The sequence below is a fragment of the Corvus hawaiiensis genome, chromosome 12 (assembly GCF_020740725.1).
Source record: "Corvus hawaiiensis isolate bCorHaw1 chromosome 12, bCorHaw1.pri.cur, whole genome shotgun sequence".
NCBI lineage: Eukaryota > Metazoa > Chordata > Aves > Passeriformes > Corvidae > Corvus > Corvus hawaiiensis.
In genome coordinates, this window is record NC_063224.1 from 19,588,328 (window position 1) to 19,698,574 (window position 110,247).

The 110,247-nt window shown below is 42.8% G+C and overlaps 2 protein-coding genes and 1 long non-coding RNA gene across 4 annotated transcripts; all 3 read left to right on the top strand.

Moving 5' to 3' along the window:
- The first annotated feature begins 5,474 nt into the window (after positions 1-5,474).
- On the top strand, positions 5,475-15,332 carry CA7 (carbonic anhydrase 7). Its single transcript, XM_048317037.1, has 7 exons — positions 5,475-5,551; positions 7,558-7,755; positions 10,442-10,560; positions 11,757-11,852; positions 12,094-12,156; positions 13,170-13,325; positions 13,597-15,332. The coding sequence occupies exons 1-7, from the start codon at positions 5,512-5,514 to the stop codon at positions 13,717-13,719; spliced, it is 795 nt and encodes a 264-aa protein (XP_048172994.1). The 5' UTR covers positions 5,475-5,511; the 3' UTR covers positions 13,720-15,332.
- Positions 15,333-21,346: 6,014 nt separating this feature from the next.
- On the top strand, positions 21,347-26,264 carry PDP2 (pyruvate dehydrogenase phosphatase catalytic subunit 2). 2 transcript variants are annotated; one of them, XM_048316900.1, is made up of 2 exons: positions 21,347-21,453; positions 24,169-26,264. In XM_048316900.1, the coding sequence occupies exon 2, from the start codon at positions 24,224-24,226 to the stop codon at positions 25,826-25,828; it is 1,605 nt and encodes a 534-aa protein (XP_048172857.1). In that variant the 5' UTR covers positions 21,347-21,453; positions 24,169-24,223; the 3' UTR covers positions 25,829-26,264. The 2 variants fall into 2 exon arrangements, with proteins under 2 accessions (XP_048172857.1, XP_048172858.1); XM_048316901.1 differs by lacking the exon at positions 21,347-21,453 and adding an exon at positions 21,477-21,584.
- Positions 26,265-44,670: 18,406 nt separating this feature from the next.
- LOC125332212 lies at positions 44,671-109,705 on the top strand. Its single transcript, XR_007206401.1, has 3 exons — positions 44,671-44,734; positions 76,809-76,894; positions 109,501-109,705. It is a non-coding gene; the product is annotated as an uncharacterized LOC125332212 (long non-coding RNA).
- Positions 109,706-110,247: the final 542 nt, after the last annotated feature.

The window sequence follows — 110,247 nt, forward strand, 5'->3', positions numbered from 1 at the left end:
ACATCCTACCTATGCCTTGGCACTACTCCTCATAAAATGTGGAATATGTACAATTTTGTTAAGAAAACATGTTCTTTGCTGTTTGATCTTTGTAATTTTCTGGCCTAATCAACAAGGAGGGAGATTTAATCCACGAAACAGAGCAGCCAACAAGCTCTAAGTGATGTCCAGGTGTTAGAAATACAAATTCCTGGTCAGCCCAGTTGCCTTGTTAAGGTTTAGGGCTGGACATGTTTCACTGATCTCAGCCCAGCGGGAGATTAACAAAGCTTGGGAAGAAGCTTTTTCTGAGAGCGGACACAGAGAATGCAGAATTTATGGGCCACGAGGACATTTGGCAGAACCCCCAAGATAAGGAAGAAACCAATAAAGCCAACTCAGCAACTGTACTGAAATCAGCTCCGACTGGGCAAGGGAATCCCGGCAGGGGCAGATCAGGACCACCAACTCACGGACCACCCACACAGGAACCGCCGAGCCAAAGGAAGAGATAGATAGATAGACAGACAGACAGATAGATAGATAGATAGATCGTGGCGCTGATTAGCATGAGAGGCAAAGAGACTCATTAACTAATAGAAGATAGAATACGAATTAATAAGAGAACTATGTAACCTGTAGCCAATGAACATTCATGCCTGTGTTTGCTAAAATACATAAATAGGAAGAAGTATGGATAGTTGGGCTGCATGATTTGTAGAATGCCACCAAACACGAGGCTTGGCAACTCTGACATAAATAATCAATGTCTCTCTCAAGTGTGGCCATTGCACAGTAATGGATCCAACTTTTCTGGACAACAGTGCCATTCCCAGAATTTATGTTCAAAATGGGCATTTCTCTGCATCTCTCAACACACTTCCTGTATGGACTTTTGAGGCATTTTCAGGCAGACTGAGGCAGAAGCCCTGAAGTCCCTGCAGTCAGGAAAATCCAGTAGCATATATTTTGTGGAGATGTTGCATATTATTGCAGTTATTCCTGCTTAGTATGGAGACAAGAACATGTGAAAACTCTTGTGCCTATGTGCTTCTGTTATGATCTTTCCATGTAGGATCAGCGTTGGTTGGACCTTGACAGTGTACAAAAAAAGGAGAAAACTTTCACATCTTAAAAAGTTTCAACCAACATTTCTGGCACTAAGTTTCAACAACAAAAGAGAGGTCCTGAAATATCTGCATCGTTCACACTGAGTTGTTAGTCCATATAAAGTCCATTATCCTTTTAATCTGCCTCTCTTCAGTAAAATTAGTTTTCTGCATATCTGCTGGAATGATGTACACAGCAGTGCATTATCACGGAGTGGTTTATATCTTGCAGGTGATGTACTACAATACAGTGCTTCCTCTTTTGTTTCCCATGTACAGCATCTCCACCAAAGATCATTTTTTCAGGCTTTGTGTTTGCTGTGCCACAGTAAATCCTTCCTTTTGCTGTCATTTCAGTGACCGTTGCAGTATTTCAGGAACATCCTATTTCCCAAATATCCTATTTCCCAAAAGCAGTCTCCTGTTCTTGCTCTCTGCTACACTGCTTAATCTGAACAAACCATGAATTGCAAGAATTAGTATTTCAGGCTCAGTTCCAGAATGTAGTTTCCATACCTAATATAAGGCAGCCATTTGTGTACAGCTTTAAAAGTCAAAAATAAGCAATAAAAAAATGGTGTGTGAAGGCTGGGAAGCTCCTAGAGAGCCAGGTTCCTGGAGAACCCCATTCCCTTTTTTCTGCCCCACCTTCCCAAGAGTGTTCCTACTAGATTCCTTCTATCCCCTTGGCCATCTTGGCCCATGTTTGATTCAAGCTTTTTATCTCGCAGAGCTGTTAACTATATGCATGTCCTTTTTGTCCTTTTCTTCTTAATCCCTTCTTTACTTTGGCACTCTATTTTTGTTTTCCCCCTGATGCCAGAAGGAGATTCCCAGTTGAGTTTTTCCCTTAGAAATCTCATTACTCTCCCTCTGTAGCTATGGGAGAAGGATGACCACTTTCAGCTCCTGAAGTTACACTGGATGCATGAAAATCTCAATATATTAATATACTTTTTTATATATATATAAATAATCTCAATAATCAATACATATACAAAAGCCATCACATTTTTGTGTTTGCAAGGAAAAACTTGAGAATATAAAAGCTGAAATTTCTGTGGTCAATCAAAAACCGTAGGCAGTCTGTTTTAAAAAAAAAATACTAAAGAATAGAAAAAGTATCTGGAATGATTGTGCTTTTAGTGTTCAGTGTTGGCAGGAAACTGTTGTGCTTATATTTACTGTGTGGAGTATTTTTGTGCAGCTCCTGGGTTCGTTATAAATGCCTTTAACACACATGTAAAGAACAGATGCCAGCTCAGTGTAACCCCCTTTGGGAACTGCCAGCATCAGTAGTGGCAATGTAAGAGGAGAGAGGAGCTGCCTGGATAAACAGATACTCTGTCAAGAACCTGAGGCACAGACAGGCTCTGGAGTGATGAATGTTTTATTTAACATTTCATCTGCTCCTACCCACGGTACATGAACGGCTCGGAGTGTGCAGCCTGCACCCAAACTGGTGAGATTTCTGCCCTGGTTTTGTTAGCATGCAGTGATGCACCAGACACACTGGGGTGCACTAAAGAAGGCACGACACCTTGTTCAAATGTGTCACCATTATTAATGATGTCAGCAGATGTAATTGCCAAGTTACTTAATACACTTAGAGTGCCATTGAGCCATTCACCTTGGAACCAAATAACTCTTACTTCATCTTATATACCTTGAAATGCAGCTCTGCCCCTCCATGGTGATGCAGTAATATTTATTAGGAGCATTATCCTCGAGTGACATTTTCTGCAAGAACCTCCCAACGACTCCAGACCTGTAATATTATAGAGACATGTTACCTTAGAGATTAAAAAAACCAATTTCCTCAAACCTGAAAGCTTAAATATGTTCAGCTTCAGTTGAGCATTCTAATCTTACTTGGAGTTTTCTAACTGTAATGGTTAGTCCTTACACAGCAATTTTAATAAAGGGAGCTCCAATTAAATCACAAAGAAAATCAATTCTAGATATAGAGGTGGGAAACCTGAAGCTTTTGTGTTAGTTTGGTATCACCACCTGGTGACAGGTTCAGAAGAACCCCTGTATTTGTCCTGGGCTGCTGCTCTGTTCACTCATCACTACTGGCAAAGGGGAATAAAACCCTAGTGAGAAGGCTGGGGAAGACAGATTTCTGCTTTAAGGCAGCTTGAAACTTCTCCCTGTAGTGAATGGAATTATGTCTTCCTGCCATTCACTGCTAAGCAGACACTTCTGACATGGGAGTCAAGAGCCCAGGAGAAATTTGTGGAAATCATAAGCACTTTTTGCTCAGCATTGGAGAAATCCACCCCTTAAGCACCTATCATTCTGTTGTTCTCACTTCCATAAGTTCATGAGTGTGATGTAATTCTCCTGGATTCAAACTAAATTGAGAGCAGAATTACATGATGACTGCAGCTTTTGAAGTGATAAAGGATAATTTGAGGACACAATCAGTGAAAATCCATTCTTAGAGTCAGCCAATATCCAGGGGTATCAGGGTTACAGAATAATGTGATATTTCTATAAGCAGCGGTGTTACCTTATATTTAAGGAAAATTTAATATTTTCCTCATAAAGAAAGAAGGCTGATTGGATTGGAAGCACATTAAATTGTCATATACACACTCACTATCATTTACAGCTAAAGTTTTATTCAGGTTCTCCTTCCTTTCCTCTCAGGTCTTGTCATTCCCCTATCCACTTTTTCTAAATCCATCCATTTAAACCTCCATTTTGTGGAGTCTGCTTCCTGCCGTGTCATCAGGATATATCCACTTGTCTCAGAGCTCTTCCTGTGCCATGTGTTTGTAGTCCAGATATGCAGACACCTGTGTGGGCTTGAGTGAGAAAATAACAGCTGAAGGGGTCAATGGTGTCAAGCGCAGGTTGGGCACTGCAGTGCCACTGTGCCCTGTGGGCTCACCTGAGCCCAGTGTTGGCTTGAAAACAATTGAAAACAGTCTTGAAAACAGTTGCTCAGCATTCTCTGCCTTGCATGTGCCTTTCCTCAGTTTATGGTCTGCTCTTTTAACACACAAAATCCCTCTTCCATTTCTTTTCACTGCTGCGTTGGCATTTTTTATACTTTTCCCTAGAACAGCTTTCCTGACTCTGCATCTGAGTGAGTATTTTAAGGTCCTAGTTCCAGTGTTGGGTCCTCACGAGGGCCTGTGTGCCCAGACTGGTGGGACACAGCCGTACCCAGTGTCTGTGCCAGGCACGTGTCAGGGACCTGAGCGGGTCACAGCAACTCAACAGGAATAAATTGAGGAGCTCACCTGAGTAAGTCATTGTAGAACTCTCCTGTGGAGACCTTTGAAGGAGTTTACAGCCCTCTGTGAGTGATTTAGCTGGCATCAGCAACTCTCAAAGGTTTTATAGCTGACTCTCATGGAAACCTCCTGAAAAAGGAAATTAATACTTGCAAGGCAGGACCACAACATAAAAGTTGCATAAAATGCTCTTATTGATTTTTTCCTTCCATATTCTTGATTGCATAATAGAAGAATCCCTATTTTTGTGTGCTGTTGTCATTGTGAAAATCAATGTGTTTGTAAAATGTAGCCTTGAGAGAGAGCATTTCCTCAGATCTAACAAAATTACAATGAAGGAGCCATTTTCCTTGCCCCAGAGATGTTTTAAGACATTTTACAGCTGCAGATTGGGTGTCTCATTGTAGCCTCTCCATGGCTTTAGCAGGGAGCAGGCAACTACTGGATCATTCCAGATAACTGAGGCTTCACAGATCAACTCCTTTGTCTGGAGTCCGCTGTGTTCTGTCCCTAATCTAACCACACTTTTAATTTTGTCTGTTTAAAAAGTTCCTTTAAAGTTGCAAAATTAAAATCAGATTGCCAATTCATTGCTAATTTGTGTGATTTTGTACCTTGTTTAAAAGCAGCACAAGTAATTTTTCCCGAGATGAGGATGTTCTCCATCTCATCTAAGCGCTGACTGTGATTAATCACAGATCTGGTAAAAACATCATTCCTTTTTTGCAGCTGGAAGGAGGGATTCAGCAGAGGCAGTGATGTTTCTCCATGCAGAACACAGATGTGAGAAGGGCAGGTCCCACCTGCACGACTGTCCTGACGTTCAGAGCACCTTATGGCTTTTGCTTCCTTGGGGCAGAGAATGGGAAAACACTGATATTTTTTCCTAAATGTGATCCACAGTTTGGCTTTCTCTCTAAGTTCTGAGACTTCAGTTATCTGAGTTTTACATTTTCCTTCACCTGTGCTGCCTTAGCAAATAGGGGGAGCAGGAGCAGCAGCAGCAGCAAGGCTGGAGCAGGAGAACACGGGCGCTTTCCCTGTCCTGCAGGAATTGCTTTGGCTGCTCTGTATCTTTAAGGGGCTGACCCTATCCCACGGGGAGCCGGTATAAAGGCAGGTAGGCAGCAGTGCCCTGCTCAGGGAGCTGGAGCCAAGCAGGGGCAGCTCCCAAAATGACTGGCCACCACAGTTGGGGATATGGGCAGGCTGACGGTAGGTTATGGCATTTCCGTGCTGCATCTCTCTGTCTTCCCCCACTCGTTTTCTTTCTAGAGCTGTTGCCTGAGCCCTGCAGAGCTGCCTGCATTTTGATGTCTGCAAGAATCAAGTATATACAGCAGGTAATTAATTACTTTATTGATAATCAATAGCACCCAGAAAGTGGCACCAAAAGATGCACAAGTTTACATCTGCTGCCTTTCAGTGTTGCAATCAACATTCCTAAGCTGAGGGAAGCAGTTTGAGTGGCTTGGGTTTTTTTTCAGACTGCAGATATTATAGATGGGTCCCTTTCCAAAATGCTGTTATAAAAAAGATTACCTGTGTGTCTCTCCAAAAGCAATTCTGTTAAGCAAAGAAGATTTAGTAGAGCAGTAATAGATCTCCTGGTTCTGTGTGGCTGCTGAAATGTGATATTTAGGCTTTCATAAAAGTGAATAAAATAAGCTATATGTTATGTATGTCTGGTACATCGATAAATTGTACAGATCAGTATCAGATCTCTTACAGAACAACTTATGCTTTCTGATTTGACAGTTTTTAATTTAGTCCTCCTCCTTTGCTTCCCACCTCCAAGGATGTGTGTCACAGCGTGAGGGGGGATGTGGAGCTCCTCAGAGATTGCCACAGTAGTGGTTTATAGTGCCTGTATCCTTTACAGAGAGGATGGATGAGTGGCTGATGCTGGCCAATAAGACAATTGCATAACTTCCAGGAGTCTGTCTCTTTACAGCAATTATTTTAGCTGCTGAGTGTCCAACAAGAGTCTTTTGCATAACCTTCAGGGGCCAGTCTCTTTCTTAACAGTAATTACTTTAGTGTCTGTGAGTCTAAAAGCCAGTCTGAATACCAAGTGAGGCTGGTTAGTGCTAGTAGGTAATGTCATGTGTTTGTGCTTGTAGGTAGTAGTAATAAAGCAATGTATACTCTTATGAAGCTTGTGAGAGCCAAATGATGTGGCCTTAGCTTGCGTAACAGCACTTAATTCCTAAATCTGCTTTGCAGGCAAGCTGAGAAAAGATATTATTTTATAAGCTTAGCTTTGCAAAAAATGTCAAAGCCAAGTAAGAGTGTAATAGATCACTGTTTTGTTATGTAAACTCATGGAGGCTAAATACCTATGATTGATTTTAAAAAAGCTTCCCCTTGTGAAAGTATGTGAGAATGCTACAATTAAAAATGTGCTTCTTGAGAATCCCGAAGTACAATTGTTACTGTTACACTTTATGAACAGAAGCAGCAGAGGAATTTAATTGCTGCTTTCACTACCATAGAAAATGAGCCATAAGAAAAAGGAATTCTTTGATATGCATAAGCTTTTGTTATCTCAAATGGCTTAAGAATGTTCCAGCTCTGGCAGCAGATTTGTGCTATTAACTTGGTCTTTCTCCCTGCTCTATTGAGGTCAGGAAGTCCCAAAGTGTTAATTATCATCCTGTACCCTTCACTCAGGTTAGAGAGATACCATAACGGGCACGAGTGAAGAATGGAGCTGTCTCAAAGATTTACTGCAGTCATAAAATGATTTTAAAAATAACTTCATAGTCAGTAGCTAAGAGATTGAGTCATCTGTATCTAATTTGAATTGCTGGAGCTTTTACACTGTCTTTCCCAGGGAGAATTAAATGCTGTTTCCTTGGAGGAGTGTGTTTGTGCATGCAAGTGTTTACACCTGTACCCACCTTGGAACACCTTAGCAAGGTGACTGCAGCCTCTGCAGAGACAGAGTGGCACAAGTAACTGGGGGTACAGCAGTCTGTTGATGTGCCATGATCTCCTCAGTGTGTTTGTACAAGGTTTTTGAATCCCCATCTTGTTGCAACCTGCTTTGTGCTAATAAAAACACACCAGCCTAGAATATAAATGAATTTCTCACATTCCAAACATTCGAGTCACTCTTGCTGAGCAAGCTTTATTTCAAGCCTCATGAAAACCCATAATGACCATTTTGTGTATGGTAGGAAGGGAATAATGATGCTTTCCTTTGTTTGCTTTTGAAGGACCTTCCGAGTGGCACAAAGCTTACCCCATTGCCCAGGGGAACCGCCAGTCCCCCATTGACATCGTCTCTGCAAGAGCAGTCTATGACCCCAACCTGAAGCCCCTTGTCATCTCCTATGAGTCCTGTACCTCTCTCAGCATCTCCAACACTGGCCACTCTGTTATGGTGGAGTTTGAAGACACTGATGACAGGACAGGTGAGACTAACACAGCTAGCTAGCTCAGAACAGCAGTTTGTGACTTAGTGGGGGAGATAAAATTAAGTACATTCTGTACAGTGTAACTTCTATGATGTATAATTTCAGTTTAGAATGAGGCATGTGACTGGAGCCATTTATATTTTTATCTTCACTTTGAGCCTCTCTAGCAATGCAATATCACAGATCAATGTAGTGTTTCTTCATTAGGAAAAGCTCTTGCATCAGGAAAATCAGAAGTTTGTTTGCAGTGCTTTTCTTTTAGATGAGAATTGAAGTTTGCTGGGGATCTCTCCAGCACTGCCAGACCCCATCCAGCACCCAGAGTACAGATGTAAGCTCCTCAGTGCCCTGGTTCGTGATCACCTAAATCAAAGATGCCAACTCGCGTGCCAGCTGTGGCTCAGTGCCCAGCTCCCATCCACAGGGAAGGGAAGAGGATTAGCAGAGATGGGTCATGCAGAACAGTCATCATAATCATACTCACTGCACCAAGCTGTACCTGGACTGGTCACTGTTGCCTTGCATTTTCTTTCCTCCCTGACTTGTAGAAGTTTGGTTTCTTCAGGAATTATAAAATCTTCAGCTAATTCTGGGTTCTGAGTTGGTAGCAGCCAACTTTCGATGTTGGACTGTCTGCAGTTGTACATTATTCTTGTCTCAGCTCTTGGCAGAGGATGTAAATTCTTTTAAGAATTGATTATTTCTTCTGTTAGGTCTGTTTCCATGGTAGATTGTGCCCTTACATCTGGAAAGAGTGCATTAAAAAAAACAAAACAAAAAGAACTGGAACAATTTTTAAACCTATCAGCTGATTTCATCGTCCTTTTGGGTGTGCTCATTGATGCAAGCTAAATAGGATACCCTGATATTCAAAACAAGTTACTTTTTCTGTGAAGTGGCTTGTCTGTGCTGGTGACCCTTTGAAATGAGGACTAGAGGTTAAAATTCTAGCCATTTTGTTTTAAGTTTTTTTCTGGAATGAATTTAAGAATCTGCCCAATGGAATGGTCAGGTTTTCAAGCATCTTAACTGAATTTGCAGAGAGGACTTTTTACTGCACAGATCTGTTCAGAATGTCACCCTATAAACAGAATTTGTAAAATATCTGTGGAAGTATTATCTTAGCTGGCTAACGACTTTAATGTAATTTTCAGCTGAACTGTATCTGTGTAACAGTGAACTTTATTCAGCTTTAGAAGTTTAAGAACATCTGTTACTCTGCATTTAGACATACAGACTCAGAGCACCTGTCAGGAATGAGACCTTTCTACACTAAGGACAAGTTTTGTTTCAGTAACACTTTTTCAAGGAAGATGACTGCTAGGAGTGGAAAACATGGTTTAAACTGGTTTTAGTTGTGTTAGATCTAGTGACTCAAAGCTCTGCATAAATGACACAACAGAATTTTGACAGTAATCCATAATAGCTAAATTTCTTAAAATATTTGGGACAGGTGATGCATTCTTTTTGTAAGTTTAGAAAAACATAGTAGGTGGTATTTATATCCTTAAATAATACTAAAAACCTTTGCTTTGGCAAGGCCACTTTCCTTCATAAAGGCCAGCTGGAACCATGCACATGTGGTGGCACTGTGCAAGCCCCAGCTTTCACTCTTTAAATAAAGTGTTATGAACTGCACTGAGGATACAAGCTTTACAGATACTAAATGTAATTTTAATTTTCTTAATGTGAGACTCTGATCAGGTTTTGATGTCTGTTGGGCAAAATGTTTTAGATTTGGTGGCATATAAAATTACAGGAATTACTGATGCTGCTGATAAAATATCTTCTATAGGTGGCATCTTAAATATTCACCTGTTCTTAGGTGTTATTTCTAAATGATGTATGAAGTGTCTCTGTGGCATTTCCTTGCCTTCAGAAGGTGATTTGAGGTTGACTGGTGTCATGTGAAGTACCAGCTATTATATTTCCCCTTTTATGGGATCAAGTATTTAAAGGAAATGGAATATAGATAACCTCCCCTGGAAGTAAAGATACTGTAAGAAGGAAATACTTAGCTGAATTGTCTACCTGATGTTCAGAGTATAAGGTTTCCTTGGAGCCTTTTCTTTTCCAGGCTGAACAATGCCAGCTCTGGCAGCCTTTCCTCCCAGCAGAGCTGCTCCATCCCTCTGCTCATGCTGCTGCCTCCTCTGGGCTCTGTGCAGCAGCTCCAGGTCCTTCCTGTGCTGGCCCCAGGGCTGGGGCAGCTCTGCAGGTGGGTCTCAGCTGAGGGGCAGAATCCCCCCTCCCCTGCTGCCCACACTGGGGGTTTCAGGGCTGGGGCAGGGCCAGCTCTCACCCACAGCACCCCAAGTGCTTCTCCCAGGGCTGCTCCATCTGTTCCACTTGTATGTATTGTGTTTAACAGGAAAGGCATAACCATAAGGGTGGTTACCACATCTTCATGTGTCAAATAGACTCTTTCAAGAAAGCTACAAATTCTGTACAGGTAGTCACACAACGTTTTAATTTACATTTTCAGATGAATTTCGGTGCTTTCCATTAATAAATCCACCCCTCTTAAATGCCTGGATGATGCATCTTTTTCATGCTGGGAGAGGCTGCTGGCTTTTTTCCACTATTGTGCCAACAGTGGTTAGTTTTACTAGCGGGAAGCTAGAAAGCCAGAATGCTTAAGCTTTTTTCTCTTTTTAATTTTTTTTTTTGTTCTTTTGCCCAGCAATCAGTGGAGGGCCCTTTCAGAATCCATTCCGGCTAAAGCAGTTCCACTTCCACTGGGGGACCACGCACAGCCAGGGATCAGAGCATACCATTGATGGAAAACCTTTTCCCTGTGAGGTAAGGATGTGTTTTCACAGATGGGATTATTTCATGCAAATGCTGTTGTCACATGACTTTGTCTGCAGTGGGGGCAGGATTAGGATTCTGATTCCTTGCTCACCATGTCAGCCATCCCTGCCCTCCTCATCTGGATGGGGAGAGGAAATGTAAGGAAAGGCTCATGGGTCAGGATAAGGGCAGGGAGAGATCCCTCACCAGTTACTGACACAGCAAAACAAAAAAATCTATTAACAACCAAATCAGAGTTGGATAACGAGAAATAAAAGCTAAAGCTTAAAACACCTTCTCCTCACCCCTCCTTGCTTCCTGGGCGTAACTTTACTCCCAGCTTTGTCCATCTCCTCCCCTGAGTGGTGCAGGGGGATGGGAAATGGGGGCTGTGCTCAGCTCATCCCAGGTTGTCTCTGCTGCTCCTTCCCCTCAGGGGAAGGGCTCCTCACACTCTTCCCATGCTCCAGTGTGGGGTCCTTCCCACAGGAGACAGCGAACTCCATGAGCTGCTCCAGCCTGGTCCCTTTCCATGGGTGCAGTCAGTCCTTCAGGAGCTGCTCCAGCCTGGTCCCTTTCCATGGGTGCAGTCAGTCCTTCAGGAGCTGCTCCAGCCTGGTCCCTTTCCATGGGTGCAGTCAGTCCTTCAGGAGCTGCTCCAGCCTGGGTCCCTTTCCATGGGTGCAGTCAGTCCTTCAGGAGCTGCTCCAGCCTGGGTCCCTTTCCATGGGTGCAGTCAGTCCTTCAGGAGCTGCTCCAGCCTGGTCCCTTTCCATGGGTGCAGTCAGTCCTTCAGGAGCTGCTCCAGCCTGGTCCCTTTCCATGGGTGCAGTCAGTCCTTCAGGAGCTGCTCCAGCCTGGTCCCTTTCCATGGGTGCAGTCAGTCCTTCAGGAGCTGCTCCAGCCTGGTCCCTTCCTTGTGATCACGAGCTGGGGAAGCTTCTGGCGGTTTCTCACAGAAGCCACCCCTGTACCCTCCCACTCCCAAAGCCTGGCCATGCCACCCCAGTGTGGGCTGTTACAGAAAACTTGCCTAGTGCCTGCCCACACTCATGGACCTATCCAAAAGATTGAACTTCATGTTTCCAGCAATGCCTTTGACACAAAACCGTTCTGTTATGAACAATTGTTAGTGCTGTCAACAAGAAACCACAGTCACAGCTTCTATCACTAATTTAATTCCTATTTGTTATTTTTCTTTAAAGCTCCACTTAGTTCATTGGAATGCCAGAAAATATGCAACATTTGGAGAGGCAGCAGCAGCTCCAGATGGCTTGGCAGTAGTTGGTGTTTTCTTGGAGGTAAGAATTGCAAAAATAGCATGTTTACATGATGAAAAGCATTATGCTGTAAAATGTTTGAGGACCATGCCACATATTTAAGAAGTGCTTAAGGAAAACAGATGACTTACTGGAAGCATTAATGCATTGCAAATTGCTGATAAACTTTGGTAGGAATGTTAAGATTTGGGTAAGAAAACAACACTTAATTAAAGCATAGTTGTAATCCTTCTTACTTAACCTGTCTATTCCATTATTTTAGATTGGGAAAGAACATGCCAGTATGAACAGACTCACTGATGCTTTGTACATGGTAAAATTTAAAGTAAGTTCTCAGCTCCTTAAATTTCTTCTGGGATATCCTTTAAAAATCATGCTCATGTACATGTTTGAGACAAAAATGAAAAATCACCCACCCACAGGTCCTCCCATAACTAGAACATAACTGTAGTTGTAGTTTCTTCTTCCCCTCCAAAGTTCATATTATTTTCCTAATCTCAGGTGCCTCACAAGGCTTTGCTGACCCCACTGGTCATCCAGAGGTTCTGCCTTTCGCAAAAAGCCCAAAATCAACAGTTCCATGGCCCTTGAGGCTCAGCTCTTAGACTCAGCAAAATAATCCCTTTTCCATTGAGCCTAGGCTGGAAGAAGCTGCCTGTTTCTTTGCTGCAGAGCTCTGTCAAGGATGATCTCACTGAGGTCCACAGTTAGTCTGTCCCTGAAGTGTTTTCTGAGTGACTGAGATCCTTTTGGATACTCCTACAGGTTGAAGAGTTTTGCTCCAGACTGTGGTACCTAAGGCAATCACTACTTTAGGCAGCACCTCCTATTTCTACCAATCTCTGGTTAATGTATCTTCCTCTGTCAATCTACCTTCCTCTAATTTTAGACTTGAAGGTTTGATTTTTTTTTTTTTAAGCCAATATTTACCACAGCAGACAATGACTATAAGATTTAAATTTTTCTACTAAAATAGATGAGAAGAATAGAAAATAGCAAGTAATGAGACAAGGAACTCTGCCATGATATTATCTGTAGCTCACACTGAACACTATATACAGAACACACCTCCTGCATTATTTTTGGGCCTATTGTGACAAGAGATGAATTTTGGTAAAGACAATTGTGCAAGACCTCAAAGTCTGGTAAGCCAGCATTAGGCATCACACTTGCCACCTACTTTTGGCTAACAGCTGTTATAAGGCAGTCAAACCTTTACAGACTTCTCCTTTCCCCTATTTTTAATGTTACTTTAACATTTTCTTCTCTTTCAAAAAAGTTATTTAACCTGCACTTAAAAGTAAAAGGATAAATTTCAAGTCCATTTTGTTTTCTCAGGGAACAAAAGCTCAGTTTAGAGGCTTCAACCCTAAATGTCTCCTGCCCTTGAGTCTAGATTATTGGACATACCTTGGTTCTTTGACAACCCCACCCCTTAATGAGAGTGTGACATGGATAGTGCTGAAAGAACCCATCAGAATCTCTGTGAAACAGGTAAACTTCTGATACTCTCTCAGTTCTTGTAGGATTCAATGCTGGGTAAGCAGGCAGAGACTGTTTTGATTTGAAATGAGGCTAAATTAAAAGTCTGTGAATATTCAGCTTGTTCAATCCTCAGGGCTTCTGTTACTTTCTGTTAATACTCTCTTGGAACCTGTTTCATTAACTGATTAAAATATACTGAATACTTCCTTTTAGTCATTTTTAAAAAACATTACTGTTGATTGCCCTCTTAAGCAGTGAATTGTTTCCCCTGAATTTCCAGCTGGAGAAATTCCGCATGCTGCTCTTCACTGGTGAGGAAGACCAGAGGATCCAAATGGCCAATAATTTTCGCCCCCCTCAGCCTCTGAAGGGGAGAATTGTTCGAGCTTCCTTCAAGGCCTGAAAAAAACTGATAATGGTCCTGAGATATCCAAGAGCTTCCACGTGTGAGATACTATAAACAGAAACTCTGGTCTTCAGACCACTCATGGAACACACAAGACAGGCATTTCCATGAACCCTCTGCTCAGAGAGGAACAGTCTTCTGGCTTTGTATTTTATTTGAAGTGCTCATTCTTTGGAGAAATGAGATCTTTTTAACCAGCACTATCTAATATAAGTGATAGCTGAGTGTACTAGGTTGTTATCCAAGACCTAAAACTCTATAAAATTAAAATGAAATTAAAATCCATCTTGATAGAAAATGGGAAATTATGTAGCGATCTACTAGTGCTGATAGCCACAACTTCTAATTGTCTCATTTAATACATGAGGAAACAATAATCAAGAACTTTGGACAAATTTGACTTAAATTTTCCTTACTGATCTGTTGTTAGCATTTGCTGAGCTCTGATTTAAAGATTGCTTTCAGTGTAGTCTTGCTGCCTGATGACACAGAGTGTATGAGTAGCACTAGAAGAAGTTCTTTACTTGCCTCAAGTAGGCCTTGGTATGAAAATTAAATATATATTTTAAATCTACTGTTCTAAGATGCTATCTTATAATGAAAATAACAATGTAATGCTGTGAAGAAAAGCAGAGCAGTTTACCGCACAGTATTATTTAGGTATTTATCCTTTCAGCCCATGCAGAACACAGGACCACAGTGCCCTGGTAAGGGTCAGTTTGGTTGAAGAGTTCCTCTGTAGTGATCCAGGTGTGTTTTGTGGTCCTCAGTTGCTCAGATTCTACCTCAGTTCAATGCTATGCTCTGCAATACGACTTCCTTCAGAAAGCAGGTATTTCATTTCCTTTGGGACCTAACGTGGGTAGATCCTGTCTGCCCTGAGTGTGCATTGCTGCACAGACCCTGCCTGGCAGGGGGTGCTCCCTGTGCACCAGAGGCTTCAGTGCTCCTGAGTCCTTTTACCTCTGCAAAAGTTGCTTTAGAAAAGCCATGTGTTGGTTCTGCAGATCAGTGACAAAATTCCAACTCTGGTACTCGATACTGTGATGTTCTCTGTGATTACCCACAGTCAATTCCCAGTTACTTTAGTTCCGGGCTTCCCATGGTCTGTTCTGTCCGTATAGTTCAGGCAGAAATCGCTGATGTTGATCACTTTTTATCAGCTGAGATGGAGAAATCAAAGATTTACAAGGAAAGTGGGGAGAAGGGAGAACAGCAGCTGCTGTGGGCTGCTCCCCTTTCCCCAAGGAAGGAAGACATGAGATGTGGAGCACAGTACAAGGAATGAAAGACTAGAATTCTGCTCCTCAAATCTCCATGGTTTTTCTGGTACACTGATCTAAAACTCTGTTTCTCAGCTTCCTCTTATGTAAAAAGAGGGTAACACTGACCTCTACCTCACAGGCTGTTGTGAGGGCTAATTCAGCATTGTTTTAGATGTGAGATTTTTATCCAGCAGATGCTAAAGGCAATGGAAAATTCTTACAAAATGCAATGGTTTTAGCTATTATGAATGTAACTTTGCTAGTAATGCAAACTGGTATTGCAGAAACTCTATTTAATGTATCTTAAGTTCTTTAACAAATGAAATAAATGAGACTTTAAAATCATATGTGCATATCTTCAGCTTTTATTTTAAGAAGACCCACCTCTCCCTACTTACAGCACATTAACAGAAATGATGTTTGATGTTTTCAACTGATGCATCTCTTTTGGACTGAGGAATGCTTTGATTTTTTTACCTTCAGTGCTCTAAAACCTTGACTAAGCTATAGTGGAATGATCTAAGTAGAGGTAAGAGTTATCCCTCACAAGTTTGTGGGCATGTTTTTAAACTCTAGAAATTATTTCTGACACCTCTTTTTGGTCTATATCACAGTTCTTACCATCTTTTGGGATTAACAGTTTCTGTTTCAGCTTAATCCTTTCACTTAAGTTCTGATCTACTGTATACCTGGAATGACTTCTTGCCCAGAGTTAAATTATTATCATGAACCTTATGTCCCTGTTAAAATTTACATTGAGATGCATTCTAAAATGTAAAAAGTCTTTCGAAAAACCTTACATTTTGATAGCCAAAAAAAAAATTATTAGGGGCAAATTTAAAATACTTTCCTGATTAAAATATAAACAATCTTATTTACCATATGTTGCACGGTCAAGCTATCCCAGTACTGCTGCATTAATATTAGTACAGGTGTTCACAGAGCAGGTCAAAATCAGCATTTTCAGTGTTTCCCTCTCATTTTAAGCATAGGAGTAGGTTTCTGCTCCCTGTCTCTTGCAGTAGGTAGAGGGCTTGTGCATTGAAACTTTGTCCAGTTTTCCCCAGCTACAACCCCTCAATCTAAAAAAAAGTTTATTTATGCCCAGAATGTGTTCATTCTGTGACCTTGCACACAGTACTTAAGCTTCTTTGAGGGTGGTTTAGTCATGAACCACAGAAGGATAATGTTTAGCTTACGAGGTTCTTGTAAAAGCTTAGCTATTGCAAAGAGCTTTAAATGCTGCATTACCCTGACGTGTTCAGTTCCAGGGAGAAACTGAACTGTACCTTCCTTCAGAAATAAATTTGGTTTTACTTACAGGGGTTCTTGATTGTTTGGGTTGGGGGTTTTTTTTCAGTTTTTGGAGGGAAGAACATGATCTAATTTTTTACCACGGTGAAGTAAAATATAAAAGGAAGACTTGCATATTCTTTTTTGTTTCTTGAGACCCTGATCAGACAATAAAAACCCACAAATATTGTATTGTATAAAAACCTATTTAATGCACTTCATTTATTTTGAGATTGAATGATTCTAAAACATGAGCTATCCTTATCCAACACCAACCAATTGTGTTGAAGGAAAAATGGGAGTTGACTGTAATTATTCCAGCAAGAATTCACTTACCTTCTCCGGGGATTAGAGCTGTCCTGACTGAGAGAACAGAGGCTTCACGTTTAGGACAGCGACTGAACTGGCACAGCTGTAAAGGCTGGATTAAAAATGCCACCTAGTGGCGTTCCTCCTATTTCTTGCCAGAATCCTTAAAATAATTTTTAAGGCCCATTTAGTCAAAATACAACAGATGAGAGAATTTAACTCTGACAATAATAATTTTTAAAGAGATGAGTGATTGCAATTGACAACCCCTTGCTGGCTTTATGTATGTAGTCATTGAAACTCCTTTCTCAGATAAAAATCGGTCTGACAAAAGAAACTCGATAAACTAGTTACAATTTTTTGTTCCTCATTTCACTGCTGAGCAGGGCTATCCTCTGCTTGCTGAACTGCACACTCTCTTAACTTTAGCTTTTAAATGTTAATAGCTGTGGTTACAGTTCAGCTTAGGGGTTTCCCCCAACTCTTGCAAGCAGAAAGATTTTTAGGCAGTTTCCATCATACAGTTGCTATGATGTAGCAGATTTATAATGATACATTTCATGATGAGTATAAATTAATCCACATATAAGCATCAGGGGAAAAGTTTTGCAATGTACATCAGCACCAGATGGTGCTTTTGGCAGGGTTCAAGGGTCAGAAAGATAAAAAAGAGAGCATTTCAGGAGAAAAACAGAGATAAGCCTGAGGAAAATGGGATATTATCTCATAGCTCAGTGTAGCTGTTTTCCTCTCTGAATTCCTCTGCATGCAGAAGTGACCATTTAGTAACAGCACCGAGCGTCAGACCACTGTCTCTACTCTGCCTGGTGGAGAGGGGAGCTCACACTTTTTCTCATTTACCCTGAGGAAAGCACAGCAGATGAGGGAACCTGACTGACTTGCACGGAACTATTCCCAACTTGCACAGCTGTAAGGCGGGGAACTTTCATTCCTCTGATGTCCCATTTATGCTGCTACTTGCACCACATTTGAAATTTAGTAAAATTTCAGCACCTTACTCCAGGTTGTGAACAGCAACATAGTAATGCAAATCATTTCATTTCATATCAACATAGTGGAATATTAAATACAGCAATTTAGGAGCCAGCTCACCCTGTTTGTCTGCTGGAGGAGGAAGAGAGAGGAAAGGAATATAATCACTTTTTTACACATGAGCACTTCTTCCCAAGCCACAAGACTTTCCTGTACTTGAACACTGCCCCAAGAAATGTAAATTTACTCTTACAGTGGCACAGAACCTTAATGAACATTTGTTTCAGTTTAACTTAAACCAATTTGTAAGCAACATCCAATAAAAATGATCCATGTGAAGTTCAGATTGCATTACACCAGCTGGAAAGACCTTTGCACTGGTGTCATTACATTGACTTAAACTGGGTCTTCAGGTTAACCCCTGCAACTCCAGATGCCACTCAGCCTCTGCTGCAACAGGAGAGGCTAAATGCAGCTGGAGAGTTGGAATGGCACCTTTCCTACAATTGTGCATGGTGTTTACCTCTGTTCATCAATGTTTCTTGCAGCTTGCCTTCTTTTCTAGCATTTGAGGGTTTGGCTTAGATTACTTAGGAAGATCAGACTGGAAACAGCTGTAACCAAACTAGAAAATGCAATTGCTCTAACAGACCTAGAGCCTCCTTCATTTCTTCATTTATTTGTGGGTTTTGTTTGTTTATAATAAGAGATTTCTGCATCTATGGTGCCAATTTGCCTTTTGTGAAAATCCAAAATGCCACACACAGCAGATGAAATGTCACTATTCACAGGCAGATACATCCATTCTTAATGGCACTCAGCAGGAGGGTATTTTGTGGGCTGGTGCCGTGTTTCCTCTCCAGAAGCTGGTTATTAGACTGTTGAGCTTATTGTGCAAAAAGCACAAAGCTCAGTCTGTGTTCACTAAGATGGGCCAGAGAGACAATTCATTCAAAGGACCCACCTTCCTTTGCATGTTGGCCATTCACAAGTTTCCAAAGGCTTTGGATCTATGGTTGTTTTCCAACCTGTATCACTAGGCTGAGTCTCTGTTGCAGAAAAACTTCTGAAAACTAGGAAACTACTTTTAGTAGTAGTTTACTACTTTTCTTTAGATTCAAACTTTTTGCTACTGGTCAGCTTTTTGACAAAAGGATTAGCTATTTATCAGAAACATTAGTCCAATTTATGATTTGCTTTCTTAGGGATATCTGGTGGTTCTGATCTTTGTGTGTCCCCAAACAAGAAATGTTTACAAAGCATCAGGAGTCCCAGACTTTTCACGAATATCAACGAGGTCATGGAAAGTAATCCATGCTAGCACCTGCTGTGAAGGCAGTGGGGATGAGGGGCAGCTCTTTGCAGCCTCTGGAAGCAGAAGATGTTTAAATTGCACCAAAGTAGCCACAGCTAGTTGTCCAAACGAACAAGCAAGGGGGAAAAATAACATTCCATGGGAAAGAAGGAAACCCCAAATAGTGCAGTCTGGCCTACATAAGAACACAGAAATGAGTACAAGAACGTATTTCCAAAGAAAACCAGAGCTGCTGACTGTACAAGTCAGCAGATGAAATTGCTCCCTGGAAAAATCTAAATATAGGATTTGCTACATTTTAACCTATAGCTGCATCTTAATACAATATCTGGAATTAGACTCATTTTCTAATAAATCCAGGTAAGGATTTTCTTCTGGCACTGGCCTAAACTTTGCTCATCTATAATCAGCAAAGTCAATACCAAATCTGAGTTTTATTTAAAGAAACCCGAGTTCTAATTTTTTCAATGCAAATTAAGAACATAGAGCACTATGGCAACCAAGCAATGTTGCTACAGAAATTTGCCATTTTTATTAGATATTCCTAAAAGCAAAAATACTGCAAGCTTGAGTAATACTATTTCTTTTCTCAGATCACATCAGTGAGTAGCATTTCTATTATTTTTTCCTTTAATTATAAATCACTTTAGTTCATCAGCATAATCAAGCAGTCCAAAGTAGAATCTAAATCTCAATTCAACTTAATATCCAGCCCTGTCAACTACCTTCAATATGGTATTCCTTCTTGTTTTTAGAAAACATGGAGTGAAAGGGACATCTTCTCCTGCAGGACTGTTAATTGTTTCACCTTCATTTACATGGTTCCTAAGCCACTTCAGCTTATGCATATGAATTTCTGAAATTACTGCATGAACATGTGAGCAATAAGTTACAGCTTTCAGCTGAAGAGAAGCATTTAATCATGGTGGGAGCACAGGAAACTCAGAGCAGTCAGGTTCATTTTCAGGCTGCTGTAGGAGGCTTTATCAGTTTTGTAAATGTTACAAAAGCTGAAAATTGGTAGGTCCAAAGGAAGAATCATTGAATCATGGAATATCCTGAGTCAGAAGGGACCTACAGGGGTGATTGAATCCAGCTCCTGTCCCTGCACAGACACCCCAACAATCCCAACCTGGGCATCCCTGGCAGCGCTGTCCAAATGCTTCTGGAGCTCTGGTAGCCTCGGGCTGTGCCCATTCCCTGCGGAGATCCAGAAACTGCTCTTGGTGTATCTGAGCACTGCACAGAGCAGGGAGATGCAGGTAAGGGCTGCTGTGGGTGTCCTCTTTCAGTTCAGCAGATTTGTCAGGCAGATAAAAAAATTATTTCAAACTTAAGGTTTTTTTGTGTGTGCTAAAATACTGTTTGAAAATTTTCCTTAAGATGACCTATTTTTTTGTTTACTCTTCCACGCAACATGAAGCTACATTTCATTGTTTTAATAAAAACAAGAAACAAGTGAAAGCTCAGAGTCATTGAAGATAATCTGCATCTTTCCACAATGAGATAACCTGGGAACACTCTTATCTCATCTAGGATACTTGCACCACATTATTTAACTAAAAAATCCTTCAGTACAAGAAGCCAGGCGAATTAAAAAATGCACTGACAATATCAAAGCCCCTTGTGACTTTTGAGCCTCTGGTTTTGAATAAATGATTGTTAGGGGTTTTAAAGCAAGGACTACTTAGTAACCACTGCGTTAACAGCAGTAACTACTGATTAACCGCCATGCACTTTGGGCCCATTCCTTCCCCTCGTTACCGGGCTTAGAATCGCTCAGTGGAAATTTCAACCAAGACAAGCAGTCATATGAAACCAAAAAACCGAGGAGTCAGCAAAATGAGCCCTTTTCTTCTCCATAATTTATATGGCGAATTAATTACTTAAGAGCTTTGCGATTTTGAGCCTCATCAGCCGGTGCCCTCAGTGCTGCAGAGTGTGGAAGAGTACTGAAACGAAAAGCCGAGGTTCCCCTCTCAAGGGAATAGCGTGGGTTTCACTGTTATTAATGAGGAAGAAATCCCTGCTGGTGCTTTTGCTTCCTAACACGTGTCACTCGCTTCCTTTTCGCTCTCGTTATTGCGCTGCCCAGGCCCGCGCGCGGGCCGGGCCCGGCGCTCCCTCAGCACCCGGGGGCGGCGGCCGCGGGGCAGGGCCGGCGGTGACGGGGGAGTGAGGGGGGCCAGGGCCCCTCAGCCCAGCCCAGCCCAGCCCAGCCCAGCTCAGCTCAGCTCAGCTCAGCTCAGCTCAGCTCAGCCCAGCCCAGCCCAGCCCAGCCCAGCCCAGCGCAGCGCAGCGCAGCGCAGCGCAGCCCAGCCCAGCCCAGCCCAGCTCAGCTCAGCCCAGCCCAGCCCAGCCCAGCCGCAGCCGCCGCGCAGAACATGGCGGAAGGGCCGGGCCACGCCCGCCCCGCCGTGTCCTGACGGGAACCCGCGGCAGCTGGGGCGGGGCACAGGGGGCGGGTTGGGCGGCGGGGCTGTCGGTCAGCGCTGTCCCTCAGCCCGGCCGGGGACAGCGCGGGGCCGGCGGGTGCGAGAGGTGGCTGTTTGGCCGGTGGGTGCGCCCGGGGCGGGGTACGGGGCGGGCAGACAGCGGCCGCCGCCGGGGCAGCCGTGCCGGGACACAGAGAGCGGAGCCGGGCCTGGCGCGGCGAAGTGTGCGGAAGAGGCAGCGGGAGCGGGGAGGTGGGAGTTGTGCGGGGCACAGGCCGCGGCGGCGGTGGGCTCGGGGTTGGTGTGAGGTGGATGTGTGCGGGGTAAGGGGTGAGTGTGCGGGGAACAGGGCGCGCTCTGTGCGGGGCAGGGTGGGTGTCTGTGGGGGGGACGGGGTGTGTGCGGAGGAGGAGGGGTGTGTGCAGGGTGCGGTGTGGGTGTGTGCGGGGCACAGGGGGCGTGTGCGGGACAGGGGTGTGGGGGGCACAGGGTGTTGGGCAGCAGAGGGGGGTTTGTGTATCGGTGTGTGGGGCTGGGGCAGTGGGGAGGTGGCCGGGTAGAGATCGGACGTGTGTGGGGTGAGGGATGGGTGTGGGCAGTGTCAGGAGAGTGAGTGAGGGGAATGTGGGGTTGTGGGGCTCTCAGGGGGGCTGTAAATCCAAATGTAGCGGGTATCTGTTAATTTCATTGGGAAAAGCGGGTGCTGCCGCGCTCTGCGCTCCGGCAGCTGCGGGCCGTGCCGCGGCCTTGACGGCGCGGGCCGGGCTCAGGCGGGCCTCGCTGGGACACCGCGTTCCCGGGGAGGCAGTGCTGGAGCGGGAGCGAGTTTATGTAACAATTGGCTCTTACATAATGGTCTTTAGCACACCGCTTTAATTAGCACCGCTACCGGGGACGTCCTGGGCAGCAGCGTCTGCACACTGCGGCTGGGGAGGACCCTGAGGATGGGAAAGCAGTGAGCAGGGCTGGCTTACAAGTGCTCCAGGACTCGTCAGTGCTTAGGCGAGCTCAGGGCTAACTGGTGTTAGTGACTGCTGCTGGCGGAAAACCACACCGCCTCGCTCTGTCAGCCAGGCGGTGTGAACGGGGGAGGTTTCTTTAAAACGCTCTTTCATTGGGCTTTTTGATAAGTATGTGAAAGTCATCATTGTTTCAATCTGATGTTGCTGACGGGGCAAGAAAACAAAGAAGGACAGGGAATGGACTGAAAAAGGTTGCCAAACCTTGGCTTGTCTTGTGCTGTAGGTGCTTTTTGGGTTTAGCTGTTGCTGGAGTTGGCAGTGTCAGCTGTCTTCCTATTATTTTGGTTGCATTCTTTCTGTAGCACAACAAAAGGCACTGTGTGTTGGGAGATGCAGTGTCCCAGGAGACTGCAGGCACGCCTTGGACAGTGAACTGGCACTGCCTTTTCCATCTGCTCTCCTGACATCAGCAGTAAAATTATGCTGTGTCTTTGCCTGTTCTCACCAGGTCACCAGAATCATAGTGGTGGGGTCTGTTGCAATGCTTGTCTGCTCTTTTTTGCGTTAAATATGGGTAGCACACTTCAGAAATGTTTTGTGACACATTGCTTTGGGTTCCAAGTGGGATTTCAGCAGTCCTTGGGTTGTAGCAGTAGGCCTTCTCTTTAGAATAGCTCACGGTCACTTTTACTTCCTGCTGGTTTCTTGGAAACATTTGCATGCATCTGATCTGGCTGGTTTCTCATTATTTCTTGTGAAGCACCCTGCTAAAAAACCAGTGTTGTAGCAGCACGTAGTGTCTTTGGCCTGAGCAAGTAGTGTCACAGACCACCTCAAAGTGTTTGAAAGCTCTCAGAGGACTCTCTTGTTCTCAGTGGTTGCTAGTGGGATCTTTTGGGAGTTAGTTGTACTTGCAGTGCTGCCATACAGTGAGTTTTTAAATCCATGGGGCAAAATTCTGTTGTGAGTGAACATCTGGTTGTAGTTAGCAATATTGCACAGCTGGAATAGCTTACTGAATGCAGGAGACAATGTGGGGACCTCCCCTATGGCAACTGAAGAGCTTCAGCTGCTGGAGTTCCCTAGGTTTCAGTGCTGTTGGCGGCAGAGATCTTCACTGCTGCTTGTTCTAATTGCCCTCCGAATGAACAAGCCAAATTGTGAACCTGTAAAAGTTGTCAATGTTACTGATTCTACCAGCAGTAGAATCTGCCTTCAGCTGTGTAAAAGATCCTGCCTGCCTGAAGGTTGGTTAAGACCTTGAAAGTAAAAAAAAAAAGAACAGCTGAGCTTATAAACTGTAACAGAATTGGAAAGGTAGACTGGCTTGTTCTAGTTGTGAGGATCATGGTAGTGCACATAAATCATTAACTGGCCACATCTTTCAGTCTTTCCCCAGGGTTTAAGTACTTATCTTCTCTTGGGTTTGAAGTTTTGAGTCTATTAATAGAGTTGTACTCTAGCAGGCTTTTGTGAGAGCTGTGCATTAATTGTCACTTAAGTCCCTACTTTCAATCTCGTTGGGTCTGTTTGTTCTGTGCCATGACTTGAAAGATGAGGCTTTTCATCGTACAGTTTCCAATAGCATTTCTTGTAATGTTGCCATTTTTTCTTAGTCTTGCTACAATGAGGGAAAAATACTTGTCTGGAAAGTAAAAATTATCTCTTCTGATGAGTTAAAAGGAGCAGTCATATCCTTGGTTATAATTAAGGGATGGAAATTGTATCGCTTTTGAGATGCCTCAACTATAGTGATCTCTTTGGGAAAAAGTTCTGAATATTTCTGAGAGCTCTAGACATGCTTTTGTATTTCTGCATGGAAAGCTTCTTATGAACTTTCTAATTATTTTCCCTTTCCTGCATTTATATTCCAGGCTGCAAGGACATTCCGTGTTACTGAAGGAAGGTGCTCTATTTTTGGAGTGACTTATGATGTCAAGAACTGTATCATCCTGGATTTTAAGCTCAGCCAGAAGCAGCATTGTTTTACAAGGGAAAGGACGTTGGTACTCCATCTGTATCCCAAATAGAAACAAGATCAAATGGAAGCTTGTTTTCTCCAAAACATGTCCCTACCGTGCTGGGAGCTGCAGCTTAGACAGTACCTTCTCCTTACCCAAAGCATTCCGACACACTTCCACCGAAGAAGAACACTTTTCTTTCCAGTTGTCTCCAGCACAAATCAACGACATGCTCAGAGCAGGTGAATTATCCCACAAAACACTGGATTTGAATGGCAAGAATGCAAATTCCGTGCTGAGGTTTGAAAGCAACCAGCTGGCCTCCAACAGCCCCATGGAGGACCGGCGGAGCGCGGCCACGTGCCTGCAGACGGCGGGGATGATGTTTGGGGTGTTCGACGGCCATGCGGGCGCCGCCTGCGCCCAGGCCGTGAGCGAGAGGCTGCTGCACTACATCGCCGTGTCCCTCATGTCCCGCCAGAGCCTGGAGGAGATCGAGCTGGCCGTGGAGGCCATGAAACCAGTGCAGCCCATCCTGCAGTGGCACAAGCATCCCAACGATGTAGAGTACCGGGAAATCACCTCACAGTACTTTGAAAACCTTCGGGTTTACTGGCAGCACTTGCTGGACCTGGACACTGAGCTGGGGTTTAGTTTAGAAGAAGCCATGATTTGTGCATTCAAAAGGTTAGACTCAGACATATCACTGGAAGTTCAGGCTCCTCAGGAAAGTGAGTTGATGAGAAATATTGCCCTGCAAGTAGCTTTTTCTGGTGCAACAGCCTGTGTAGCTCACATTGACGGTGTTCACCTACACGTGGCAAACACCGGTGATTGCAGAGCGGTTTTAGGGGTTCGTGAAGAAGATGGAACATGGTCTACTCTCCCTCTAACCCGAGACCACAATGCCTATGATGAATTTGAAATTAGAAGATTGAAGAGAGAACATCCTAGATCTGAGGAGAAAACCCTATTTGTGAATGACAGATTACTGGGGATTCTCATGCCCTCCAGAGCTTTTGGAGATGTGCAATTAAAATGGAGTAAAGAATTGCAACACAGCATTCTCGAGAACAGCTGTGATGTTGAGGCTCTAAACATTTATCAGTATGTTCCTCCAAACTACCATACCCCCCCTTATTTAACTGCAGAACCTGAAGTAACGTATCACAAATTAAGGAGCAAGGATAAGTTTCTTGTTATTGCTTCAGATGGGCTATGGGAGATGCTGAGTAATGAGAAGGTTGTAAAACTTGTTGCTGGACACCTTACAGAGCTCAACATGCAGAAACCATCACTGACTTTTAAGAAACCAGTTAATTTGGGTTACATGCACAACCTGTTGCTGCAGAGGAAGAGCAAGGGCCTGGCCTCCCTGGACCAGAACATCGCCACCCATTTGATCCGGCACGCGATCGGCAGCAACGAGTACGGCGAGGTGGACCCGGAGAAGCTGGCTGCCATGCTGACACTGCCTGAGGACCTGGCCCGCATGTACAGGGACGACATCACAGTCACTGTGGTGTACTTCAACTCAGAAACTATTGAAGATTACTACAGGAACCACAAATAGAGCCTTGCACTGCTGCAGTGCAAATACTAGGGAACTTTGATACTGAAGCATTCCTCTCATTCTCTGGTAGTTGAGCTGCTACCAGTGTCTGCAAGTTCCTAAATCTTTGTTACTTACTGGCTTTGAAAATAACTTTCTAGAAGGTGAAATTGCCCTGGGTTTCCAGGTCTGTATGCACTGAAGAAAAATGTTTTCATAAAACCTCACTGAAATGTAGCTGAACTAAAGACTGTGGACCAGTTCTGATTCCATGAGAACCTCTGGTAAAACTTTCCAAATGAACAAACAAGGCAAATTTCACTGAGGCTGGTACAATTTAATAGAGATGGATAATAGGTGTAGCTGCATGGAGTGTCAGGCTCTGCTTTTGTGGAGAATGAGTGGCATCCTCTTGAAGCACTGTAACTGAATTAAATAAATTAACTACCAAACTTTCTTTGGATGTGTCAGATATTTTAACAAATGGCCCCATATTTATAAAACAACATGAAAGAAGGCTGTTCAAAGAGCCTTTGTCAGATTGTCAGATGTATTTCCTGATTCTCTTCCTTAAGCAAGGAAAAAATTGTTATTTTCTTGTGCAATTCTTTTTAAGAGTGAACGCATATTCTCTTAACTCTGTGTGGACTTGTGTGACAGCGTAGAGTTCAAACACGAGGGTCTCCACAATTCCCTGTTTAGGATTTAACAGCACCAGACTTAAGCATTTGAGTGTTTTGCTTAAACAATGTACCCTTTATTAGGTATTGATCTATGAAGTGCTGTGCATCAAATCTACCAACTGTAATTTAAATTGTTTGTCAGATCTAGAAGTTCAAAAATTCACCTAAAGGTAAATATAACAAAAGAGAGCACCTTTCTCTCCAGATTTCACTTAGAAGAAATAACAGTGCTGGTACTTCTCCAAAACATGTTTAATCTTTCATTCTTGCTTTTCCTTATAGGTACAGAGTTATTTTCACTACTGAATATATGTTTTAGTCTCTGAACATACACGAAAGTGTATTTTACAATGGTTTTCTTTTATACTGAGCTTTCCAGAGTGCCATCCAAGTTTGCAAATTAGCTTTTACATATGGTGTTCTCTGGTGCCTCTTCCTTGTTTACACACAACAGGAACTGTTGCCCACAGGAATATTGGGAATACAGGACTGTTCATTCTTCTTGCTGCTGAGTAAGAACTTGTGTGGGAGCAGCAGAGCAAATAAAAATACTGGGTTTTTAGCAAGTGAAAAAGTAGTTGTTTTTTTTTCTCAAGATCTTAAGTAGATGAGGTCTTGGAGCTTAAACAGGTAGCATTTGTGGATTTGGGGCTCTTTGTGTGCTTTTCCTTACACATAAAATTTCTTAGTGCTTTTTTCAGGCATTTAATAATCTTTTGAAGGTGGGATTAGAAGGAGAAGGAAGCTAAAACTGTTCCAAAAATATTCATGCTTTTGACTATTCAGGACTGACTGTAATTCAGTGCTACAATTGCAATCACTGAATGCATCCTTAAAAAAACCTTTGCTCTGAATTTACTGTTAATTTTTTTTTCATGTAGTACATATTGGAATACATCCAGCAATTCAGACTGGAGGCATGTTCAATGAGTGGGTCTGTTCCCCTTGATATCACCAAACCAGCATTTACCTCAGGAAATCTGCCCCTGAGCTCTGGGTGATAAGGGCTGCAGGCAGACTTTGGGTTTGTGCCAGATGCTACAGAGGTTGTTGAAATTCTTGTTGCTGCGGTCCAGCTTGCTTTAAAATGTGTCCTGCTCTCATCCTCGAGGCTGGTGCTGCGGAGACCGAGATTTCCTGTGCCAGGAAAGGCAAACAGGGGAGGTCAGGCCTGTGTTAACCTCGGGAGGGGTCTGCTCTGCCTGCAAGGCAGCGGATGAGGAGGGGAGAGCTCCTCAGCAGCATCCCTGGACCCTTCCGGCTTCTGTTTGCTCTTAAAAATACTCTTGTGTGATCTGTTACAAGCTTCACTGCTTGAAGTTCAGCCCTAAGGTAGTGAAAGAAAGCATTTCTTTGACTACCTCTTAATAGATTACTTTGCAATGTAGCCAGAGGCACAAAGGTGCTAAACCATTCTCAGAGGGGTGTGAAGTGGGACTTGTTTTATGAAGATAGTCTAGAAAACATCTCATGTAGAGCCAACCTGCCGCTGCAAGAGTAGTGTAGCAAACCAGCAAGTGTCTAGTCATAAAATAAACACAAATTTCTGTTCCTTCCACTGTCCAGTGGTGAAATCCAGCTCATCTTTTGAAAGAGTCAGTGTGGCACTTCTTCATCAAGTGTAACTCTTGGTGATACTGTGTGTAGGCTGTACCTGCACTGGCAAATTGGTAATGATTGTTTTGGGGAACGTGTCTGAAAATTAGAAAGATATTTCCCATTTCATGGTAGGTTTGCTCAGTTGTACCATGCAGCACTGTAATCATCCTGTGGTGAAAAAGGATAACGTTAAACTGGTTAAAAGTTTGGTTTGGTTTGGTTGGTTGGTTGGTTTTTTAAATACAAATCGTGGATTCAACTGCATATTGCCTGGGATTTGTTGCTGTCAATGAAGGCAACCCATCCATACTTAGAATCATTCAGGCTGGAAAAGATCTGTAAGATTGAATCCAGCCATTAATGCAGCACTGCCAAGGCCACTGCTAAACCATGTCTCTAAGCACCACATCCACGTGTCTTTTAAATATCTCCAGGGGTGGTGACTCCACCACTGCCCTGGGCAAGCACACAGGGAAAGACAGGAACCTGCCAGAAATTCCTGCCCCTCCACAAAATGTGTGTGAACTAGAACTAAGCAGGGTGAGAAAACCCCAGGGTGAAAAGTCCACACATGTGGAAGTGTGTGAGAACTTTGGAAACCCAAAGCGCATTCTCTGAGATGCCAAGCACTTGTCAAAGACCTTACCTTCAGGTAAGCAAGGTGTTATTCTGCATTGTTATCAGGACACTAAGTTTTGCATTCTTAGGTTGTATCCTGGGACTGGGAGATGACAGAGCTATGGATTCTTACCACAGAACCCCTGGCTGTCCGCTCTCTGTCACTGTAGCTGTCACACAGGTGACAGCAGCAGCCGGCTGGAGGTGACACACCGCAGTCAGCTGCTGTGGCACCCGGGCCATCCATCCCATCAAACAGCTGAGCAGCTGGAGCCACATGAGCACTGAGGTTCATTTGTATTTCCATGCTCGCATAAGAGCAAGATGACAACACCTTCCCCCCTCCTTTCCTGATATCTGACAGCTGGTAGCCAGGTGCCCCAAAAGAGCTGTACCTGATCAAAGCAAGGGAGTGTCCTCTCAACAAGCATGAGCGATCTTCAGCTCTGAAGAGCTGCTCAAACTTGCATGCTCCACCATGCTGAGATGTTGCACTTTTCTTACAATTCCTTTCAGTCTCAATTCTCTGCAGTATTAAATGTGCATGTTTACCCAGGAAAAAGTCACATTTTAAGGTCACTGCAGAAGTTAACAGGCGTACTGAACTGTGACAGTGTGCACACAGTGAAACGTTTCTTGATGAATTCACCCACTACAACCACGGTAAGATGCATGAATTCAACAATTTACTGCACCCTGAAATTGCCTGAATTGACAGCAATTCAATCATGTCTTCTATCCAATGTATTTTAAAGAAGTTCCAGATTTCAGTCACTCTAAATTCTCAGTAATGTGTACACCATAACTTGTGGTGAGGAAAACAGGGATTGTACCATTTGAACTGGATCGTAGGTATTCTCTTGTCTTAATTGCTTCATCAATTAGTGCAATCAGAGCTAGCTGGCACTAATAAAAATAGGATTTTGTGACATGGAGCATCAACAATGTTTAAGTGAGCAAACTAACTGCATTAACCTGCTCCTGCAAGCTCGATGATGTGAAGAATGTTTAGATGCAACTCCTGAAGTATTGAAAATCTGTTGGAACAAACAACTTTGCAGGCAATCTGTCTGGTTTAGGTTAGATAGTTCTGCTTCCCTTTTGTGTTTTTCACTTCCATGGCAGCAAGAGAAGTAATAGTCAACAGCATTCACACAACTTCCATGTCTTAAAATGTGGTATTATGGACATTATGGCCCTGAAGTGAAACATCTGAGGTTAAGCATGGATGTAAATAGTAGAAAAATATTGTTTTCTTCCCCAAAACTTACATCTTGAGCTCAAATACAGCTTCGTCACTTTTTTTTTTCTCCAGAACTTCTAAATTGTGATGCTTATTTAAAGTATTCAGACCTCCGTAACACAGCTGGAGTTTGGAGAGGGTCTTTTTTTTTGTAAAAAAGGGTAACTTTTTTTGTAATTGGTGAGGGGAGATCACTGTTTTTCTAAGTAAAAATATTCCTTTCACACTTAAAACTAATCTTTATTAAATGGATGGAAGGCAATGTTTTGGTTGCTGCACTGGAATGTAGCCCCTAGGGAAATACACCAGATTCCAGGTCAGAGAGCACAAATGTTCAACCTGGGATAGAGGTAAACAGCTTGAGTAGGTGCGAGTTCGCTGCAGTGTTTGCGGCTCTGGGGCTTTTCCACAATGAAAACAGCTCTTAAGAAATGAAAGTAAAGACATCTCGACACTATTGAGGCTCCACTAAATTAACCAGGCAGCACAGGGGACACGAGTTCACTGGCCCAATAACCAAATTGGGCTTTAGTTAATTTGACACTTACAGAAAGTTATTTTAACTTCGGTATGTATGAGCTCATCAACAGATAAAACATCACTGTAACATTTAAAATGTTGTAATTGTCTTAAAATAATGCAAAACCCCCTACAACACCTATAGAAACAATAAATCCTTAAATTGCAATAGACCAGTAGCAAGGCAACTGTTCATGTATTCAATCTTCGAAGCTTAACTTTATTCCCATTAATTTCAAGTATTTGTCTATTCTAGGAGAGGTAAAGAGAAAACTATTTGGGACTGATTTTTTTTTTTTTCTTGCAAAAGAAGATACTTGTCTAGACTCTGAGGAAGAGTTTTTTGGTGTTGTTTAAGTCGACCAGAGGTTCTCTGTTCAGAGCCGTAGTTGTACTGAGAACTGGAGGCAGAGCTGTGCACACCTTGGGGTTTTGTCAGATATCAATTGGTCACACAGCTGGTGTGTGCTCTGTACTGCCACAGGCTGAATACTTCAATAGAAAGTAGAGAGGGAAGAATCCCAGGTGTGTGTTTTTCTCGGGGTTACAATGAATAAAAATGCCATGACATGAAAAAAAAGTTTTCCCTTCTTTGTATCTATGGCGAGGATGTTGACCTTCAAATTGTTCCTGTCCAGCAGAACTCTTTACATTTTACCAGATCCTTGTACTCATCCTGAAGAGCTGGCTCACACTGCTCCCCTTTGATCTCTGCACTTGTCGGTCGGGTGAGAGTCATTTCTGTGCTGGTGCCTCAGGGACATCACAGCCCCACATGGCACACAGGGCACTTCTGCCGGAGCTTGGCATTTGGAGCCCGGGTGTCAGGGGCTGGGGATGCTCTGACTGAAGCTCTTTAACATCCTCAAGGGAAAAGGTGATTGGGAGCCAGCAGTTGTGGCAGGGAAGAACAATTATGGTTTTTATTTGGGTTAAGGGAACTTATCTGGGCGCTTTTCTTAAAGTGAAAAACTATGGCTTGGTGAAGCTTTTTTGAACTAAACAGTGCAGAAGGGGAAACTGGGGTCAGCAAGCAATGTTTAAAATGATATGGGCAGCAGATGAGTGGGTCATAAAGCATACTTCCCACTCCTCCCTGCCGAAATTTTGGAGCCAATCCTATAGGATTGTTCTAGGGTGCGTAGGTTAGTTCAGACTCTGGCTTTGTACTTCTCTCAAACCCACGCAGAGGTGCTCCCTGTGGAAGAAGTTCTTCCCACCTGTAGGCGACTGCAGTGCTTCAGGAGCCAGCATCCTGCTGCCAGTGCAGGGGGTTCTGAGCCTCGGGCACGCTCCTTTCTCTGTGTGTTCTGCTGCTTTGTTTTGTCCCTTTTGAAATGCACTTGGCTGCTTTGAGGTGGCTCTTACAGCACAACTTCACGCTGCACACTTCCGCGGTGTTTTTCTTAAGAAGCAGAATTCCCATTTCAGTGCATTGCTGGATAATCCTTGACTCGGTTCCTGCAGAGCCGGGGTTGCCCAGACGGTGTCACCTGAGTTTTGCAAAAGGGTTGCTGTGCTCTGACCAGTCTCTCCTCGCTCTTACGTGTTCATGACATAAATTTCAGGTGCTCTTGAAAATGGAGAAAAAAATCCCACCAATCGTCTACACACATCTTAAAAATTCGATGTGATTTATTAGTACTTCCCACCTGTGAATGGGGTAATCTGAGCAAGAGTTTAACTTCAATTCTTTTTCTAGACCAAGTTTGAATGGTGCAGGTACCCTAAAGGGTCAGGCTTTGTGGAACAGTCTCCTTGTCCTGGCACTGTGAGGCACAAGAACAGTGCAGGTGAAGCCAGGACACACCTGCGTGAGCTTCCTGGAGAGTCTTCGCTTGCACAAGAGGAAAAGATGCTTCCAAAGCCGAGGAAATCTCGCTCAGCCATACCCCGGTGCCTGGCTCCTGCTGAGATCCCGCCGCAGCGCCGCGGCTGCCCCGGGGCCATGCTGTGGCCTCGGTTAAAACGTTTCCATCTGGACAAACTTCTAGTCTGGGAATTGCTTTGGGATGCTCCCGGGGAACTTGCTGCTGGGAGGAATGGGGATACACTGTTAGTCTGGGTGTTCATGGAGTTGTCTTGCTCCAACCTCGTTGTCAGCTGGCATTCTTGAGTAAGATGAGAGTTTCCCCACCTTTATCCTTTCATGTTCAGTTCTTTTTTTCTTGACATAGTTGGCTGCATTGGTTGCAACTTATGAAAACTTGCATTTTCTGTGTATTCTTGCTGTCACATTTCCCACATGCCTCTCCCCCTCCCGTTCCTGTTACTCCACGGTATTATATTTTCTGGTTATTGATCTGAGCAACTACATCAAGAAAAAGGGGCAACATTGTAATTTTAGAGCAATATGAGAAGGGAGACATGACTTTCTTCCACACAGGAGGGTGAGGGAATTCCAGAGTGTGACCGGACGTGCTTTCAGCCAGGTGCACATGTGAATAATCCACAATTGCGTGGAAAAGCTACTCCCACTGTTTGCTGCTGTCACAGCAATGCAGTATTAGCACAGCAAATAACACCTGTCTGAAGTGCTGGGGGACAGAGCAACCACTTTGTCCCCTTTGTTATTTGATAAAAGTAATGCATCCTCATCTTAGACCAACTTTACCTTTTGTGTAATCCCAAACTTCAGCCTGGGATTTGTTTGAGTCTGTTTCTAACCACTTACCATGAAAAGAAAATAATCAGACAATAAGTGGCAACTCATCTGAAAGATTGAGATGCTGGGCAGTGGTGGGGCAGGGCAAAGTTGTGGACTTTGGAGTTGGTCCTCCATGGACTTTCTCCACACACAGCCTTGGGTCAGGTTCTGATCCCAAACCCATTGGGAGTCTTTGCTAACCAGATCTTTTCTGTGCTCTCGCTCTTTCAGAAGTGAAATCCAATCATTCGGCCAGATTTTCAGAGGAAATAGGTCATGATTAAAATCTTCCAGGGTTGGGGCTCATGTTGCATCATCCTATTTAAAAAAAACCTGGAATAGTTATCTCTGACTGTTTGCAAGCATATGAGAAACAAATAAAATCAGTGCATCCACCCTGATTCTGATGTGCCGTGCATTCGGAAACCTGCAGTTTGCCAGGGGTTTTCTCTGCTGTGAAATCCCCTGTGAATTCCCAAGGCAGGCACATAGAACCTTCCCCTCATCTGCAGAGCTCAGTTTATGAATAAGAGATAACTGCTGAATTATTGAAACTGTGACAATAGTAGTAAAATCCCAACACTGCTGAAAAAGTGATTTATTTACTTTTATGGTGACTTTGTTTGTGGTAAACCCTGTGTCTTTGAAATCTTTGGCTGCAGTAGAGCAGATGGCACTGGCCAGTAGTTTGAGTTTCTGTGGTGGCATTTGGGGAAGAGAGTGTGGAACCCTCTGTAAAACCCACAGAAACAATGGGACATTGTTGCCCTTCTATGACCATGTGACATAAAGGAAAAGAGGCTTCAATTTCATTTTGGCTTCAATTTTGTTTTGACTTCAATTTTTGTGTGTTTTTTTAAGAACATGATATAAAAGTAGGTGTGCTTGGTTATCTGGTTATCTTCATTTCCTTTTCTGGAGTGAGAGTTAATGTTTAAATGGCTTTTTCATTTATTTCTTTTCCCCCAGTCAGGTTTTTAGAGGCATTCTAGTGTCATTCTCAGTGCATGCTAGTAATAAATATTTCTACTTGATTCACCTGCCAACTCATCTTTTATTCATCCTGCTGATGAAAACAATCTCCCACGAAACTTCTGTTGCTGAGAGAATTCAAAAACTTTCCAGTTATGGATGTAATTGATCCTTTTTCAGCTTAGTGTAAGAATTTTTTATTACTTTCCTTGAAGAGGTTAGGAATTGTAAAATTCTGATGTTAATTAGAGCAAGGGGAAGAATGTAAGCCAGGAAATGTAGCAACAGCTGAACCTGCTCTTACTTTATGTTCTTATTGCAAAATACCCACGTGGTACCCAGCAAATAACAGCTGTAACCAAACCACTCTCCTCAAGTTGTATTTGGCAATTATGTTTTGTAAAGACTGCAAACTGCTGCAGGAGCCTGCCTATCTATTTAAAATATAACAAAATTCCTAAATAAATTTGTGCTGTTCACCAGACCAACTGATTGCTGCAGCTGTATATATATTATATATATGAGTGTGGATAAACACATCACTTGATCCACAGAGGAAGAGCAAGACCTGTAGGCAAGATGGGATCCTGGGCAGTCACGAGCCCAAGGATCTTCCTGCTTTAAATACATTTTTGTGATGAAAATATGATTTTTATGCTCTGTGAAGAAAAGGGAGAGGTATGAAGATGCATCCAAGTAAACTTTTATTTTTGTCTAAGGAGGTTTTCTATACTTGATGAAATTTTAGCTGTTCTAAGAGCTTTGCCATGAGCTGAGAGGCACAACTGTATTTCTGACATGTTCCTTAGGAGCACAGCAAAGGCTGGCTCTGGTTCCCAGGGTGCTGTTGAACTAAAACCAAACATGCCAGAGGTGTGGGCGTTGCACCTGAAGACAGACCAGGCACGGGTCAGTAGGACAATTCTACTGGGAAAGTAGAAGGGAAGAAAATGTCCACCTCTAAAAAAATCCCAGGGTTTTGGATTCCCTGACCTGGGTAGAAAACGCAGTGTTGTGCTCTCCCTTGAAGTCACATACATTTTCACTCCCACGACGTCCTGGGACTCTGTCCAGAGTCACTTGACCTCTCCTTGGGAAACTCGGGAGGAGTGAGTGTGACTCCCTGGATGTGCCCATTGTAACTGCAGGTGCAGTGTGGTCTTGGATGTGAGATACCTGTGACTGATGGTTAAGGATCTCTATTTTTATGGCTGGGGAGTATTTTGGCTATTGGCTGATGGAGTATATTTTTGTTTATTGCTGACCAGTTTTTGAACTTTGGTCTCTTTTTTTTTTTTTTTTTTTTTTTTTGTAGCAGAAATAGGTTGGATCAATAACCTATTAATAACTTATTCAAGCCCAAAGTTCTATTCATCTGCACTTTCCAAACAAGAGATATTTCCATTGTTCATTATTATGTGCCATTTCCATTTCAACCCTGAACTCATAAATCATAAATGAGCTTGAAGTATTCATTTCCCTCTCTCAGCACTACCTTTATCTGGTATTTGCTGACATGGCTCATTATAAGTTATTTTTGAGCACAGTCCGACCTTGTTTTCTGAACAGATGAATTCATTGTTGGAAAAGACTCTATAAATAGAATTTAGGGGCCCCCAAAATGAGAAATTCTAGCTCATTAGGATCACAGCTGGAACAATGTGATCAGATATACAGAAATTTTGAGCTGATGAAATGAAAGCAAAGACTTAGCTAATTGGTTTACAGCCTTTAAAGAACACATGGGCAATTTTTGTGTTACTGTTAAGGGTGACAGAAACCATCTGGAAAAAGAGATTCAAGGCAGCATATACTGGAAGGAGAGAAAGGAGGAAAAAAATGAGGGTAGTTAATGCTAAGGAAAATAAATGAAGTCTATACTGTGGGATAAACAAGTGATTTCTGGTATCTTCTGCTATTCTGAGCTATCTCCACGTGAGGCTTGCATGAAATCAAAGTCTTATAAACCTCTGCCAGTCTTCCTCAGATGTAAGAGGCAGATATGTCTCCTGTATCAACACTGGGTGCTGAAGTGGTGAGGTAAATTTATGGATGTGTGACTATTTCACTGTCTCAAGTAGGATTACTATTGGAAAGTGCATAAATCCTCTAACCTACCTACCCACATGGAAGAGTAAAGACTCACTGCATCAGGCCACAGCTAACTCCTCTGGGAACTGGTAACTCTGGGCACACAGAAACTCTGGATCTGGGCATGCATGGAGATTTTGCTCTAATTCCTCCCTTACTGTCATGTTTCAAACATGGCTGGATGCCAAACTAGTCAGTTTTATTATTGTGAGGTAGTACCCCAAGGAATGTCTTGACTTCTTTCCTCACTGAGGAACGAAGCTCACTGTGCAGGGTGAACACCCTGAGACCCACAAGGAGATGAGGAGGAGCTGGAGGACATTTTTCTAGGATATGAACATTAGATATTCAAGAATTACATTATCACAGAATCCCAGAACGGTTTGGGTTGGGAGGCACCTTAAAGCCCACCCAGTGCCACCCCTGCCATGGGCAGGGACACCTCCCACTGTCCCAGGCTGCTCCAAGCCCCAATGTCCAGCCTGGCCTTGGACACTGCCAGGGATGCAGGGGCAGCCCCAGCTGCTCTGGGCACCCTGTGCCAGGGCCTGCCCACCCTGCCAGGGAACAATTCCTGCCCAATATCCCATCCAGCCCTGCCCTCTGGCACTGGGCAGCCATTCCCTGTGTCCTGTCCCTCCAGCCCTTGGCAATTGTCTCTCTCCAGCTTTCCTGCAGCTCCTTCAGGCCCTGCAAGGCCACACTGAGCTCACCCCAAAGCTTCTCCTCTGCAGGCTGAACAATCCCAGCTCTCTCACCTCTCCTCATACAAAACATACAAGAAAATGCATATATTGTAAGTGCCTGAGAAAGGAATAAAGGATAGAAAGGGCAACCAGTGGAGTGAGAAAGTTTGCTGAGATCAGACCATCCTAGAAGCAGATGAAACCTGTGAGCCCTGACAGTGCACAGCTCTGAGCTCAGACATGGCATGATCAGGCCTTGGGAGAGTCCTGCTTCCTCTTCCTCACTACGGAAGAGTGAAACGTCTTTGACGTGAGGTGTTTTTCTTGCTCACACCCAGAACTGCAAAATTCATCTAGTTATACCAAGAATTCGATCTTTGAGAGGACTATTTAAAGAGATACTTCTAACCTTGAAAAATTGTGTTGGCTACAAATCCTTTTGTTTTTACATAAAACACCCAATATTTGTGTCTGAAAGATAAAGAAGGCTCTTCTGTGTTCATGGCACTGCATTAAGAAAAGAAGCAGTGATAATGGCAAGACAGGTGGTTGATTTTCCCAACTGTTTCTCACATGGCTTTTGGGTGATCAGGGTGGCTGCTGGATTTAGACAAAACTGCAAATGTTTTTTTAGACTCACTTATACTGATGCCTTTTCCTGGTCTTAAAATCAAAAGTCATACACGGTTAGAAGGGGAAAAGGGAATTTACCTTGGTATTTATTTTAAGGATCCTTAGGTGTACACGTCCAGGTCATATGCATCGAGATGCACCCTGCTGAGTCTATCTCTGTGTCCGCCCCCCCCAACATCGGGTATAACATTATAGGTGTTACTAATTAGCAGATCTATCAAAGATTCCCCAATGAGAGGCTCAAGTGAGCCCCCCTCCCCAAGGAACCTTCCCCTGGATGGTTCTATCTTGGTTTACAGAATGTGTTCTGGAGAGGACCTTGGGCTCTGGGGCACACTGATCCCTGGCTACGAGGCTTCTAAGATGTTGAGTCTCTTAGCTTGACAAACAAGGCCAAGAATGTAGGCAAAAAGCACTAGGAATACAGAAGTTGTAAAAAGGTATAACAGGGGTATAAAAGAAAAGGCAAAAATCTTCATGGCATCAATACCACCCTAATGGGAAGGACACAGGCAGTACCTGAAACTCCATTTAGGTTTTGTGTTTGTGACTTGTTTGTTTCTCATGCTTGTTATTCCTACTGTTAATACACATAACTTGCATAACTTCAAGGCGATGTCTGTCTTTCCTCCTGTGTTTTTTGACACTTCTTTTAAAAATCATTCTTTCACTTCCCTAAAACTGGAAATTTCTGATGTAGCTATGTAGATGTATATGACTAAGCATTTTGTGGCAAAATTAGACCATTGAAATAGTAACTAGAGTATCCTGAAGTCAGAAGAAAGAAAACTGAGGCTCAAAATCACTGCATCCTCCTTTGAATTGTGCCTTACTACAATTTTGGTCCCTTCTCCAAAAACTAAAAATACCCCAAAACCCTCAAGCTCCATGGAAACAAACACCATCCTCTCAAAACCAAGTAAGTGTGAATGGGCAGTCTGTCTAAGCAGATTTTTTGTGTTTGTGAAGCTCAGAGGACTTGGAGACTGTAGAAAAAACCTGTGCCCACAGTTCCAAACTACCACCTCACATGCAGCTGACTTGCTGTGTGTGAAGGATCCGAGCTGAAAGCACAACTGACTTTTAAAAATCTATTTCAATTTCAGATTAAATTAGTGATCTTAATTATGCTATGGGTAACGTAAGCCAGGACTGTTTAAGGAAAAGGTAGTAATAGAAAATCATGCACTGACCTGAAAAATAAGTTTGTCATGCTCATTTCAAAATTACTGAAGTACTTCTTGCACGCTTGTCTTTTTGCTTTGGTCTCTGTGGATTTGCAAACTTTTTTCCCTCTGGCAAAGGATGTGTTTATTTACATAATATACAATGCTTATAAAAAGAAGAGGTTAAAAATAATGCATTGCCTAAATTTTTTTAGGCATACACACAAGATTCGTAAGGACAAGTCTCAGCAAAAGGAGTGAGCCAAGAATGTAAAATACTCATAAAATACAAAAGATTGGCAACAAAAGTAGTTTTGGGTTATTCAATATGAAAGTCTTTGTGATGTATCTTGCCTTCTCATGTTAGTGGTTTAAATGCAGTAATACCCGTCCTTAAAGCACAGATACTGTGCTTGGCATGGCTGCCTCTGACCAAAGTTGCCAATCACCCTTAGTTCACTGAATTTCTCCAGGAATTGATGCTGACAATTAGTTAGTCAGCAGCAGCCAGCGGGGTCTGCTCCCATCTGACTCACACCGTGTTTAATTGATACTGATGGAGGAGGGAATTCTTTCACAGGAAATTAGAAACTGCTCATGAATGCTGTGCTGAAGGAGGCCCCTTTGCTTTGTGGCAATGTCCTTGGAGGTGTTTAAGAAAGCCTGGTCTGGGTGACAGGGTGGTGCTGGGTCCCAGGGTGGACTCGATGATCTCAGAGACCTTTTCCAACCTGGTTAATTCTGTGGCTCTGTGATGTTGCCCAGCCCAGGCAAGAGCAGGGGACATTCCCAGACAGAGGGTGTGTCCTTGGGAGGGGCATTTCCAGGATGCACATCAGGTTAACTTACTTTGGGACACTGAAAAAAACTCCAGCGAGCTCTCAACCACCTCGGCCATGCAGTCACTAATCCAGACAAGCTCAGGAGCCATTTTTAAGAAGCTGTTACATTTCCCAGTCTTAAATCTTTTAAAGATGATGATTCACAATCTTTATTCATTAATGGGTATCTGATTCATTGCTGGTTATAGGGGAAATAGATTTTTATATTGGAGCATAATTGTTCAGATTGCTTTATAAAGACCGTGCAATTACTTCTATTATTGATGTCTATTTGGAAGGTTTACAAGTCATCTGCAAAGCCCATAACCTGCCAAGTTACAGCATTAGGGCAATCACTAAAGTGATATAAAGTGGTAATTTTTAATTTATGAAAAGGTTTTTCTTTAAAAAAAAGAAGTTTTAAAGCACTCACAGCTTTTCAGTAGCGTATAGAGCTCTAATTTTCATTTAAAATTGAGACGTACAATAATTTTCTGTTGGTTTAAAGAAACTGGATTATTCAGTCACACATTTCACAGTCTTACATACTGATTTTCACAGGACAAAACCTGCAATGTTTGCAGGTAATCAACAAAATATTACAGGGAAATAAACTCTGCAATAAATTTTTTCCTTCCCTCAGGGTAGGGATGAAAAATGCCTAATTTTCCTATGAAAAGGCATTTCAGAATTTCCATCAGCACTTTTTAAAGTTAAATGGCTTATTCAGGAGCAGCTTATATAAAACCAAGTATTAATTTCAAAAGTTTCTCTGTGTAAGAGTTAAGCAGACTGATTCAGATGGAATCATGACAATCCAGTGCCATTAGTCCTCAAGGCCACATTTGTTGCATCTTCCCTTGGGAAGAAACTTCTGCCATGACTGGATTGGGAACGTGCTGCTTCCTGCACAGTAGAGACATGGATCATTCCTTAGGGAGAGCTTTACAAATCCCTTTGTGAACGGTCACTGGCTACAGGCTGACTTCTCTTAGTGGCTGAGTGATGTTTTGGGGTTTTTTTGGTGTTAGAGCACATTTTCTTAATTTGCCTGATGATTCCAGGGATTTAGCATTTTGCTGGGAGAGCTGAGCTGACCAATGGCACCAGATTGTTCCTGTTCTTTGCCATTTCAAGATTAAAGAAACTGGCTGTTTTGGGATACTTTCATTCATCATCATCATCATCACCATCATAAATATAATACAAAAATGTAAAACCAGGTATTATTATTACTGTTTTGTTTTGTTTTGTTTTGTTTGGCTTTGCTTTGCTTTGTTTTGTTTTGTTGTTGTTGTTGTTTGGGGTTTTTTTATTATTCCAATAATTTGGCCCCAAATACTTTGTTGGGCTTTCAGCAAGTCTTTGGCAAGCAGTAACTCTTAGTTGTCCCTCTGTAGGTGTCCACTGTAGGTGTCTGTTGCAGAGCCTGGGACTGCTGAGCCAGGATGTTCCCAGTTTTGGGTGTTCTGAGCTGAAGGAGTTTATGCCAATGATACTATGAAGTAATTATCTGAGAACAGATTTGTCCTGGTAACAAGGACAGAAAGCTTTCCCTGTTGTTATGAAGTGATTGCTAGAAATCACTGCTCCTTCTGAGCTGCAACATGTGTAGGGAGTGGGTGAAAACTCAATGTTAATACCTGGAATTTTATGGGAAAAAGGAAATCCATGAGAAGATTTCAGACAGCCCCTGTCTTCAAAATCTGTTTGTGTCTAAAGGCCAGACAGTTCAGCTTAAAAAATGCTAACTATAAACTCGTAGAAAATGGAGAATTCTTGAAGCCAAGTGATTTTTTGTGGGATTCTGATCTCCCTTTTCAAATACAAAACCTCTGTGTAATGCTGAGTGTGACTGAAGTATAACATTTCTCTCTATAACACTGAAAACTCCAAGTAGCTGAGTAAAATCCCCTTGTGTCAGGCAAGGATTGATGGTCTGCATCTGAGCGATGGTGTGGAAGCTTTATCTCTGTCCCCTTTGATAGGGTGTCCCTGAGGTTTCCATCTCTGGCATTCAACCCTCATATGCATTTGGACACTCGATTTTCATAATGTATTTTTTACAGTTTTGATGACAACTCTATTTCTGTTCCATGTGTTGCTTTTTTACTCTCCAGGGCTTGTTATTTCTTTCCCATGATGATCATTCAAATTTTGTAAGAAGGGAGTTCACTCAGTGTGAAGACATTTTTTGGTTGTAAAAGCACAAAACAGGGAGCCAAAGTCCTCCATGAGTTACACTCAGGAGATGTGACTGACTAAAGCTATATTTATGTGAGCAGAAAGCAGCTGAACCTCTGAACATCCAAAATGCTGCTGAGGCTCTTCACAGTATTCTCTTCCTTCCATTGGAGCCCTGATGGAAATTTCCATTTTCCAGCTCTGCAGAGTTCCCACTACTTTAACAGTAACTGTGGAAATGTAGTTTGTCTAATTCTAACTTTTAAAACAATGCTCTATGCATTTCTTGTTTAATATTAATACAACTGATTGATATAAAATGTCTTACCTTCTGTTATTGTCTTCTGAACTACTAATTGATGTCAAAATGGAAGTATTAGGAGGGTGGGGAGGAAGTGTCATATCTGCTTAAAAGATAGCCTGAAGTGTATAGATAAATAGATATATTTCATAAATACAACAGTAAGAGACAGCTTAAAGTATATTTATATGAATTTTTTGTTGCATTTCTTTGAATTGGGGAAAAAATGCTCTCTTTTGTCACAATTTTCTCTGAGGCTCTGAGGACTGTGAATTGTTTAGAGGCAAAGTTAGAGAGTAACTGGAGCAGTGAATGAAACCTGTCTGTTTTCTACCACAGTTTAGACTGGTCAAAAAGAACTGCTCTTATGTGTGAGTCTAGGTGGGAGATACAGAATGTGAAGATCCCTAACTTAAATTTGTGCTTTTTCAGAACCTTTGGCAGCACCCATAGCTTTGCTCTGATGCTCTGGTGCCAGATACCACTTTCCAACATCCTTATTTCTGTGTTCTTTTGTCTGGTGTTTCACCTCCAGGGGGGGAGCACAACAGGATTAATGAGATAATCTTGTCTTCTACAAGGCATTGGAAATGGCACGTGATGGGATGTATTAATATTGCCTTTAGCCTAATGTACAAAGGATTGTAAACATTAATTCTGTGATAGATTTTACCTCGTCATATTTAACTCAAATGCAGATTCAAGCCAACAGTTGTGCAGAAAGAGAAATGGAACAAGTGGAACACCCCTAGTTCACAGCTCAGAGGGCAAGTGTTCAGTTAAAGCACAGCTGGATGCCTCTGAGCTCGTGTCAATGCACAGCTGTCACACAACTATGCTGCCAGTAACTGCACTGCCTGCTCTGCCTGAGCACCCAGACTCTGGGCTTTGGGTTTGCAGGGGATCAGGGATGAAATCTCAGCCAAGGACACCAATTTATGCATTCAGCTTACTTGCTGTTGTATGGCATCCAAGATTACCCCTGTTTTGCTGGAGAACTGGGGAGCATTGGCCCTGGCTGGTTTATGGCGTGTGTCTCTGAGAAGGCCATTGATGACATGGTTCTGACACTGTTGCTGAAGGCTGTGCATCCACGTCACTTGGGATTTTTCGGTACTGCAGCTGTGTCTGAGTGTTTGTGTCCTGGAAGTGTGTGTGGACTCTGCATGGGAAAGCACCAGTTAAAGTTCTGTCCACTTGAACAACACTTGAAAGACCCATTTGTCATGTAGTTTTTCTTGCATATTTATTCAGAGTTTCAGCTGGAAGTGACTGAGATCTATAAAGCCCAGGCTGACTGAGCAGAATGTGTGCTGGCATTTCAGAGTGACTTTCCTGCTCTCCCTATTTGCACTGGCTTCACCCTTAGAAGAGCCAGAAGCTGTGCTACCATAAATGTCTGAAATCCTGCTGAAGTCTCTAAGCCATCCTGCAGAAGGGCACCCAGCCCTCTAAAAGCAAGGAAGACTTGAGCAGAGTCTGTGGCTACCACAGACTATTTTTTAAAACTAATTTCACAATAGAAATTTCCCGTATTTTTTAAAAAGAGCAATACTCTCTTAAAGACTGAAGATTTTTGCTTTTTTAAAAAAATCTCTGGATATTTAAAAATTATGTCCTCCTGAGTATAAAAGTGGTAGTGTTCCAGTACTCTGGTGAAACTATTAACCAAGCTCCCCAAAGAGTTCCTGAACTCTCAAATAGGTTAAGTCATATCCACGGTTTGAAACAGCACTTGTCACACCAAATTTTAGTTTTAAGGTAGCTAATAGTAATATGGGATATGTCCACACAGGATTCTGGTTCCAGAGTTATGCACAGCAGGATTTGCCATCTCTAAACCAGCAGAGCCGTGTCTGATATTGCAGCACCATATTGTTGGGTTTTTAAAGGCATATTTGTGAATAACCATAGCCAGAACTTGCCTGCTAAAGAATCAGCATTCCAATAACTTGTGCTCATGGGAATGGGGGATTAGTGAGTCTGATCCACCAGACAGAGCAGTGTTGAAGTGGAGGTATGAAAACACACAAGCACTTTGTTCAGGTGGTGAAAAATAAGTTACAGAAGCAGCATTCAGCTGCATCCCCCTGGCCCAATGAAAGAACAAAGTCAAGCTGTAACCAAAACACAGCATAGAAAAAGTGGGGAAGTAGTACCTGGTAAACTTCAATTAGCTTTCAAAATTTGTCTAAAATGCTCAAATAAGTGATCCAGCTGAACTAGAACAATTCTGTTTTAGTGGTGTGACTGCATATGAAATCAAAGCAGGTAGCTCATTTCACTACAAACTAAAAGAAAAACAATATCATCCTTTATCTATTTTGGCTAACTTTTTGTGTCTGTTCTGCAATTAATAGGCTAACAGCCTACATTTCAACCAATGCCTCTTAGGAGCAAGAGTGAATTCTCTCTTACAGTTAACTCTTAGGGAAAAGATGGCTCCTCATCTGTCACCTTACAATTTATTTTTTCCAGGTATATGGTGGAAATGGAAGAGCTGAACTAAGGACAAGAAGGAACTGTGTCAGCTGTGGGTAGAATGTCTAAACTCTGTGTCAATCAAAGGAACAAAGGCATCTTTCCAGCTTTTTGCTTCAGGAAACAAACAGCAGTTGTGAGTTACTTTGCTGCTGCCTCACAACTCGGAGCATGTGGGCAAGGGAGCTGGTTTGAAACACGATGCTGAGCACTGCGTGCTTTCAGTAAAAATATCCCAGCCCTTCCAGAAAAGAGGCAGGAAATCTACTGCTGAAATCTGGAGGTAAGGGGAGCAGGGGTGCTGTTTGCAGAGATGCTTGGTTTTGAGAAAAGATAAAATGGTTCAGGTTTTTCACCCTTTGCAATGAGTGAATAGGGCTTCTCTTGGTTTCCAGCAAGGAGAACGAGGGCTTCTACCAAAAATGTGTTTCCAGTGCATCTACTTCTTAGTACAGATTCTTTCAACTTCTACAGTTCTAATTATGGACATTCTTTAGACTTTTATAGTTCTAATTATGGAAATATTTAAACTATGTCATTTACTGTGATTCCAATCTTTTGCCCGTGAGTTTAGAAATCTGCTAACCCACACTGTGCTCGCGTCTGCTGAAAAGTCCATTTTGGTCTGGTTCTGGCAAGGGAGGGCTCTCCCTCTGTGAGCCTAGGGAAGGTGAACAGCCCTGGCTGTGAGCCCGGAGCCCCCAGCCCTGGCTGACAGCGCAGGTGGCACAGGCAGCCAGAGCTGTTCCGTTCTCAGCCACCACCTGGGAGCACTCCCCTGCTCAGGGACACCAGTGTCTGTCTGTCTGTCCGTCTGTCACCTGCATGAGCTGGGGCTGTGGAGCATCTGAGTCAGTGTTAGATGTGTGTTTTATCAGTCATCTGGGCTGCTGTCAGCAGCCCTCCTTTCCCCCAGCACCTCGCACTGGGGATGAGAAAAGCCTCCCGAAGATTATGTGCTTGACAATTTGCATTGTACTCAAACAATGGTGCTCGTATCTGACACCAAGGTTTTTTAAAAATCTTGGAAATAAATGGATAAGTTTTAAATGTAAAAACAACAGTCCCATACTACTTTTTGATCTTTCATATTTGTGTCAATTTTTTCCCTTTAAAGCCTAAATTATAAGGGTATTTCAGACATTAATTATGAGTTGTCTGTAGCTTACATAATGGTATTCACCTTTTCTTGGCATTATTTCATGCTGAAATGAAGAGAATTCAGAATTATTTCCCTCTACTGGCCAACCTGCTGTCAGCTGCAGGTTGTGTCCAAGAATGCTCATTGCTTATTTCTCTGAACAATGTAATCATAAAACTTACGTATGTCAGTATACAAATAATACTTCCAGGTAAAACCAGACATCCAAGACAGTAGAAAAATAAAATAATCAAGGTTTTGACCTGTTGTTTTGTCATCAGTCTGGAGAAATTCTTGCTCATTGGGGTCACACAAGTGTAATGTATTGGGAGAATAGGCTTGGGTATTTAGAATGGATCAGACAGTTGTGGTTGCAACAATCACCCTTTGAAGTGAGGGTGCAAGGTGATAAGTCACTGGTAAAATGATTAGCAGTGTGAAGCACGGTTTGTTTATAAATAGGGACTCAGTGCACATCAGTGGTGTGAGCTGTGCCGCCGCGCTCTCTGTGTCCTGTGCAGACAGCCCTCAGCGCCCAGCAGCTCCGGGCAGGGACTGGGGAGCGCCCAGCCTGAGTCCAGGGGGCTCCTGGGCTGCGCTGCCCTTTCTCTGTGCAGTGCTGGGCTGCTCTGAGCTTCACCCAGGCTCTGCTCACGGCTTCCTCAGGGAGCTTTGCACCATCTTTTTGCACCATGCCTGCTGCTCAGAGCATCCTTGTGCACGTGGGCTGGTTTCCTCTCTGAGGTGCTTGCACACGGGAGGCTGTGGAAAATAGATAATAAGCAGTATTTGCTTACTTTGACTTGCTGGTCCTGCTGTACAGAGCCCGAGAGTCACTCCTCGGCAGACACCCTGCACTAGAGAAGTGCAGCAAAAGAATTTCTTCCACTTTAATTTCCTGTCAGGCTTTATAACACCAATAAATTGAGAGAAAGATGGTTTGTGACAACACAGTTCCTCTCTGATTATGGCTGCATCTCTCTTAAGCTTTCATATTTCGCTGTATTTTAGTACATTTTCTGACAAATGGCAGAATTAAAAATCACTGCCAAATTTCTAAGATAAGGTAAGGGGATTTTTCTCCCTCCCAAACCAGCTCATTGCTTTACTATATATTTTTCTGATGCCTGTGCTCTGGTTGACAGTGTAAGTGATGGCTCTCTATTAATTTTAATTTGGCCTATTTTCTGTTGTTTTCCCAAATAAACCAGTTCTGGCAGATACAGCACTAAAAGGTACATAATCTCCAACAGGCTTTCCCTGGAGCCAGACCAGACTGTGGAGACCATGGAAAAGGTAGAGAAGAAATCTGATAAAGCACAGGGATACACATACACAGATATATGAATATACATTGTAGGACAGCTTTTAAAATAAAAGGCAATTGTCCCCACTTACCTCAACCGTAAGTGTAGTAACCTTTCAATCCCTTTGTTTTCATTTATTCATTTAATTTTAGTGTTTCCATTGGAGGTCATGGTCCCTCCTCCAGCATTTGAAACTGTCAAATGCTAAAGGAGAGGGAGATTATGTACAGAGGAACAATTTCCTAGTTGGATTAATAGCCATGAATAAATTCATTAGTGTGTCTTAGGGGAGAAAGGCTGAAGGACTGAGTGTTTCCTTGATGACCAGTGGATTCTACCATCAGGGAAGAGCTGAAATGCAGAGGTATATGAAGATACTCAGCTGCAGCAATTGCTGCCCAGGCTTTGAATCTAATCTGGTCAGGTTTTTAATCCTTTAGAAGTAATTAGGAAATTAATTGCATTCTGTAGTCTTAAAGTATACCTTGGGTATGCTCTGTTAAAATAGGACAAGTTGGAATCACCCTACTTCCAGCCTTAAGCAGCCTTAATGCACTGGTATTTAGGACCAGATTTATTTCTAGAAGAAATAAGGCCTTATTCACAGACTTCTTGTGAAATTAACTTTTAAAATTATTTCAAATATTGGCAAAATGTCCATAACACTGATTTTTTTCCCCTGGTACATTTATTGCCTAGATTGGCTACAAAGTCATATTAAAAGGCAATATGGGCAAGAAACTTCAATGAAAAGTTTTAAAGTACAGCTGGGGATCAGTTTTTCTGATGCTGAGCCATGGATTTGTTTTTGCTGTGTTTCTTTACCTTCCCGCTCTGTGCCTGTCCTGGATAATACAGGCTGCTCTCTTTGGTCTGTGAATGGTGCCAGGTGCAGGGAGCAGGGACTTTCTGAACTGGAGGCATTGGAGAGCAGCAAAGCCCACACTGGACACAGAATTCCAGATGTGTCACCTTACAAGGCCTCTTCTCTCTTTGAAAGTTGCCCCTCCAGAGTGTCTGCTTGTTCCTGTCTCCTTGTGTTATGTTTTCCTAGGTAAAAGTGGATTTGCTAGTTCGGTCTCGTATTTAATCAGCTGCACGTGACATGGTTGTCATGGAAATGATAATCTTCCTTTGAAAAATCTTACCAGTGATGTGAAGGTTTTAAGGATGGGAAAACGAAATTACATTCCAGATTCTGTATGTATTGTGGTAAACTAGGTCTGATCTGGGCAGCATTCCTCAAGCTACAGAACATTTACCATCTATACACCTTTCCTTGAGGCTTGGCTGCGACTACAATGGTAAATATCAGAATTACAATTCCCTAGAATGTTGATAGCAATGACTGAACCAGGTGCTGCTGCCAAAATGTTCCTGTTCTGTTACCCTGCTGTACCGAAGTGATGTGAGGTAACACAACGAGGGCTCTGCCCACACAGGAGACTCTAGTGCTGTTTATGGCTTGTAGAATTGCACTAGAGGTACATTCTGTTTTAAAAAATGTGTTTGGATAAGGATATCTGCAATGTGAATAAATAGTGGACTTCCATCTTCCAGAAGGGTGAATTGGATATTGGCCATTAATACCACATTCTCTTACTAAAAATATATATACATATATATGTAGGTATATATGTGTGTGTATATATGTCCTCTCCTGGTCATTAAATGAGGAAAGACATCAAAGTCATCCCATGGTTACATTTCACTTCTAGTTAATTCAATTCAAAATTATTTTTTTCAGTTACATTGAGTATCAAACTATCAGACATCTTAGGACTTCTTGAAGTGACAAGTGCTTTAGACCCCAGCAAAAATTTGGAAAACCTCATGTGATAGCACAGTCTCTATTTTCTAGGTTAGTTATCCCTCCAGTGAGTACAAATGTCCAGTGGGATAAATATATTCCCTATCTTCAAGAAGAGCCACAAGAACTCTGACAGCACCTGTGTGCAAAAGTAGTCATGTAAGCTAAAGATCATGAAAGTTTCTCCAAGCCTGTGCGCCCAAAATAGCCCAGGTTTGGTATCTGAAATCAAAGGGCTGCTATAAAAAGATGCCTGGATGCCTGTGGAGTATCCATGCCATCCGTCAGGGGGTTATTTTTGGCCTGAGCGTTGACACTGCCACTTAGAGTCACAGCAGCCAGAGGGGCACTGAGCCGTGAGCTCCAGGAGCGCTGCTGCTCCCAGAGCACCGCAGTGCTCACGTGAGGAGAGCCGGGGCACGTCGGGGGCTGAGAGCTCTGTATCTCGGAGAAGGAATGGTGATTATATAACTGTGGCACTCGTGCTGAAGTCTTCCAGGATCTGCATTTCCCAGAGCAGCTCCAAGCCCTGCGCATGGTGACCCTTCGTGTGGGCCAGAAGGGCAAGATGCTGCAGTGTTTATCAGCAGGGCTGTGTAAGTGTCACAGGACGTGGTCACTACCCATGAGCAGAGATGGAAGGCTCTCTCTTATCACAGCCTTTTTCGACCCCCATACTTGAACTCTGGTGCAGCTGGGGCTTTTTTTGATAGTTGAAGTAGAAAGCTGTGTTTCCAAAAGAAGTTTGCCCACTTTTTTTGTCCTCAGTACCATTGTATTTGAGGGCTCTGCAATCTTATCCTCAAGAACCCCTGCAAATACTTTTCAGGCAGCAAACTGAGGCTCAGACAAGCCAATTACTTGTTCAAGGTCACAGAGGCAGATGTGAAGGTTCCCATAGTGTGGCTGTCCTCGGCAGGACTGCCAACGTCTGACAAAAGGTGTCCTCTGGTAGAAGACTTCACTCTGATACAGAGGCTGGGAGGTTTTATTTTGCTGGGCTTCTGGAGTGGGGATTTATCCAAATGTCCTCGTCTGGCCAGGATGTTCTGCAAATCCAGGGTGCCATTCCAGCGTGCTGGGGATGAAGGTGTAAGAGTGGGAGCAGAGAGCAGAGCTCTGCTGCCTGCTGGCCCTGCTCTGCCTGCCTGGGAAAGGACTCTGGGCTTTAATTGCACAGGACTTGTACAAGGCAGTATCTAGGCCTTTTCCTACTAGTTGAAACTAATAAACTACCCATCTTCACATTCCAATTTCTGGCTGAGGCTGAGGAAGTTGAGGAGGGGCCTCAATGCATAACAAATGGACAAACCCCAATTGATGATGCCAGCGAAAATATTTTGCGTTGCATATAAGATGTGGATATTCTGCTTTCAGGATATGGAGTTAAATGCAATATTTTTGAGGAGTCATAATCCATTTTTATACACATTCTTGCATTCTCAGAGTGGCCCGAGCCCCCTCAATTCATTTATTGTGGCTCTATTCAGGTTTTGCTCTGTTCCTGCTCTTCTTTTTTTCCTTTTAATAAGTTTTCTAAAAAAGGCTCTTCCTTAAACAAGGCTTTCCTCAGGAGCCAGCATATCACATCTTTTTCCACTGGATGCACTGTGATGAGTTATTCACTACATCTTGTCAGGACACAGTTTGATCTGGCTCGGAGCAGGGTTTGAAGAGCCCCCTGTGATTGCACAGATGGTCTGGGAGCTCTGGGGGACCATCACTGGTTGGTCATGTTCAATTTATACCTCTCTGTTTCTGGCAACATGCCCACCACACACAGACACTTTCCACAGGAAAATGTCAGGAAAATGACAAGAAACAAAGTCTGTGGGAGATTCCCCTCTTTCCCACAGTTTATTAGGCAGACACAGTGTTCTGCCCAAGTTCTGTCTTTCTGCAGGGCTCTGTTTTCATTTAGAGCCACACTCGTATCGCTTCTGCATCTCTGGTTTACATAGGATCCTCTTTGAACATGGAAAATTGCATCCAGTCGTTGCATATATCACTCTGTGTTTGCCTCCAGCCTCAATGTTACCATCTTTAAAATGATGTCAAAAGTGCAGCTTTCTTCCTTAAGAAGTGATTAAATAGACTAAAATAAATCTTAGTAGTGTAAATGCAGCGTGCTTCTGGTACAAATGTGAAGCAACTCTACCAAAATTGGTCAACTAAAAGGATCCAAAATCAATTTAACCAAAGGAAAATTAGACTTTGAATACTGCTGACAACAAATTTTCTGTTGTAGGTCCGTAATGCAAATCTTTTTCTGCACAAACACTGAGAAATTTAAACGAGTCTGAAACAAATGCCATTAATTTGTACCTGAATTCTTGTAAAACGAAACCCCCGCCAAGTTTCCAGAGAATGTGTTTGATAAGGATTAGGCATCCTTGTGACCTTACTAAACACTCTCCTAGTGTGGGAATAGATCTCGCACGCTGTGCCCAGTAAGAATAGTAACGCTGCTAACTTTGTCCCAGATAGCTAAAAATGGGCTCCTTCACACCTTGGGGGAGCTGCTGCAGGGCCCAAGGGCTGGGGTGCCAGACTCAGCATGGGAGGCGGGAGGTTTGATTCAAAAATGGAGGGGTCTGAGATGAAAGGGCTCGAATAATGACTCCTGGGTAATTAAAACTGCCTAATCTGGCTCCTTGCTGACTCTAAAGTTACTGCTGAGGGTTTGTGCTGCAACCCAGGCCATTAGTGATGGATAACTGGAGACGCGACCGAGGAGCTCCCATCGCCCTCTTCCCACAGTTTGGTGAGAGAAAAATGGCACTTCCCAGGTTAAAATTTGAGTGACATCACTAAACAAAAATACCAAAAAAAGCCCTCCCACATCATGCTGGGGTCTAGAAACAACCCCTTTTCTTCTTCCTCCTCTTCCCATTATTTTATATTTTTAATGCACTGAAGGGCTGCAGAAGCTGACATGTGGGTACAGAGACCAGAATGCTGCATTAATTAACAGTTTGATAGGAAATTTTGTTAACTCCCAGTTTCTAAATCAAGCACAGAAGTTGGGGTTTTTAATTCTAGTAGTATAAACTCTGCTTTGTAGCAGGTTTAAGGCATTTCATGAAATGTTACAGTTAAGCCCAGGTATGTTACTGTGTGAGCCTATTATTGAGGATGACTGTGCAGACTCTGTAGCTGTATTTTATTGTTAGACTACAAAGTTCACTTCATAATGAAGAGTGCAATTTGTTCTTGGATTGGTTAGCTAACCAGCAAACCAGTGAACAGAGTTTCACTGTTTCACTAAAATAGACTGTGAAATAATAATAGTCCACTTCTGAAATTAATGAAGATTATGAAGTCTAACAGAAGGCACTGGCATGAAAATGGTCATTGTTGGTTATATTTTTGAATAGACTTGACCCAAACTTGTGTCTGTATTTGATGTTTCAGTGAAAACCTGTGATAACTCAGTGATAATAAACTTTTTAATAGAATTAAGAATCTTCTTTGCTTTTGACAAAACTCAGCCAAATTTTCACAATGGCTCTTCTTGAGCCTGACTTTCAGAAATTCCTGCTTCAGGAGCAATAAGCCGTTTGAATATTAAGAATAAGCTCTGCCAGTTGACCTATTTCAAAGCATAAGAGTACTTCAAGTTTACATGGCATAAGAAAAGAAATAGATGCAGGTGTTTACAGTGTATTTGCATTGAAAACATGGATGCTGAGTGAAAGATGTATTTTGCCTTTATATCCATGTAGCTCTCCTGCTAAGTTGCTTTTCTTGTGGGTTATCAGGTTTTTAAATGTCTGAAATACCTTAAGTCCCAGATTTCTTATTTGGTTTTTTCAACGTGCAAGTGTAAGAAATTTGTTATGTTTGCAACACAAAACAAGATTTCACTGAAAGTTCCTGTCCCGTGGCTGAATGGAGAGCAAGGTACTGTATTTTGTCAGAAATTTGAAAGCATTTTGTTGCTTTCAAGAAATTTTAAGTTGACATTGAAATATTGAAATTCAGGTATTCTTGTCTAAATTATTCACACAATTATTCCCTCACACTTTCTAAAATATATTGTCTCAAACATCAGAAAAATCTCACTTTTCAAAGAAATGAGCGATTTATGTTGGGTTTTCAGGCTTTTTTTAAATGCAGCTAATATTTTGGGTTTTTTAAAAGATATAAATTATCAAAATTACCTGGCAAACCAAACAAAATTAACTTCTTTATTGTAAGGAATCGATCCCAATTTACCTCAGCTTTTCTATAGCTTTAGCAGCAAGATGCTTATTTTGCTAACAGTGGGCTTTAAAAAATATTGCTTGATATAATCCAGGCTATGCAGATATAATTTCCAACTGGAGTCTGCAGTGTTCTGGGAATCCTTGCACAATCTGGCAGGGGCTATAAATAGTTCAAGCACTCAGTGGCATGGAAGTGTGACTTGTGAGAGTCACCGAGTGCTCGCCACTGCCGAGCTGCCCACAGCCAGAGTGCTCCTGGCGGAGCTGCCAGCGAGGCAGGGAAGCTCCTGCAGCTGCAAGGTGACTTTTCAGTCTGAGGGGAGCAGGGCAGGAAGGAGGCTCCTGAGTAACTGGTTCCAGTCCTTTTCCCAGGCTGTTGGTGCCTCCGGTGTGGGATATCCCACAATGGGATCAGGGTGACTGCCCAGGAGGGGCCCCCAGTGATGGGCTCTGTTGAGTCCCTGCCATGGAACAGCTGAGCCTTTGCCACTCAGAGGGTAAAGAGCACGTAATTAATGAGTAATTCTACCTTCACCCCATTTCTGGGTGCTGTTTACAGCCACTGATTGATGGTAGAGATGTCAGGGCTCCCACAGGCAGGAGCTACGTGGAGACTACCCAGGGACCAGTGCCCAAGGGAAGGCACAGCTCCCAGAAGGAGGATTCCATTCCTTTCCAGGTTTCTCATCCCAGTCTTGCCAGACCTGGTGGCAGGAACAGGGAGAGGAGACAACAGCAGTGCAAGAATCAGCACCTGAGCCCAGATTTCTGTCTGGCTGATGGCTTGCTTGCTTCCTTTGTATTTGTTAGGCGCCAGTGTTTGAAGGGCATTTTGGAAGAAGAAGGTGCTCTTTCTGACTTTTTCAGATCTGTGATCCCAAGGTGTTTTCTGCCTTAGGTCTGTTCTTGTGAATCTTTCTGAACCTGTACAAACGACTTGCTTCTGCTGTTACTATGGAAATCTCTGAAATACAACTCCATTTTGTGTCATTTCACTTGCTTTGTCCATGAAAGACAATTGCTTCTTCTCATTACCTTCTGTGAGTCATCACTTTCTCTACTGTCAGGCCATCAAATAATTGCAAAAGTCTACAGTCCCAATAGCTGAAATGAAAAAAATCAGTCTTTCTTACCTATTTTCTCCAAAACTCCAAATTTTCAAAAGACCTAATCCTAAATGTTGCTGAAGTATAAATCAAATTGGAGGATGATGGGGAGCTGGGCAAGCAGAAACTCATTCCCGTATCCTGGCTTTCTGAAGGTTTCACTGAAACAACGAGATTGTAAAAGCAAGAAAAGAGCAGAAGAAGGGCATTTTGGGTTTCTGTCATCCCCTCTGAATGAGGGGAAATGTTATTCTGTAGCTAAACCATTACCAGGAGGCAGCCCCTCTTGGGGATTTACAGTGAGATCACCACAGGAGGGGAATCCTGAGCCTGACATTTATGTCCTAGCTCCAGTGCACCCCTTTCCTTCCCTGCCAGGAAAATTTTGTGTGGCTGCACCACTTGTCTTCACTATTTCTATTCTAATGGGCCTCTTGAGCTCACTGGCATTGGTTTTACTGAGAGCAGAGCTTATCCCTCTGCTGCTCACATTGGTGCGCTTGGGCACAAATCCAACTCGAGTGGGAACAGGAGACCTTTCCTGCAAACTGCAGGACTCAAGGGTGCTACAAGGTACATGGAAACTCCAAAAATAAGTTTGAAAGGAGTTTCCAGACACATGGTTGCAACTGGGAGGAATTTTGGTATTTTTCACAGGTCAGCGTTGCTTTGATAAAGTGCAAAGAGAATCAGCCACCAACTTGAAATGGCTCCTGCAAAAGTCCCACCTCTAGAAAGGAGAGCTTGTACATAAAGCACAGTTCTAAGCTACTAGGAAAGAGTCATTAAAGAGATATGCAAGTTTGCTTCTTAAGTGGGTATGATTTACAATTTTTTAAAATAAATCAAATAAATACTTCATTATTTTGAAGGCTTGGAAGCCCCAAGAAACATTTGTAGAGCCATTATTAGCAGTGGCCCTTAAGACTGAACTGTCAACCCTCTTCTTTAGATCCAGCCTGTTCCAAATCAGAAAAGAAGTATTTTTGATGAATTCAGTAAAAATAGCAGACAACAGGCACCTACCTATTTGTTAGAGTGTCACACACCATTCAGGTTTTATATCCAGATATACATTTTCTGGGGAATTTGAATCTGCTTTCCACCAATATCCAGGAAAGGTAAAAATGTAAAAAGAGAATAGGAGCCAGACCCAGAAAATCTTCACCAGGCCTTCCCATGGTGCACACTGAACTTTTTTCCATCTTTCGTCAGTGCTTCTGGAAAACTTGCAGACAGCAAAGCGTCTTACACTCTGGAGGTCACTGTCCCTGGAATTTCTCAGACAGGATGGTAACAATGGTCTCTTTGAGGACAGTGACTTCAGCCACTGGATTCTCACTGAAAGAAATGAGTCCAATGATTCTTTCCCAGATTTGCCTTCTGAGATAAGGAGAAATCAGCTGAAGCCCTAGGAGAACTCCTCTGAACTCATGGAAGTTATAATCACTGACAGTCATTTTCTGTGTAGCTTAGCTTCTTATGAAAATGAGATTTATATTATCATACTATTAGCAATAACATCATTCTATTTCCCTGGAAATGCTTTACACTCATGGGATAATTTTAGCCAAAGCTGACAAAAAATGTGGAAGACTGATTCATAATTAGGTTCCTATAAAACTGAAGGCTGTGCAGAAGAGAAAATCTGTGCTAAGTGAGGGGAGGAGAGGGACACCCTGAGTGCCACACCCTGCTCAGCAGGGCCAACAGGCCACCCCACAGGCAGGGACATTCTAGAACATATGGAGAGAAATGTGTTAATGCAACGGTGTAGGCAAGCATTCATGGAGATGAAGAACACACACTGACAGAAAGCAGCCCTCTTGTCATTTCCAGGGCTCACAGAAGAACTTGTCTTCCAGCAGTGGAGATTTCAGAAGGTTGGAGACCTGCAAAGGTGCTGGAATTTTTCCCCAGAACTACGCTTTGACTGTTAGCAAAAAACCAGTTTGGTCAAGCAGTAAAATGAAAAGCTGCTTTTGAAAATTTGACACAGATGTTTATCCTCAGTAATTTGGGCTTTCCTTTGGCAAGACACATGCATCTATCCTGAAATATATATTAGCAGTAAACAGTTGTTTATGTACCTTGCTGTATAGGATCCAAATACTATAAAGAGGTGCGCATAATAGTCTTCACTACAGAATAATTAATCTCCTGAATTACTACAATCTTGATTCTAGCAGCTTTACAGAAATAGTTTTTTTAAGATCTTGGTAGAAAACCTTAAGTCTTTTTAAACTCCCATCAAGCTGTACCCTTGGCAGAAGTCAATATCTTGGCTTGACATGCAGTACTGGAAGTGTGATTCCCAGAATAGCCTGTGGCTGCCAACAGGCTGGTATCTAACTGGAACAGAATCTTTTCCATTTTATCAGGCATATGATTTTTCAAAGAAGCTCAGTTGGTTGCTGTAACCACATGAAAGGCTCCCTGCATGAGGCAGGAATGGGCACTAAAAATTCATTAGTGCTAAAAGAGACCAGGGTTAACCAGGGTTATTGAAACGAAGTCTCTCTTTTTGATGTTATTATACCCAGCTTGGGGAGTCTACATCACATTTATAGTACATTGAGTCTTTTTGTGTTTTGCTGAGTGTCTTTAGCAATGGTGACATCAGAGATTGTCTCTGTCCTTTATCAATTCTGGCTGTGCTCAGACTGTAGTTCACCCAGGTTCTGTTTGAAGCAGGACCCAAGCCAGAGTGGATTTCTTCCTTCACTCAATGAGCCATGACTGCTAAGAAACGCCTCTTCAGAAGTATTGTTTAGCCAGCATTTAGAAAGGAAGGCCAGATCCTTGATGAGTAGCCCAGTTAATTCCTCCAGTTGCCTGTGTTTAGACTCATGGTCAAACCATAAACAACCATTTCATTTGATTTTTCAGAAAAAAAGAATGTGTCAGTTAACAGAAACCTCTAATGGACACAAGAAGTCAAACCCCAAATCCTATGTATTTGAACAGCCTTGATTTGTATCTCATCACCTTTATTTGACCTTTCTGTGTTCCACTGTTACAATTTTGGGGGAAGTGTTGGTTCCACAAAGCTCTCAGTGCTGTTTGTAGTGCCTGTGTGCTGTCCCAGCAGAGCAGCAGCGCTGCCGGCGCAGCGAACTGGGGCTGGTGGGGTGCCAGTCCCTCACTCCTGCGTGCCTGTGCTTTCAGCCAGAGGGAGAGTCCTGGGCTGGGGGCACACAGCAAAAGGGGTTGGGATTGAGCTGATCAATTGCTTATCATTTTGGGATCCTCTATTACTTGGAAACAATAATATTTCAATCTTACCCAGAGAACAAAACTCGCTGGGAGCTCGGTTACTCTGAGTAGCTTTAAAACAGATTTAAGTGTAAAGTACTTTCAATAAATTCTTCTGAAATGAGCAACATGCATTTCACTGAAGTGGGACTCACTTCCTGAATTTTTCCTCATTTTGGCAGCTTCCTGAAAAATATTTCTTCTTTAGGCCAGTGTCCTTGTGGAATCCTTAGGAAGGGAATCTCTGTGGACGTCACTGTGAGCACAGGCACCAAGTGCAGCTCCAGGCACCTGCTCTCAACCCAGCTGGAATCCTGTCCCAGAGATTTAGTGGGAAAATCCAGATGAATAGGCTCTTTGGGAGACTATCAGCTATGACAGAGATAAACTCACAATAAACACACAAATAGGCCATCTTATAATCAATAGGTTTCTATTTTTTCTGAAAGGATCCTTTTAAAAATGTAAAAATGCAAAGAGTTTACTTTGTTAAATCAGTGTTTCTTGATGTATAGAATAACTTTATAGGGAAAATGAGAAAATTATTTAGGTATTACATGGTTCATTTGTACACTGACATGTCACTGTGTTTCTTGAAGATTCCTAATTTACAGGAAAGAGCAAAAGAAATAATTTTAGGTTAAATTCAAGAAGGTATCTAACATAGATGTTTTGTGAATGTACCAGCATTAACCTTTTCCACTTTGGTGTTTTGTGGTTTTTTCGGGTGTTATTTCGAAGCGAGGTTTTCAAAGAAAATTTTGTGCAGCTGCAATGCTGCTTTTATCTGTTCTGCATGATATAAGGAGAAATTTTCGCTTTTGACTTCAAGGAAAAGCTCTGGCACTTGGGGCTTGATCCATGTATGAGATTATTAGTTCAAAGAGTATCTGCTTCAAGTAAAGTCACTCACAAAATAAGCAAAGACATTGTAGTATTTTTCTTTTCACCTGAGTAACAAAGGCTTACTGCTTTAACACATGTATGTTATGCTGTAACACAAAAGGGCTTCCTTTTTCTGTTTGTTCAAACTCCACAACATATTTATGTCCAAGTGTCTTCACAAACAGCTCTATTGAGTTCACATCCACTTTGTTGTATTTATGCAGGTAATTTATGTTTTGTATTGGATAATTCTTATCCATATCCTAAAATTAGACAAAAAAAGATTGTTATTGAAAGATATTAAATAAAGCCATTAGAGAATGGGGGCAGTGTGGACAGAACCTCCCCCAGCAAACAGGCAGGGCCATGTACAGGGCTATCTCAGAGAACAAATCATGGGCATACAAATGGGTTTATCATTACTCCAAAATGGAGATTTGTTAGCAGCTGGAGACTAAGGCATTCTAGAAAGTCACAGAGAATTGTTCCAGGAAGTCTCAGCTTATCACCAGCTTCATCCCTCAGCCACATGGCAAGAAAACTGCTCTGTGCCTTTCCTCAGCAGTGTCCTTAGGGACTGACAGTGCTGGGGACTGAAATATTCCAGGGTCAGCTCTCCTGAAATTTCACTATTATCCTTGGAAAGCTTTCCTAATGTCTAACCTGAACATTGTTGGGGCTTTTTTGCTGCCATTAAATCTCTTTTTTCTTTTCCTGTCCATCTGGGGAGTATTTCATTGTTTTCCCAGTTTTCAATGCTTTAAGCAAGACAACCCATTTTGTTCATTCTTGCACAGAATTTAAAAGATCCTTCATTGTAGCTCTCCTCTGAATTTTCTTAAACTCAGAAACAGTTTTCTTGAAGAATGGCCCTCAAAATTGGGGCCCAGAAGTTGCACCATTGCAGAGTAGAAGGTTCCTTCACTTAAACCTCTCAGCCTGTCCTCTCTCATTTTTGTGACTGCATTAGCAGTGTTGGCTCCCTGACTCACGTCCAGCTTGTGAGTCACTGAGGCTCCCAAGTTCAGCATTAATGTTCCCTCATCATTTATTCCCCATCTTTTATTTTTGCAGTTGACTATTTCTGTTTGGACCAGTATAGCACTTCTTGCTATTGACCTGTGTCTCTTTTCAGACATTTATTTTCCAAATTTATCCTGAGCACTTGCAGGCTCAGCTTACTGGCATTTGCAAATTTAATGAGGAGACTCTCTATTCCATCTTCCAAGTCAGCAATGAGAGCACAAACAGGATTTTCTGGGACAGAATCAAGCACAAGTCCTTCAGTTTTCTCTGAATCACTGGACTCTGCAGTCTCAATATCCTTTCCCTGCACACATCCTGCAGTAACTTAATCCAGAGGATACTTCCTTGTGTGGATGTTCCATGAGACAACAGCCAAGGCTTTACTGGAGCCCAGACATTTGACTCCCACTGCTTTTTCTCCATTCCCAGGGCCAGTTGTCTTTGAGAGAAGGGAATTAGGTTGTCTTGACAGAATTTGTTCTTGATGAATCCATGATGCCTGTGAATCTTTGGGTTTCCCACATCCTTTTATAAACTGTTGGAAAATATGTCAGTATTTTCCCAGGAATTTTAATTAATGAGTGTAATTTATAATTCCCCATCTGCTAACTGCTTCACTCTTTCTTACCATAAGAATTGTGTTTCTTTTTCTTTTTCCCCTTGGTACCCTTGTGTAGTATTTTTGAAAGAGAACTATTAAGAGCTGCAGAACTGCTTCAGTCACTTCATTAAATAACCAAGGATGACAAAGTTCTCCAAGTCCATATGAAAACTCCCTAATCCCTAATTTTCCTCTTCTAGATTAGGATCATACCCCTCCCTCACTGGTACTAATTATGATAGGCCCCTGCTGTTGCAACCAATCCTTTTTAACAGGGTGATGACAAAAGCTAATAAACAGCCCAGTCTTTCCTGGAGCTGCCATTTGTTGATCTGCTCCAAGTCAAGTACAGAGATTTTCCTTAGACTTTTTTTGCAAGCAGCATGTGGGTCACACTGACTCCCACTCCAGGAGATTCTGTTCTGGGAAATGTTTTTACTGCTGTTGTTCAGATTTCTTACAATGCAGTTATGCAAACTGTTTCCTTTTTGTCCCCCGGTGCCTGAAGTAAGATTTTGAAAATCTCTTTGGCCAATCCTAGCAAAAAACCTTTGTCTTGAACAGAGAACATAATTCAACAGGTACAATTTATATAATTTCTAAAACGTGGCTTTACTTTAGGCTACACACACTTAATTGTACTGTTTTCAGGTTACAGACAAAACTTTTCAGAGAGAATAAGCAAGCAGAAATTGGGAGATTATCTTCAGAGATCACGAATTTAATCACAGGATTGCTCACAAGACAGATGCTCAAGTAAGAGTCACGGGGAGGATGGAGACATACTCATCACTAGGCTAATGGCATCTTTAATTGCTTTCCTTACTTACAAAGAGAATTGAATCAGTGGAGAGAATTACAATTTAGCTCTGTTTATACCATGAACAAGTGTAGATCATATTTCATTTATTGTGAATAAGATAAGCTCCTAGGAGCTTATCACTTACATTCTCTTATAGTCTGGGAGATCCATCTTAAATTCTCCAATACATTGCAAAATATAAAATGCAATCATGTATGTATATAAAATATAATTGATGTCCCTTTCCACAAGAGTTCCAGCTGGTGTGGAATTATGAATGGCTTCAAGGCCAGATCTATTCCAAACATTTTGGACCTTGATCTCAGGAGCAGACTTTATATTCCAGTGCTGCAGCAGAGTTTGGAAGAGCAGCAGAAGGGATCTGGAGAGTCCCATACCGAGCAGGCAGCTGTGTGCTGGTTTTTAGGCAAGCAGTGGGGACAAGCTGGATCTCACACACCGAGTTGCAAGAGATTTCATTCTCCACACTCAGGGGGGATCTTGTCTCCATTCAGATGCCAAAGCTCTGATTCCCCTTCCAAACGATGCCCTTTGTGCCTGTTCACCCACAGAACAGAGCAGGGTTTCCTTTTTTGTCCTGAAAGGTTCCTTGAGAGGACAGGTGGTGGTGGTGTCTCCTTTTCTGGTAAAGGCAGCTGCTCAGGAAGGAGGTATGGAAATGTGTGTTATTCATTCTTTTTGCTTTAAATATGTCAGAGGGAAAGAGCTCAAGACTGATTTCCATATTCCCTATGCTACAGTGTTATTCTATCTTTATGCCTCTCTCAGAAAAACAGGGAAAACTAAAAATATCAGGCATCTCCAGATGGCTGAAAAGAATTCAGGATCACTGTTTTGGTGCTGGTTTTCAATTAAGCCCAGGTTTTATTTTAGGTACCAAAGGCCTGGATCCTCCAAGGTTTATCTTCCTAAACCCCATTTGACTTTCATGACAGTTTAATGAGAGTTAAGTGCCAAGTTACTCTCATAATTCTGGGCAAGCGAAGTCTTTGATTTACTCTGGCACTCAGTTTTGAGCAAAAGACCCTAGGCATTTTGCAATATCACCCCTGGAGTGGCAAGGTCCAACCACAGAAAATGTGGGTTTTCTTCCCTGTTTGATTGCAAATTACAATTTTTCTTCAGTTCTAGGCGTTCTTGTTCTTCAGTTACATGAGCACCTCCTGCCACTGGAACTTGACTGCTCAATGTACCCTGGATTAGCTTAGGTTACTGCTTCCCTTCTGAGTTGTTTGTGTGCTGTTCCCTTGTCTTTGCTGTTGGGCAAATGCTAAAAATAAGGATTCGCTTATCTAATTTGTATGGATCTTTACCATGTATGTGATTTCACTGTCTCCCTTCCCCTCGAGCAGTGGGCAGATTTTCCAGGCCTTCTGACTCTGGACTCTGCATTCATTGCTGTCATAAGTCCCAGGATTTTTCCTTTCAGTGCTGACATGTCAAAATAAGACACCCCAAATTTTTCCATAGGGAATACTTAGAGTTTACAGTTTCTGCTTGTTCTGATTGAGCTCTGCACCTACTAACACTGTTCTGATTATATTTGTTCCGTGTGCTGGAAATCTAATTAACACCCCACAAAATTTTTTACAGTAATCATGCCTAAAAATGTGCTTATATCTATGAAGTGATTTTTTTTGTATTTCTTTGGACTAGATGGGTAAGTGTTACTTGGTGCCAGCCGAATAACTTGTGTGACAGAAGAAGGATCAGGGTAAGCTCCCCTGTGCTGACAGCCCCTGTGCTAAAAGCCTTGCTAGAGATGCCATCCCAGAGAAAGATCAGGTTATTCTGTCTTCAAGCCTGTCCTGTCACTGCCCATTCCACCAAAACAGCTCAATATAAGTTCCTGTTCAGCAACTGCAACATTGCTTTTTGCTTTTTGGAAAAGCGACTGCAGTACAGAGGTCACCAAATAGGCTTTTTCTGGTCCAGTTTGGATTTAATCAGAATAGGCACAAATTTCAATTATGTCTCTCATGAATCAGTGGGGTTTTAAAAGGTCACCTCGGGATGGCACTTTGGGATACAGAGGTGGTTATTTAAAGTTACACAGACACAGTTCAGTCTGTACCCTTGCAGATACCCCAAATACACAGCCAGTTTAATTCAATGTCTGATGCAAAATCCAGTGTTTGCAATGCTGAGTGTGTGTCTTAGGAGAGCCTTATCTGTATATCCCTTATGAACTCTGATCAGGAAAAAAGTTGCACAGCCTTAGAAGCTTAGGAACGGTAGGGAGCATTTAAAATGCACCCTCTCTTCTTTCTGCAGGCATCATTCTTTTTTGGATTTGAACTGAGGAAATGATATTGAAAACCCCCAGAGCAGTAAGTTCTGTTTTGACAGCTTGGAAGTCCTTTGTATGAGGTCTCCAGCTGTGGAACTGTTTTCCCACCGAGCAAACACAGCAGAGCAAGGACAGTGATCAGGTGGCAGTGCTGGCTTGCAGGGGCACAGGGCTGTGATGGTCAGGGAGGGCTGGGATTCTTGTGAATATAATAAAATCAGCTGTGAGACCAGTCAAAATAAATAAATTTTAAGAAGGGCTGCACAAGAGAAATAAACAAACTATGATGTGGAGGAGAAGGTAAGCAGGGCTGAGGGAGGATCCTGGAGGCCCCCAGCCTCAGCCCAGGGAGCGTGTGAAGGGCAGGGATACTGCAGATATTCTGGGGTTTTTAGAGTTCTACACTTAAGTGACTAAAAAAGCATGTGTGGACCTATTTACTTCCATGATTACATCCTCTCCTGGTTGGGATTTTGCCTGTGGAGGACCAGAGCTGGCACTGAGTTTGGATATGAAGCTTTTGCTCAGCAAATGCATCAGAGATATCATTAACACCAACACCGACACATGTCTGGGGCCTACCTGGGCCAAAAGCATTTTAAGAGCACAGGAGAGACTCAGTTTAGCACCCAGTTTGGTGATCAGCTAGCAAAACTGTTATTTTGAGAGCAGCTCTTTAGCCAGATTCTGACCCCAGCCACACCAGTATGGATACACAGGCACTTCCAAGGCTCTGAATCTGTCTGAAAACAGAGTTTGGTCCTTCTCTGCAATCTCAGTTTTATTCTAGGACAGGTCAGATTCCCTGAGGGAATAATGAAACTTCTCAGACATCTGGCACATCTTCTCTCTGACCATGATACAGGGGTAAAACAGGTCAGAGTAGTTTAGGGCTGATTTTGAATCTATGAGATAGAACACACTGGAGTTTTTCTGATGCGGGAGACTGAATCCTAGGGACAGAGAGATCAGTTATTACAGGGAAGATGTAGAGAGAGGAAACAAAGCTCTAAAAAAAGAAATTCAGGAGATTCTAAGGCTGCAAAACCAGAGAAGATTAAATAAATGGACTACTTTAAAGTAATTCAGTACAGTGTTTACTGCTCTTTACAAATGCTTGAAAGGCAGTACAACTCTGATAAAACTGTAAGTACAGTATATAGTGTATATGCCATGTGTCCAGCACATACCTTACACCTATCTTCTGGACACATCAGTGTTCTAAAACACAAGAATAACCAAAGAAAAGTTTAAAAAGTTAAACCTGAGGACCAGGTCAATGTCAATAACATTTGGAGTTGTCTTGTAGTGTTTAAGAGGTAGATAAATCACTATTCTTAACAACACGAGGTTTTCTCTTTAAATAGAGAATTAAATCCTGATTCCAGGAAATCTAGTAGTAACTTTTAGAGCCATCTGAAATTATCGATAGCTTGCAAATAACTTCTGAAGGTATGTCTAAAGGAAGAGTTTAGCCTATTCTCATGACAAACCCAGATATTTAAAAAAAATCTGTTTAATGAAAAAGTACAAGAAAAATAACAAGTAGCTGGAATTAGGTCAAGGTCTACAACAGAATATTTAATTTGGCTTCAATGAAGGGGCTTGGATTTATCATTTGTTGTTAATCTAGGCACTCTGCTTGTCCTCATTTATCTTCCCTTCAAAGCTTCTGAGAAGAGCTACAGAAATGCATTCAGCACATTGTGAAAACAGTCTATGCTCACAGCTAGTAATGAAGAAATAATGTAATTAATTGCTGTTATGTAATGGCACTTGGCGAATTAATGTGCATTGCTCCACAGTAAATAAAGCCAGGCGCTATTTCTGGTACACTGCTTAGAAATAGCTTGACCAAAGACCTGGAGCATCCAGGCATTTGGCCGATGGGTTTTTACACAGAAAACATTGCCATCAGCGGCTGTTGGTAGAAGATCTTGTGAGGAAGACTCTGGAGATGAAGAGCCTGTGTGTGCCCAGCTGGCCCTGGCACACCCTGCAGCTCCTGAGCCCCTGCCAGCTCTGCCAAGCTGGCAGGGCCATTCCAGTAATCCCAGCAGCTGCTGGGATGCAGTGGCGTGTCTGAAATGAGGCCCCCAGAGCACAGGGACCCAGCGAGTACAAAATCCCCCTTTCCAGGGAGTTCCCAGGCAGGGCCACGGTGCTCCTGTGTGTGGATCCTGGGAGCTGTCCTTTAGGAGTTCAGAACTTGGGATTTTTTTCCTGTGCACTCCTTTCCTCCACATGAGAGAATTTCACCACAGCTGCAGTCCATGAGACACAGTCTGTGAGTCTGGAGTGTCCCTGAGCTCACACGCACCCAGAGAGGCACCCAGAGCCCCAGGGGCTGGGGAGGGAGGCCCTGGGAGTGCTCACTCCCAGAGCTGTGTGGGATAATCGGGAATGCTGCCAGGCTCCCCTGACTCAGACAGGGAACCTACGTGGGGGAACTCAGAGCCAACAGCTCAGAAGCGAGGCACAAGCTGTGGGTGTCCTCACTGGCCCCTGGACATCCCTTGGAGATCCTGCACGAGCAGAGCCTGGTGACAGGAGCCACCCTTTGCTTGTTATCATCCCCATCTTTGTCCTAAAATCTAAACCAAAATTAATCCTTCTGGTTTTGTAAATGGGTCAACAAACCAACATCTCTCTCTTGTAATGACTAAAAGATTCAGGTAACCTCCTTGTCTTGGTTTGAGGAATTTTATAGTAGATTAAATTATTTGTTGCTATTACTACACACATGCATCACAACCTGAATATATTGAAGTATTTTGAGGGGATGGATTTTATTTTTTTTAATTAAAACTCTTACAACCTTCCCAAAATACTATTTTAAAATTTTTCATCTCCCCATTTACACTGATTTTTAAATTCCTTCTTCCTTTCCCATTTGTATAAGAAATCCCAAATAACAAATTTAAACTGCTATTTATAAAACGCAATGGTTGAGTTGGGGCTTTAGCTGATTATGAACTAAAATTTACCCAGTTTCGAATCTACACTTTTAACCAGTAATTGTTTCTTTGCTGCTAATCCTATTGTGAACAGAAAACCATCTGCACTGGCAAGAAAAGCAGCTGGGGAAATCTGATCTTACACTGGGGATCCACTGACTTGTGATGTGGTATCTGAATATTTGCTTTTCACTGCTCGCTTCTTTATGCTGATAACTCCTTCCCTTTGGGATGCTTGGACTGAAGCTGCTCACCAGGAACTGCCTGGAACAGCTTATGAAGCCACGATACCGGAATGCTGACTGGCATCCGAGCACAGGGGTTCGGTGCCAGGAGCCCCCCGTGGCTGAGGGGGATGGCACCCACGGTGGATCCAGGTGGATCCAGGTGGAGGGATGGGGATGGGGATGGGGATGGGATGGGGATGGGGATGGGGATGGGGATGGGGATGGGATGGGGATAGGGATGGGATGGGATGGGGATGGGATGGGGATAGGGATGGGATGGGATGGGGATAGGGATGGGGATAGGGATGGGATGGGGATGGGATGGGGATGGGGATGGGATGGGATGGGGATGGGGATGGGGATGGGGATGGGGATGGGGATGGGATGGGGATGGGGATGGGGATGGGATGGGGATGGGGATGGGGATGGGGATGGGGATGGGATGGGGATAGGGATGGGATGGGATGGGGATGGGATGGGGATAGGGATGGGATGGGATGGGGATGGGATGGGGATAGGGATGGGATGGGGATGGGATGGGGATGGGGATGGGATGGGATGGGGATGGGGATGGGGATGGGGATGGGGATGGGGATGGGATGGGGATGGGATGGGGATGGGATGGGGATAGGGATGGGATGGGATGGGGATGGGATGGGGATAGGGATGGGATGGGGATGGGATGGGGATGGGATGGGGATAGGGATGGGATGGGGATGGGATGGGGATAGGGATGGGATGGGATGGGGATGGGATGGGGATGGGGATGGGGATAGGGATGGGGATAGGGATGGGATGGGGATGGGATGGGGATGGGATGGGGATGGGGATGGGATGGGGATGGGATGGGGATGGGATGGGGATGGGATGGGGATGGGGATGGGATGGGGATGGGATGGGGATGGGGATGGGATGGGGATGGGATGGGGATGGGATGGGGATGGGGATGGGGATGGGGATGGGATGGGGATGGGGATGGGGATGGGGATGGGGATGGGGATGGGATGGGGATGGGGATGGGGATGGGGATGGGATGGGGATGGGATGGGGATGGGATGGGGATGGGATGGGGATAGGGATGGGATGGGATGGGGATGGGATGGGGATGGGGATGGGATGGGGATGGGATGGGGATGGGATGGGATGGGATGGGGATGGGGATGGGGATGGGATGGGGATGGGGATGGGGATGGGGATGGGGATGGGATGGGGATGGGGATGGGGATGGGGATGGGGATGGGGATGGGATGGGGATGGGATGGGGATGGGATGGGGATAGGGATGGGATGGGATGGGGATGGGATGGGGATGGGGATGGGGATGGGGATGGGGATGGGGATGGGGATGGGATGGGGATGGGATGGGGATAGGGATGGGATGGGGATAGGGATGGGATGGGGATGGGGATGGGATGGGATGGGGATGGGGATGGGGATGGGATGGGGATGGGATGGGAATGGGGATGGGGATGGGATGGGATGGGGATGGGGATGGGGATGGGATGGGGATGGGGATGGGGATGGGATGGGGATGGGATGGGAATGGGGATGGGAATGGGAATGGGAATGGGGATGGAATGGGGATGGAATGGGGATGGGATGGGGATGGGATGGGGATGGGGATGGGGATGGGATGGGGATGGGGATGGGATGGGGATGGGGATGGGATGGGGATGGGGATGGGGATGGGGATGGGATGGGGATGGGGCCCCTGGGGGCGGTGGCCAGGCAGGGGGTGGCTGTGTGACCAGGGCACCCAAATGTTCAAATCCTCCCTGGCCCTGTGCCCCTGCCAGGGAGCTGCTGCAGGCTGTGGTGATTCCTCGTCCATGGAAGGGTTTCAGCAAGGAGGAGGGAGGGAAGCAAAGGGAAGGATGGAAGCAGCCCTTGGCATGCAGCCTGCCTCTGTTTTTCCGCAGTTCTGGTGCCTTTTCTGGGAGTGACAGGGAGCCCTGGCCAGCTGGAAGGGAACCTTACAGCTTCCTTTTCAAAGCCTTCCCAATTCAGCTTTCCCTTTAAATGAGTGCTTGGCCGAAGGACAGGAGGAAGAGAAAGAGCAAGGGCAGTTTTCCTACTCAGGGTTTGCTAACAGTATCGTCTGTGGGACTGATCTCCCCTACACAAAAAGGGTTTGCTCAGGCCAGTCGATCGCCCAGTTTTAGAGACATGCCTCACTTGGTAACTCTAAACACAGATGCAGAATTTCCTTAATCTTTGAGGATTTTTTCCTAAACTTGAATGAAGAAGCAAACCCAGATCTTTGCTCTGTAGCTGTGGTGCTAAGACTTGTATGTAAACGTTTGAAAGCACAAAATGTACAGACTTTGGGGGTTTTTTTGCATTTAAATTTTCATTTTTCATTTAAATATCATGCAAGTTAAAGGCAATTATATCAATATCAAATATGTAAATATGTAAATATGTCAATGATCTATCTTGACAATTGCTTGCAGAGGCAGTTCTTGTGGCCACAGGAAGACTTTGCTTCAATAACCAAAGTAATTCTGCCCCTCTGGTGCCTTGCACACAATATTTATATAACTGTTTTTCCTCTGAGGCATTTTTGGAATATTCCCCACAGCAGTGTCTCCTTCTCATGGCTTCTTCAGGTAAATTCCAAACTAAAAAGCTCTGGCTTGAACAGAGGTTCATAGTTGTTAAGTGATGTGGAATCAATACTTTGTCTGAGGTTGTGTTTCAAAGTGATTTTGTTTTGGTTTGTTTTTTTGCAAAAAGATTACTTTGATCTGTTGAGGATGTGCTGGTTTTGGGAATGTGTGATGAGGGCTCAGTCTTTATTCCTGTGGTATTTTTATTCACATTGTACCTCTTGGGACCTCAGCTATAATCCAGGATTCCCTCTGTGCCAGGCACAGAATGAAAACACACTGCCAGCCACAAAGCACAAGGTATTTTAGTGACTTTGCTCTTTAACTTTACTGGATTCCTATTTGTTCCTGGTTTTGTACATTTTTACTCTTTCTTCTTCTGCTTTGCTTACTAAATATGGGCTTTTTACTAATCTTTTTATCCAAGAATTCCTGAAGTCTAATTCCATGTGTGATACTCACTCTGTACAGGCAGAACTACTGACTTATCCCTGTCAGTCCAGGGAACTGTGTCACCATTCAGAACCTGTGCATTGTCACCTCATTACGTGACAGAAGTGAAGGGCGCCCTTGGAATAGGCTGTGACCACCTGAAACACCTGGGCATTTGTTTTTAACATCATTTTAAGATGATCTCCTGCACTGCACATTCGGCACATCAGCTGTGCTGGCACGGTGGGAGGAGTGATGTGGATGCAGCTAAGAACAGGAACTGTTTAAATTGGCGGGTTTTGCAAGAAAACAGCGTGAGGAGCCCAAGCAGGGTGTGTGGGCCCTCTCTGGATGCCTAAAACACTTTGCCTAGTAAGGCAAGCAGTGATGGGGAGCAGCCAAAAGGTGGGGTGTCTGGCTGCCAGGGAGACTGCAGGAAAAAGGCAAAGTTCCAGTTTATGTGGAAAAGTTCCTTTTCCCAAAGACTGAAAATGCTGTTGTTGCTAATCTTGTTCAGTTCTTGTCTGTGAATGCTTGCTCTGCTCAAGAAAAGGGAGATATTTGGAAATCTTTTCTTTCAGTAACAATGTGATTTTATTGAAGTCTGAAATGGCTGTGAATCTACAGCATTAGGATGCACATAATGAATGTAATTTTTATCATTGAAATAAATAGTGAATGCTCTTTGTCTCTAAATGACACATGTGTAGAATATTCTCCTTTCCAGGCACTGGTTGTACAGATAGGATGGAAATAAATGTACCTTGTATTTGAAAGACAATATTAGAGTAAGGAGTAATGCAGATAACCAAAAAAGATCTCAAAGTGAAACAAATATTCTCATTCTCACTCTCACTCAGAAACATTGATGTAACTTGGCTGTCTAAATATTCACTTCCTGTAGTTGATGGGTTTTAAGTGAGTTTTAAAAGGCTGAAACTTGATATGAATCTGTATTACTTGGGAGGGAAATGCCACAGGAAGAGCTGAGTGTGTACTTGGAGACTCTGCAGTGGGAGTGTGTCCTGACTAGACACCAGAAAATCCACATGGCAGATAGATCAAGACAGGGGATGAGCTGGTGCTGAAAAAGCCAAGTTCTAACTGCAAGGTCTCCCTCCTGTGCTTGTGGAATGGAGCTCATCTCCTGTCCTTCCCCTATTCCCCTGCTCTCTGTTTGCCTGGAACCTGCTGGGCAGGTGTGAGCCACAGCGGGGGAGGCCAAAAGGCACCAGTTTATAAACAAATCCTCCTCTCCTCATCTCATCTCATCTCATCTCATCTCATCTCATCTCAATCATCTCATCTCTTTGCACCATCTCCCACATCTCCCACAACCTTCACTGCGATCCCCCAGATCCTTCCTGTTTTTCCGAGGATTTTCTGCTGCCCTTCACCAGCTTTTCATGGCATTGCAGCCAGAGTGTCCCAGCTGCCTGTCCTGGGCTGAGTGACACACAGAGCGCTCTGCAGCTGATCTGGAGCTGTGTACAGAGTGACTGCACACTCTGCTGCCCAGGGGTTGCTTGGGGTTTTTATTCTCTTGGGCAAGGGCCTCATAAATTTAACTGATTGATAGTATTAGATTCTGCAATTTATGTGAAATTGTTCACCAGGTTCAAAATATGTTTTGAGACTGAGATGCACAAGTGATTATACATAAATATGTAACCGCACTGACACCTAAACTTCAGCTCTATAAGAAAGCAGTCTACAAGTAACTCAGAAGCAGCTCTTTCATTTTACCTCAGAGCAAGACCTGATGTGATGTGGGGGTTCTACAGGCCAAGTTAAATACTAGTACTAGTATTGGAAGTAGTAGAAGTATTGTTAGATTTGTTTCCCATGCAAATGCCTCAACAGAGAATGTAAACCTTGTTGGGTTCCCAACTGCACAGCCAAACAAGGAATCTTTGATCTAAGTAGGTGACCAGCCAAAAGGTCAGGGTGAATTACACTTGAATTACCTGACTTCTCACTTTAGCTCAGGTGCCGAGGCTGCCAGTGGAGTTGAAAATGCATTTTCTTATCACAGATTTCTAGTAGGCCAACTAGTCCTATCTGTGCAAAATGGGAACTTGAAAATGTTCATTTTTTTAGGCACATATGGAATGGAAATATGTATCCATGGGTAGATCTGGGAGTATATTCTAACTTCCCAGTAGGATGCTAGTGGATCATTGCTGGTTTACTGAGCAGATTGCTAACAGAAATTTGTCAATAGAAATGCATTTGTACGTCAGTTGAAAAGATCAATATGGTACTCACCAAAGTCTTTTTCAGTTCCAGAGCAAACATTTGCCTTATTTAAGGTGTTGCACCATCCTGGGGATGGAAAAAGTTTAAAAATATGCTTCATGTTTACATTCCTTGTGTATAGTGGCTCTATTCTTGTTTCTGGTTTGTTTATTTAATCACTCATTGCTCATTTTTTAAGCTACTTTTAGACTGGAAACTTGTCTCATTTGGCCCCTTTTGAGCTGGTGTTATTTCTGGGTCTGGTTAAGGATTGCACATTTCCAGTATGAAAGCAGGAATTCTGCACGGGAGGTTGAGAGGAGTTGTCAGAACCATCAGCACATCTCCGTGAGCGTCTGACACTCGAACTGCCAGGATTTAGATTTTAAGAAATGCAATTTCAGCTCACCTAACTGCTCACTGCCTGAATGCTGAAGTAATTCTGGCAGAATATGCTTCTGGACTGCTAAAAATAGGAAGCTCACCTTAATGACTTCAGTAGAATGCTGATGTCCTGGAGACACACTGGTGAGGCAGCTGGGGCAACTTCTGTTGCATTTGGGTACAGAACACCTGGCTGCCCAAAGCAAATGCCCTAGGGCTAATCAGTGTGCTTTTATTAATTAGAAAATATCGCCAGAATTATCAGCCAAGGCCCTGTAGTTCCATTTGTTACATTTTGTGTAGCAAGGAACTTGTTTTGGAGATGGCAAAGAACTGACTTGCTTCTTACCTGCTGTGAACCTCTTATCTGTCACTCAGGCTCCTTTATCTTTCATGCCAAACTAGAGGTTGTTGCTCATTGTCTACTTGTTTAATCCAAGCTGTGCATTTTAATAACAATGTCTGGTTTTTTAATGTGAAATTCGCAACTAATTGCAGCAATACCCTTGTGGATACTTCTGAAATGGCATTAGGTTCTCTTAGATTCTATCTAAACAAAACAGTATTCTCCAAAGGGCCCCCTCTAAGATATGGTTTTGCCAAGTATTGTGAAGAGACTTGGTTCAGCTCTAAGTATTACCATTGCAAGGAAATGAATACTCATAAGAAAAAGGCAATCCCTGAATATCTGTTAGGGGCAGTTTTACTCAGCTGCATCAAAACTGTAGATTAGTGATGATTTTGCTGGGAAATACATAATTTTCCTGGAACAAAATGTAAATCAAACTGTACTCCACCTGATTAGCTTCCTTAATCACCTGACATAGCATGTTCAGAATCCTGTGCCATGAAAAGATACCAGTATTTTCTCCTTTCTCCTGAACATTTCACTCAGACTTGGCAGAAATATGTGCAAGAAAAAAGCTAAAACTGTCTCTAGGTCATTAGGTTGTTTTTACAGAGTGAGGATCCCTGGATAAGGAGGGGGAGTGTCCCTCTTGCTCTGAATGCTCTGCATTTAAATTAAACTTGGTCCTTTTCTCAGCAAGCAAGATGAAAATTCCATCAGTTTTCCCTTCAAACTTCTGTCTGCTTTGTAGAATCTTTTCATACAAGGTGCTAGTTCCTCCTAACCCCAGAAAAGCTCATTAGATTAAGTTAAAAGAGTTCCTACCTAGTCACTTATTTCAGCAATTTTTGTCTGGAAACTTCTTGGGACAGAGCAGCCCCTCAAGCTTCCACAGGTTTACAAAATTAGCTTCCACAGTATTTCTACCTGATTCCAATAATCTTTTTTTTCTAGATGGGATTTTTTTTGGTTCCAAAAGTGACCGAAAATTCTTCTTTTCACTTTATATGGTTTTTTGTGGTTTTCAGTTTTATTTCTGTGCAGGGCTCAGTACCAAACCCAAATGGAAAGTAGTGTACTGCATGTCCCTGGTGCACTTCCACTGTCTCCCTACCCTATGACCTGCTGCATTTCAGTTGTATTTCCAGTTAAAATTTACTGAAAAATAGGTTCAGACATACAGGTAGTGGATTTAATTATTTTCCAAGTTCAAAACTCTCAAATCGGCCTCAATTATAAGAAAGCTTTTCCCCCTTATCACAAGACAAAGGAAATTCCCTCATACGAAATTCCCTTCCTTGTTACAAAGGTACACAAACACTCTCCTAAACCACTCAGGGAGGGTATTTATGTCATATGAATTATAAATTAGAAGTCTTCATTCTCAAAAGCAGTCTCAGCTGGCTGGCTGTACCTCAGTTTCCAAGGAGCATCGTTCAAATGTGAACCCAGTGCAACTGAGCTGAACTTTCACTCTACTGGCCCAAAGTGCCTCTGTAAGCACAGGCTGCACTTCTTGAAAGTCATTCCCTTCAGGCAGTCAAACCAACTTTTCTGCTGAGAACTTTGAGAAATTTCTGCAGGAACCTGTTGATCACGTTCAACTTTAGGATTAGATAATGAGGAGATGCTTAACTGCTACCAGGGACAAAATGGGTGTTTGAATTCTTGCTGCTTGACTCCAGAGAGTTCTCACTGTGACTTCCTCTTTCACTGTGAATATGTGGTTGCTGGTGTCTGGCACAGAAACAGTTTCACTCTGAGCAGTCATTCAGTGCATTTCCTACCTTGGACTAGTGAGGAGGAATGTTCTTATTTGATTAACAGGTTGTAGGTGCCAGTATACTTTTAGTGGATACAAGAGGAGAGATTGACAGGTACAGAATACAAGGAAACAAAACAATTCGCAGAACCATGGAATCAGATGGGTTGGAAGGGACCCACAAGGATCATTGAGTGCAGCTCCTGGCCCTTCACAGGACACTCCAAGAGTCACACCCCGTGTTGTTCAGAGTGTGAGGGAACAGAAAGACTGGCACAGAAACCAGTTCAGCTCTTCTCTTCATGGCAGCAAGTGTGTGACACTCTCTGATTGTTATCCTCATGGAACAGGGGTAGTTTTGCTGGCTCAGGAACCTCTCCCCTTTGAAAAGCTGGGTTCCTGTACATGTAGCTGAAAAACCAACCTCTCATACACCGGAGCTTGTTTAGAGGTACGTGCTAGAGCTGTTTCAGAAAGAGGTACACTTACTTTTTATCACGGTATCCCACAGTGGTAGGGAGGAGAAGAGAGATCCAGCAGGCAGGAATTGTGCAGTAAGACTCCTTTATTTAATTATTTTACAACTTTTTTATAGACTTTTTTCTTCATAGTCTAATTGGTCAAAGGATCAGCCACCCCTTGGGGTGGTTGACTAAAATCCTAAAACATCCATTGTCAAAGTATTTTTCTACTGTACTATAAACAAATCTTTGCAAGGTCACAGGTGTTCATAGCTTATAGAACTCTACTAATATCTTCTGTGAGGGAGAAAAATATCTCACGGGACTGGAAAGAAGCAAGAAAAATTCTTGCTAGCAGCACATTGTATCCAGACCTTTTCCCACCAAAACACAAGTTTTCCTTGGACCCAGAGACCCCAGGGATCTTTGGTACCTGTCACATCAACACCACCAAAGTGACATTTTGTTAAAAGCACTCCTGTGAGTTTGGAGGAAAATTCCTCCTTTCTCCCCACTCAGGTGTGCAGATACAGTCAAACAGCTGCCAAGCAACTGGTTTGGTTTGTCCTGGGAAGTCACCATCCCTCAGCTGACCTGCACCATGACTACCCCAAACCACCCTGCAAAGGGGACAGTTTAAGTTTAAGCTGGCTGGCTTTTCTCTGCAGTCAGGACACACATAAACTGCGTTTGTGTTGTTCCAGGTGACAGGAGGAGTCTTTGGAGACAAAGCAGGAACAAACCTGTCTGGCACCAACTGAGGGTTCGGTTGCACAGGAGATTCCTTGGCCACTTAAACCTTTGGATCAGCGCATAAGCTAAGAAAATTCACATTTTCATGCTTTCAGTGGTTTTCTTGTTGATGCTTTAGAGCTCTGGAGAACAGTGCAGAACAACAGTGCTTCTTACTGAATTTCATTACTGAAGGATGGGATACGAAAGGAGCTTTCCTTTCTTAGGATGCTTATCCGTTGTCTGGCACTCCATGGGTACAGCTTAGGAGTAACCAGGGAGATATTTAGTGTACAGTTTAGCTTACAGATCACTTTGCTTATCAGATAAAACCAATGGGTCATTTCATTGCAATATTGAGTAAACGTTATTGGATTCATACCGTTTATAAACCAATAAATCTCATAAGCTCTAATAACCAGTTCTGTTGATTTCCTTTGAGGTCCATAAATTCACAAAGTTGCTAAAAAGCTTCCCAGTCAGATCTGTAGCTCTCCAATGTAGTTCTTTATTAAAGCAAATATCCTAATTTCCCACTCGCACTGCACTATGGAGATAACGAGCAGAAGAGTACTTTCTCAGCTTTAGTTGATGGTAGTTGGTAGTTGATAACTAGGAGCAAGAAGCAAGGGTAGGAAAGAGAAATTCCTGTTCGAAGAGACAGGGATGAAAACCTTTTTAGCAGTAATGGTTGTTTAAGAGCACAGTCTGTCGTGTTCTGTGACCAAATCAGGGACAATGTGATCAGGATGCTCCATTGTACTGCCACACACAGCAATGCTACTTTTCTCCTCAGGGGCACAAGGCTATTTTCCAATAGTAGGTATCTTATGTGGGAAAAAGGGGAATAAATTCTGCCTAATTAGGCTGCCATGGAGACCACGTCTCCTTTGATCCTGTCTTGAGTAAATACACTGAATAGGAAGAGTACAAGATCAAATTGGCTCTTTGCATTCAGCTCTGGGACACCAACAAAAGGACATGGAGCTGCTGGAGAGAGTCCAGAAGAGGCCACAAAGATGCTCCAAGGGCTGGAGCCACTCTGCTCTGGAGCCAGGCTGGGAGAGCAGAGAGTGCTCACCTGGAGGATCGAAGGATCCAGGGAGACCTCAGAGCCCCTTCCAGGGCCTAAAGGGGCTCCAGGAGAGCTGGAGAGGGACTGGGGACAAGAGGGAATGGCTTTAAACTGAAAGAGGGTAGATTTGTAATAGGTTTAAGGAAGGAATTGTTCCCTGGGAGGGTGGGCAGGCCTTGGCACAGGGTGCCCAGAGCAGCTGGGGCTGCCCCTGGATCCCTGGCAGTGCCCAAGGCCAGGTTGGACATTGGGGCTTGGAGCAGCCTGGGACAGTGGAAGGTGTCCCTGGGCATGGCAGGGGTGAAATGGGACAGGATTTAAGGTTTCTTCCAACCCAAACCATTCTGTGAAATGTGGAAGCACAATCTTGTCTGAAAACCTGGAGATTAAATTCCAGTTCTGTAATGAGACTGAGGTGTAGCTGTAGCTCTTAACAGAAAGAGGTCCCACTTGAGAAAGTCTTAATACTAATAATTATTAATATTCACCCAAACTTTTTAGCCCTTTTTGGTCATTATTAACACACAGCGGGATAGTTATTTATACTTCCTTTGCCAATTTTGGAATAGGGTGGAACAAAATATGCACAAGTGTTTCTGAATATTCACAGAGCAGGAAATCCCCAGCTGGCAGCAAAATTCACCTTTTATTTTTTTGCCTTTTTTTTTTTTTCCTTGCAGATGGGCAGCATAGCCAAGCATGAGTGAAGATCTGAGCACAGGGACGTGGTTTAGTGTGGACTCAGCAGTGAAGCTCTACCTTAAAGGTCTGTTCCTTTCTAAATCTAAAAGATTTTGTTTCTCTCCCCAGCTGTAGATGAGTCAAACTCGAAAGGACAGATAACGACTGGGTCAAGTTAAACCCGAGTGCAAGGAGGAGGAGGAGGAGGAGGAAGAAAGCAGGAGAAGGAGGAAGCAGCTGCCGTGTGACCGAGTGTCACACCAGGTGCTGTGGGTGTGTCCCCTCCTTTTGAGGAGAGCAGAGTCTTCTCAGTGCTCTATTAGACCTTTATTCACAAGTTAGGAGTTTATCTTCAGATTAATCTTCACGGATTATTTTTGCTGGTGTTCCTTCTCCCAGCCTCATTCCTGGCCAAATGTGTGGTTGGGCACACAGGATATCAGCTATGGAAACCCCTGACCATTTCACCACCCTCACCTACTGCCCCAGGGAGAATGGAAAAAATATTCCACGTATTTTTAGCTGTGACAAGCAATGTGACAGGGAGAGATACAGCAAAGGAATTGCTGGTAAAGTTGCTTTAAAATAGCAGGGAACTTCTTCAGCATAACAGCTTTCCATCCCCACTTAGCACAGTCAGCTGTATAAAACAACATTTTTGAAGCAAGATCCTGGATTAGGCTCAAGTTTATATTTAGCAGCCGAGTTTCAGTTCTGAGAATGAAGGTTTAACCCTAATATGGGATACTACTAGACACTGTTAGAAGTGGGTGAATGACTTGAAACAATTAAATGGTGAATTTTAGTTCATGTATTGCCTGCAAATGTCTGCACCTATAAAACTTATTGTCAGTCAAAAATGTTTGGCAAATGTTTCGCAGCAGGAAAAAATAGCTCTGTTACACTCCTATGATGAATAGATCTGTTAACTTCAATTTGAAGGACAAAAATAGTCTTTCAGAATTCAATCAGACACCAAGTCATGCCAGAAGTTGAACACTTATTATAGATTTTATAAATGCACTGATCAGTCTGTCTGTGGGAGCTTGATCCAAAATGCTCTTAACAAGGAATCCCTTTGACTGTGTAGCACAGTGGATCCCAATCCTTGTAATGTAAGGACTGAGAACTAAGATTCAAGAAGGGACTAGATCTGTATATGGGCAATGTGTAAATTTATACTGGTTAACACTAAGACAAGTTTAATCAGTGTGTTCATCTCATAGCTCAAGGCTGGAAGAATTCTCCCAGAGGGAATGGATTTGAGGTGAAGCTGTGGTTGTCACTCAGGGTGGCTCTGTAGGGTCCTTGGGCCACTGCCCATGGGCTCCATGAGCCCTGGTACCTGGCAGTTGGTCCTGGATGCAGTACAGCTCTGATTCAGTAAAATAAGCATATTCACGTCCATAGTTTCAGTGCTCACAGAATTGGGATCAGTGTCTTGCCTGCAGTACTGGGAGGCTGTGTTTAGAACAGTCTGGTTTCTGCAGCAAAGCCCATTCAAGGAGATTTTGTGTTGTCTTTCACAGTCCCTTTTTGCTAACACAAGAACCAATGATTAGATTTGCACAGTACATTCACAAGCAGTTGTGTAGGTATAAAATTGGGGGAACTCTGTAAACTAACATTGCTGCCAGGAGATATGAACTGCACCTTCAGGAGGTACTGGGAGCAGGAGCAAGAGGCTGATGCAGCTCTAAATCATGTTGGATGCAGCTATGGCTGAAGCGGGCTCACTGTAAAATAGTTGCTTGAGGATAGAAGAGTCTTTTCTTTTGTATTTCTTTATTTCAGCATGGTTTCAGCGCACTTTCAGCATTGTAACTGTGATAGAATTGTGCCTCTGAATTGTTTATCACCACTTGTTTTAACAAGTCGATTATTGCTACATTTTATTACTTTTTGTGCCGTCTTTTTAAAACGAGAGCTGTAGGATAGCGATCTGGTTTTACATGACTGAGACACAGTAGAATAGCAGAGCATAAATATTAAATGTTTCCATTTATCTTTTCAGAGTGTTCACACTTAGATTGTTCCACTTAACAACCCTTAAAATAGCCACTCTAAACGATTCCCTTCCAAACAAAGGAGAAATACATGCAAATGAATCACTGTGGCAATTTTTATAACAAACATTAAAACATTAAAGGGAGCATGGAATGCAAACAGATATTGAATCATGGGCCCTTAAGAATAAGTGCCTACTGACCTTGTAAGATATAATTGGGCTTTGAAACATCTTAGGAGCTCAGCCAAAATACACTGCAGTGCATTAGCTATTAAAAATCCCAAGCTCATTAAACTGGCAAATTGTGTATCAGACCATCGTGCAGCTTCATCTGTTTCCAGCTCATGTAGAAGCTGGGATCAGGACCCTACTGCAAAAGAAATCTCATGGAATAAGGGAATTTCGTGACAAATGTGGTCCCTACAGCTGATGTGTCCTTACTGCAGAACAGGCCCTGAGGAATTACCATGGGTTCATAGGTTCATAAGGACACTTTAGTGTCCTTATCCATTCAGATCCACAACCAGGACTGCCAGGTTACTCCACGGCAGTGCCAGGCAAGGCCCAGGATAGAACTTTCTCGTGGCCAGGTTTGTCAACAAGCAGGTGTCATCAGATGCAGTGGCCCAGCAGACAAAAGGAGCTGTGCCCCTGAAGGCACACCTCACAGGCAGCTACCTGCTGTAGCTGAGAGCTGCAAACCAAAGAAGGAAGATTCAATTGTCCCTCAGGTTCCATCAACCTGTGCTGCCCTAGGGCTGGATGACTCCTTGGCCATGCTGAATTCCTTCCTGTGGTCCTTGTTGGTTGGTGTTGCTGGGCTGATTTTTCAGGGAGGCATTGAAAGCTCAGGCACTGGAGAGAAGCCACTGTTTGTATCCTGCAGGGTTCCGTGTGGGGCAAGCATGGGCACAGGAACTGAAGGGGAGCTTTGTTTCTGGCATTCTTCACAGTCACTGAGTGAAGGTGCCCAGCTTGAGGTGGGAGCTCAGCATGACCTAGAAGAGATCAGTTCTGGCTTACTGCAGTTACAAACAGGGCCAGAACACCTTATCTGAAGAAGAAAATACAGCCTCATTTCAAGAGGAATTCTACATCTCCTGAGTAGGCAGATGGTGTCAGTCCCAGAGGTGTCACAGGAGAGCTTCCTTTTGATTTGAGCCCTTGGAGATGCTGAGGGTCATCAGGGAGCTGGTACATTCCTGCAAACTGTTCTGTGTGTGGGGAAACCAAATACTGATCATCAATATCCTGGAAATAAGGAAAGGAGAACACAGAAATAACATTTTAGATGGATAATACTCGATCTGCCCTGAATGGTTGTTGCGGCTTGGTAGTACCCGATGCTCCAGCATCAAACTGAAATGAACTTATCCAGCAGCCCTTCCTAATTTTGCATTTTAATCCTACCTTTCATAGAAACAGATATGAGGTCTTAAGGCCAATCAAGGAAGCTCTGCACAGATGAACGTTGGCTATATAAGAGCAAAGCAGGTCCCTGCCCTCTTCTCTGGGTGGAAATAATTTTCTTCATCTGTGCTGCAGCAGTAACAGTCCTTGGCCTTTCCACTCTGGTGAGTAAGGGCTTGGAGAAACTAGTGAGCAATATTTATAAATGGATCTTGTAGGTCACTGACAACAGCAGGGAAAAAAAAAAAGTTGGCAATCTGTTCTTAATTCTATTTTAAGATGCCATGACTTCTTCAACAGCAGGTACAACAACTTAGCCCTTCAAGGCAAAGGTCAGTGTGCAGGATAAATTGCAGGCTGTTTTCCTTAGACTCATGTGATACAGCTGCTGAAAAGTGCTGTGGTGAAGGTTCAGATGAGGGCCCATTCCATACTCCTGGCATTACTCCTTTTTCATATTTTAGTGTTATTTTCTCAGTGTTGTCCTGTTGCTACCTCGACTTGATAGCCCACTAGGCTGCAAGGCAAGAGGTGTCCTTTCCTGAATGTGGATTATGTTGTTTCCTGCCTTCTTCAGCCTCCTGTGTCCTCTGCATTTGCCCTTAAACTAAATTTCACTAAGTCTGTCAAACAAGATTTACTATTTATGTAGACTTGTTTTTAACAGCTTGTATATCTTATTTTTGTGTGATTTCATCTCTTATTCATGTGTCAATCCACCCAGATACAGGAGACAAACTTCTCCTTCCCTGCTTACTTAGTAACTCATTTGTCTTCTGCAGTCCCTCTCTGCAGGTGGATACCATCACTGGAAACCCTTCACATTCTGCCCCCCGTTTCTCCTAAATACACTTGAGCTGTTTTTCCACCCAGTTATCACTGTATGTACTTGAATCTATAGTACAGGAAAAAAGCCTGCGAATGGAACTATTAAGCAGATAAATTCCATAAGGAGTTTTCATTATTAAAATGTGTTTTTTGAATTAAAATAGAGTATCTAAATAGATAGTTAGAATGGTGTAGTGCTGGGACATTGAACACACTTAATCCAGATTGAGGTGCAAGAGAAAAGAAAGTCTTGGAAAAGGTTTATTCCCTTCAGTTATTTCCTGCATTACAGGTGGCAAGACAGAAATGAGGACAAGAAAATAATTTGCTGTCTAGATGCTGCTGAAGTTGCAGGTAATTTACCAAATGCAGAGGCAAGTGCTCAGCAGCAACACAGAGACATAGGAGTTTTTGTTGTTGGGGCAGGGGGACAGAGAGCTTCCACAGCATGCTGTCAGATTAACAAAACTGCTTCTCCTAAAACTGTACTTTGGCATGGAGAGCAGCTCTAAGCAAGGCAGCAAAAATAGCATCAGTGAGAATGCATGGAGCAACCTTAACATGAAGCTGTCAGGAGGGCAGGGCCATAACATGCAATTCTCTGAAAAACATCTCTGGGGTTTTGTTTTGGTTTGGTTTGTTTGTTTGGGTTTTTTATAAATATATAAGTATATACCTAAATAGTTCTCAACTTTTAGGGAATGAAGTGGGAAACCAGTTTCTTTTGGTTTGGAGTCTGGACATTGGGAAGCTCAGGATGAGTAGGCAAATCATACAGACTAGTGAAATGTTCACTGTGAAGAGCACTCTTATTTCATAGATGTAGAGATTTTAAAGTCAAAATGCAGCATTCTGATCACCAATCTGGTGGTGCCCTACATCCTTGCAGGTGCAGATTAATCAGGGAAAATAAGGGAATTTAATTTGCCAGATTAGCAAAGTGTCCTGTGAATATCCTGGCCCACCCCTGGACACACATTATAGATGGTATAGACAAATATTTAACTTACCCACTCTTCTCTGAAAGGTGTACAAAGAGCAAGGCTGCTCAAGGTAGTGTTTGTGTGGGACTTCTACCTGTAACTGCAGTTGTGGTCAGATCCTAATATGACCACTCACTAGGGAAGGGAACAACATGAGCTTTTTCCACCCTTGCCATCCACTGTGGCCAAGAGAATCCCAAGAACTCTACTGGTCTTGCATTCCATCAGTGCATTTCCTAGAGACTCTTTCAGTGCAGATTTTTCAGAGCAAGATGTTCAGCTGGTGTTCAACTGTTCTTTGATTACTTAAAACTGCAAGAAAAATACTGCAATAGTCTTTTGCAGAATATCTGTAAGAATAAATCCTTACTTGCACACACGTGATCTACAGTTTTTAATGTCTGATATTTTGTAAGCACAGATTTAGAAGCAACAGCTGAAAATGCAGACACTGCTGTGTCATTCCAACACTGCCAAAAAGAACTCTTACAATGTCTATATGACTCATGTCTCAGGTGATGTCATGTGATGTCTGGAGACAGATTTTGAAGCAGAAGCAAAATAATGACTTTTAGTGTTGCATTGGTTCAACTTCATTTAAAGAAATATGCATCATGTTAGCCTCTCACACCCCCCAACTTTATTAAATCAGGAAGCTGAAATAAGGCAGAGAAATGATGATCAGAGGACCACAAGAGAAGTCTCTGCCACGTGAGTCCGTGGATTCCATGTGATTCAAGCAGTGTCCATAATCCATGCTAGTATTTCTCAAATTACAAGTATAATTTACATGTCTAGGAAATCTCTTCCAAAGCTGATGGACAAAAAGGGGTGCAAACCAAGCCACAACTTCTTCTTATTTGCCAAAAGATATGTTGGAATCAGAACAGATCTGTTGGAAGATGATGGAAGGAGTAGTGTACTGCTTACCTTTGAATCTCAGACTGGGATTAATCCTTCAAGCAAAGAAAGTTTTGGATTAGCAAAAGTAACAACCCAGAGTCTGTTAGGCTGATGTGCCTAATCCTGCTCCCAGCACCCAAAGTTGTGAGTGCACTCCTGGAGACTTGCTGGGAATGCAGAGCTCAGCTTCTTCCAGTCCTGGTTCTGAAGCTGTTCCGGACTGGACTTTTGGAGTGCTTGATGCTATTTATATTCAGGAGTGAATCATCCCATTTGATTCTCACTGCAATTGTCTATAAAGAAATGTGGTCACAGACATTTTGTTGACCTTACCCTCTTCAATCCATCCTGTCAGTGATTCAGCAGTCAGCAGTTGTGGCTGGCTGGGGGTGATTTGAGTGCCAGCCTCCATCCACCTCGTGCAGCTCACAACAGCCTGGTGTGACACAGATGAGTTTTAACTCACAGCACTTGCTCTCACAGATGGTTCTTTCATTAACAACAGCACGAGTAGATTCCCCATCTGCTGTCACAGCTCGACATGATTCAGAGGCTGAAAAAAAGCATTCATGTCCAACTTACTTGGAGGGTTTTTTAAGGTAAACTGGTTCATGTCAGAGCCATGTGAATCACTACAGAGCTCCCAGAGCAGGGGATGGCTGGAGCTCAGTGCTGGAGGAGCAGCCTGGTCCTCACACACAGCCTGGCACTTCTCACACTGCTTCCCACTCTCACCTGATTGCAAAGCAGCTCCTGGGGAGGGCAGGTCGCACTGAAGTTCTGATGTTTGTGACGCTCAGTATAAAGTGGATTATGTGGCTGCCACCCCCTTGACTCACAGAGAACCGAGACGTTCCCAAGGTGCAGCTGTCCCAGCCAGCCTCCCAGGAAGGCACTTTGGAATCCAGGGGAATTGCTATTAAGGCCTTAAAACCAGTAAGAGCTGTTCAGCTCTTCCTTGTGTGCATTTGTACTGGTTCTCATGGTACAATGTTGTGGCATTAAGGGACAATTTGGTTATGAAACAGCAAACTTAATTTTAAAACAAAGGAAAGGGCTACAGAAGGATACTTGTTTTGTGTGAAAGAAAATACTTTTTGTCACACAAAAAAGAAACCACACCAAAGGTTTCTAAAAATCCTTGCAGTACCCACAGTGCCGCAGAATGTTCTCCGCTGATCCACGCGTGCATGTAGCCTGCCTTTCCAGGAATAAATGACCCACAAAGGAAGAATTTTATGGAAAAACGATCTCATATTAGGCAAGAACAAAAATTTTGATAATTTCATCTAAGGATAGAATGTGAGGTAGGAACCTCCATCTTCATTTTGCCTTTGAAGCTAAGAGGATCATAGGAGTTTCTCAGGTGCACTCTCTCATAATGTTCTTGGCCATTATTGTTTAGTCTGATTTTTTATAATGTCCTAGCTTTTGAAATAATTTTGCGCTCTGTATATTGTGACGTTGGAAGCTGGATGATTGTGCATAATACATCCTTTAAAACAATCTTGTAATTTGATTGTCTGCATATGAAACAGCTTTTACAATTCTTGAAATTTTTTGCACTGGAGAAAGACTGTAAAGGGCTACAACATCTCCATCATGGCAGAGAGCTGTGCTGGGTTGGAGAGATGCCCACCGCTTTTACCTGGAACTTAGACGTCCAGAATATTTGAAATGGTGGAAAAATGCAAATCACTGTCTTAGATCGGAGGAAGTTGAATTAAGGAGCTTGAAAAGGAAGAATCTGTACTAAGCAGTCCAGGAAAAGAAAGATCAATGCTAACAAACTTTGGATCTGAGATAGGGTACGGACGTGGTAAGTTACCCGAACAGGTGTACTGCTGGATTGGCAGAAAATAAAAATCTAGGTTTTTTAAAGCTCCTTTGTATGGTATTCCCTTGTATTCAGTTCCTATTAACCAGGGATTTAACTACTCTGAAAAGAATCTATGCTCTTGCATGCATGCGTTTGGGCACACATTAACAGGGCAAACAGAAAAGAATTTGAGTTATAGATTGTGCTTTGAAAGAAATCAAGCATTAGCTCGTTAGTGCCTGTGTGCTTGCTGGCTGGGTGCCAAAGCATCTACAACTTAGATACTGCCTCAGCTCTAATCAGAATTCCAGATTTGTGCTTTTACAACATGAGCAACCTTTTCACTCTTACCCTGGCTGCTCTTTCAACCACTGCTGTGTCCATTTGAGGTTCTGTAAAAAAAAAAAAAGAAATATAAAAAGGAAATGTGCTATGCTGTCAAAAAACCTGTGGGGTTTAAGGCTGACCACGAGTGTGATAAATGTTTTCAGAGCATCAACGCCTTTTTCATCCTCTTTCCTCAAATGGCAGCATCCAGGTGCTACTGGAAACAGCTCAGTCTCTTGTGTGGGTTTGACAACCTCTCCATCATTAAGGAAACAAAGTCCACAAGTCCTTTAGAAAAAAATTGTTTCTCCAATAGCTTGCCTTATTGATTTTGACTATTATAATCATTGGACAGCAAGGTGTGTAAATAAGGGTCTAAGAAAGGGTAAATAAGACATCAATGATCCCAGCTACAGCCGTGAATAAAATCCTCACATTACGCTCCTTGCCAGAGCAGCCTTTACTGTCAAATCTAAGACCTTCTGCATAATTTTATTTCTCTGCCTCTTGATACAAAGCTCAAACTTTCCAAGAGTTTATGGAATAGATAAATAGCTTTGACTGGAAGTATTAATGAACATGTAGCAGTGCTGTTGCTGGTATTGATAAATCTGTCCATGTTGTGCATGGAGCCAGAGTAACTTCTGCTTCAGCTCTCCCATACGCTCAACTGGTTTTTAAGGACCACATGCTACATTTTTAGCATCACTGCTCAAGACATCCACATGTCACAGCTCAGGGTTTCCCTGAAGGTGGGAACCTCCTTTTCCCTGCCTTTGGCCAGGGCACAGCTCCCAGTGCATCCTGTGAAGCTGTGCATCACCTTCTCCTGCTCAGCTGTGCTGTAAACAGTCAGTGGAGCCTGTGGAGAGTTTGGCACGTGGCCTCTATGGTAATTAAGATATGACAAAATCATTATCAGGAAGCGGCATTTTCACCACAATATCTCCAAGAATTCAAAAGACTTATATTTAATGGTGTTTCTCTCTTTCCAGAGGAAAGAACCCAAGATTCACCAGGTGAGTGCAGTAGGTAAGGCTATCCTCAATTCCCAGAGGGGAAAACTGAGCAGGATCCAGTTACAGAAAAGAGCCAAGGTAGTGGTCCTATTTTTCCCTTGGGCCTTTTTTCTTCAATTCTGAATGTTGTCTATGCTTTTAATAATTCAATGCTTTGAGTGGGTTTTTTTCAGATATCACAATTAAGCATTAAAACCTTCAAACTAAGTTAAACACCTTGATTCCCTCTACCCAGCCTGTGTCCTTCCCAGATAAATATTATTCCAAAGGAGAAAAAAAACAGTAAAGCTATTGGATGAGTATCTCCCACCTAAGAAAAACTGGCTACAAATGAAGGATCCAGATCAGAAGCAGTGAGGACAATTTCTCTGAATACCACAATGTTTTGATGGACACTTAAATTTCCATCTGTCTTGGATGTGGTGATTTACATTCAGACAAGCCTGGCTTGCATCAGGGCAGTGCACAAACCAGAGTAAAATTGTAGAGATAGAGCAGAATCATGTTGGCTTGCCAAACACTGAAACAAAGTCAGCATTTGTCTCAGAGATGTTAAATGAAATTTTGGTAATACAATAATTATCACTCTTTAAGGGCTGCTCTGTAAACACGGCTCATATAAAGTCGTGTGCTCTGAAGCAGTACCCTGTGCTGCACTGGGTCTCTGCTGAGGGACCGTGTTTGGGGTTACCTGTGATCATCTCTGGTTTTGTGTGATTTATGAAAAAGTGGAAAACAATTATTGTTTACTTCCCCAGTTAGTTTAGCCACAGTTTTAATAGCAGTTACATAGAAACACAGAATAACAGGACGGTTTGGGTTGGAGGGGATCTTAAAGGTTATCTAATTCCAACTCCTCTGCCATGGGCAGGAAACTTATCTCTAGTTTTAATAGCAATTACATGAGTACTTGTGTTTCTGTGTGCCCCCTTTTAAAATAATCTCTTCAATCTTGCAAGATAACAGTGATGGGTACAGAGACTTCAGGAGGACAGGCGGTGTGGTGCTGGGTTCCAGGCACTGTGAGACCTCAGCTCATCCTTCTTTGCTGCTTGCATCTCTCCACCTGTCACCCAGAGACAGGAATTCCTCTCTGGAGCTTTCACTGGCAGGATGATCTGAATGCTTTTTCCCCTTGGACCTTGCTTTACAGAAATGTGACTGACATGTTGACCAGAGAGAGAAAACTGACTGTCTCCTTCTTAGGAAGTTAAGAATTTACCCTTCAATTCTTACACTTCAGAAATCTGAGCCAAGCTCATTGAAATCAGAGTAATAAAGCTCTCGGGAGAGTAAAACCAATTTAATTTAGTTTAGGAGAGTACTATGGATTTCTTCCTCAGACTTTGCAATCTAACTCTCTAAACTCCATTCAGGAATTTGCCTGATTCAAACCCCGCATTTTGTGGACCACTGGTATGTTATTTATAAGTGTGCTGGGGTATTTTTTTTTTAAAGCACATTACTCTTTTCCCTTTGTTTCCGAGCTTTCAGGCTCTGGCCACGCATTTCCCACTGGCACTATGTTAAGCAAATTCAGATTCCATGTTTCCAGGCTTGCAGTGCATGAAAATACAATCTGATAGAGAGCTCCAGCAGGGTTTTCCCCACATTCTTGTGGGGAGTGGAATTGAGAGCTAGTGCTTTCCTGCTCCCCAGATTATGCTCATCCTGTGAGAGAGAGACCCAAGGGAGGAAGGCAGCCAGGAGTGGCATCTGAACAGAGAGATTAAAGTCTGGAGAAACCCATGGAACACAGGTAGCCCTCATTTTTAAGGTAATTGAAAGTACTGGCTCCTGAGGCAGCAGAACCACTCGATAAAAACCGGCTTTCATAATTAAAGCCATGTCCATCGGATATAATGTTGCCATATTCTTGTTTTGCTGCAGAGTATTTCCTGGAATCTTCTGGGATTCAATAGGTTGTGTTACATGTTAAGGACAAAGTGTCTTTTTAGTTGGCAACACCAAACCCCGTATTTTGTTATCGGCAGATTGGCTAAAACACTATTTTAAATTTTCAGATTTAAACAAACAATTTGAAAGCTCAGTTCCGAATGAACACCTTGCGTTTTGAACAGTTTGTGTTAAAATTGGCACCTGATAGCTGCCAGTCTGTGCTTATTAAGTTATTGACTGAGAACTTGCTGAGTTTGAATATTCTGTTTTACCTTATGCCACTTTTGTCAGAAGTCAAATTTCCTTGAAGGTGACATGCAGAGACTAAAGACATCCTGTTCCAGCTGACCTCACTGACAGGATGCTATCACTTACCCAGCTGGCTGCTTGGGAGCGTTAGCACTTTCAGTGATGACACCAAAAATCCCAGGTTTTACCCTTTCACTGACGTCAGCAGCAAGGCAAGGCTGATTTACACAGAAGTAAACCAATAAGGATGTACTGCATTACACAATTACTAAAAGATAATCTCTTTTTTTCACTGCCTTTGTTAGTGACTCATGTGGTCCCAGGACAGAATAGACACTGTGGTTTAATGGCTTCTGTCATTGCCACCTAAACCCGAAGGAAACTGGATCCCCAGAACTCAGTTCAAACCCCTCACCCTGCAGGATTCCCACCAGTGGGGCAGAGGTTACACGAGGAGTGTAAGGCCAGGTATTCACAGCCCCATCTACTCATGGAGATGACTGCAGAAATAATTCAGGTTGTTTTTACAAGTGCAATGTCCCATTTGTTTACTTATTCTGCAGCATCACTTGCCACTTCAATTACAGCCAAATTGCTTGATTAAAGTAGAAGAAGAACTAAACACTGATTTCCAGGAGCTTAAGGCTATATTTTAGGAAAGAGATAATTTAATTTTAATAATAATAAAAAATATTTGTATCTCCCTTTTTCCTTTTGTAGCTTTATATCACATTGTGCCGAGCTTTTCCAGGCAGGAAAAGAGGGAGCAGTCTGGTTTTCATAGAGAAGTGGAGTTACCTGGAAACTAGATTACAGCAAACTGAAGGATTGTTGTTTCGTTTTGTCCATTTTATTTTAATAATGTTTCAGCTCCAGGGAGAGGGATAATGGCTGGCAGTGGTTCCAGCAGACTCTCGGTGATGTGCAGGCATTTTGTAAGGACTGTTGGTACATGCAGAGTTCCAGCCTGAGCTTCATCCAGTCCTTATCTCCACATTGTAAGGATCTATTCACTTCTGCTGTTTGATTTACCCCGCTCAAGCAGAAATACCAGTACAGTAAATTGTGGGGAATGGGGGGCTTTTGTCCTGCTCTGTCTTTGCAGAGTATCAGTATCACAATGTCCTGTCTGAGGAGTAGATTCCTGTGTCACAAACAATTAGTGAAAATGGTACTGCAATAGTAAGAGCAGAGAGATGTTTCAGTACATAATTAATTGCAGAAGAATGGATAGGGAAAGTTTGAGCAGAGCTCTGCCTGCTCTTTTTGGCAGCAGACTACTGTCCATTTGCTTTGGGTTTGTGTAGATCCTCATCTCAGGTAGAAAACCACTGGAAAAAGAACATAGTGATAAAGCTGTTTTAGAATTTGTTTCTCAGATATTCTTCATGAGACACCAGGCATGTCAAATATCCCTTTTAAAACAGGACAGGTTAAAAAATCTCCAGGGCTTTGCTTTCACACCTATGCACTTGTGGCCTTTGTTGTAAATAATTATATGTGAGCTAAATAGGAGGTAGAAAATTAATTAGAGGTTAGTTGTAGGAGAGGTGAGCTTAATACACACCCTGGTTGAGGGCGTAGTGGTGACCCTGGTTAATATATTTTAAGACTAAAGTGCCTTTTCTCCATTGGTTTTTTTTTGTTTTTTTTTTTTTGGTTTTTTTTTTGATGGTTTTTTATTGTTGGGTTTGGGTTTTTTCTCCTCAGAAAGTCTTGTGTTCTTTGCCCTACACACAGGAGAAAAAACACATTTATAACAGTGAAAGCGAGGCCCAAAAGGGTCATTAAGTCATTTTCACAAACCCTGGTTACCTTAAATCTTCAGAAGAGAAGATGTTCAGGTTTAGAGGCCAGACTGAACTGCTTCTAAATAATCCTTATTAGACCTTATGCTACAAAAAGGCAGGAGTGCTCTACAGGATCAGTCCTCAGGCTGGCAAATATCTGGGAATAATAACTTTGTTTGTCAGATAGCATCACATTCAGGCAGTTCAGTACTAATAACACTTCCCTTGTCATATGGCACCACAGTAAGAGCAAACTATGGACAGAGCTGACTGAATAAAAATGTAATTAAAAAAAAATTATCATGCAGGTATTTCTATTGGTTTTCCTGCATCCACTGTTAGAAATAGTATTTCTAGTTCTACAGTTCATATTAGGAGCTGCCACTATTCTAGTATTTATTAGCTGAATTAGTCTAATGTCTGAGGTGAAAACACAAATATTTCAATTCCAAGCAAAACCCAGACTTACTCTACAAAACACACAGTTACCCTGGATTGGGGTTCTTAATGACACCTTGTGTTATTTGTATACTGGAATTTACTATCTAGCCCAGAGGTTTAAATGTAGAAGTTAGTTTATACTGGTAAATCTCTTCTAGACACTTTGACCTGTGAATTATCCAATCCAAAAATACCAACTTTGCCATGTAACTGCCAACCTTTTATGTATCACAGCACACGCTCTCTGAGGGACTCTTCTTAAGGACCAAGTGTATAAACACCTACTGGCTGAATCCAGGCTGTGGTTTTAGGGTGTCGTAACCTCTTAACAGGAACCACTTTGAACCCGTTGGTTCACAAGATTCAAATTGTTTTGTCGCTGGCTAAAACCCTGTGGCACCTTCTCAGCCCAGGTCTCACTGTGCCTGTCTGGGGGTCATTTACACTTTAGAAGGTTCCACCATCCGAAGAGTGAATGAACTTGGATATCAGCTTAACCTGCTGTGCTTGTGGTTGTTGTCAGCTCCTGCTCCGGTGTCTTCACAGAAATGAGTCATCTGTCTCACGCTGGGGAAGGTTTGTGCCAGTGTAATCAGATTTCCAGCCCTGAAATCATCTCTGGGACACAGCATCAGACTGCAATCAGCCTGATCTTCTGCCAGCAGAATTAATGAAGATTTTATCACTGACCTTAGTGGGAACAAAGTCAGGTCTACCCTTACCCTGTGTCACAGCTGTCTACATGGAGAAACGCTTGAGCTGGCAAGTAGCTGAACACTGTGGGCTGCTGCAGGGTGAGCCCTCTGGGATGTCAGCACTCCTGCCACAGCTGCCTGTCAGAGGAAAGTTTCCACGTCTGGTGTGTTAATCTGGCCCCTCTGAGATCAAACACTGCACCTTCTATAATAAGCCTGACAACATCTTAACGAGTCAGATACTTATCAGGGATGCTTGGAGTCACTGCTCTGTTTTGAGCTGTGTTTATCTTGGCCATGAGCCCTCACAGGCTCTTCTAAAAACAACTGAGAAATACTGAGATTGCGAGAAAGAGCTGTCAATCTTATTGAAGTGCTCTTAGTTTTCAGAGGATTTTTCTGAACCTAAGCAGGCCATGTCCTCAGAACCCAATGGAAAGGAGACCTTGTCAAACCTGGATGTGCAGGTTAGAACTCTGAGCTGCAGTAAAAGCCTCGAGATACACTTGATATTTTGTCAAGTAGGTACAGGTATGTAGATATTCAAGTTAGTACGCCCAGGGCTTGTGCTGCTAAAATCTTCTGAAAACTGGTACTTTAACAAAGCTTTAGCTCCCACAGGCAGGGTAGAAATGCAAATTGATTGAAACTCAGAGGTTTTAAAAACAAAAGGCAATTTTTTTTTCCCTTCTCCCTTTCACAATTTGTGTGTAAATGTATCTCTTTCTGTGGCTGTTGGACTTAGAGCAATGTCATGATCTGGGAGCCTTCACTCTGATGTTTTTAACATCCAGAGATGGTTATCCATCACGTAACTCAGTTACTGGGTGCACAATCTGTACAAACAGATTCTTGACTGTACATCAAATACAGGCCCATGCTAGAGCAGGTAAATCTTCCTGCACACCTGCATGGAGGATTCACACACACCTCCCAAAGCAGCAACTACATGGACTGCTAGTCACAGAAACATGTACTCAAATACACGCTTAAAGGTGCAGAAGCAGACATATGAGCGTATTTCCAGTCCCCCCAGCCCCCAAAATGTGCCTCTGTACTATCACAGGTAGGGCAACCACCCATGCATTGGCCAACAGGTGCGTGCCTATTCACTCATTGAAACATTGGCTTGCTGTTCATGGTTGATAAATACACTATGAATCTGAGTCCCCATGTCTTTCCCAGTTTACTGACTGTCCAGCAGTGTTTCTGGGCTTGCTTCATGTGTAGAACACACAGGAGACAAGCCCAAGGCTGCAATGAGGATCACTGTGGGAGATGCTTCTGAGAAGCCTTTGCTACAGAGAACATCTCCTAGTCACTGATGCAGCACTGTAGCAGTACTCAGCATGCACTACAGAGCAGGATTTGCCAACAGCAGAATAGAGCAGCCCTCTGCAAGAATGGGGGAGAGTTGTTTACCTCCACCTTATTATGGATTACAAGAGCTGCTGAGATCTGGCAAGGAAACACAAATGAACTCCTTGGCCCGAAGTAAATATTTTTTGCAGAAGGAGAGGTTCTTTAGCTGTTCTGTCTGCCACATGGTCTGTGATGCTGTAAGTTTGACAAGAAAGAATCTGCTCTTCTGATTCAAGGTCTGTTCTAAATGATTTCAAGAAAGAATAGCAAAGTCTGAGTGATCTGTTCAGTCAGGGCAGTGTTAGTTGTAAAATTGTGTGCATTGTGACATGTGCATGTGGATACTCTGTGCAAAAAGGATCTGTGTGCCAGGCTGGTCACTTCAGACAGGGACTGTCATTAGTATTCAGAAGGTTCCTGTAGCAATGCCTGCGTCACTGGAGCTGCAGCAGTGCTGTGTTGCTGCATCACCTCAGGAGCCACCGTGGTGCCCAGTGCAGGGACCTGCAGTGAGCATTTATCCCTCCAGACACTGCAGGAATCTGCTGTGCTCGGAGCCTCTGGCCAGGGCTGCTGCTGAGCAGGGAGGGGAACACAGCACTGGCACCCACGTTGTCATCCTGCAAGGTTATCACTCCAATTTCCTTGCTTATCATGCAGCTGTCTCTGCCAGTATTTAATGAAAAGCCATTTGATACCTGAGGCTTCTGGCTCAGTATGCCATAAGCAATTAGCCTATTAGTCTTTGAGTCATTAATATTCTCTGCTTTCACTGGGATGATGTCACTTCCTGCAAACAGGAACACTGAGCTGAGAGTGAATTAAAAAAACCCAAACATAAATACAGCAGGTAAAAAGGTTGTTTTAATTATGTATGTCCTTTGATCACTGCTTGGGAAAAAGTTGTTTAGAGTGGTTTGAGAGTTTTTGTAATATATATTTTGTAAAGAATGTGATAATGAGTTTCCTTGTAGAAATACAAATTAAACAAGATGTTAAAACAAACAGACGTGAGAAATAAATGGTGAATATTCAGGTATTGTAGATTCATCTCCAATTAGATTAATGAGGCCTTAATTTTTAGTAAGTTTTTTCCCCACTGCTTATCTCTAAGCATTCCATCAAAGGTTTTTTGTTACTTCATGGGTGATCATGCCTCTTGTAGATTAAAATCAATGAAACTTCAAGTGCTCTTGCAAGTCCTGTGCAAAACCAATGGGATTCACTGGTTTCTCTCATTTAGCCACTTCAAGGGGAAGATTCTCACTGAAGCAAAGACTGCACAGCTGAGTCCTAAGGAAATTATTGCTCTTTCTCAGAGCTGTGGTGGGCCCATCCTAATTTCACAGCCTGAGCTACTGCTTAAGAACCATTCTCACGTTTGGCTGTGCTCCTTGAGTGCTGTCTGATAAAACTCCTGGGTGGATGCTGGCAGGTTGTCATTCCCATCCACCACTGTTATCAGCGCCTCAGGGGGGGGTCACTGTACAGCAGCCTGTCACTGCTCCCAGCAAGAACCCGAAACTCAGGCTGATACAGCTCAGATTGGTGAAAAAACCATTTAAGTTATATGTTTAAAGTGTTCTTTTTTAATCTTAGTAGAATTTGGCATGAATAATTCCATTTGCATTAAACTCTGCTGTGATCTGCAGTATAGATAGACATAACATTCATCTGACTTTTAATACTAAAAAAATATTTGGAAAAGTTATAAGGATGTGAAAGAGGTTAAAATTGTTCAAGTTCTGTGTTAAGCTGCACAGGCAGCTTGTGTTTTATATAAATATTAAAAAAACCCTGGTGTTATATAAAACTTTTCAAGGAGTTTTTTTTTTAGATTGCTCAAAGCCTAGTCCTGTATTAGCAGAATTAATGGAAATAAGAACAGGAGAGGAGAATACAATAGGGGACAGCCAGTGTGCTTAAAAAAGAAAAAATTCTAAAAGTCCTCCTTTTTTGCCTCTGTCATTTGTGTCTGAGAGGGAGGTATAAAAATTCACTCTTCAGCTACTCCATGCAGCATGTGGGCTGTGCTGGTAGATGCTCCAAACCTCGGAGCCTCTCTAGTCTGGAAGTGATGCATCACCAAAACGAGCTGAGTGCTCAGTCTTGTCCAGAAGCTCAGAGTTTCTGCCATGAGCTGGAATACAAAGCGCTAAAATTACTTTCTATTTGCGAGTTTCTGTGACGAGCATTTATTCCCATGTCAAATGACAGTGTGGGAGCTTAAAAATGAAAGTTTTTCAGTAGATCTTCAAACAGGACTTCATTACATGCACTATTCTCAGTTTTACAGATTCCAGAGAAAAACCTAAAGCCCTCTGGGTGGCCCTGTCCCTCAGGGGTGTCCCTGCACCCTCAGCTTGGTGTCACCTGCAAGTGTGCTGAGGGTGCCCTCGATGCCTCTGTCTGTGTCATTGATGCAGACATTAAATAACACTGGGCCCAGTACAGATCCCTGAGGGACATCTCTGGTCACTGATGTCCACCAGGACTCTGAGCCTTTGGCCACTACACTGACAGAAAATAGCTGCAGAGTCCCAGATGGCAGCTTGCAGGCCTTCCCAATGCCTGGAAGTCCCAGGGCTCTTTCTATAAATATCTAGGACCATATGTTCCTGCATCACTGAAACATCAGTAAACTCCTTGCCCTTACATCCTTTTGGAAAAGTGGGACAGGAGCATCACAGTAAGGACATCAGAAAATCCAACACAAGATGGTTTGGACAGTAATATCTATTCTGTGTCTACCCAGCTCAACATTTGGATCAGTCTTCTTGCTTAATAATGCTTGTTATGGGCTGATTGATTCTGGAGTCAAGTTTAGGAGGACATGAAAGAGTATTTTAACCCAGATTTGGTGTTGCTGCCAGACCTGTGTTGCTGCAGCAGTGTCCAAACTGCCTTCTGTGCTCTCCTTTCCCTCAGAGGGCCCCAGGCAGTACCTTTAACCCAGAATCTGTTTCTGTCCTCAGTGGGCCAGGGGCTGGGGCTTTCATTCTGTTTTCAGGTAAATTACAGTTGATATCCCTGGTGTTTTGGGGGAATTGTAACTAATTACATAGTGAAAGATCACAAGATATAATCCCATTAAAATAATTATGGAAGAAGTATAAAGGAGTGCAATACTGCTGTAAAAATCTAAACAGAGTTAATGCTTCAACTCAAATGGAAATTAAAAATCTGAGTTATATGTGAGAAATCACTGGGTTTATAGCTGAGGGTCAAATCCCTCTCTTAATCCAGTCTGCCTGTACTGGCAAGTAGATCTGCTTTCTGCAGATGGTTTCAGGAGTTTATTCCTCTGGGGAGGAGTTCAGTGGGTAGGGCACTGACCAGGGTATAATTCCTAGGTGAGTCACAGGCTGCCTGTAGGAGTGAGTGGCTCTACCTTGTGTCCTGCCCTCTGTAGGATGAGACAATTGCATTTCCCCACTGCCCAGAAATGCTGAAGGGCTCTCTGTCAAGGTGAGCATTAGGGTGGCAGGGACAGAAATCCTAGTGCTGAGACAAGGAGTTAATAGCAAACAAAAGATTGTTTTCCCGGCCTTATCTTTCCGAATCCTATTGTTTCACAAATGTGAAGTTTCCTTAATCCATATTAAGAAAATCCTCTCTGTACTCAGATGTTCCGAGCAGTACTTGAAGAAGTCATACTACAACTTCAGACTGCTCCTTATATTTTTCCTTACCTCTGCCTGATTTCTCTGTCACTAACTCTCTCTGGTGCTACATAAATATTTCCAGCTGAATCAACTGAAAAAAAAAGCCCTGAGGGAGCCCCCCTTCAAACTGTAATGGACCTCTCTACTTTGTCACTAAACCTGGGTTCATGGGTAAAGCATTAATGTAAATGGAAGTATTCCAAGTTTCATAAAAAGAAAAATATTGGAATGTTTAAATCTCAAGGACAAAGGGTCCCTCAGAAACAGCATTAAAATTTTGCTGGCAGCTGCAGGAAGTTGCTGTTCAGAATAAGCAGGCACAGAAATGAAACTGCCCTGCAGAAATCATCTACTCAGAGCACTGCCCTGTACTATGAACCAGCCTTGTCTCTGGTGTTAGCAGCCCCGAGTTTGTTCTTATGAAAAGAACTTAATCCTTTTTTTCGGTTATTGTTTTTAAAGAGGCAGCAGGCCTCAGAATGAAGCTGGGGACAGCAGAGCTCTGGAATGTCCCTGCAGTGCAGGGTCTGCTCCCAGAGCAGCTGTGATGGAGGCTGTGCCAAGGGCTTTTGCCAGAATTGGCTTCCTAAGCAGTTTGTTCTATCAAAAATGTTGAGATATGGTCTAGTGGCTACAGAAGGCATCTGGGAATCGAGAACTGCTGGGCTTGGCTCATTCTGTGTATCAGAAAGCAGGGGAGTTACGACTCTCAAGTTAACTGGTTTCTATTGGCTTTTACCGGATTTGTGAATGAACATTTAAATACCCTGCATCGGTTATTGTAAAATATAACAATTTGTGCTTCTCTCCTGCAATATTGCAGGACTTTTATGTGCAATTTTATGACTCTGCTTTGAGATACTTTTGAATATGTATTTATGTTATTTTTCAGACTTCTGATGACATAGTGCAAGCCTCCACAGTTCTCCAAACAACAACATTTTATGTTAAATTCAAATGGGTAATAATGAAATTGAAATGAAATAATGAAATAATGGAATTCTAGAACTTTGGGACACATTCCCATGTATACATGGGAATAAACATGTATTACATGTTTACATGTATAAACATGAATTTACATGGTATGAACTTTCCATCATCACAAGCCAAAGCAAAACCAAATCAGTGAAAGCTTTGCCTGACATCCTTTGGCAGACTGAAAGGTAACTCATTTTCAGATTGATTTGAATATGAAATTGAGTTAGTGGAGCTAAAAATATTTCTGCAGTACTGCACTGGTGAAAAGCAATAAACTCTTTTATGCCAGAGAGTCTAAGGAAGAATGGACAGCAACCTCTGAGAAAATGATAACCCAAATTTTGCCGTTACCATGGCAATGTAGCTACAAACTCTTGTGTTTGGACTGTACAGTCTTCATGAAATACAGCTTGTCAGTTCTTTTTATAAGCCATAAACCCTTTCAACTCCATGGATGCAGAACAGCTCCTAAGAAGGAGAGAGGAGAAAGGGACTGTTACACATGGGATGTGTGCAGGTCCACATCAGTCCTCAAAACACCAGGGCAAGGCCGTGACGGAGGCCTCATTTTAATTTAAACATCTATTTGTTTATGCATTCATGTGTTTCTTGGGTTATTTTGTTTCAATTTTGTGCCCCTTAACCCCTCTGACTGCCCTCCCAAGGTATGTGGATACAGTCCTGCAGCTCGCTCCCCTCACTGCATTACTTGCTGTGCTACAAGGAAAGATAGGGCAGTCTCTAACCCATGTTTAAAATAAGATTGTTATTTTAAGCAACCTTTTCCTACCCCTTTTGAATCTTTGCATGCCTGAGGGACTCCCTCTGGAGTCCCAATAAATAAAACAACAGCAGGCTTTACTCTGCATTGGGCAGCCCCGTGTTTCTGCCACTGCTGAATGGGCAGTGAGGACTGGAGCAAGATCCTGGGAAAGCGCAGCAGTGAATTTAGTTATTCCCAAGAACATCAGGGGCAGGATGCAAAAGTGTGGAGTTTAGCATTTCTCCTTTAGGCAAGGAGAAACACAAGACTGTCAGTCCAAAACACAGGCATGTAGGTGACTTTAAACCATTCGTGTAGGTGAACCAGGCTTGTCAGTTGTCCCTTGAAGGTCGTACACCTGAGAGCTGTTTCCTGGCCCCCTCATTAAAATGGGCCACGTTCCCCTGCTGCCACGTTTCCCTTTTGTTTTCCAGCGTGCAGCGCACACCAAATGTGCCTTTCATAACAAACCTGTGCATGCAGCAGCATTTCTGCAAATGTACAAAAAAGGCTGAATTTAGTGGGATTATTCATAAGCCTAAATTAATCACAGGTTTGCAGCATCAAAGCCAATGTTCCTAATCCAAAGGATTTACCCAGGGTAGATTTAAGGTTGCACAGAGTAGATTTAGGATTGCGGGACAATCTCAGCTCATCTGAGTTTAATGATCTTGGAAATCAGGGTCTCCTGAATTACCTTGGAAATGATCTGAAGATAACTCATGTTCAGAAGTACTGGAAGGAAAATGGCACCCGAGTGTTTTCCATAATTGCGATTTCCAGTGTTGCTAAGGCACAATTTCCTGGAGACTGATTCCCCAAATCTTTGACTTGCACAATTAGATGACAATTGCTGACCCGAGATGTGTCTAGCACAGAGCTGTCTACAAATAAGGGAAACTTAGCAAAGACATTTATAATTCTTTTGCAAATGCATGACAGCTGGTCCAGGAACATGGAATTAAGCTGCCTTTCTTGTTAATTGCTGCTTAATAATTACAGCAGCTATTTGCCACGGGGATGTTTCTGTATTCTTGGATTTGTGTATTTTTCTGTATTTCTGTACTTACAGTCCACTCTGCTTTTGTTACTGCCAGTGGCAGCAAGGTCCTGAGGCAGCAAGGAAGCAAGGAAGAATTTGGGGGTCTTCTGGGACAGACCTGTACCGTATTTTCCATGACACCTCTGTGTCATTATTAGTCTTTCAGGGTCTTGTAAAGATTGTACTGATCACTCACTGCTGACAGTCCCAGGTTACTGAAGCTCAGTCTTCACTTTTAGGTGCCTGCAGCCTTTGCTGCTGGAAAGGGAATGAAGCCCTGTCAGGAGAAGGTCTGCAAGCAGCCCTGAACAAGAGGTGCTGGCAGAGAGAAGCACAGCTCTGGGTTCTGAGGAGAAAGCTGCTCTGCTGAGGGGCAGATGAAGGGGTCTGCAGGCAAATGAGGGACAGCCACCTCGATATCAAACTGATGTCATTCTGGGCCATGATGTGGCCTGTGCTCACCATCCCTTTCCTGAGTGCTCTTGTGACAGTAGGACTGCACACCCTGCAGCACAGAACACTGCTTTGCTATTGCAGGCAGAAGAGCTTTCAGAAGCTGGATTTAGGGAAGTGCCCCTTCCCATTCCCAGTGGAGGGATCCATTTAGACAAGCTAACACCAGCTCCTTAATCCTCCTGCACGAGGCAGCCTGATGCTCCTGGTGTGCCAGCGTGGAGGGTGTGAGTAAGGCTGGGCAGGGATGATGTCAGGCTGACTCAAGGGGACCAGTGTTTCCCCAGGGAGGGCAGTCTCAGACCTTGAGCTCCAGCAATTTGTCACTGTTGCCTCCTACCTGCCCCCCTGCCCTTCCAGCAGAAGGTAGCCCTTCCCTTCCCCAAGTGCTCTGTAGTTCTGCTCTAGCTCAGGACTTTGCTAGGTTACCTTCATGCCTCCTCTGTACAAGTAATCTCTGACTGGAGTCAGGAATGTCAGGTGTGGGAGGGGATGGAGGGCTTAAGCTTATCTTGAAGGAGCCTGAAGGGGGATTTATCTTTGAATGTTCCTCCCTCCTACATTTCTGTCGAGCTGGTGATGCAGCTTTCTGTAATGATTCTGTAGTGACTAATACCTGAAAGCCAGGGAAATTTCTCTGAAGTCTTGAATGAGGGAAGATGTGCTCTTCTGTTATCACGAGGGAGGCAGAGGATGCTTTTGCTTTTGTACCAGAGGTGAGATTTGTATCAGGTTACTGTGTCAGTACAAAAGTTATAGCACCCAGGAGGGAGAAGTTTTTAGAGCCTGGTGTTTTTCCATCTGTTTACCCAAAACAGAGTTATGTGGATGATATGTTTCACTGCTAAACTGCTCCTGGAACAAAGGAAATCAATTGAAGGACAGCTCTAGTATTTTAGATATTAGAGGAGCAATATTAGATTAGAAAACTGGAAAAATATCTCTTTCATTTGAAGATTTCTTTTTAGTGTTTGTTGCTTAGTTTGACACACATGTTCGGTGATAATTTGGTTAGAACAGCCTCCCCATAACGTAAGAAACTGGCTGTCAGATTGGTCATTGCTCCTGAGTGTTACTCTGACCTCAGCCTTTATCTAAAACATGAACAAGGATCTCAAGTGATGGCCATCAGCTGTTTTTCCATCAGAAAATCTCTTTTCCAAGTTCCATGAAAACACTTAAATTACTGTCTCAGCATTGGGATTTTTTTCAAGTGTTCTTCCCGTTGTGGTGGTGAGCCTTACATAGCGTATGGAAATGTAAAAATAAGTGAAAAATACATTGAGGAGCACTTCACAGACTGGCACTTTTAATTTTGTAATTAATTAATAGAAGTTTTCCATTCTCTTGCATAAAGAACATGGAGAGATGACCAGGAATGCACCTCTGTGTGCTGTTGTAACAAAATGCAGTGATGTATGCTTAAACAGGGCATTGTGACCTGGGTTAGCTTCTCAAACACTGAGATTACTCCACCTTCCTGGTTCTTTCCATTATTGTCTCTTTGTTGTCATGTTCTACTGTGGTATCTTCAAGCTGCTTTTCTCTGTAAAAAAAGTCATTTGCAGAGTGTCCAAGGAAGGTGAATCTCCTACAGAGCCAGGCCCTTGCAGCTCGAGCCAAAACATTAATTCTTTGGGCAATACAGCATGTAATTAAAGGCTTCTCAGGCTGGATGTCCTCTTTTGGGGGAGCAGACATTTGACCTTTGTAGTTCTCATTTGAAATGTTTGACATTTATTATTTTGTAGGATTTTTTTAAAGGAAAGTAATTTTTCTTTAAGTGTTGTAGCTCCCTTTCCCTTCCTCTTTTCTTTCCCACTGATGCAAAATAATATGCAGTTTGTTGACACAATTCCAAGCTTTGGTTTTAAAAAACCCCATATTTAGATAGATTTATTTAATCCCCATCCCATACATCTATCTTTTAGCTGCACTTTCCCAAAGTTTTTGTGGCTGTTATGTTAGTATGGATTTAGTCTTTGAAGACTCTCATACAGCACAAAATTACTGCAAGCACACAAAATGAACTTCAAAAAGACTTCTCACTGCACAACAGAAGAACCCAGTCACTGGTGGTGGGGCACTGTGTGGGTGTACACAAAGCATCAGGCAGTGTTTTTCAAGGACAACAATCTGCACATTCTCAGCCGTACTTTATGATCTGCAGATTCAGAAAAATAATCTACTATAAAGCACAACTTCCTGGATTTTATTCACAAAAGAAGTGAGGGTAGGACTCATCAGGGCAGCATCATCTCGTGGGAGGTGCATTGGGATGCAAGCTGCTGTAAAGCTTTGTGCCTGGAGTCACGAAAATCTTGGTATTACTGAGATCATTGTGAAGCTCCACTCAGTGAGTAATGCCAAGGTATTGTGTTTCTGCAGCTTCAGTAACTTAAAATCAGAACCGAAAACCTGATGGAAAATTTTACATCACATATGACTAAAAGACCTTGTTTTCATACAAATCCAAGGAGTTCTGTGATGTGACAGCTGCTTTGTTGGGTGCTTTTGTTTCCCTGATCTGTGTTAATTTGGTTATTCAGGGTTTTGTCACTGGAGCAGTGCAGGGAGCTCAGGAACTTTTTCTTTATGTGGTAACAGCACCCAAACAGCTCTCCAAACCTAGAGCTTATTCCTTACTCTAAAAGAGACAGTACATCCTCGAGCCTCTAAAGACATTCCTTTGTTTAGTTCACATGCTTGTCTGTCTTCTACATGGTCTCAAAATAGAAAACTGACTCCTGCTTCCTAAGGCTTAAGGTCTGTAATTGTTCCAACACTTCAATACAAACCAAGAGAGAATTACCCAGCTGTATCTTACCTTCTACAGATAAAGAAATTGCTCATGTCCTTGAATCTCTCTGGAACATATGCTCTGAAGGGTGACTTGGAGCCTGTGGGAGGGTTTTGTACCGTAACTCAGTGTTTGGTGTGAAGTGTGGTGGTTTAACCCCAGCTGGCACCACACAGCTGCCTGCTCACTGCTCCCCTCACCCTCAGTGGGATGGGGAATGGAGCCAGGAAAAAAGTGGGCTGAGATAGGGACAGATAAATAGGCCAGGAAGTGAAGGGAAAATAATAATAATGGTAAAACTGCATCCAAAATGAGCGATGTGTAACGCAATTGCTCACCACCAATGCCCAGTCAGTCCCCAGGCAGTGATTCCTGCCCTATGGCCAACTCCCCCAGTTTATGTGCTGAGCAGGACGTTCTGAGGTCTGGAATATCCCTGTGGCCAGTTCAGGTCAGCTCTCCTGGCTCTGCTCCTTCTCAGCTCCTTGTGCTCCTGCTCACTGGCAGAGTACAGGAAACTGAAAAGTCCTTGACTTAGCATAAGAACTACCTGGCACAGCTAAAACACCAGCGTGTTACCAACATCGTTCTCTTGCAGAATCCAAAACACAGCACCAGACCAGGTACTAGGAGGAAAATTAACTCTGTCCCAGCCCAAACCAGGACAAAGGGTGATGGGGGTCAGCGGCACAGCCAGGCCAAAAGGATGCTCCAGGCTGAAGGGCTGCAGGTTGGCTCTGGTGGCATAGCAATCTGTCTAAAACCCAGCAGGGTTCAACTTGACAAATCCTTTTAAAGACACACTTGTATTCCTGGTGAGCATCTGCCTACCCTGAAAACATTAAATGCATTGTATTTATAGGCATTTTGTGTGGCACTTTGCTGGTTTTTCCAGGTGGAAAAGACAGAGCAGTGTGTTCCTTCTCATCATTACTGTGTTCAAGCTGATCCTGCATTCTCTGCCTGTTTAATGGTTTCTTTTTTTAAACTTATGTCCTTTCAGTTCTTAAGTCTTAGGGCTGCCTTGGATACCTTCTGTAAATGAGAGACTCCAGCAAGAGCAAATTGATAGCACCTTTTCTCTGAGGCATCCAAGGGTCTTACTATATTCCTTACCAGCCCCATCTTGGAGGCTCAAAGTTTCCAGCTCTTACAGTAATTGCTGTCTTTCCCACTACCTCTTACAGGATTTGTTGTCTTTCTCACTAACCCATCTGCTGACAGTTTTGATGAGGCTGTTGTGCAACAGCAAGTTTTCCTGATTGCACAGAAACCTTTAAAGTGTAGCCAGAGGCTTTGGGCACAGGAGGTTCTTCCCAGTTACTGCTCTTTAAACCCTTCAGTTCAGCTGGAGATGTTTCTCACAGGCTGTGTCTTGTGCCTTGGAAACATGTGAAGAAGGTACAGTCTGCTCCTTGCTGGTTTTGTTCTTAAACTGTCAGACAGAAAACTTAACCTGGGAATTTGAGCTCAAAGAACTTCCTATGGTCTCTGTTACATCTGTGTGTGTGATGTGTGGAAGGAACACAGCAGTAAAGAGAACGACTCTTCGGGCACCTGTGTGTGTCTCCTTGTGCCAAAGGTACAAAATCGAAACAAATTAAAGTGCTTTGTACAAATGATGGAAATGCAGGGCACAGATATTGGCGAGGCTCATCTTCATCAGTACCACTCCAGCTGGGGTGGAGTATTTCCTCCTGGATCCATGAGGTTTTCTTTTGCCTTCACTGAGATCCGTTGTGGCACAAGAAGCCCAGCAATAGCTCAGATGTAAGTTCAGGTCTAGGCCTCTCACTCAGGGATGGCAATATGTAAAAAACATTCATCTTCTGCTGCGAGTGAAACACAATTCTCCCATTTCTCTAGCAAAGGTGAGAAGCAGCCACCAAACAGATGTTCTGCTTGGAGTGTTGGTTTGACTCAGTGAGTTCCCCTGATGTGAACAATGTCCATTCTCTTCTTTCTATATTTCAACACCGTGCTGCTTACTTTTTCCAAATGAAACATACCTTGAAGCATTTATACCTTTCATTTTTACCTTTGTGTGTGCATTAAACAGCTGCTAAATGGCTTTTGTGTTCCACACTAGAGGCAGCTGTTTCCATGGTCAAAACCTAGCCAAACTCTGCCCTTGCCTATGTGCCAGTGTAAGTGGGATTTTCTGGGCGTTGTGCAGAATTTCCATGTGTTTGTGGCTTATGCAACCAGGTAGCATTTGCTAAATGCAAATTGAATGGTGTTGTTGGAATCATGTGGTTTGACATTCACAGGGAATCCCAAAGGGTCTGCCAGGACAAAAATGTGTCTCTTCCTCTTGTGAGGGATAGTGCAGGCCTGATGAAGTTCTGCAGAATTGCTCTGGGGAGTCAGCACTGATAAATCACCTCACCCAGCACAGTGAATTTGCACTGAAATTAAAGGGGAGACAGCCCATGGGAGGGTCAGTGTTGGGAACAGCAGCAATACTAACAAATAGCTAAAAAAAACCACTGTTACATGAAATATCAGTAATGTACTTTCACTTTGAAAGTAGGAGAAGACAGGGGAATGTGCCTTTTCAGAAAGGAGCTGGGAGGTTGGTGTTACCTTGCTAAGTTTTGTTAAGAGCTGCAGAGGAGAAAGACACCTTTGGTCATATTGCTTTTTCTCATCTTTTGCTGCTGTGGTTATGGCCAGGGAATTCAATTCTGGCTGTTCACCTTCATCTTTTCCTCATGCCAATTTTTAAAACATGTTTTATAATACACTGTGGATTGGAGCACTCCATTTCTCTACTATTTTCCCTTTGTTCTCAAGACTTTTTGTTCCAGATTGGAGCAAATGACAAGTACCCATTAAAACTCTTTAGCCTTCACACTATGAATCCCTCTGCTGCTGTGGCAGGAAGTGACTCTTTCCTCTCTTGCAAACATATGGAAATGCACAGCAAACCCTTTACAAGGTCCACAATATAACATATATTGCTGTTAAAAGCCACCTTCTGAGGCAAAATAATGCAAAACAGCATGAGCAGTGCAAGCCAAAAGAATATATTGAGGAAACCTTCACACTGAAGACAGCTAAGTATTTCAGACAGAAGGAAATTTCTTGTGATTAATCAAGGAATTTATTCTCTGGCTTACACCTTATTTCCATCACTATAATAAACCAGAGCTCAGTGGAGTTACTCCTCATTTATAACTAAGCTGGAGGACTAGAGTAAGTACCAAATAGGTCATACTCTCTGCTGATTTCTGCCTCACATCATGACTGCTTGACATCTCTGATGGCTTTAAAATACTTTCTGTTTCATGTAGGAGTTCTTATACCACTTGTACTTGCTGTGTAGGGGAGAGGAAAATTAATTGCAGTCTAAATTAAATCCCTTTGGCATGCATTTAGATGTGACTAAGAGGACTTCTAAAAATATGTTAACCAACATGCTTTATTGGGAAAAAAAAGAACATTTTTAATATATGCTTGCAGGTAAAGGTGATATACAGATTGAGTGTGCCTTTATTTGATCAGCTCAAGAAATTAGAGTATTATCTAGTCTGTCACCTCTCCAGTCTTTGACAACGTCCATAATGTGCTGCCTAAGGTGGTGTAAAACCACCTCTTGTCCTTTGTGCTCCAAACACATTCTTCTGTCTTGTAAACATTGAAAAGTAAAACGTGAAGCACTCGAATTTACTGCTTTCTGACAAGAGTAGACCACAAGCAGATACAGAGTTAATTTAGTGGATCTTTTTGCTGGGAAGCTGACACATCCCTCCAGTTTAACTTCCTGGAACGTTTCCAGGGGATGAGTGACATGCCCTTTGCTTGCTGTTTGGAGCATTAGAGCTCACGTGCCAGGACAGAGAACACCAGGGGCCCATCAGGTACCACAGGTCCCAGAGATGAGGTGGCTCAGAGCAATGGGCCAGCTCAGGAAATGCGTGCATGAGAATCAAGTGCAGGGTCCTACACCTGGCTCGGGGCAAGACCCAGTGTCAGAACAGGGATGGGGATGAAAGGATGGAGAGCAGCCCTGGGGAGAAGGGCTTGGAGTGCTGCTGAGGGAAAGCTCAAAGTGTCCTGGTGAGAACCTGGAGAGCCAAGCCTGTGCTGGGCTGAGCCCCAGCGTGGGCAGCAGGGGAGGGAGGATTCTGCCCCTCTGCCCCTCAGGTGAGACCCCACCTGCAGAGCTGCCCCAGCCCTGGGGCCAGCACAGGAAGGACCTGGAGCTGATGGATTGGCTCCAGAAGAAGGTTACAAAAATGTTTAGAGGGCTGGAGCACCTCTCTGGTGCAGAAAGGCTGAGGACATTTGGCTTGTTTGGCTTGGAGAAGAAAAAGCTCTGGGAAGACCTTAGAGTGACCTTTCAGTACCTAAAGAGAGCGTGTAGAAAGATGGGGACAGACTCTAGTAGGGCCCATGGTGACAGGACAAAGGGCAGTGGTTTCAAACTAAAAGGAGGGGGGAATTTTTCACAGTGAAGGTGGTGAAACAGCAGAACAGGTTGCCCAGAGAGGTGGGGGATGCTCCATCCCTGGAAACATTCAAGGTCAGGTTGGACAGGGCTCTGAGAAGTCTGATCTCACTGAAGATGTCCCTGCTCTCTGCAGGACTCAACAGCTTTTAAAAGTCCCTTCCAACTCAAATCATTCTATGATTCTATGAATTCCTTTTATTGCAAAACTGAGACTTATCAAGAATTTGGCCCTTATTTATTATTCCACATCATCTTAATGCTAACATGAAGACAGATAATCTTCTTTCTACTTCTGATTTTTGTCCTGAAAATTTAGACTTATATTTTCCCCATTTTTCTGACAAGCAGAATCATTTTAACATAAAGGCTTAAGTACAGTAGCAGCTTAAACCACCAGCCTAGCAAGGTTAAAGTGTCTCCCTTAAATGAAGGTCCTGAAACCACCCCCACTTCCATATTAAAACACTCTCTCCTTTTGACTTTACATTTGGCTAAGGAAAAACATTTGCTCTTCAAAAATATGTTGGGAAGTTTATCTATAGAACTAATGATAGAACAGACCATGTTTCTAAAATAGTCTCCTTTTAGCCTGCTTATCTCTTCCCTGACATTTCTTACTGAGCATCAGTGAGCAGGCAGCTTTGTACTGACATCTGAAGGCAAGGCTCCAGCAGCAGTATGCAAAGGGCTATGGAACAAGCAGTCACATGGTTTCTATATTTTCTCTCTTTGTTTACTGCGTTCTTAATGCCAAATGGCAAATTAAAAGAATGCCTTAATCCCAAAGAGTAAGGCATGGTATTTCTCCTTCCCACATGGATGGTTGTGGTTGTCTTTGGGGAGGGAAGGCATTTTATATTCGGGTTTTTTTCTGATATTCAGTTCTAGTCTTCTCTCTGGGAATGCAAATAATGTCTGAACTTATTAGTATAAAAACTATGTAATTTATATAAAGTGAATTATTATAATGAAACATTTGACTAAATTTACAAAGATTGAGATGTGTGCTGTGCAAAAACTTTGACTTTGAAAGTAGGAGAAGACAGGGGAATGTGCCTTTTCAGAAAGGAGCTGGGAGGTTGGTGTTACCTTGCTAAGTTTTGTTAAGAGCTGCAGAGGAGAAAGACACCTTTGGTCATATTGCTTTTTCTCACCTTTTGCTGCTGTGGTTATGGCCAGGGAATTCAATTCTGGCTGTTCACCTTCATCTTTTCCTCATGCCAATTTTTAAAACATGTTTTATAATGCACATGTTGGTACTAGAGCCATAGGAAAACTTCTATTAGCTGCTACTAATAAACGGCACATGATGTTTAAATCCAATTTTTAAAATATTCGAAATACAGGCAAAAGCAACGGAATGAGGTGTGGAGATAAAATTTCTCTAACCTGTCTGAATTTGTCCCTCATATCACCCTCAGAAAAATGTGATGGGAACACAAAATCTGGCTCCTGTTGAGATCTCCAAGTCCTGCCACTGCTGGTAGCAAAGTCTCAGGGACAGAAATCTGGACTTACATGGGGCTACTTGGTTTTTCCAGCCAGTGACCTCCAGGTGCAGTGCTTCAGGCCTGCCATAACGAGTAGGGACGTGACAAACACAAGAGAAAAGGGATGTGTATAAAACCACATTTTTGATAGACATGGGCAAAGCATACATTGGTTGTAATAAGAATTTTTAAGGGTTTTTTTAAGCAATATGACCTTAAGGATTTAGTCTGTATTCAATAGCTATAAAGTATACAGAAACAGATGCATCTGAAAATGATTTTAAGGAGAAGGCAAACTGGTATAAATTTGTTATTTAAAGAGGTTCGATTAATATTTTCTGAGTAGCCTTTCAAGAAAGATCCAAAATATCTCTAGAAATACTTCTCCATATGCATTTAATATCTATTTCAGTGCACAAAAATCAACTCTGTACTCACACTTGGACAGTTATGCAATCCAAACACACTTTTAGCTCATACAAAACATTTTTACATTCCCTTAAAAATATATATTCTTTAGCTTCACTCTATGAAAAATAGCATGGTTTTATTTGGATGATATTGCTGCTCAGAATTCAGAAGAGGACAGGTGGGGAAAATAATATAAGAACAAAGTTCCAGCACAGGTTACACAAACCTGGAATGAGTTTTCAGGGATATTGACACTCTCAGCATTGACTTTAAGGATCCAAGGAGGTGCTGCAAAGCACAGCAGCAATAAAATGGCAGTGCTCTGTGCAAAGTCAGTTTAAGCACAGATTAATGAGTCACTGAAGCACCTATGAAATGGCAGATGGTCTTATGGCTGGGAAGGAGAATTTCCATTTGTTGTTCTAGCAGAGGGCAGTTACTGAAGTCAAACTGGCTGTTAGGAATTAAAAGGCAAACAGAATCAAAGGCAATTGTTTTGTTTTGGTTGCAGGCTCCATGAGAAGACTGAGCAGGAAGAGAATATTTAAGTTAAGGGGACTTAGGTTTTTTGAATAATTATGATGCCTTCTCCAAAATCTCCCCATGCCTTATGAGACCCCAAGTACCCACTATACATTGTTTCAAAATGTATTTTAAGTGTGTGACTCCAGTCAACAGCATCTGTCCTTACAAATGTAGGATATTGTGTTTTGTGTTTGTTTTCCACCATTGATTGTGCAAAGGTGATGTAACATGGTAATTGGAGACCTAAAGACAGGCTGGGTATGTAAAAATCTTCATTGAAAATGTAGCTGCTGACTGAAAACTGAAAAATTAAGGCTTTAAGTAGTAAAGAATATATATAGTAAAGAATATATTTGGACTATTCTCTTACAGCTCTTCTCTCCTCTCTGGACTTTACCTATTATCCAAGCTGGGGTTTTTCATGCAGAATGATCAGGAACTCTTTACACATGGAAGAAGCAGGAACACTTTGGTGCTTTATGAGTGCCTGTTGCCTGTTAAGGACCCAGCTCGTGCAGCAGAATAGAGTATGAACTGTGATTTCTTGGAGCTAACACAGCAAAAATTTCAGGCTCAAGTCTTCAGGAGGTTTTTTAAAATTATTCTATGATTTTTTTTTACATGCTTATGTGTTTCTGTTGATAATTTTTTTTGGAGGAAAAAGATTTTCCGAATACTTCTTTTAAGCATTGAGATAATTCTTTTAAGTAAATAAAGGCCAGACAAAACTTTTATAGTCCCTTATTTACATTGAAATTCTATTCTTGGTCTGTTTCAAAAACATTATTGGTATAAAAGTTTCTTGAGATACAAAGCAAACAAGAGGCTGCTCAAGACAGAGATATTAAAATCAATATATTTTTATTTGATACTAGTGGATTTTTCATGTATTTCCTGGATACCAGCCACAGGGACCTGGAAGAGTAGAAGGGATTGGAAAGTTCACAGCAAGCTGAGATTGAAAGTTTTCTTTATGTGTTTGAAGGTTTCCTGTCTGCAGCACCAGATTGTGGGAGTGCAGGTGAGCCCGCTTAGTCTGTTTGGCTCATTCTTGGTTTGCAGTGGTGCATTTCATGGACTTTGGTGGTGCTACTAAGTCGTGGAAATGAAGGGAGAGCA

Coding starts and splice junctions, on each gene's coding strand:
- CA7 (XM_048317037.1), top strand. CDS start 5,512: ATGACTGGCCACCACAGTTGGGGATATGGGCAGGCTGACG. Junction 7,756..10,441: donor AGACACTGATGACAGGACAG/GTGAGACTAACA, acceptor TCTTTTGCCCAG/CAATCAGTGGAGGGCCCTTT. Junction 12,157..13,169: donor TGTACATGGTAAAATTTAAA/GTAAGTTCTCAG, acceptor TTGTTTTCTCAG/GGAACAAAAGCTCAGTTTAG.
- PDP2 (XM_048316900.1), top strand. CDS start 24,224: ATGATGTCAAGAACTGTATCATCCTGGATTTTAAGCTCAGCCAGAAGC.